The sequence below is a fragment of the Neodiprion fabricii genome, chromosome 5 (assembly GCF_021155785.1).
Source record: "Neodiprion fabricii isolate iyNeoFabr1 chromosome 5, iyNeoFabr1.1, whole genome shotgun sequence".
In the NCBI taxonomy this organism is placed as follows: domain Eukaryota; kingdom Metazoa; phylum Arthropoda; class Insecta; order Hymenoptera; family Diprionidae; genus Neodiprion; species Neodiprion fabricii.
In genome coordinates, this window is record NC_060243.1 from 7,824,068 (window position 1) to 7,948,389 (window position 124,322).

The window sequence follows — 124,322 nt, forward strand, 5'->3', positions numbered from 1 at the left end:
TACATTTCCTGCAATTTGCAGTTTTAGGTATAAGGTACAGATATTTATCTCCTTAACTGTATAAATACAAGTTTTTTTTTTTTGTTTTTTGCTCTCGTCTCTTGTATCGTAAAACTTAATTCGAACAACAATTTAATTTTGATTGATTTCAAACAGAAAACGAGAATACACTATGCGTGATGTAACAATCGATAAATGATGAATTGAAAAGATTTTAAATGAACTTCGTTGTCTGTTCTCGATCATTGAACGCAACGTCAGGTTTGCAATTTAAGTCCCATTTTCCCCCAAATACGTCCGACGCGAATGTTGGAAAAATTGATCGTTTCGTTGATAACGTAATAATAGCAATACAATAACAATTCGCCAGGATTTTCTGAGATGTCGTGAAAATGACAAATTGCGTGATATATATTATATATATATATAAGATTCCCCGTTACTTTTTGTCACTTAAACCCAAGCCTCGCCCGTCGATCATCACGGTCAATTTATCAAAATTATCCGAAAAGGTCGTTGCGTCTGGCTGTTTTCCCGATTGACCCATCGTCAGCCGGAGCGGCGACCCTCTTGAGAGCATGCCTAATATTTTTAACGATTACAGCCCCTGGAAGTGGGCACGTTGCTCCGTGAGTGCGGGAACAGGAAGAAGGAACGGTACAGGAACATCCACTCCGGCGGGGGCATTAATGGGAAGAAATCGTACCTTCGGCCATTATACGCTAAACTGCACTTAGATGTGGATTTATGTATATGGGTCTATTAGCTATACGGAATAGCGTGCGAAGGTTGCCTTCCTCGTGCTTATCTGGCCCCTGGTTAGACCGGCTTAAGCTACCCCACCCTTAAGTCGGGTTAGCACGTGAGGCGAAGCACACCGACGCGCTTTCCGCACACCGATTATACAAACGCTGACGAGCCGACGAGCGGCCCGCTCCGACTGTCCTTCTAATTTCGAAGGGCTGAGTGCAATGAAATTTCTGAGATAACAGGGCGAAAACACCCCTCCGGAAGGGCGATACGAGATACTCGAAAGATTCCGAGCCAAAGATACGACCGAGAACTTTATCGGTCACTCTCGGTCGAGGGGCTATTCGCTCGAGGAAGTGATAACTTTAACTGTTGGAACAGTCTGATTGCGAGTCTGAGGAACTCAAATTACTTGAATGTCTTTTCGAATCGGGAGGAATTGTTTCAGGCGTGCGAAATCGGTGGAAATCGATTGCGAATCGCTTGAAAGCACGTGACAGCGCTGAAGAAATCGCAAGTAAGCGTTGGAAATCATTGAAATTGCTGAGCTGAGGGCTTGAACTGGTTATAAAGTCAAACGGTTTCAACGTATCGTTAACATCGATGTCGAATGTTTTCTATTGATTTCTATCTCGTCATTTGATTTTGTTCATTCGCAATTTACCGAGTTCCATTCCAATAATTTCACAGCGTTCTAAGTGATCTCCAACGATGTGTTGTGACGTCCTGTTATTCCATCCGATTCAGAAATCATTGGAAATCGCCAAGGGTCGTCATTGGAAATTAATGGAAATGAATCGGTGCACAGGGAATCAAATTTAACGAATTGAAATCGCTGATTTGATTTCCAAGTGAATGGTCCCTTGCTTTCAACAGGAGCAGCGTAGCTCTGTCGCGGATTATGCGGGGAGTGGAGAAAAGCTTTATACTTTTCAGATTCTTACGTAGGTATACGGAAGCGTAGGTATACTGGATGCGGAGGGGAATCTGAATCCACGTCTTATTGGGAATCTCCTTTCCTTTTCTTTGTTTCTCTCTTTTCTTATCCTGTTATTTCTTTCTCTGTATCTCCTCTCTTTCTCTCCCGCAGTCGAGCGAACTTTCTAATCACAAAGAGTGGAATTTTTCCACCGCACATTGACGCACAGCGCTGTACAGATCGGCGGTTGGGGTTCCCGCGTATTTTTATTCGTTCACAACAAATTTGAGAAGTTTTGAAAATACGCTTTCCTCAACCCCTGCAAAGCGAAAAAAAAACAATACAATTTTCACCCACCGCAGTTGAATAACAAAATTTCAACCGATTCTCCCGTCGTATTACCAAAGATTATCCGGACTTTCTACAGCGTATATGTATACGTATATAATAATCGAAAGGAAAGAAATTCTGCTAAGATTTGTAAAAAGTATCCGCGGATTTGTAGATCTTCCGATTGTTCTACTTGAAATCAACCAACTCATAGTAACGAATATCATACGGTTTCCACATCGTTCAAAGAACCGTGAACATTTGTTTGGAAATACATTTCGAATGAATCGAGTAAAATTTAATCCAACATAATACGGTTTATTAAATCTCTAACGAAACGAGATATCACAGAGAGCGAAACGCTTCAACGTAAAAAGAAAAGTTGCAGATATTCTGCGGAAAAACGAACGAGTGGCAATTGTAAAGTATGAATAATGATAATAATAATGACAATAATAATGACGATAATATCTTGTCGGTGAAAAATCGTATAGGTTAAAATTTGGCACGGGATAAAGCCCCTCCATCGTAACTCGGATCACCCCGTGTAGTTGAGGGTATATAATCCAGCCGGATGTACATACGCGTATACAAAGCAGAGGTATAAAGCCGCGGGCCAACCAAGCGACGCGGAGAATTCGACCAACACTCGCAAGGCCCGAGGCATGCACATACATATATATTAACATTTACACCCGGGGGGCGCGCCCCTAAGGAGATATATTACTCGCGTCAGGTGGTAGGTAGGCCCGTCTTTGCAGAAGATCTAAGATAGCGTTGCGGAGCCAAGGGTGCCGGTAGCGCGGCCGGAGATAAAGACGGCCGGAAAGAGAGAAGAAAGGGGCGTCGAACGAGGGTGGAGGGTTTATACCGGTGCCCAGGGATATCGAGGGAATAAGGGGTTGAGGGGCGCGGGTTTGGTAAAAAAAACACACGGTCTTATCGAGACTTCCAGGGGCGCCTTATCACTCCCTTAAAAAAACTCACCTCTGCATCTTATACGTACGTTTTCCCGCGAGGTTATACACGTATATGTATGTGTTTCGTCATTCGGAATCAGGCTTACATGAATCTCGAGTCGCAGACTGTAACAACGAATTTATTCGCAACGGATAATCGTAGAATTTACCAGAATTACAAACCCTGTGCACGGTGTATTTCTATTGTTGTTCATACTGAGAAAAATTTCATTTGTTACAATAACTGGAAAAATTTAGTAAAACGGGTATCGTTGAAAAAAGCGTTCGAATATTGTTGGAATTAGGAATAAACGAGGTACGCTTAACCATTTTGCGCTATCGTCGATCCTTTTTTGGTTATCGCAACGCAAAATCAGTTTCTGAGGTTTACTCGCTTTTTTTAGTTAAACAAGGCTTTAACGTCAATTTATCGTTGCACGAGCGTTAAATTTTCACAACGGTTGCGAGAAAATATAGCAAGAGTGATCGTAATGAGAAAGAATAGTAACGGATACTGGAGTTTCCGGTAACAGCTATAAAACTAATTTTCATCTTCTACCTAGAACTGTATTTTTCGATTTTGGTAAAAAATGAAAATAGTCAAGGACTGAGCGGTAACCGGAACTAAAAATTTCTCTCAGTGCACGTCATTCGACGCGTCGTAGGTACGATTTAGAACGAAACAACCCCACCACCACCCCCCTTCACCGCACCGTACGGAGAAGGAACAAAAACACGATTTTTAAGGAGATCCCAGTTGAAATTGATCACATGATAACAACGATAAATATATATATATATATATATATATATATACGATAGTACAGCGACCGTGATTGAAAAACAACGAAGTAGTCTAAATATTTTAAACAATAACAATTATAATCATGATAATCGCAATAATATTACACGCTGTTGGGTAGAAAATTTTGATATCGATATATTTTTGATTTTTTTATTTCCCGATCGTTAGATTGGAAAAATTCGTCGTAAAAACTGCGCGCTAAAAGGTATTGACAATCAAGAGTTCAAAACATTGACTTTTCGCAGTACGTATAACGACAAACCGAGATCATTCATATTCCGAACACAAAATTTGAACCCTCTGAAATTGTTTTTTACACGCGAATCAGGCTAATATTACCAAATTTTCACGACACACCGCAACGTTCGTATCAAATCATCGACAAATGATTACCAACAGCGTGCACAACAATATCATAATATGTATATATGTGTGTTTGTGTGTATACGATGTACCGACGCACGTGTAATTTTACAACGGCGATCAGTGAAGGTTTAAAAACGCCAGTAGAGATGCGAGGAATATGACGAAGGGTGGATTTGCGAGTTTGAGCTGCCCGCCGTGCTGCATCGCGGCCGGATATTCACCTGGAAGTAAAAGGTGAATTAATTGCGAGGATGCTAATTAGGATGACGAAGGTGAAAGGATGCCTCGATCATCGTCAGGTTCACCCCGGGGCGAAAGGTGGGCACCGAGGGCACCTTTTCGATGGGGGATCAAGTCCGACGGGCTTGGGCCAATCCAAACAGGGCTAATCCCTCGCCCTATGGATATGTGCCCGATTTAATAAGACCATTGTTCCACGCAAGCGGCGCCCGGCTTAACCCGGGCTTCCAGATGCTCACGTATAAGGCCTCGACCTCTGTCGGAGAGCGATTCGCCCGCGTTCGTATAAGTCAGTATTTGTGTTTGTGCCCGCCTCGTGTAACGTGTTCAACCCCTTTATCCACGTCAATGTAATTGTTGTTACCCGGGTTCCGTTCTGTTCCCGTTTCGGCATTCCGGAAACTCTCCTACGCTGCGGGGATTGAGGGTCCGTATGTTCGCCAGAAATTAAACGCAACATTATTTCATCCCGTATCGCGGGTAACGCGTATAGTCGATAACTTGTACCGGATGAGAAACTCCTTGGATTAACAATACCCGTACGTATAATTCAGCTTCTTGCACTGTTCGAACGCGCTTTTGTTACAAGTTATAACTAGGTCTGATTGTCTGGACTAGACGTGTTTATTGGTACAGAACTGCTTCCGTTATTGGGTTTGTTCGGAAAACGAGGCTTGTGACGTTTGTGATACACGTTTTTTTGAAACAGCTACCTCGACCTCGCCGTTCGGTTAAGTTTTGCAAATTTCCTAACTTACAATTAATTAACTTTGTTTTCACGAGTCAAAGGATCTTTCAACGGAGCACAAGTTAACACCGTGATTACGTATTTCGTTACGAGATTAATTGACGAATAAATTTTACTCTGATTACGTGGTTTTGCATGATTTCTAAGATTACGCATTATTTCTTAATACTGCGAAGAGATTTTCTCGACGATTACTGATGCGGAATTTTATTTTAATATTACTGATTTCAGGGTGATTTCGGAGATTACGAAACGATTTCGAATGATATCGACGTCTCAATTGCTTCGGTGAAACACACCTTTTCTCTAATACTTGCTCCGACGTATCGCACTTCGATAGAAAAAATTAGACATTCTTCTTAAAAACATTGAAATTCGTTGAAATTCAATAATAAAAACAGAAGATCTTGCCAATAGTTATACACGTTGTTAATAACAGTTGAAAAATTTAGTGATCAAATTGAACACCATATTCCGTGTACTCTTCAAGAACAGCTGCGAGCAGTTGCTAAAATTCTCTGACATTTCCCAGACGTTCCCATACCGTGAAACAATGTTTCCTGAAATTTCCCGGTTTCCCAGATTTTCCAGACAAGTGGCCACCCCAGTTATTTGGCAACTTGAGAATTAGTTTAAAAGTACGCTTTGCTTTATTCCAGCCTTTATGGCTGACGTCTTACTGAATTTCTGGCAATTCTGAAGTTGCGAAATATAGCAATTTCGTTTGACGCTACGTTACCTTAACGATACAAACTTCGACCTTGTAACTTGTTATAATTTTTTTTCCCTCTCTTCTTCCGTTTCAAAAACAGCGTGTATCACGGTGTGTGACAAGATCCTAAAACATGTCGTCGATTGGATTTGAATCGTTTGTAAAATTAAAGTATCAAAGAGCGAATTGATAATGTATTCATCAACGCGAATTCAAAAAGAAAAACATGCACGGCTGATTCGGGGACGCTCGGTAATTTTTCTTCGTCGCCTTTTCTACATTTTTCACTATTAATTCTGACACGCTGACACAAGAGCTTAGAGTTGTTACCGTTGTGTGTGTGTGTATAAAGTATATCCTCGCGATAAAAAATATGTGTACATCGTTTTTCCCCGCTCCTTTCCGGCCGGAACTTGTGTATACGAATGTCCACAAAGACGGTGTTTCATTTTTTATTTTTATTCTCCTTCTCTGCAACATATACCGACACATTTCCGGACATTTCAATTGCGAATAGGTTTCTCAAAGAGTGACGATAAGAAACCCGCGACGCGAGAGGAAAGAGGATCCGCTTTTCAAGGCTACCGCGAACAAGACGAAGAAACGCATAAAACGGGGTAGGGAATGAAAATAGAGGGTTGTGAAAAAGTAAAGGGTAGAAAAATATACTCGGCGAAGCGAGTCCCACTCTATTCACGTATGATCCCCGTGTTATAAAGTTCCGTAACTGCAGCTGGTTATAAATATGAAAGACAGTATAGCTGCACGGTATAACGTTATTACGGAGAGTATATAAGGTACGGAATTTTTCTTCGATCGTCAATGAAATACGCGGTCGCGTTCTCGACGAGAATTATGAAAGCGAGTATCATAGATTCAATTTTAATACTCGAATGAACCCGCAGCGTTTGAGCAGAACGTGAAAGTCTAACAAATTGGATAATAAAGAAAAGCACATACTTAACGGAATAACTGGAGCATAAGGACTCGCCTCTTAAACTGCAAGGTTGCAAAACTTGGATACACGTACGTTGCACGTTTTTTAACTAACTGGACAAATTACGAAATACACTCGCGTTGTCGCGTTAGAATTTCCTAATGCCACCGAGCACGATTCGGTCAACAGGCGATAACTATGCAAGCGTATTAAACATTTTGCCGAAGAAAAATGTTTGCTCACACAAACCATACGGCAACGTGAAATTGAATTTTTTTTTCTTTTTTCTTTTTTACTGATTGGTCAACATCAACGTTTTCAAATAAACTGCTCTGCGGCGAAATGTTTCGTCAAATCAAATATCCGAGCCAATTTAAAAAGGAAAATAGTAAAATACATACATCGAGAGCCGATTTCGAATGAGGAATATATTTCTGATAACGCGGAATAATTGCACACAGCGTATATTTGCATCGGTGGAAATTGGTATACAAACTACAAAATAATACACGGTTTAGTTTACACGTGGACTATTTAATGCAATGTCAATTACCACGAGATGTAAGGGTCATATTTTTATTATGTGAAATTTCAGTTTTGTTTTGCAGGGTAGAACGAAAAAAATATGTTCAAATTCATTATTATTCAAACGTCCCGATACGTTAACGTTACCAACTTCAATTTTGTAGAAATAAAAACATCTCACTGTCGTTTCAAAGCAACGATAAACACGACTGCGATCCCTCCGCGATTGATAAAAAAATCGATCAAATTGTAGTTACTGAAGAATTAAATTAAGCCTTGTAGTCAAGAGGATGTCGGAGTAAAAACTGAATAAATAAAAATTGTGTTTAACACTGTTTTTAATCTTGAGTAAGGAAACCGTACCAAACTTTGGGAAATGATGAAGTTTGCTGTTGAGTCCGGTGTCGACGTTAAAAGACGTTCATACTTTTACAGTTGAAGCGATTTTTTCGCCAACAATGAATCGAAGAAAAAAGTGTATAAAAATTGAACCTCCGACATGAAACAATTCAAAAACCTTTAAAAAATTCCAGCAATTCGTGTAATATATACCAAGAAGCTCTCTTGAAGCTAACTTGTTTAATTTTGATTCACTGACATCCATTCTCGCAGCCTCAAGCAAACTTTTCCTGGCAAAAAAAAATTCCCTAGAATCGATCGGTTGACTAGTGACAGTCAACCCATTAAGAATGATCCACTACGCATCGGTCGCTCTGCCTACCATGCTAGTAACATTTTCCCGAAGTTGGCATATAAACTAGACGAGTTGCAATTGTCGAGCAGATGCTTTCAAAAGAACCACGACTTCTGCGTACGCAATGAGAATAACGACCCTTCTGAAAGTCCAACAATGATCGACGAAGTGTAAAAAACAGAGGTAATCCTAAATGATTTCTCACACACTGCCAATGGCTGCCTTGATAATACTAAGACTAACGCAGAATTCAATTTAATATTACTGATTTCATAGTAACACACAATTACCATTGAGCACATGGACGAGAACCGTTTTGGTGTTCGCGTTGCTGGGGTGACACGTGTAGCGACCGCTGTCGGCAGGCTGGGCCCTCTGGACGAGGAGGTAGGACGTGGTGATTTCTCCCTTCTCCGTGATTACGGAAACCCCGCCACGAGGACTGTCGTAATTGATTTCCTGCAAGTCAGAAATTCCGATTAATTCAGGAAGGGTGAAGCTGAAGGAAGAAAGAGAAGGGAAGGGAAGGCGACGTGACGTGGCCCGCAAGATCACACGTCCGATATTATCGGGGCGACGAACAGAAACGAGAAAAACGGCGCAGGCTGCGATCCGAGATTGGCTCGCGAGTTTAATCTCCGCATCGTAGAGTCTGGTCGCCAAGAAAACGAAGCTGCACCAACGTTGACCACCCGATATCTGGCCCCGTGCACACTTGACTGCGTTCAAATTTCCCGCGCGAACTGTTCGCCGCGTCGAGACGCCTGCAGCTTTCTTATCGCGGAAATTGTTCCTTGTGTACCTGGTCCTACCGAGTCGTATTGATCGTGAATTGAACCGGTTTCTTATATTTCAATTTTTCACTTATTTCTGGTTCACAGAGGTGATCGATGATTCTGCGCCGGGTGTGTCCGCGCAGCTCAAAGCACATCATCGCATTAGTCAGCCATCTTTGGACCGATAACGATAATTGGACATCCGTCGATCTAACGTGTTTCCTGACTTGAGCTCGTAAATCAAAGCGTGGCGTATTACAGGAGACTCCATTTGCCGTGGATGATGGCTGCGCGTCAAATTGCCGTTATACTCGAGATTTATCGAAAATTACGACTAAGTATTGACCGATCGATCGATAGAATTTTTAACCAGACCACGCGGAGTTTTAATGCCGATGTTGAGCAAATGTGAGCATCAAATTATTAACACAACGGTGTAGAAACTGCTGCCGCTCAATTATTTCCTGCGCTAAAAAATTCCAATTTTCAATTTGTCAAACCCATTACACGCGGATACGTGGGAACGATATTTCACATCTATATATCAAAACTCGTTACTATATCTATAATACAATACGAACTACAGGCGAGAACACGGTGCTAAATTGCTGAGAGTAATTTCAACGCCCGTATTCATTCGAGCGTGTTTCTATTATTCAACTACACACGGGATACCGTACGATCTCTGTGAAACAAATTTGTAGACAGTTGAAAAAAAATGCAAGTGTTGGATAACAATTTAATCGCGATTTTTGCACGTTACACGCACAATTTAACAAACAAAAGACTTGCGTGTGAAGAAGAAAACAAAAAAACAATTCGCAGTTGCTCTTTGCCTTGAAACGACACAAATCTTACTTATCATCTCACTGGGTGAAATAGTTTACAGTTTTGAAAATCTTTGCGGATCGTGATATAAGGGAGTGGATGAAACACCACGAGCTGTGAATTCGTGGAGGTATGATCATGGAAGGAAAAAAGGAGTCACTTATTGCATCCCTTATACCGTTCAAAGGAGGGTCTCTGAACGTCTGAATGGTGATAGAAAATCCCGAGTATGAGGAAGGGGGCAAAGGGTTGCGGGAATCAAATCAAATCAGCACAGCGTTTACAGGGAGCCCGAGTACCTCGTAGTCCTTTGACATCAACGAGTCTTGCGTTTGTTGATCTATCGCCGGACTGCAGAGGCCTTGGCTTAGCCAACCAACATTGTGGCCGCCTAGTAAATTTGAAATTCGAATGCAAACCTTGTGTTCGTGCGTCCAGTAGATAACTGGCGGTGGCTCCGGGCTGTGTCTGACCACACAGGTGAGGTTCATTGTGCTCCCACGGTTTATGTACATTTCCGGGCCTCCGATAATTGTCGTCACCGGCTCTGATCCAATCGATGTTTAATACACAGACCAGACGTAGGGTTAATTAACGGGCTCTCATCCCTTCCTCCCACTCTCTGTGTATCTCACTCGCTCTCCTGATTAAGACTTCCCAATTTTAAGGTGGCCCGCACCATCAAATTTTCTTAAAACCTCATCACCCTTCAACCTCGTCACGCCTACTGACATGAAAATTATCAGGTCTCCGAATAATGGATTCAGCTGAAACTTCTGCAGGTGTTTTTTTCGCCCAAAATATGAAGATTCTGATGTATAGTTTCATCTAATGGTCATTCCTTCACCGAATTTAATTTTAGTACACTATTTCTTCGGATTATAATGGATCCGTTCACGTGCTTGGATCTATGTACAAGATCCTATCATTCAAACTTCATCAGAGCGGGACAACTAAAATGACAAATACGCCAGATGTATCTTTTGTTATTGAATTTCACTAATAAACCTGGCAATACAACCAAACGTTATCAGAATGAAGAGAGGTTTATTAGATGGAACTATACGTCACAGGCACCATGATCCAGAGTCCTGAAAATCTCAATGTAAGACAGCATACTAAACATGTCGTTTCCCAGAGTGCGAAAATTCCCGAAATTCTCATATTTTAAAAACGTAGAAAATTCGGTGATTCTGAATACCTAAGGTAACAACCTGGGGCAAACTATATCTGTACGCATTCCTGGTAGTGATTTATTCCAAAGTCAAACTTGCTATTCAGGCAACGTGTTTATAGAGGCGGTTTAGCAAACAACCTACACGGCGCATATATAGCATGTACGTAACGTCAGCGAACTTCTACAAATAGCTGGAGGAGAGAGGCGGACCCTCAGATTTCCGTTCGCAGTGCTAACTGTCCCGATATTCTCGGATATAGTCGAATCGATGAAGCGAGCTTATACTCGTGCAATTCAGAACTAAGTATATAAAGTTGAAAGGCGCCTCAGCAGCATACGGCTGCATCTTCGGAAAAGTTAACTCTCGAATATATACCTATAGTGCAGTGCGAAGAAGAGGGGAAATTATACACTATACGTACATATATTGAGATTTCTTTCGAAGAAATATCTGAACTCGAAGAAAAAAAATGCAATTCAAGTTTACTAATTCCAGGAGCTGTACCTACAGTCGGCAACTGTCGATAACTGCCGGTAACTGCCGGTAACTGCATGCGATAATCGCTGATTATACGTTGCAGGATGAATTTTGAGCGAATTCTTTTGGAAGAAAGAGGAACAGAAACGGTTTTTGTAGAACAAATCCCAATACGGAATGTCCGTGTTCGGATTCATCGGATTTATTTCCGATTGTAAAAAGTTCATTCTCCCAATCAGCCACGGCGAATGTCCGCGTGTGCGTGTCTGTGTTTGCTGGGACCGAAATTAAATTGCAAGCGTTACAAAGCGATATATGTACGTTCGACTGTGAAATCCAGCTCCGCGAGGTGAAACGAGAGAAAGAGATGCGCTGCTGGAGTATTCGCGGGAGAAAGACAGAGTGTGAAACCCAATGGGCGAGGAGAAAACTGTATGGATATTGTCCCGTTCCAATCTAGGTACCTTTATCGACTCAGCGAGTCGACGTTTATTACTTATTTCATTTGGTCAATAAAATTACATTTATAAGCTCCGCCCGTGGTTCTGCTCTCTCTCTCTCTCTCTCTCTCTCTCTCTCTCTCTCTCTCTCTCTCTCTCTCTCTCTCTCTCTCTCTCTCTCTCTCTACTCTGGCTGCATGGTATAACACAAGCGCGTGGAGAACAAAAGGGACGGGTCAGTTCGTTTCATCTGGTTTGTTTCTCGCATTAAAACGGGCAGTTCCTCACCTCGAAACTGAGCATCACTGATCGTGACAATTTACCGAACACGTATGGATGACAGAAAGTTATCGGCGATGGGAAACAGGGGAAGTTTTATCGGATCACCCGCCTTGATGCTCGACCTACACTCACTCCTCCTCTCGGGCGGGCATCGAGTGTGTGTACGTAAGGGACTGTAGTGTGGTCTGTTCTCGGATACTGACAATACCTCTTTCAATACCTCTCAAACTCGGTCAGGTCTCTCGGCATTCCCGGCTAGCCTTGTTCTGAAGTTCATCTCGCTTTTCAAAATGTTACAATATAAGAGAAGGAGTGTCGACTTGTCTCCGAGGGAGTGACTCGAACTCTCTTATGGTCGAAGAAATACTTGTGTAGGATATTAAAACTCTCTGGACGAATAATGTGAAGAAAGGGGCTTTGTGCGATGAAGAAAAGGAGTTTATACGTCGCATGATCTGCAATAAATGGAAGAGGAAGAGACGGTCTCAACTGTCTTAACGTTAATGTATCGCTTTCGCGTTATTTGCTCATGCTAACGCACACAAAACTATCGTACATCAGCAGTATCAGCAACAACAATAGGAGTAGAAGGGGACCGTCTATTTGTACAAAGTTTTCTCCGATGAGCTGCTCAAAGTTTGCCTGGTACTAAAATTGCGAACAAAGTATACGAGAAGCGTACTTTCTATGGGTATAAGGTATATAACCGAAGAAGGAAGGTGGATGGTTCGTAGTAGTCGTACGTATACTGCAGCCTCGGTATAGATTCTAGCAAAGTAGAACGAATTGGCAGAATATATAACCCCTGGGATATCTCCTACGCTTTCTGGCTGAGCGTTGGTGCCGACCTTATACATTCACACACGGAACGAGAAAACGAAGACGTGCAGTACCAACGATTCTTAAACTTTCTCGATTACATTACGACCGGGGTGTATTGAATAATTTCAAATCCGTTGTAAAGTTCAGGTATAACAGGTATGTGTATATATATATACATATATATACACACACATATCAAGTACACCAAACGACAAGCGCCGAAACTTTTCTCGCGATTTCTCTCCTTCTCTGTGTCTTTCTCTCTTTCTCACCACCTCAATAACCGGTAATTTTTACCTCGAAGTTTCAACAACGGAACGTCGTATATTGGCCAAAAATATATTCCAGTCTCAATGTGATTAAAAATTTTCGCTCAAGTAGACAGCTCTTCAGCGTTTTAATTTTATTTGATCGTGAAAGTAAAAGGCGGTCTTTTTCCTTATAAAATAATTTCTTTTCCTCGAGCGCATGTCTTATACCCTAACGAACGACTTGGTACCACGAGCGACGTGGAAGCTGAAAATTAAGAGGAAAGAAACCGACTGCGGTTTTACTTCACGCGTTCAACAGCGGTCGGTTCCGTCAGTCGTTCCGTCAGCTGTCCCAAAGGAAAGCGGTCATTTGCAGAAGAGGAAAAACGCAAGTTAACAGGGTGTGAATGTCTATTTCTTGCAGATCTTTCGCTCCTGCACGCTAGGCCAAATTTACAGTATCTCAAACTCGCAAGGGGTTCGCAATCCTTAAAACTAAATTTCACAACCATTTTCCCTCCCCTAAAACCCCGGACGTCACGCTGAGCGGAAATTTCATACACAAGCCTCTGAGAAACCCACGCAGGTATTTTGGGCGGAGTTGAAATAGGACGGCAATCACGATTCAACGATGCATTATTAAAGTCAGGGTGAAAAAGTCAAGATGTCCGTGAGAATCAAAAAGTTAAGCCCAAGTGGAAAAGATTAAACACGCGATTGTTCAATTTCCATCATTGCGTCCGATAGCTCGCACAATTGTTCCGCTTTTTGTACCAGTATCGTACAACTTGTTCGATTTTAATACATCAGGGCTCGCTTCATTTCCAATTGACTACATGGAGACGCTTTTTGATAAATCAACACAAGTTTGTTACTTACAATTTGTAATAAAAAAAAAATTACCCTCGATAAATTACTTATCAAACAAGATTAGTCATGGTTCGTTAAAATGGAACGTTTTAGCACCAAAAAAACATAAGCCAATAATCAAATTGAACTGTAATTATCACGATTAGCGCTTTTTTGGTTGAAATTTATTGAAATTCAAGATTTTTTCTCTGTTACAAAGGTACAGCTTTTAGTGAGTTTCACGTGATTCGCTTCACAGCTTTTTAACATTGTTTTAAGATCGTGCTCAACTTGAAGAATCAACGTATCCGTGTTATACGTACCGATTTATGCGTGTACGAAGGGATTAACTCGACCACGGAATTCATATTGAGAAATTCGTCGTCACCGTATGAAATTCCACGGAACAATTTCAGTACCGTGATTCATTCCGATCATTTCTTGTAGATCCGTCTTCACTTCACGACTACGTCACAAGACTCTTAATTACTCAAATTAGCAGCGTAGTAGCGATTCAGCGTTTAATTTAACGCGAGTTTAGCTTTCGGGAGAATAAATTAGTAAACTCCGAGCTACCAGAAACGTCTCAGCAACTTGCAAGCAAGAACACCACCCATCCCCTCAGGCCCAAAACAACGCTTAAATTCCCCATTGACTATGTAAAGACGTAGACTGGATTACGATGAAAACGTTGTGTTCTCTATCCGCAATAAGTTGCCAAATTATCCGTAATACCTCGCGTTTCAGCGATTCGATTACCCTGATATTTCTTATAACTAGATTCACCGAGACGGTAGAACAACGCGACTAGCCGAAAGAATATTTCCTGCTGTTAAACATTTCCTAATCCCCAAAAATTGTCACTGAAAACAGCAGCTTTCCAATTCGTTTCAAACTCTCGCGTCCCGCACCGTGAATCTATTTAGCGCACGCACGCGCGCTATTTTTCCTCTCATCATTGCGCACGCGATAAAAGACGAGATGGCATAATTTTTTTTTACGGCAAGCGTAATACAGCCGCCCTCATTACTTCCGTCAGCGACTATAAAGAGTAACGAATTCCGAAGGAGTTTAACACACCGTATTCCCCTATCCGACCGTATACTTCGGTGGAAGTTAGACAAATGCCAAGGAAAATTGGAGGGCATTCCATGCCGAGTAGCCACTCATACACATGTCGTCGTTCGCTACAGCCGAGGTCTATTTCCAGGGAACAGAGAGAGGAAGAGAGAGAGAGAGAGAGACAGAGAGACACCAGCCAAATGGCAGACGTCATTTTCTCTCCCCACTGAGAATAATTTTATTTCTTACGGTAACTAGAAAAATTGAGTAAAACAGGTATCGTTAAAGAAACCGTTTGAATATTGTTGGGATTACGAAAACACGAGGTACGAGGAAAGTTGCAAGAAAATATAGCAAGAGTGATCGTAACGAGAAAGAATGGCAACGGATACCAGAGTTTCCGGTAACAGCTATAAAACTAATTTTCATTTTTTACCCAGAGCTATATTTTTCGATCGTGGTAGAAAATGAAAATACTCAAGGACCGAGCGGTAACCGAAACTAAAAGTTTCTCTCAGTGGCCATTCCTTGGCGTACGGACCCTCGGCGTATCGTTAGTCAGGAGAGCGACGAGACGGAGGATGAGACGAGATCGATTACATCCGACAAAACGAACCGACGACTGATAGGTGCATCGAGTGACCGATCGGCGGTGTCGTCGACACCTGACACTCGTAAGTCCCAGAATCCCGACGCTGCGGGAACTTGACTTGTAGCGTCCAGTCCTCCGTTTGGGGAAAATGCGTCGCCTGGAACCTTCCGTCAGCCGTGTAGGTATCCTGGCCGACTGTCAGGAGGTGAATATCCCGGTGACGGACCCACGACACCTGCGTATTCGGTGCGGAAACCAAGTTCAATATTGTATTAGTGTATTCCTCGTGCACCAGCGGTCCGAGTTCGTCGTCGTGGTCGTCGTAGTCTGTCGGGACTCAGAGGATGAAGGAAGGATCAGGAGGAAGAGTAACTCCGTTGAAATTTCCGCCGGGATAACATTGATTTTCAACGACATTACCGTGTTGTCACAGCGTTAACAAATCCTTGGTGAAAAGACGGCTTTCTTATCATCCCTCGTTCTGTCCGTTACATATATTAGGAATATGGGGGTGGAGAAAACGAGACGCCTTTTTTCCTTACCCACCAAACCCGATTCTCTCTCTAAATATGTAGGTACAATGAATTATTTATGGTATAGAATAAGATTGGCGGATCTCTCGGTTAACGCGGTATCAGAGCGAAGCCGAGGGTAGTAAATATTCTTACTTTATCTGACGGTGTTGTAAGGAAATATATACATACATATGTATATATATACATACGTATATATATATATATATACAAGCGACGTGAAAAATGTAACGCCGACGGGATATTAGATCATCCGACGTCGAGTCGTCGTCTCCTTTTTCGCATCCTCAACGAACCTCTCAGGTCTCTTAATTAATTCCCCCCAGGCAACGAGAGGCGAAATACTCAAGACTGCACGAATGTGCGCCGGCAGTCTCTGGACTCTTGAGAATATCGCGTTATCCACTTACTTTTCTAAGGTGCAGCTGTGGGTACGGACTGAATATAGTACAAGAGTCCCGGAACCGCGTCGCAACATTCCACCGAATTCTATATCGGGCTGGAGCTCGCCTACCGCCGAAAGCAATTAAAGAAGGGTTAATTAAACAATTAAAACTCAGGACGAAAGTTTCACCGGGCGGTTTACATCCGCACGATATCAACCTGTGGTCATCCAATCTAGGTAGTGATGGATCGTTTTTTTATTTTTTTTCTCAGATTCTCAGGTTCGTTTTTTTATTTTTTCATCACCCCCCCTCTTGCACCCTGTTGTCATCGAAGTTTTCCGCGTTACGCCGCGCACAATGCAGAGCGTCAAAATCACGAACCGTCGCCTTCGGACTTGATATTTGACGGGATTCGTAACGACGGTTGAAAAAAGTTTTACAAAGTATGAAAAATAAGAAGAAAAAAAGGAAAAAACGAACCGTTCGTCCTCCCAAACTTTCTCTACTCTTTCTATAAGATATTAAAAGTGTTACACGCGTGGCGTTGTTGTGTGAGAGAGAGAGAGAGAATGAAAAATGAAAAAAAAAAAAAAGGAAATAAGAAAAAAAAATAAGTCACGGTGAAAAAGAAGAAGAACAAGAAGAAGAAGAAGAAAATTTCGCCGGAGACTTGGGAGCTATAAAAATGTATACATACGCGACGGGAAGCTCGAGCAGCGATATTTCATAGAAGGAGTTTCAAAGGCGACGCGATCATGAACGAAGTGTGATCCGAGAGCATGCGATTAACATAATACGATACGTATCGAAAAGTTGCCTCTTATGTACAGTAAAGTTACACGGATAAACGAGGGCTCGTAAAATTTTATTTCGTAAAGTATCTCTTCCACCCCTTGCAGGTGGCAGACTTCCTCGAGAAGGTGAGCGATAGGAACACATGATAATAATAAAAAAACAATAACGAAAATAGAGGAGAAGGGAGAAAGAAAATTTCGCTTCGAATAACTGCATTTGCCAAGCTCGCATACACGTATTACCGAAAATCCGTGGCGCAAGCTCGAGCGCGAGCTTTTCCGTTTTTTTATTTTTTTTTTTTTTTTTTTTTCATCCTTACACGATCGAGAAAAGTAGTCGAAACCGTTTAGACCACGTCTCGAGGACAAAGGATCTACTCGCGGCTATGCTAGGATTAAACTTGACAATTTATATTACCGCGGGGTTGAAAACCGCCCCTTATATTACACCGCGTAGGTGGGTACTGCCAAATTACACGCGGTTGACAACTGAATTAGCGACGTTATATAACAACCGCCACCGTATACTCCATCGGTGAATTCTCGCGGTCCGGTACCGACATCCCTCCTCCCCCCCCCCTCCCTCACACTCTCTCTCTCTCTTTTCCACCCTCTATATCTTTATCTCTCTCTCCCCCTCTCCGCCTACCGACAAATTCCCAATCCATTGTTAGCCGACATACGCGGAGTGCGCTTTATACCTATACATACCAACGTCCGGTGCAGTTGTCGCACGATATTCGGTTTTACCCGCTTCCAAAACACCGTATATAGCTCGCCGTGTGTTTCCACATAGGTGAAGTATACGGGGCTTTTCAAGTGCCTCGAGTGTATCTGACACCCCGTGTAACGCCGTTTTTAAACGCGTCCACTTTGATTTTCTGACGCAGCGCGACAACGAGCTGATGCGAAGAGATTCTTTTTTTTTTTTTTTTATATCAAATAGCCAATCTCGATACAGAATTGCAGAACACTCCGCGACTTCTTTGCGAGGGTGCCGAATAATGGACGGACAGAAAGAGGGCAAGATTTTTTACCTGCAATTGTACCGGGAGAGCGTGCGATATGGGACCATTTCTTTTTTTCTTTATCTTTATCTTTTTTTTTATTTTTTCTTTATGTTTCCTCTCACCTCTTCATCACACCGGTCAACGCGAATTTCGAGCTTAGATTCTATGCGTGAAACTTTGATTTCTTCCCACCTTTGACTATGATAAAAGGAAAAAATAATCTTATCAGATAAGGTTTGCCTTTTTATTTCAACGTCGGTGATGATACCTGCTGCTTATATTATACACCGACGCAACGAAGAACTTCGATACTTGTTTATGAACGTAAAAAAAGATGAAAGCAAACTTTGTAAGTACCTAATAGATGAATATTTTGATTATCATTCGATGTATAGTATCGAAATTTATTTATTCATTTAAATATTGACTCGACAAAAAAAAAGATATATATATATATGATTTATTTATTTACTTATTTTTTTTTCTTTCGTTGTTTTATTTCTTATGACCCGCGTTATCAACGAGACGAATATACATATACTTTCTGTCAACTTTGCGGGAAATGGAAAGGAAACAGCGGTGTGAGTCTCATTGGTCTCGTTGTTGGCGTGTCAAGAGAATCCACTACTTGTTAATTAAGTTTGCAAATTGGATAAAATTTAGATTCAGCCGCACCTTGTGTTGCGTATGCCGGTAAATAGTTTTTGGAGAAACTCGGTTTTTTTTTTTTTTCCTTTGTTCGACACAATGAGAAAATAAATCAGAACTGATTCAACGGCATAATCATTGTTACAGGTTAAATTTTCGTTCATCGATTCTGAGTTGAGAGGGTGGTCCGATATGTGCGATGCTTTATACGCGAAGCCGCTACCTCGTATAGTAATAATAATAATGATGATGACGATAATAACAATAGTAATAATAATAATAATAATAATAATAATAGTAATGGTAATAAAAATATGAAAGGAGAAAATTTCTCAGAGATTTTTCTACCTTCAAAGACAAGTTTCGATTTCCGTCGGAAAAAAATTGTACACGAGGGAAAAATGGCTCTTGGCAAAGGGAGGACGAAACATTATTGAAAAAATTTGATTATTGATACAATTTTTTAATTTCGCAACGGGTGCGGAGGGCTGCTTTTTTTTATTTTTTATTTTTTTTATTTTTAAACGACGAGGAATCGCACCAGACGATCGAAGCAATATCACAAAAAATGTATCTCAATCAAATCTTAAACAGCCCAGTATAATCGACTCGATTGCCAAAATGTCAAACCGATTTGTTTCATTTACGTAACTGAACACCGAGATTTCTCCAAAGATTCATTCTGTCGATCGTTGTGTTCCCCTCGGAGAAAAGAAGAAGGAGAAAAAAGAAAGGGGAAAAAAAAAGAAAAAACCGTCCAACTTCGTCAAAGTTCATATTTCCTCCCTCGGATTATTGTTATACCTACCGTGCGATTGCCTAAATTTTTAACGCGACAATGTAGGACCGCGGTTTGTCCGACTAGTGCGGTTACGTTGTGCGATGCCAAGACATCGAAGTAAGGACCGCGATCCAGGGGTACAAAGTCGTCCTCGCGATCATCGTCGTCTCCGGTACACCAGGCCGGACCTTTTAACCCATATATGTATGAAATTCAACTGTCTGATTTACGATTTGATAAATTATTACGCATTGTGTTACACGTAATAAAAAATCAAATATATACGAGCTGGTATATCTGAGAAATTGATTATTATTTTATTTTTTTATTCGGGTTGTTTCAGAACAACGATACTTTAATTTCAAATGCACAAAGTGAACTGCTTCTTCCATTCATCCCTAATGCAGAACAACTCGAAGCGTAAACCGTTTGAAACGAATATAAAATAATTTACGTTTAAAAACGATTGACAACTTACCGGCAATTATAAGTGAAAAAATGATCAACGAGCCTCTCATTTTCACTTTGAATTCGTTGAATAAAACTATGCGTGTACTTTGTAGTTTAGGATAAAGTAAAAAGGAAGGAAAATTGTTTAAAAAAAAAAAAAAATGATGTCGTTGAATATATATGTATATAAATATATATATTCAACGAGCGAGCTTTTGTAGCTCTTCGGCTTTCGAAATCTCTTTTTTATATTTATTAACTATGGATTGGCCCCAGGGCCAATCCAATCGCCGGTACAATCCTCATTTCACTTTAGCGCACCCGGGCGATGCTTTTAAAACTGCACCCTCGAAGCACTGTTGGGGGAAAAAAAAAAAAAAAAAAAAATCAATTCGTCTCACGTTAAAAGCATTGGCGCGACACTTTGTCGAATCTTCTTATACATATACGGTACTGGTAATCCGATCTTCTTTTTTATCCCCGAATCCATTAATTGTATTATATCGTAAAGTTAAATGAATCCTTGAGATAAAAATTTTTCCATTATTACACTTTACGATGAATTCTAAGACGACGCTGCGGGGAGCGCCGTCTCGTTCGTTATTACGCGCAGTCTTTCGTCAAGGTAAAAAAAACTGTTTGTTCGTTAGAGAGAACACCATTAAAAACTGAGAGAACGAAGTAAAAAAAAAAAAACAAAGAAACTGAAAGAAATTTTTATGATTTAACAGTCTGGAAAGAGTATACCAGGCGTTCTTGACTCGATATTTTAACAACGTTGAAAACAGCACACGATGCAAACTTGTCCCACGCACTAATTTCACAATACAGTTTAAACAACACTTATCAATTTAAATATAATACCTCAGTCGGGAGAGCCGAATGCGTTTGCACTCGTATTGCGATTATCCTGTAGGTTAAACCTTTTTCTTTTAAAAAATAAAAAAATAAAAAAATAAAAAAAGAAACCGACGATAACCGACGTATCCTGGATAGTCGACACTGAAAGTTTACTTCACTTTACGCTAATTATCAGCGCCCCTATGCGCGCACACTCACTGTTTTGTTCCGCCCGTCAACGAAAGGTTACTTTAAAGTTTATGAGTAAAAACTTAATTATCAAACACTCGTTTAATCACGTCAACGTCATTTCGATGCATTAAACACCGAGCGTCATCTCTCCGCGAATCCAATTCAACCGTCGTCGTATCGTTAGCGAAAAAAGTTTCCCCCTTTCGTCCACAATCAACGAACGTTTAACGCACGCTCGGGGTCAACGCATAACTTCGTATCACGTATCAGTGCGTTAAAAGTTAACCATCACAATTAAAATAATCCCGAGGTCTCTCCACGGTGATCATGACGATGACGAATCAGTCACAGAGTCGATAGGAAACCTGCGTCGTTACCTATTTCCACCCCGGCTATTTTTAATCACTCGACGAATCGCCGGAACGTCCGTCCGTTTTTAATCCCGATAAAAATATTACACGTAATGCGATCGAGGATCGAGACGCATCCGGCCGACGGATGATCACAGACTTTGCCGCGAAGGAGGCTGAGTCAAGACTGGTACCACAACCGAGGTCCACCCCCGGCGGCGGCGCGCAGACGCGACACAGCCACCCCTTGCACACCGAGTTTCAACTATACAAGTATAATACGTTATACATACGTGCAGGATACGTCGGCGAGGGAAGGACCAAAGTCTGCGAATGTGTGTCGCGGCATAGACCGAGGTTGTCACATCGACGTCCCCTTTATCTTACGGGGTACCGGAGGACACCCCGTACGTGCACTACGAAGCTGAGAGAAAATCCAACATCCAGCTCGGTATCGCGTTACAGAGTTGCCCTTAGCTCGCCCCGAGAATCCTGACACCCCGAGGGGAACACCCCGAGGGTAGGATAACACCGGAGGGGGGGGGGGGGGAAGATATTTTAAAAATCAGGGAAACGGCCGGAGGAGAAAAACGAACCACCGACGGATCCAACAATAAGTAACCGCAAAGCTCTCTCGGCACTCGATTGCCGTGCGATTCGCTGCGCTTGGTGCCGAATTCTACGTGGTTTTACTTATTTATCGGGTATCGGGTATGAGGCAGAAATTTTTTTACATTTCGTAACGCAATTTACGGATTGAACGGAAATAGCAGCGGTACAAACTTTCCGGACGATGTTCAAATTGCGGAGTGATGCGGTGGTAATTCTCTTCGTCGTTCTTACATCGTCCTTTTCAATGGTTTACTTTCTTTCAGGCATATAATACGACGACTATACGTATTGACGGTGAAATCGAATCAACGAATTTCATTCGCGCGTTCGCACGATCAGTGCTTGCACTTTTTAGTTTTTATCTCGTCATGTTCCGAGCATTTCTTTAATGTTTAATACATTTAAGGACGATTGAAAACTAACGATATTCCTTTATCAAATGAATAAAGTAACAAGAAATATAAAAAAAACACTGTACGGAGTCTCGATTCTTGGTGTAAATTACTTCACTACCTGTATTTAAATGGCTAATTTTATGATGTACGTTTTCCTGAAAGCTGTAAAATTATGTAGGATATAAGAGGCTTTCAAATTTTCAGAGGTTTGATTTTCAGAGTTCTTTCCTTGGTGAGCTGTTACACGTTTTTTCGGAGAGATTCACGCTCATCTTTGCGGGACGTCCGGGGCTCATGAATTTATCATGAAATTGAAAAAAAAGACAGACGAAGATACCAAACCCACAGAAACGTACATCTAGGCCCACACGGAGCCAGCTTTCAAATGCTTTTTCATGTAATATCATTTCTCTGTTATTCTCAGTAACGCGAGGGATGAAAGAAGGCTGATCGACACATCAGACCGGCATTCAGACGCTGTGCCGACTATTCTTCGCGAATTTTCGCGAAAAATATTGCGAATCGAATTGTTGTAAAACTTTTCCACCCTCCCATCGTCAATCTTTAAATCACCCGAATCGATATTTTTCATCGTCAAAATTCAGGTGTGTATATTTGCTCCAGTCTTTATGTACGCATGAAATTTCTTCAGTTTTATCATCAACTTATAGCTGAAGTAACGCTTTGCAGTGTGTGACGAAAAATTCTGACTCAAGCTGCCTGCGGCAAAGTGAATACGGAAGAGCGACGTCCGGTAGTGCAGGAAAACCTGCCGGACAGTGCGGAAAAGCACCGACGGCAAAAATGAGATGGCAAATCTTCGTTTACCCGAGTATGTGAATTGCTATAGCTTACGAGCGTGGCTCGTTCGCAGACTCGACCAGCCTCTTTCAGTTACTGTCTTATAAAGAGACCAGCCTAGGATTCGAGCTGAAGGCGCGTATAGGTCGGTCGTTATAGGCGCCACACAACTTGTTGCTCAGCGTGCGTTGATGCTTCAACACAACAGCGGCGTTTCACCGAAGTCAAGTGCAGCGCACAAAACTTCCGCGTGTTTACCATCGTCAGTTAACAGCAGCATCCATCAGCCTAATTGCATATTACATATAAACCGACAACGCGTAATGATAGGTTGCACCGTTAGAGACCGAAAGTGGCAGCCCGCCTCCCTTAAAGAAAGCTTTTCCACCCTCTGCGCACTGCAAGCTTCGGAAATCCGTGAAGGTAATTACAATGAGGAACGACGAATGATTCTTCTCTGAAGCTTGCTGCGCTAACCGGGTGAAAAGCTCAAATTTTATGGACCAAAGTCACTGTTCGATGTGGAAAAGCTGATATTTCATTTTATATTTCAGTTTGAATGCAGGATTTTTCCGAGTTAACGCCAGAATATGTTGGACTGCCATATGTTGGAACAAATATCGGTACAAGTTATCGGTCAGTAGCGAGTTCAAAGTCCTCACGAGTGAGCTGGAACTGCTCTTGTAACCAAGTTCTGTGGATTTGGCCAAGCAGTTGTTACGGTGTTTACAACCTTTGCTGAAGCGTTCACTGATTGACTCGACTTGACTTGACTAAAGTGATAATGACTCGGAGGATCTGTTTTACCGATATTTGTTCCCCTTCACGATAGGCAACCCAACATACGACGACGTTTACTTGGGAACACCCTGCATAAGTGTATGGTGATCTTAAAAATTGGAAGTAGGTATGCTAATGACGGTATGCCAATGAAACAAGCCTTCTTTTTATAGAAATTTTATGCGTCTATGATCAACGCATCTTTTGTTTCTCCTGTCACTAGCTTCGCAATAGTCATTGGCACATAAAATTTACTTAGAATGGAAACTCGTTCCAGTTGTGATTTCAAAAAAATTGCGAGCTACCGGGAACCCATTAATGAACATTAATGTACTCGGAACACGTTATTCCTGATGCATGATCATTCCGCAAGCACGCGTGTTTAACCGCAAAGAAATCATCCCGGTTCCCTGACATTGTTATTCCGTGCGCGAAACCCTGCATAATATATTTGCGATCGGTGTACAGCCTCTGGAAAACGTGCAGGTCCAGACTCGAGTCTCATTTTTGTGTTATTTATTTCCCACATCAACGGCGAGAGGGCAGAAAATTTACAGTGGTATCCTCTACGTGGGTGCTATAACTTAATTTCTTTTATTCATTTCCAGCTTTTCGTTGCTCTGGTACGAATTTTTCTTTCTGTCCGCGTATTTTTCCCCATGGCAGCCGCAACCGATCGAGTGGATTCCACACAAACGCAGAAATTTTCACACCGTTTCAATTCTAATTTTTTTGTATGTGTATTACACAACCGAAGCTGTTGTTACGTTTTGAGAATCTAAATTAGTGGTAAATTTATCAACGGTAAAAATAATGAATTTTCACACTCCATACTTCTTTGTCAGAAACGAATTCAATCAGTTTTATTGATTGCAACGAGAACAATATGGATTCACAGTACAATAGAAACTGAAGTTTCAGCGTGCCAATTGTTAATAATATAATGAGCCGGATGTACGTAAAGGTTTCTTTTTAATCTCACGTATAAATGAGAAAAATGCGATACGACTGGCCGGTGAAATAAAATGAATCGTAAAAAATTACGGCTCGAATCGCAGACAAAAGTTACCTCTAATTGATATTGTTATCGAAAGTTATACAATGAGGGTATGAGAGCTGGCGTACATATCTGAACTCCCGAATACAGTCTCGGTGTTAAAGGGTTACGGGAGTTTAATTACATTGTTAAATTCGTATATCCAGGAAGCTGGCTATTGTTTTTGCCCAAGAGACCGATCGATTCTGGTTTTTGCCCGTTAAATCTAAACGGAGATTATTCGGAGGCAAATCAATTTTATACTCTTCTATTTACCGCAACGTACTTTTTGAAATGATGTTTTTTCTTTCGCTTCTATTCATACCACTTTTTTCTCTGTCAATATAGTGGATGGAAAAAAACACTTTGCCCAAGGGTATTCCCGGTGTAATTCGATAGGCTACCGTCCCAAAGGATGCGAGGTACACTTTCATCTCCTGAAATTGGCACGTCTCGATTTAAGGGTTGAATTTCTTTCGTTAAACAAGTCTCCGGTAGGCACATCTTGTTAGGATATAACCCTCCTTATATTATACAACTGGCGAAGTAGAGTCGGGCAATTTCGAAGCGCAACTTCGTGTACTGACTTCGCTATTAAGTCGCGTGACTGCACGATCAACTTCGGTGGTGATAAACTTTGTTCAGCAATTCTTTATGGATTTATTAGAAATCAGCTGAAGCTGGGAACGGATGAAAGAGATGGACTGGGATGGCAACAACTCGCGGAAACGCTGCAAGATAGCGGCGAGCGAGCTCAGTTTTACCAACAACCCAATTTCATGTGAGCCTGTCGTAAAACCTAATCTTTGACGTCAAGACGTTCGACACGGAACTTCCGTCTGCTTCCCGGAAATAATTTTCAGGGTTCTGATTGAATGGACTGTTGGGTCCGCCTCATTCTGGCACGATGACAGACTCGTGTTTCTCAGCGTTTTTTCATAAATTGTAATATTCTTCTCGCGCATGCGAAGAACTTCAATCCGGTGTCAACATTTCAACGACACAACGATAATCATTTATTTTTTCAATTTTTCTAAATCCTTCTCACTGCTTATTAGCTAGAAGGATTATCCAAACAATTGAAAAAAACTGTTTCACCGTATTTTTCAATAATATTATCGAATTCATCGAACAAATAAATTTTTTTGATAGTTTTTCTACGGCCATAATAAAAGATGATTTTGAAAAATCCTGTGCGAAGTGTCGTGTAACAATTTTGATGTGCTAGCGTTTTTCAAAAAATGTAGTTCATTTTATCATCATTTAAACTGAAAATTTATTGTATATAATAACAATTCCAGTCTCTGTTGGAATAAAGGAATGAAATTATTCGAATAAAAGCTGACAACATGAGTCGAAACTAAGGAATCAGAACATGCGAGAACACTCGTCACGTTTTTCCGTGGAATAATAATTATGATAACCTGATGCCAATTTTCCCTATTGTGCCCCATACCATTATTAATATTCGGGGTAAACCCCATTGTTGATAAAAAGTTTTCCAATTAAACCTCACATCCACAGCTAAACTTTCGTGAGAAATTACGTTGTTCGAAAGTATAAGCGCGTCCAAGCGGGGCTTTGGGCGAATGCAAATGTTTAAATATTCCGCGCATCATTATAAACGAAAATTTTGTAATCTACCGAGGTTTGTAGCTAGGAGCGAACTTTATCATCTGCAGCTTGTTACCGGCGATAATCATCAATTTATGACAAATCGCGGCATCTGTACGTTGGGTGAACAATTTGAATATATGTATACATCGGTGTTGTATTCTAATTAAAAATCCCTAACTTACCTGTTAATACATATTAATATATTGTTCTACCAACGCTCATCATCAGGGTTGACACCTCGCCAATGCACGCTTACTTTCGACGTTGACTGAAGATTGCTAAAGACAACCGGTCACATATATCATTTTGAAGCAAGCTAAATGGCACGGAGGTAATGGCAGTGCCCTACAATTACCGATTCGCTTACGGCAGTTACAAAGTTAATTGAGTCGGTACAGTAGGAAATTTCTATACCGCAAATACCCGCCGCCGCCCTCGCGAGCAAACGACGAGCTTCAAAATGCCCCATTTAGCTGGCTGCCTTTATCAATCCTCGGTCAACGCTTGTGGGGGAAAAAAAAAGTTGTCTGCGTATGCAGAAAAACGACCGTTTTTTTCGCCTTAAATTCGAATTTAAAAAATAAAAAATCATTGTGTTCGAATAATTTCCAATACACATAACATTCCCTATTAATCTATGCGTCAGGTAATTTGAACGTTTGTTTAAACCTGAACTACTTGAAAAAGTTCAAATCCGATCAAGTCAAGTTAGAGGTTAAGATAACTGTCAAAATCTCGGTAACGATGAGTAATGTGAAACGTTGCTTTGATTTGTTGAAAGAGAATGATAAAAAAGTTTACAATGAAGTACGTGACGTATTGTCGAGACTGTGCAAAAACGTGATGAAAAATCCGAACGAAACTAAATACCGTAAGGTTCGCTTGAGCAACCCAATCGTCGTTGATAAAATTTTACCAGCGGTTGGAGCGATGGAGTGTCTCTTCGAAATTGGATTCGTCGAGGTAGGTGACAACTGATCAAGGATCGTTCTCGATAATAAGTAAACTATAAACGGAACAAACGATAATCTTTTACCATTCCAATAGCGAGACGATCACCTTCTATTACCGGAAACTGCCTCCTTGTCTAATCTACAAGAACTGGAACGCCTACTCTCAGAGCCAGGTCAAACAAAAGAACCACAAACTAAGCCGCCTGCCCAGAAATCGTGTGCAGCAATTCATCCGACTAGTCCTGCTCTTGCTGTCTCATCAAGTTTTAACCTGCAGACTAATGTCGCACCCACAGCGCAGGAGGAAAAATTTTTCCAGCAAATACGAGGACAATTTCAAGAAGTATTGAAGTACGAGAATACCGAGCTACAAAACAAGGCAAGAGCGCTCATACCTCTGTCGGAATTACAAATTAACGCTATGGAGAAAATGAGATTAATTCAAAGGTATATACAGCATAAGACGCTTCACGCATTAACAAAACCACTCTTCGTTCATCATCCAGTCATTTGAATGTTTTGAATGTTAAGTGTGCTGGTAAATTTAGTTGAAATAAAAATTTCTCACCAAGCCACCGACCGGAGTTTTGGTTTTGCATGTGAAAATTGATATAAGCTAAAACAAGCATGCTTACGTGTCATCACGTGACTTTTTCATACCATAACTATACATTCAGAATAACACGCAAATAAACTGACTGATGTAAAATTTTTTGTTACAGAGGAGTAAAGTCGACCAGAGACAATAAACAAGTAGAAGATATTTCGATAGAGGATTTGGTTTTTGTTGAAGTACTAGCATGGTTTAAAGAAAAATTTTTCAACTGGGTCGACAGTCCAGAATGTAACAAATGCTCAGGAAAATGTTCCTTCCAAAGAGTAATACCTGCCAGAGGACCAGGTGTATCAAGAATAGAGATTCACAGGTTTGTAATATCGTGCACCATTGATTGATCAACAGTAACGCAACCGAAAATCATACATCAAGTTAAGAGTCCAAGCAAGGAAAATGCCATTTTGCCGTATAAGAAATCTGATGGAAAAATGTTCAACTGTAGATGTACCACGTGTGCCAACACCGTCGAATTTCCTCGCTACTCGGATCCAGCTTTGCTGTTATATACTAGAAAAGGACGCTGCGGTGAATGGGCAAATGCATTTGCGTTGATTTGCCGCTCACTCAACTACGACACCCGTTTAGTGTGGGATTACACGGATCATGTCTGGGTGGAGGTAAATACGTGATCGTTGAAACCACGCAGCACGTAATGTATCGTATTTATTGATTCAGGTGTGGTCGGTGGCTGCGAATAGATGGATACATGCTGATCCATGCGAAAACGTATTGGATCGGCCATTGATGTATGAAAAAGGTTGGGGAAAAAAGTTGAGCTACATTTTAGCTTTTTCAAAGGATGAAATGCAGGACGTGACCTGGAGATACACTTCCGACCAAAAAGCTGTTCTAAAACGTAGAAAACTGTGTTCCGAATCAAATCTAGTGTCAATTATAACATCGCTATCGGAAAACCGGCGTCGTACGAGCTGTTCCATTCCACGCCAACAATATCTCATACGTCGATCTTTAATGGAACTAGTAGAACTGATAATTTACCATTTTGGTAACAACAGGAAAGACGAAAGTGACAAAGACTATCACGGAAGAACCTCCGGATCATTAGCATGGAGACTGTCTCGCCAGGAGGCAAAAGTAAGACTGCGTGTACTTGCACTAATTTTCATGAAAATAGTCTCTGATCATATTGAACTTCAATTGGCAGAATATTTTTGTTAAGTTTCATCCTTTCCACAGATTGATTCAAATTCATCCCATGTATGGCGTATCCCTTCAGAGGTGGAATCGATAAAGCTTAGTTATACAGCATCAAGTGACAATTATGTCTTAGTTGACAGGAGTGGAAATGTGTTGGAGAAAATTGAGGGCTGGGCAAAGGGTGTTTACGAAATGAATGGAGGAATTTTTCGCAAAGTCGAAAACGATTGGAAAATGGTATATCTGGCCCGCAGTCCAGAAAACCAAAGCGGGAATATAAGCTGGAACTTTGAAATATCTGATTCTAAATTAGAAATTTCTAACTTAAGTTTGCGAGCTATCGCTGCTGTTTTTCACGGTGCAAGCATTGAGTGGAAAATTCAAGGATTTTACAGAAATGGCCAAACAAAAGTGGTCCCTATCAATGATTCGAAAGAATTTAAAACAGAGCAGCTTAACGGGACTTTTAAAATCAGTTTATCGGCCACACTTAGTGGAGGTGAGAAGGACCTAGCCTGGCAACACGCCCAATTGTTCCGCCAGAGTCTAGATTCCACAGATCATTCCATAGAAATTTGTATCAATACAGTTAAAGTTATCTAACACATACTTTTATTTTCAATTGACTGGTTGATGGAGATAAAATTAACAGATAATATATTGTATAGACGTTCTTACAGAGATTTATTATCATATACTTCATAGCACGTGTACCATTCACTCAAATCAAACGGTGAAATTTACTTCCTATAGTATAAAAAAAAGAAAAAAATTGGCAATTATTAATTCATATTATAATACATGATTTGTAAATTTTTGTGAATAATTTCAAAGCGTATATGCATGTATATTGTATATGTATGCACATGTATAGTACATGCATATTTATATAATATACTGATTCACGATAATATTAATTTTGTACTACCGTACAACGTACTGTGCATAATATGTATAGAAGGTCATTTGTTCGTGTTACAATTGCATGATGAAAAACTTTTAATAAATTTGGTATGTACAAATATTTCGAAACATCTAAGTTCAATCACAGACTTTTATATAGATAGTTATAGATAGTTTTTGTATCATCTGAACCTATCAAAAGAGATTTAAGAATAATAGTTCACACAGGATGTCAGACGTATCCTCGTATGACAGATAGAAATTATGTATAAAATTATGGCACCTTTTCGTCATATGCGAATAACGGATGGCGGCAATTACTGTTTACCATTTTTCTTGGGCATCTCAATATTGCGTCAACAAGTCTTGTATATCGTTACAGAGAGTTGAAAAATCAGGTCGCTCGTGACTCTGTAATTGCCAGCAGGGATACATCAGTTTAACATAAACGGCTTGCGGGCAAGTGGGAGGGCATGGTAGTCTAGAACCTCTCTCTAGCGCCTCTAATAGTTCGGCGCTACCTTCAGAGTTTCCACCATCCCCAACTCCAGGTACTCGAGGCTCGTCTCCAAAGCCGAATGTCTCGTACATCGTCACTCCAAAAGACCAAACATCTGACCTTGGCGAGAACTTTCCATCCCTTAAACTCTCTGGCGCATACCTACAATGAAATGATTGTCGAATTTCCAGGAAATCTTTGAACAGTTGAAAGTCATTCAAAGTAAGGCGAGCTATTGACTCACCATTTTATGGGAAGATCCCTGTTTGTCTGAAGAATATAGTAATCGTTTATTCCAGTTACTTGTGCTAATCCGAAATCACTAATTTTTACCCTATTTTCACTAGCAACAAGAATATTTCTAGCCGCCAAATCTCTGTGTACAATACTTTTACGGCCTAAATAATCCATTCCTGTTGCAATATCAAGGGCAAAGCCTAGCAATTTCCTATGCGTCAATGTCTCACGGTTTATCGCTAAGTAACTCTGCAGTGAACCATGCTTTACAAACTCCATTACCAAGCAAACTTCTGGCTCCGATATAACTCCTAGAATTTCCACGACATTTTCATGTTTCAGAGTCTGAAATGGTACGTAATTGATTTTCTATAAAATACTGCAGAGATAAGAGATACTTCCCAATTCAGCATAATCAAATACATGGCCTTCATGCAAAAAAAATTATTGCAATATCCCACCTTCATAATTGATATTTCTCTTTCAAAGTCCCGTAAGTCTGCTTCCAAAGCTTGAGTCTTGAGTTTTTTAACGGCGACTTGCTGAGGCTCTGCATCTTTGTTGTCTCTTTCGAGCAAACCTTTGTATACTTCTCCATAAAAACCTTGTCCTATACGTCCTTGAAGAATCACATTGCAATCTGCGTCCAGTTCAAAAATGCCTTGCATTTGTCCCAAAGGTCCGCTTTTTTCACCTCCTACCTTAGCCAACCAAATCAAATACGAGGATAACTCCTCTTGATCATCTTGATCAATTTCTTTCGATTCACCTTCAGCTGAAATAGAATAGCTGCTGTATACCACTGATTGTTACGATAAGGAGAATTGAATTATGAAAAGTTGTTTGGGTACCTTCGTCATCATCATCCCAGACCAGACTAGTGCGATCAGTAAATAGACTACTGGCCCGAGACTCACTGTCAGATGAATCGATCTCTTTCTCTGCCTCGATGTAACTGGAGTCAGTGAAGAGTTTAGGAAATGCAGTTTCGTAAGCGTGAATTCTCCTCGAATTATACACTTGGTACAAAATCTGATTAATATCTCGCATTACTGCTTGTGGTTGTTTTCTAGATCCACCACCCTCCCCCCAACACTCAAGCATTAGTTTATAAACTTCAGCTGGACAGCCAGATGGCATAGGCAATCGTTTGCCGCTTGAATAGTACTGCAAATAAAGTATACAGATACGAATATAAGCTTGTGAATTAATCAGAAAATACGAAAACCATCTCAACATTTTTTCATTCATAAATCAGAGATAATCCCATCCATGACAACATGCTCTTAAGATCTGAGAAGAACATATATTACATACCCTTTTTACAGAATCAATGTCTTTGTGGGGAGGTATAGGCGCACCACGGGAGAAAATCTGCCAGAAGGTGGTTGCCAGAGCCCAAACATCTGCCTGTGAACTACGCTTAGCTAATTCCGCATTGCCATAACATTCGGGTGGCAGCCAATGAACACTAAATTAATTCGATCTGGTTAGTTTTATTATAAAAATTACCATAAATATAATGAATATGCAGATAGAAATGTGATGAATCTTGCGGGATTATCAACATGCTTTCTAATCTGCAAATAATGAGTAACCAAGCAATAGCTATTTTTTATTTATTTTTTTTTCATTTTTGATAAGTTGTGCTCAAAATACTCAAATAATAAAGATTCTTACTCTGCTTGTGTGTAGCTAAACAGGCCTGGGTCTGCTAATTTTACTACCAAACTATTCGCATTATGCGTGTGTACCAAAAGCTTTCGGCACCTGATATTACCATGCACAACTCCGTTTTCCTCCTAGAAGCAGACGAGGGTGATTAAGGGTAAAAAGAATTTAATCTCTTAAAATGGACTATTAGAAATGCAAAATTAAATACAACACAATGTCGACTTAAACTCACCAAATGCCACAGAGCTGTGGCAAGACATGCGGCTGCTTCCACCATATCAACAGTTTTAATTGTTTGCGTTGAAGCGTGTGTTTGTAAATATACATCGAGCGGACCATATCGCACTAGTTCCAGTACCATTCCAACAGCTGGTGCAAGCATCAGTCCATACAACCTAACAAGAGATTAATGGTATTTTCTGATTTCACGGATTTTCATTTTTCGTAGTTTTCTATAAAGATATATAGTCTCAACGACATTTGAAATAATTGATATACTTTAGAGTTGCAAATTACTGACCGAGCTATTGCTGTCGATCTAAGCTGACCCCATTTTCCAGCCAGTTGGAAAAATTCTCGAGTCATTCCCGACTCTTCTTCTTCAAGAATTTTTATGGCAACTCCAAGTTTTTTGCCTTTAGCTATTCTCCACATTGCTCGGTATGAAGTAATCGCCGGTGTTTTCGATTCGGATGTTAACTCATAGTGTTTACGAAAAGGTTGTGCTTTGTATACCTGTAACTCCTGAGGTGGAATGCAACGTGGACCGTCTTTCAAAAGCTCAGTCACTAACTCTTCGTCAGCAACTACATCACTCACGCCACTTTCACTGGCACAAATCAATAATGGCGATTTATCTAAAAATGTAGATTTAAGACAAATTACCAACATGTCATATAAAATCTTGGCATGTATAATTGTAGGATTGTAACATTTTAAAGATGTACCATATTCTGAAGGCGGTAGGCATTCACGGAGGTAAAGTTGATTTTCAGGGTCTTGATGAGCGGCGACTAACTGCGCAAGAGACGTATACCTTTGCACGCTATCGGATAAAATAAATTCGTCAGGTCCCAGTTGTTCAATCTTTCTTGTTCGTGGCTTGCTGTCTTTACCACATACATCCAAGTAAAATACGTTATATTTCGTTTCACTTTCTCTCAGAACAAATGTACCGGGTCGATTACTACGTTTCTCTTCCAGTTTTGCATACGAAAACTCACCGCTGTAATAATATATCGATGACAATAAAGCAGTAACTTACTTTAATAAAATTTTCTAAGATACACATTTTAGAATGACAAAGACTCTCACCCTACAGGTCCATGACATTTCATTTTATGAAGCTTTTGCAAACTTGGCGTTATGAGGTCTCTACATAAATTAAATGTCCACTTAATGGCCAAACGATAATATCCATCCAATCCAGAAACGAATGATAGTAAGAGCGCATTTGTACCAAACTTCAAATAGGTAGGAATCCCATTCTTTCGAGATATTTCTACTGTTCCATCGTGCCTTGAAAAACAATTTTATGTTAGAATTCCTAAGAATACAGTTGTAAATTTCCCGAGATTTTTATTAATGTAATTCATCAATATTCTTAACACAGAACAGGTGTAAATATAAGGAATAGACATGATAAAGAATATATTCATTAATTACCTGATTGAAATAAAGCAGAGGTCCTCTATGGCACACAAAGTATCCTCAATGTTATTTTCCATGTCAGTATACTTGACTTCCTTAGAATTAATTCGGAGTAAAACTTTTTGCGGAGGATTAGGTATACCCCTGTCCATCAAAGCCTTATATTCTTCCAACAAATAATCTGGAGCCATGCATTCCAACTGATTTAAATACTGGTCCTTCACATAAGCAGCGTCGTGACCAGATAATCTAACCAAAGCATTGTGAATGGGTTTCTTTACAAAGAACGAATGACGCTTTAGGCATTCCTTGGGAATGTATTTCTTATAATCGGATTCCACAATCTCTCTTGGTATATCTTTCTCTAGCATCACTCTATAAGTAATAAAAATTATCAGTAAACAAAAACTTGACTCAAATCAAACATGTTAAAATATTTCGATAAGCAGCTTTGAAACTGCAATATTTATATTAGAAAAATGAACACCTGTACATATCGCAGACTCCCAATCCGATCAATTCACGTTTATGTTTTTCATAAACTATTTCTGAAACCTTGTTGTCCAAGACATCGGTACGAGCTTGGAGAAAATAATAATCATAGGCTTTGATATCGATTTGTTTAAGCCTCTGTATACTCGACGGTTTGAACCTCAGCCTGAAGTCAAGTTTCAATTTATCTTTAATTTCCAATTTCTGACCAGAAGCACACCATAACTTGGTGGATCGATTCCTAAGTGCAAACAAGTGCCTTGCGACTGGACCGATACCAATTTGCTTGCAGACCTAATGGATACAAAGAAGAAAGACAGGTAGATTATATGAATCTTTACCGTGTTTTTATTTTTATAACAGCTGAGATGTGAAGAGGACAGAAACCAAATGATCCTCTCCTACCTTGATGCACAAATCTTCTGCGGTCCATTCAACAGTACATGGAATAATTACACCCTTCGCATCGGTGGCCAAGTTAACTGACACTACGTTTTTCTCTTCCATTGTAGAACAAATTTATTATTACTCGAGATTGTATTTTTGTTAAACTTTAAGTTGATGTTTACCACATTTTTTAGGTTACGTTGCGCATCTCACTAACAATAAGAAAACTATTCTGTTGACATTACAAATTACAAGTGTTGCATACGTATCCGGACTTCGACTCTACAAGCTTTAATCAATAGAGCGCAACACCGAAATGTGCATAACAGATCGATCGCTTTTCGAGTTTTCAACGAATTTAAAACGCGCCCGGGTTTCATTCGAAATTCTGCGAATGTACGCATCCGTTAACTCGCGTTGATTGAAGAGTATATCTTCGCTCTACGATGTGTCTCTCGACACTAAAGTCTAAACGCCCTAAACCATGGTTTTCCACAAAGGTCTGGTGGCACACCGCAGCGTTACAAACCTTCTAGTGGCAACAGCTCGTACTCAAAGTGAAAATAGACCGTTACTTTGGAATTTTGGAGAATACATTTTTGTTTTTTATTTTTTATGGTCGTATAATTACCACGATTATGCGTCTCGTCTCAAGGACCAGACAGGTTTTATCGAAATTATTGATTTTTTTACGTTCAAGTATATTTCAAACTAACGATGAAGATGGGCGAATTTTTCAATCAGACGAAGCAGTCATTGGAGAAAACGTTATTTTCTTGATTTTTAAAGCAATGATTGAAAACAGATAATCAGAAATCTAAATTACTGGGACAATTTCTTTACACTTCCGTACTTGATCCTTTTGCACTATCAGAGGCTAGCCAAACAATTACTTAAATTCCTAGAATTTTTTCAGGACCGTACATTTAGCGTACGGTCGAGCAACTGGATCATCGTATGTTCGTACAGGTGCATGGCAAAATTACCGTTATTAGTCCGGTAGCCCGTTGCACTTTTCGACGAATCATCTAATAATATTTCAAGACTGTGACTTTGCCCTACAGTACTTGACACAGGGTCTGATAACCTTCCATACTTGGCTGCAAACGGCGTACAAGGTTGCTTGTACTCCTGCGTGAAAGTGTATGCGATGCTCGTTTTGGATAATCAATGAGATAACGTGATGATTCTTCGATAGTGCAATCGAGTGTCTCTCATTGAATGACATTATAGCGTTGAGAAGCCTACCTTCAAACTCGTAGAATTCCTTCCTTCTCAACAAATGGATTGACACGTAAGAGTTTACTCTTCGCAGCGAGTGGTCTCGTTTGATTGAGCTCATTAATTTCTCTCGAAAGTGTTGTTTTTTGTATCAGTCGAATAATCAATCGATGAGCTCTCTCTATATATTACAACGAATCATTGGATATTGCTTACGGTACAAAATGAATCTACAGCAAAAGGGTCCGTTTACGGTTTTGGAACCTATACTTTTGGGCATCGTCGAAAGTATTTTGAGAGCGCCGACCGGGGTACAGCAGACCTTTCTAAACCGAAGATATTCCCCATGCCTTCGGTTATAAAATTAATGGTTTTGCAAGTAATAATGAGGGTGCGGCTTCGTACAGGCTGGTTGTGTTGATTAAGCACTTCGATGACCGCGGTGATAAGGTCACTTTTGTACTTGAATTGGTGACTAACGTAATGAGTTGGGATTTCCCGTTTGGATTTTCTACCTGCTCAAGTCATAAGGACTCTGTCGCGGGCGTATATTATAGTCTTGGGCTGCATGGTTGTCGGCATTTGTAAACGGACTCCCTGCTGTGACTGCCTGAGTCCTCTTGAATTGTTTGTGCAGAAAGCTATGATGACGCTTGTTGTATTTTTGGCAACTGTTTTCCGATTTACAATCGCTAGTATTGTGACCCTGAGAGAGGCAATTGTAACAAAGATTCGCGTGTGCAACAGTCCTTACGCATTCTTCTATTGATAATTTGTGGAAGGTTGAGCAAATATAGATTGCATGTGATGCAGAACAAATAGGGCACTTCAGATTTGTATTTGTCGCAAATGTCTGTACCTGCGGTTGATTTTTTGATTTAGTAAGTTGGTAAAAACAGATGGCGTATTCCTTTGCAGCCGTGGATATTCCCTGAGAATAATCCAAAGACGTCGGAGCGTTCGTCGTATGCATTCAAATTTCTTCTTCTTTCGAATGGATAGCGCTACCGTTGACTGAAGAATATTCTTCAGTCGACGAATATGTCAACATTAACATTAACGTTTCTACGTACTTACATGTGTTTAAAATTTTCCGCAATTCGGTTCGTTAGAAAATGGCGGTAAAAATGGAGGCGATCGAGTGGACTCCGATACTACTGCCATCTAGCTACAAATTATGAAAGCTTGATTCAAACACAAATCTACGTATCGTATAGTTTATGTATAATTCAGAGTTGCCTGTGAGTTTTGGGCCGGCCGTCAAACTTGATTTTCAGTGTGTTACTCTCATTTAATTGCTACACTTTTTGGTAGTTTTGAATAAGTTTGACAAAATGGTGAGCATAAAATTATTCATTTCATCAAAGTACCCGCAAACGACTATAGACTTATTTTCTAATTAATTAAATAATGTAAACTTCTGTACTCTGAACAGAAATAGGTTAGAATACCTCTATTGATGCATTGTCATCCATACAATTATCCCACCTAATTCTAATAAAAATTTCCCATAGCTCCAGATATATCCAACTCAGTATTAATTGTTACGAAAATATTCACCCTTCTAATTGAGAAAAGGCTACTAGGCGAAAATAAACCGTGGCAACAATGCGACTAATTGACGCATCGTCATGCCGACTGTAATCCAAAACTCAGAACGTACAAACTTAATTCATTCTTAACAATTTCTTGATTTTCTGATCAGGCTCGCCGGTATGATACCAGGACAACTATATTCTCGCCAGAGGGTCGGCTATACCAGGTGGAATATGCAATGGAAGCTATAAGTCACGCTGGTACTTGTTTAGGAATTCTGGCCAATGACGGAATCTTACTAGCCGCAGAAAGAAGGAACACCAACAAGCTGTTGGATGAAGTATTTTTCTCAGAAAAAATCTATAAACTAAATGAGGATATGGTTTGCTCCGTTGCTGGAGTTACGTCTGATGCAAACGTTCTCACTAACGAGCTCCGCTTAATTGGTCAAAGATATCTTCTTCAATACGGTGAAGCCATTCCTTGTGAGCAACTGGTTTCTTGGCTTTGTGATGTCAAACAAGCTTACACTCAGTACGGAGGTAAAAGACCGTTCGGAGTTTCCATACTCTACATGGGCTGGGATCGGCATTACGGATATCAGCTCTACCAGTCAGATCCTAGTGGCAATTACAGCGGGTGGAAAGCTACCTGTATTGGTAACAATTCGGCAGCAGCTGTATCTTCTCTTAAACAGGAATATCAGGAGGGAGAAACTACTCTGAAAGATGCAATGGCTCTTGCGATTAAAGTTCTCTCAAAAACTCTAGATATGACTAAACTCTCCTCTGACAAAGGTCAGTTGAAGATTCTTAATTGTCCAATTTTCCAAACTTGTATCTAAATAGTATATTTAACGATGTTACCTAATTTTTTATAAAGAATAAGTACCTATTTGGATCGGTGGAGGGAGCAAAAACTGCTCATTCTCCATTATTGTATCATTGTTGTAGTTGAGATGGCAACTCTAACTCGCGAAGATGGAAAAACAAAGACCCGTATTCTACCAGCATCTGAAGTGGAGGCATTGATTGCTGAACACGATCGACTAGAAGCAATTGCTGAACAGGCAAAGAAGGAAAAGCAAAAACTGTAAAATATCAACAAACTATCGAATTTTTATTACTTATTAATTCATAATGAATAATGATTATTTGCTTAAGTGAACATGAGCATCTGGCGTAAGTGATAAATAGCTTACATTTCGAATAAAAATGAATTACAAAAAGCATTCCTTTTCTCTTATAATTGTACACGTTGCTACACGTCGTGCTTATAACAGTCGTTCATTCATTCTTCGTAACGTCTTTTGAGAATAACAAGGTAACTCAGCATCTTTTTGAGAATCTATCTAGCGATGTAACATTCGTCCTATTTAACAGGAATGGGGACTGATCCTATCAAAAGATAGTGTCAAAACTTTTTAATGTTATGTGGTGGTTGCATCCCCTAAACCTTTGATTCAGACTAAATATCCGGCATACAGACTCACATTTATACTGGTATGAAACAATCATATCTCTTACCATTAACACTGAAATTTCTCACGTACTGAGCTATCACGACCTTCTCTATTCCGGAAAAGTTGTCCCGAAATCACAATAAAGTCTTGTCTTTTCAAGTTAAGTTTAAAGCTTCATGTCAAGTCGTGTACTTCTAGTTAATTAAACTATATTTGAGTTTTGTTCTCAGGCCCCAGTTAAATAAAAAAACCAGTAACTAAAATAAAACTTTCTTTTCTCTAAAAAATGTAAGATTTGTAAGTTGATGACCAATGGAGCGGAGCAACCCACAGTGGCAACTGTTTAAGAATGGAGGCATAAGGTGTGCTCGCACTTGTTGTGTTGTGCACATAATGAGCATTTAGAGAGATATCAATAACTGGATTTACTCCATCCGAAACCTATAAGAAAATAATGGTAGATTGAATTTTATATTTCAATTATAAACCAAATAACTATTAGAACTACTGGAAAAAACATGATAAAATACCCACCACTAAGTCTAACCAAATTTCTACAGTAGTTTCCGGTTCTATCGCATAATCGTGAAGCACAAAATAAACCGATCTCTCATTCCACGTAGTTGATGTAGGAACTTCTTCGAGCAATGACCAGTTGGATAAAGTTACACCATCTCTCGGCGCAAACACTAGGCTCATATGGTCGGGCCCTGTCAAATTCAGATACAGCCGCCTTGATTCTGTAGTTGTGTCATTCCAAACACCTAAAAGTGCCGATGGTTGATATAACTGAACAGTTGGCACTTCATTTGGTATCCAAAAGCTCTTATTTCTGGAATGAAGTAATAATAGAATATGATTACGTACTTTCTGATAAATTAGGGACTTTAATCTTTATGGCCCAATACATGTCTTTGCAATATAAAAGATCCCTCTGAATAGCATGATAACTCACAACATGCCCATGTCTCTACCCTTCCAGATTGGAAGTCCACAGTAGATTGTATCCAGGCACGCGTCTGCTACGGTCGTAGCATTGCTGTATTCAGATATGTACTTCTCAACTGTTCTGGGACCGTTCCGATCTAGATTTTGAATCCAGAATCCCCCATCATTATACGTTACATTCCCATTAATATCATACATAGTTCTTTCTGTATGCTGAAATCACACGTTCAGGTTATATTAGTCAGTTGCAAGTATTGATAAGGACTCGGGAGTTTGTATCCTGATTGAGTGAAACTACGAATACAAGCCAAAGAATAATTTAGTACCAATTGTTGAAACTTGAGAGTGTATGAACAAGTAGATTTGACAGGAACTTACAATAAGCCAAAACCGTTGTGGCTTTGGGCTTGTGCGATCAACTGTGTATGGAAAACCGTACGTCGTGACAGTAGCTGCTAAGATAGTGATAACAGCAGCTAATGAAAACCCAAGTACTAAAACCTGTGGCCTTCGAACGACAGCTATCAAAGGCGTCCAAAAACAGCCAATCATTGAAGTGATCGCAGCCATAATCAGGGATATGTAGAGATCAGGAGTAATATCAGATCCTGATCTTCCCATTATTGGTAAAAAACTGGTCATCATCGATCCGAGCCAAAGTAAATACAGAGTTGGAATGAAGAGCCCAACGCCGATAAAAATCGCGAGCCAAACTCTGACTAAAAGTAAAGATAGTATTAAAAATGAATAATTTAATGAATAAACTTTCATTGGTAAATTTTTCTTATTTCAAGCCATCCTCAAGATGTAAATACTGTCCAGAAAATTAACGTAAACTTGTCACCTATTCAAGGTTTTATTCAAATCGCTTCATTATATTAACTATTAGAAATTGAACGAACGGATGAAGATCATGTAATTTGTTACTATATTCAATGAATTAAATGAAAATTGAAATTTGGAGTACTAAGATTTCTTATACACTAACCAAGTCTTTGCAGCTTCAATATTGAAGTAATAATGTTGGCTGCAGATACAAATCCAACAATTATAGCTATTACATATGCTGATTTCAAACCATAAATTGTCAATGCAATCAGAATGATTGCCCATAACATTCCTACGGCCTGAGTATTTAGCTGTACTCGTTGTCCAGTACCTAAACGGCTCTGAAAATTAAATATCTTTATAAGTAGCAGCAGAGTAAAATTTTTACCTGTGAAACTTTTAACTTATTTACCTGGTCAAATGAATTTTTTTTTTTAAGACATCGCCAATCGGTAATTCTTTGCATCAAATTATCTAATAATATTATCAACTTTAAGTAATCGATTCAATTTCTATAAAATAAAAAATTGAGCAAAATTGCCGAACTAACTGAGATCACCTGCTCTATAGGTTGAGCAGTCATCGCCCAATTAACACCCAGCATCGGAAGCATAGTCGGTACAACGAACAATCCAATCAATAGCCCTGGATTACTGTACCAGCTCATTGCATTATCTGTCCAGTCAAGCAGCATGCCAAAAAAGACAGATAGTCCAAATCCTAATAGAATCCCCAACATTTGGAAGAGGAAGCTTATTCCAAGACTTTTCGCCTTGTCTTTGATGCTGCATCCCGGAGTTGGCCAGAAAGGTGAAGCAAGAGCCAAAAGTGCCGTCAATACATTCAGTATAATCGCAATTGTCGTTGAATATCGAATAACAAATAATCCCAGGAAATCATAGTATACTGAATTACCCTCGACAGAACTTTCCAAAAGTTCTGGTGCATTACCTAGGGCTTTAATTAGTGCCAGCATGTTGTCTCCGGTGTGTTGATAGCATCCATCTGGGATTATTTGATAATCGTCATACAGCGTATGGTATACGTGGCCACCTGCGTAATAGGCCATATCCAGGCCATGAAGGTTTCCAAAATCTCGAAATATCCTAAAATCGGTATCAGATGGGACCAAGCCACTTTCAAACAAGTCAGTAATAACTGCCGACGCATGAGGATGAGGAACGGCGGAGGCATAATATGCGTCAAGCCACGGATCTTTTGGACCAGATTGAAAAAGTGCTTCTCTACCGCCAAATCCTGCCGAATCGTAGTTGAGGAATGCGCGTACATCTGCCGCCCAACGATGAGTAGTTACAAAGGCGTGAGACGCTTGCAATGGATTTTCTTCGGCACCGTTGAATAGAAAAATGATATCGTGAGTCAATGTAGTTTGACTTTGGGATAACACTCTAAGCACTTCGAGCATTGCTGCACAGTTTATGCCATTGTCACTTGCACCTGGACTGGAAGGATGAGAATCGTAATGACAATTGACCAGTAGAGCCACACTGGAATTGTCTCCATCTGACAATCTAGCGATGACATTGCCAACGTTGAGATAAACGTTCGTAAATGAACGACGATTGGATATAAAATAAGCACCACTACCTCTTGCGACGTCAATTTGGACAGTCTTGTTATTTGTCGCTTCGGCCTGAATTTCTTGCAAAATATTGGTCAGGTACTCTACAGCCACAACTTCATTCTCATAACTACCAACTACCTTCTCCCCTATTTCTGCCAACCCAATTAAATCAGACTTAGCTCTCTCGGTGATGAAGAGATCTTTGCCAGCTACTAAGTCATTTACTGTAAGTGGCGTTGGCAATCCATTGTAGAGGTAATGATGTAACGTCACATTGATCAACAATATTAACAATATCGCCAGACCACACCACAAACTTGGTATTAGATCTTTTCTTTTTCTCTCCTCATCGTACTCAGAATTATCTGATGTTACAGCATAAATAGCCTCGTTACGCCGTGGTAGCTTCACCATGCTGTATGCCGGGTCCTCACGAGTACGCCTGTAGCGTGCGTCTGTTCTTCTCTTTGGATCCTACAAAATTTGATTGAGAGAAAAATATTACAAAAAATTCTACATGCTTCAACTTGAAGAAAAATGGTCTCAAAAAAGCAAAATAGCTGTTAGTCCTTTAATTGCTTTAAGTTAGCACATGAAATAAATTTGAACGAAGTGATGCCTTCCTTCGCACTGAACTGAATCACATTATCAATAATTAAATTACCAATTTAAACTGAATTGGATCGAACAAGACTGATTGTTAAACACAAAACTAATGATTATCAAGATTCAGGTATTTTACTGATGCCTGCAATTACTATCAACTACTCTTTGATAATCTATCCAATATTTTCAATTGCTAGGAGCAAAATATAATTGTCGTGAATGCCAATCTTCAAAGACTGCGGAAACATTTTTGAAGACTAGTATCTGATGTTGTCAATTTGATTATATTATCTGGAGTGACAAAGCCAGAGGGTAATAGCCCATTGTAAATCATACAGATTAACTAATTGGAATGGTATCGCAGCAGGCTGTTATTGTAAAATTTCATTACATCAAAGGTATTCTATTGAGCAACATGCAGCATTGTTCAAGTACAACAATGATCCAATTTATTGTCTGTATTAAAACTACACACTAAGATATAGTATCCAAGGAGATCTATCTTCAGAAATGAACTGTCCTAATTTTAGCACCCCATAATATTCAAGGAAAGCATGATAAAAGAAACTTGTGCCACGTAGTCATTGAAAACTGTGCTACGTCACTCTTTGTTAAACCAATAACTACCTGAATCTAACTTTAACTCAATGAAAACAAATAAAATATCGTTTCATTGAATAAAGGATGAGCGCATAATTATCACAATGTGACAATCATTTGTAAAGCCTCCTACCAATATAGCATTCGAAAAATCAATTATCATCTTTGCAAGGATAAATGATTATACCAATTCTATATTATTTGCAATAAATCACATAATCTTGTTTTATTTATTCTTCCATCTCATTTCATGTTTGATCCAAATTCCCTAAATTTCAAATGTAATTTTTATAGCCTACAATATTATGCACTTTCAGTTTATTTTCAGATTAAACAAACTTTCAATATTACATCGTTGCTCATGGCACTGCATGTAGTAAATCAATAATTTTATTCTCTAACTAACAAAACTATGACACTGTTGAATTCGTATAGATCGAGTTTACATTTTCAGGATCGTGATAACATCAGTGATTGTGAATGCTGTTATGATTTCTATAAAGTGGCAAATGCTATGAAGTGTAAGATTATCGCACATGATAATCATGTTTCGCCAAATACGTATAAGACTAACATGACATGTGAATTTTGTTGCGAAGCTTCGTGAAAGAAAATTCACATCCACAGTATTAGATGACTGATAATATAAAACGTTAATCAAAGCCTAAAATCGATTTACTTGGTTAAACAGGTAAATGAATAATCATTTGAATCAACAATTAACCAAGGCAAATTTATTAATTTTTTCTGCAATAGTTCATAGAATAATGACAAATGTTTATTTCAACATACTTATAAGTAATAAGTACAAATGAATCGAAGGCATGTACACATTTTGGGTCATCATAACTGTACATACTTCTTAGTTTACAAAATTTAATGACAAAGGTTCATATGTTACAGGCAAAATATTTAACACCGATTGTGTACTCATTTTTTCAGCTGTGACCAACAATATTCAAGAAATCAGTTTGCATACGACAAAATATAATATTTCTCAACACAGAACATGAATAGTTTTGCGTTTAATACGGAGGATAATCTCTTGCGAAACTGTAGAATATGTACCAGAATTTTTAAATAATAATGCATATCGTAACCGCTAACTTTTTTCCTAGTCATCTATGTATATACGTAGGTAAATGTTATGTATAATTTGCATCGACTCGGCGTGGATCATTGCATTGTTATCATTTCTATCGATCAACTTACCGCCATTGCCACTTATTCGATGAAAATTATTCAGTTAATAAAAAAGAAAAAGAAAATGATTTGCGTAAAATCGTAGGAATGCAGAAGAGCTGCAGTGGCGCTGGTTTTAAATTATTTGAAACGACAAAAATTCATTCTGCGTTACTGAGAAGAAAATTGTTAATATTGTAACAAAAACTAAAAACGAAGGCGTTCAAAATCCGGTAATCGCCCCTGGATTGAGATAAAGTCTATTGCCACCGTCGCTGACTGAAGTCATCGTTTAATCATCCCAGTTCTTGGTTAACACCGCATCCGTACAATCGTGATCATCGTGATACAACCCAGAAAGTACGGTTATGGCGGAGACCGAACCACAGACTAAATAAACATAACGCTTCGGAAACGAAATAAACGACAAATCAACCGGTTCCAGCGACTCTTCACAGATAGCACTTGCGTTCTGCGATGCCAGATTTTCCCGGCCTTCCCCACTCTATCGATATATTTCTATGTTCTGCACGATGTCAACAACAAAATGAAAGGTTCACTAACCTTAAACTTGTTCAAATGTTGGGAAAATAAATAACGGCATCATGCGCGGAATCAATAACTTAGTCCGTATTATTCTATCCGGTAAATCGATAAACGCGCGAAGATCGTATTCGGAAAAGTTTTACACTTTGGGTAATAAGTTATTAAATGTAAGTCCGACGTTCGGCATAACCTCTCATCGCTTTACCCAAAACGCCGACGATGCAGAGACGATTTGTAATGTGGGAACAATAGGTCACGTAGATCATGGGAAAACTACTTTGACAGCTGCTATAACTAAGGTTCTATCCTCCGAAAATGACGATTCCAAATATGTATCTTATGGTGAGATAGATAAGGCACCCGAAGAGAAGGCTAGGGGTATAACCATCAATATTGCGCACGTTGGCTACAGGACAAAAGCAAGGCGATATGCTCATACCGATTGTCCCGGTCATTCAGACTTTGTAAAAAATATGATTAGCGGAGCTTCACAAATGGATGGTGCAATATTGGTGGTTGCAGCTACTGATGGCACAATGCCACAGACTCGAGAACACTTGCTTCTAGCTAAACAAGTTGGCATAAAAGAGATTGTCGTGTTCGTAAATAAGGTAAAACTGCGTTCAAAAAATTTCATATACATGCCTGAATAAAATTCAAATGGTATCAAAATGTAGAATGAACTTTCCATGTTTAGGCAGATATTGCAGATATGGAGATGTTAGAGCTAGTCGAGATTGAAACCAGGGAATTGCTGACAGATATTGGATTCGATGGAATTAATAGCCCTGTCGTATATGGCTCTGCACTCCGAGCGCTCCAAGGAGATATGTCAGATTTTGGAGTTCCTTCTGTCAGAAAGCTGCTTGATGTTGTAGACAGTTATATCACGACTCCTACACGAGATTACAAATCACCATTTATTTTACCTATAGATAATGCTTTCACAGTTCCTGGTAGAGGTACGGTTGTTGTAGGTACTTTGAAACAAGGAACATTGAAAAAGAACGCTAATGCCAATTTACTCGGCTTTGACGAGGAGATTCCGACCACTATTGGAGATATACAGGTAAACCAAAAGGGTAAACCGGTAGATACAGTTTGCTAAGATTTTACGATACTATAAGAATGTTAAACCTCTGTTCAGATTTTCAAACAAAGTGTTCTAGAAGCAAAAGCAGGAGAAAATGTTGGAGTCTTAATTCGTGGCATTAAAATCAGCAGAGTGCAAACAGGCATGCTGCTGTGTGCAGCCAACTCACTGTCTGTAAGCAATCACTATGCAGCCCAAATATATTTATTAACCAAACGTGAAGGTGGGCGGAAAAAACCCATGCAGGTATTGTGAGAAAATAATAATAATAATAATAATTACAATTGTAAAAATGCTGAAATTTTTAATATATTCATATTTGAATTAACATTTTGATTGATTTTCATATAGGCTTCAGGATATATTCAACCATTGTATAGTTCCACCTGGCACATAACATGCAGAGTTGATCTCAAGTTACCCGATGGTACCGAGCTACTGATGCCTGGAGAACATGCAGAGGCAAGATTAACGTTAATGAGAAAAATGCCGTTTTTGGAGGGACAAGCGTTCACTATTCGAGAAAACAAATGTACTGTGATAACTGGAATCGTTACTAAGCAACTGGATAGTATTCCAGTTATTAACAGAAAACTTAAAAAGGTACAGCTTTCTAAATGATAAAAAGCAATATTTTATTATCACTGTACAGTGCACTGACTCGATAAATCTAATCACTGATCGTGAAATTGATCTGTGACTATGTATCAACGCGATCTTTCTCCACATAATTAATTCATGCCAGCATATACCAGAATTGCAGTACATCGTCTCATTTCTAGTGAGAAGGAATTGTAATATATGTACATCTGAACGATGTTTGGAAAGTGTATAAATAAAATGTTATAGTTGCGAATTATAAATTTCCCGATTATTATCTTATGACAAAAATACAATCATTCACGTAATACTGAACTGTGAATAAATAGGTAAGTGTAAATGAAAATATAACAATAGTGGATACTTTACATTTTATTAAAGTCCAACATGTAACGTACAGTATGTATTTGTTTGACTATCGTGTTGTCTATCGTTCGAATGTGGAATTATTTTTTTTTTATCAAATTCTTGTGTATCTTCACTTGGTTCTCGCAGGATTGGCTCCTCGTTAAACCTTTTTCGATCAGTTATATTACAAATCTAATCTCTTAATACCGGCTGCCAACAGGGCGCAAATAACATGTATTTTCATATAAAAAATGAACAAAAGTACACGGTATCTGGACCAGTTATTTGCAGAGCGCAACCTAAGACGAGTGGTTACTTAGCTAGTGATGGCTTTGAACTGATGTCTGGTGTTGAATATTAACCTACGCGGCGAAAGAAGCCAGGAAGTCTGTGACAATCTTCTTCAATTTCGCGTCCGAAGCTTCACTGATGTGGTTCTCCTTTGCGATGGTCGCCAACAATTCCTTTTCACTCGCCCTAAAGAAAAGAATTCATAATATGAAAACGCTGTAACTCTTTACACTTGACCCATGCATCGATAAAGAATGATACAGATGTAGGATCAGCTGCTAAACCACGAACATAAATTACAAAAACATCTTCTAAACAATTTACTTTATATGGGCGAGGAATTCCTTCTCAAAGGCAGTGATTTTGGCTGGGTCCATTTTGTCTAGGTATCCACGGACACCACAGTAGATAACTGCTACCTGCTCTTCAATGGCCATGGGTACTGAAAATCATATTACATTATTTCAATCTCAATCCATTGGCATTCTCGTTCGCCAAGCAACGTTCTCTAAAGAACACTATTATCAAGATTACACAACTTTCATAAACAAGAAATCTCGAATTTACCATATTGCCCCTGTTTCAGCAGTTCTGTGAGTCTGACACCTCGGTTCAACAGCTGTTGGGTTGCAGCGTCCAAGTCAGATCCAAACTGGGCAAAAGCAGCCACCTCACGGTACTGCGCAAGCTCAAGCTTCATAGATCCGGCTACCTATTTTTTCAGAACAATATGTGTCTGGTAATAACTAATTCAAAGATTAGAAAACGCTTCAAATTTCATTAGATTACTTGCTTATTTCCGAAGTCATTTTAAATTGAAATTACCTGTTTCATCGCCTTGGTCTGCGCAGCAGAACCTACACGGGACACGGAGAGACCGACGTTGATGGCTGGGCGAATACCCTTGTAGAACAATTCAGTTTCCAAGAAGATTTGACCGTCAGTGATGGAAATGACATTGGTTGGGATGTAAGCAGATACGTCACCAGCCTGAGTTTCAATGACTGGAAGAGCCGTAAGTGAGCCTCCGCCATGAGCCTCGCTCATCTTGGCTGCTCTCTCCAAGAGACGGGAGTGGAGGTAGAATACATCACCAGGGTAAGCCTCACGGCCAGGGGGTCTCCTCAGAAGTAGAGACATTTGACGGTAGGCAACGGCTTGCTTCGACAAATCGTCGTAGATGATCAGAGCGTGTTTTCCATTGTCCCTAAGTATCAAGTTCCAGTTAATACAAAGTAATTTTTACTGCAGAAACTTCTTCCTCAAGAAAATCCTGAATTTTAGTCATAAAATTCGTGCCAACGCCAGCTTTTGCATTATAAACAAAGTCAATTTTCAATGTATACCTAAAGAACTCTCCCATGGCGCAACCAGAGTATGGAGCCAAGTACTGGAGTGGGGCGGCGTCAGAAGCAGTGGCAGAAACAATAATGGTGTAATTGATTGCACCGGCATCAGTGAGTCGCTTGACAATCTGGGCGACAGTAGATCGCTTCTGACCAATGGCGACGTAGATACAATACAACTTCTTCTTCTCATCAGCACCAGCATTGAATCGTTGTTGATTGATAATGGTATCAATGGCCAGAGCAGTCTTTCCGGTCTGCCTGTCACCAATGATCAACTCACGCTGACCTCGACCAATTGGTACCAACGAGTCTACAGCCTTAATTCCAGTCTGCATAGGCTCACGTACGGAAACTCTGAAAATGAAATAAATTCATACTTTCTGAATTTCGACCGTCATTTTACGTTACAATTAAACTTTCCCAAAGTTAAATTTCCAATCAACATATTATTACTCAGTGAGAATCACCATATTATAGAAAATAAGTAGTCGTTTGTATGGATTGTTGTCAATGGTTAAAATTTTTTTACATGACAATCCCCTTTAACCGTGATCTTAATTATTCAACCTTTTCAGCTGACATTCTTATATTTTATACATTGATTCTCAATCACCTGGGAATGATACCAGGGGCTTTGGTACCAATACGGAAACGGAGTTTGCCGTCAATAGCTCCTTTGCCGTCAATGGCGTTACCCAAAGCATCTACTACACGTCCTAGCAGTTGTTCTCCAACAGGAACGTCAACAATGGCTCCAGTACGCTTGACGACGTCTCCTTCCTTGATCAGCCTATCATTACCGAATACTACAACACCAACGTTGTCAGGCTCCAAATTCAAGGCCATACCCTTCAGACCAGAGGAGAATTCCACCATCTCATCAGCCTGGATGTTCTTCAGACCGTAAACACGGGCAATACCATCACCAATACTCATTACACGACCAGTTTCTTCCAAGTCTGTCTGTAATTTAAATTTCAGTTAGAAACTGTTCTAGAGTTCGATAACTCTAAATATATGGATAAAAATTATATACATCTTATACCAATTTTGCTTCTGAGAATTCTCTGAGACAATTTACGAATAAACTGGTATCTTGGAATTTCTCGAAATATTTCATGGGATTGAGGGTATCACCAGATAGAAACTCACTTTGGGTGCAGCACCAAGAATGCGTTCCTCCAAGATGGAAGAGATCTCGGCAGAGCGACGACTGCATGATACATGATATTTACGAGCAGCAAATCCGATGATTGGCCAGTTGACCTGTAAATGTTAATAAAGAATTTTTTTTATCAAGAAAAATTTTGTCACTGCAGATGAGGTCGATGACTATTACATAACGACTTATTCTTGTTTATGTAATATAGCATTTAACGTGTAACGTGTTCGGCGAACGGTATTGGCAACCGGATTGATCTTAGTCAGTCTCAACTTAATCGTACGACTATTGTTAATTCAATAGTAAGTGCAACACTGCATTGCGGAAATTGGAGAGACAGATGAAGTGCGATTATATTACGACACCCGTGAAAAATGTCGGCTAGCACAGACGAGCCGTAAATAAGGTGCAATTCGATATTATTTACACAAAATTCATTCCGGCAATCGACAACGTACCTGAACAGTTGCGTTAGGCAGCTGCCTCGCAGCGGAGGCAGCTAAACGTAGAGATAATAAAGCCATTTCTGTCTTCGATGCCCGTCGACCGTACCACGGAGCCAAAGATGGAGAACGGTCAAGACAGGGGCGAGCAGAAGGAACCTTCGGTTCTAACCCCACTGCTCCTACCTTGACTTCCGGTCCCGGAAATATCGAACAGCGACAGAACCAGGAACTACACTTGAACCCAAAATTCGGAATCCTTCAGCTATTCCTCACGATATTTGGAAACAATTATTTTAGGTTTGATTCAGTTTTCGTTAAAAATTATTTAAAATACTTCTCCACAGACTGTTTTGTTTTCTATAACAGTTGTCGTATTTTAGCTGTTAATTTTAAATTGAATGTGATAGAAGATCAGCTTTGTTGTCGAGACTACAAAAATGGCGTTACATAGTCGATATTGTATTTTAATTTCTAGTCGTATTTTCGAGGCTTTTTACGCGTTGCGACGATGAAAAGCATTAGACGGTATCTTTAATCTCGAAGTACCTGATACGTTGAAACTTTTCCATTCTGCGTGCGTTGAAAAAATCGATTTATTTTCAAAATTGGTATCTCGTAGGCAGTTCATGTGTTCGGTAATGTTCGTGTTTGTTCGTGTGGTTTCTCGCATCGGCGCCAAATTTTATTATTATCGATGTATTGATTAATATTGTTGACAGTTCCTAGGATTTAAAATGTTCCATAGTTAATAAAAAGTTGAAAAACGAAAGGCAATTAGGGGGCACGGGTTATACGGAAACAATAATTTGTGCTGTATTCTCTGCCTCATTTATGACGGCGATAACATTAAGGATTCACTAGTGTTTCTGACAGGACACGCCCAGGATATAATTGGAAAATCTGAAAGCATGGATTCTGCTACTGAATTAGAACAGATCGAAACTTTAGCCAAGGAAGCGGAAACTTTAAAATTACGCCTCGACGATGAGAGGCAAAAACTAAACGATGTTACACGTAATTATAAACTCAGATTAAAACATTTTATTACTTCAAAAAATATTCATCAGCAGTAAAAAACTGCAATAAATCGATTATTTGCTATCTGTCAAACTCCATAATACACATTTTGTCAAGTACAATTGTGCGTGTTTACACAAAAACTAATTCAATTGCTCACCTGTCACATTTTGTATTTTTTAGTCGCCTCCGTAGCGGACAGACTGGAATCTATAAATTGTATGAACGTGAAGCCACGTCGTATACTGAAAGGGCATCAAGCTAAAGTTTTATGCTCAGACTGGTCTCCAGACAAGCGACACATCGTTTCTTCTTCACAGGTTCGAATTGCTGCTGTTATAAACCAATGCATACTTTGAAGAATTCAGCTGTAATCCATAAATATATATAAACGATTTCCTTGATACGCAGGATGGAAAAATGATAATATGGGACGCATTTACTACGAATAAAGAACATGCGGTAACCATGCCTACAACCTGGGTAATGGCTTGCGCATATGCCCCTAGCGGTACTCTTGTAGCTTGTGGGTAGGTAACAATGAAACATTTGGAAAACCGAGTTTTATTAAGGCTATTGGCAAAATCCAAGATTACTCGTGTACAAAATCGTCAATACTCGAACACAAAGTTGAATTAATTTTCTAAAGACTTGACTGCTGGCAATGGCCTGGTAAATTTGCGCGTCATTTTTACCACAGAGACGTTACAAGGGTTTATCAGATTTTGCATTTTTTCCAGGGGCCTTGATAACAAAGTAACGGTATACCCGCTCAGTTTAGAGGATGATGTTTCTGCGCGGAAGAAAACAGTCGGTACTCATACCTCGTACATGTCGTGCTGTGCGTTTCCTAATAGTGATCAGCAAATTCTGACTGGTAGCGGGGACAGCACATGCGCTCTATGGGATGTGGAAAGTGGACAGCTGCTACAAAATTTTCATGGACATTCTGGTGACGTTATGTCTCTAGATTTGGCTCCCAGTGAAACGGGAAATACTTTTGTTTCTGGTAGCTGTGACAAAATGGTACTCATATGGGACATGAGAAGTGGACAATGTGTGCAAAGCTTTCAGGGACATCGTTCAGACGTTAATTCGGTACATTGTGATACAAATTTTACACACACTTTCTGTTTATGAGTTTCACATGATTAACAGATCTTACTGTCATATGCGTTACGTTTCAGGTCCGGTTTCATCCAAGCGGCGATGCAGTGGCAACAGGTTCCGACGATGCTACCTGTCGACTATTCGATTTACGAGCAGACAAGGAAGTTGCTGTTTATGCGAAAGAAAGTATTATTTTTGGTGCCAATGCGGTAGATCTCAGCATCAGCGGTCGTCTTCTTTTCGCTGGATATAATGACTACACTGTTAATGCTTGGGACACCCTTAAGTGCCAGAGAGTCGCGCTGCTCTACGGTCACGAAAATCGTGTTTCTTGTTTACGTATCTCACCCGATGGTACAGCACTCTCGACGGGAAGCTGGGATGCAACGCTTCGAGTCTGGGCTTAGTAATCTTGTATTGGGCATCGCTTCGGCCCTGTTCGTAAATTTATATTAAGTCAGAATGGTGCAAAGTATTCAATCAAGCACATTGACTGGTTGTATTGATAATGGAACAAGCTGGTCTTGGCGTTTTGAGAATCTAAAGTGATTATATGAATTGAAGAAGAAAATGTCTTACACGCGTATATGACACTGAATTCAACTGCAATACTTGTACTACTTAGAGCACGTCTACAGAGAGGATGAATTATGTATCATGTATTATATAGTGCCATAGATTGAATTCATGTGCGACAATGTATGGAGTGCGAAATGTTATACAGATGATACTCTTATTGAACGTAAAACTGAGGGAGATTCCGTTAATTGGAAGAATATCAAACCCTATATGTTGACAAAGATTAATTTTTAAAGTGTAGTTACGAGTACGATATATTAGATGAAAGTGAATGTCAAGTCGTTGTGTTCTTATTGTTATACATATTGTTATAATGTAATAAGACAGTAATGGCATAAAAAATGCTGAATATTATATCCACCCGTAATTGATCAGATATTTCAATGAAAAGGTAGAAATCGTTATCGAGTATGTAGATTATACAACCGTATTAATTGTATATTTCTGATTCATAATTTTAATAATTTTAATAAATATTTTGTTATCAGCGTTTTATTTTCTGGTATACATCTTACAACTAATCACTTGTCTTATATTAAGTAAAAAATTCAAAGATCAAACAAAGAAAGCATTATTGGGCAAACCCTCGCTAATTATAGGCATGCACATAGACGAAGCATTTCTCAATTCAACTTAAATTTGCCAGTCACTCAGTCTGTTGTTGGTATTCCACTTTCTTGCACGATATTTCGATTGTTTTTGTATTACGATTAAATGACCATACGTTTTCAATCATACCGCAAATATTACCGCGCGGTGAATCTTTTTCATCGCAAATGAATCCGATAATATTTCTTCGAAATTAAACCACAATTAAACCTCACTCTATTTTATTTAAAAACGTAGCCGGTTGCGCAGTCTCAAGTGCGCACGGATGGACTGTGACTGACTGCGACTCGCGGGGTATGCAACTGACTTTGCATTTTATTTGCATTCAAATATCGTGATTCGGAGGTTGTACAAAATATTTTACCCGAGTACCTACAAATCGTCGTTCACATTCCCGTTTACGGCGATATATTAAAAATGCCGTTGTACACCAGTAAGTCGCGTGAAATGAACACATTATTAAAACAAGAAAATCTAACCTATAAGCGGCTTGTAAAAATTTTCCGACACCGTATTGTATTCATTCTTTTTCAATACTTGCAGTCAAAGTTAAATGGGGCAAAGAACTTTTTCCTAATGTCGAAGTCAACACTGATGAAGAACCGATGCTCTTCAAAGCTCAGCTTTTTGCGCTTACCGGTGTTCAACCGGAGAGACAAAAGGTTATGCTAAAGGGAACCAGTTTGAAGGATGAAGACTGGGGAAACATGAAGCTTAAAGACGTAAGAACTCTTTCCAATTTAAACCTTTTTAACTACACTATTAATCTTTCAAAAAGTACCAGTTTGTATCAATTGCAACACTCTTGTTTACTTGTCCTTTCTATGTCGCATTTCATTTTCGGCTAGCTTTATATTGTTGTACCATAGATGATTCATTACATGTTACTAAATTCTTATGCTCGTTGGGCCTCTTTTGAAACAGGGCGTAACTGTTTTAATGATGGGGTCGAAAGAGGAAGATGTTCCAATTGAGCCGACGGAAAAGCCTTTATTTTTGGAGGATATGAACGAATCAGAATTGGCGACAGCCTTGGACCTGCCAGCTGGATTAACTAATCTTGGCAATACGTGTTACCTGAATGCGACTGTACAGTGTTTGAAGACAGTTCCAGAACTGCGAGAAGCTCTGAAAAAGTTTTCTGGTGGCCTCGCTACAGCTGGTAGCTCATCTTTGGTCCCTGCTCAGAGCATAACTGCAGCGTTAAGGGACCTGTACGAAACGATGGATAAAGGATCTTCGCTACCACCATTGGTCTTGGTCCAAACGTTGCATCTGGCCTTCCCTAGATTTGCTGAAAAATCTGAACACGGAGGATTCCAACAACAGGATGCTAGCGAATGCTGGACAGAGCTAGTGAGAATGTTGCAACAAAAACTGCCAGCTAAGGTACATTTTCATTTCACAACAATGTAATTCTTTCAAATAACCCAATGATCACATTAAAATGTCCCATATGTTAATAATGTTTTATCCTTATTTATAGGATGGTGCGTTGACATCTGAAGATGGTGCCCAAAGTTCTAGCAAACAGCGATCCGTTATTGAACAATATTTTGGCGGTACATTCGACACAGAGTTAAAATGCGTCGAATCAGAGGATGAACCTCCGACAAAGGGCAAAGAGGACTTTTTGCAACTTAGTTGTTTTATTTCTACTGATGTCAAATACATGCACTCCGGATTGAGATCCAAAATGCAAGAGCAGATCACGAAACTATCACCAACGTTGAACCGGGATGCTGTATACACAAAAACAGTGAGTGAAGATACCAGAATTACTGAAATCTTGAGAATAGAAATTCCGTCACGATTTTATTTTATATTTGACTAACAAGATTAACGTATACAATATTTTCAGTCCAAGATCAGCAGACTTCCGGCCTACTTAACTGTACAATTTGTCCGTTTTTACTACAAAGAAAAGGAAGCGATCAACGCCAAGATTTTGAAGGATGTTAAATTTCCTCTAGATTTTGATGCTTTTGAATTATGCTCCAGTGAATTACAGAGTAAGCTGACGCCGATGCGTGATCGATTCAAGGAACACGAAGATAGTTTATTGGAAGAACAAAGGTCCGTTAAAGACAAGAAGGACATGGGTGACTCGATTAAAAAAAACGTAAAACAGGAACCGTATTGGTTTGCAGATGGTAAGTTACATGGTCATCATTGACAGAACTTTAACTTGAACAGAATTTTGGGTATATTCGATTTTCCTGCCAAGTTTAAAAAATCTGAAAACAAAGAAGCGTGAAAATTAAAAACACTCGCCAGCTGCAATAACTTAAAAAGTGTCTTCCCAATTTTCAGACTTGGGCTCAAACAATAGTGGGTACTACACGCTTCAAGCGGTTCTGACACACAGAGGTCGATCAAGCAGTAGTGGCCATTATGTAGCATGGGTCCGTCAAAAAGGTGATACATGGTTGAAATGCGATGACGACGTGGTCAGCGCTGTAACAAGCGAGGATGTGTTGAAACTGAGTGGAGGTGGTGATTGGCATTGTGCTTACGTCCTGCTGTATGGTCCAAGAATTTTAGAAACACCCATTCCAGAGAGCAACTAATTTTTGTACACTAAAACAACGATAATTATTTAAATGCTAACGTAAACGAATATATATAGCCAAGTGAAGCATCGAGAAAGTTTTAAATGATCAGAAGAGTGGGTAACCTAGGCTACAAAAAGATTCAAATTTTTTTATTTGGAACAAACTATTCGAAAGAAAAAAAATTGAAATAGATGTGTATTTCAGAGTGTAATTCTCGGAGTTGACCGACGAACGTGCATGCCTTTTAAAAGATTGTTATGTTTCATTATTTGTTCTAATTGAACAAAGTAGAAGCAATACAGTGAAACATGATTCGGTTACTGAAGACTTTATTTCAGAATGTTGTCTAAAGGGGAAAAAATGAAGTAATCGAATGCCAAGTGCTAAATTGTAAATGCAATTTAACAATCGGTTACTAGACCAGTAGAACCTGGAATACTGGTTGCTGACTAATTAAATAATTTCAACATCTTTCAAGCTTCGTTTGAGGAATCAAACATCACCTCACTAAAATGAAGCAAACAACGCAAAATTATAACTGTCTGTAAAATAATGTATGATTGTAAGCCTTGAACGTGTTCTTTTCTAATAATAAAGTAACAGCTATTGTTTACAAACAAAAGTGAAAAAAATTTGTTTTCTTCAATGTACGGATAAATAACGGTTATACAAGTAAAATATTACGTAATTCCGAAGATTATGACGGAGTAACTCAGAATACGAAGAAACGGGAGAAAATTTTTCGTGGAAAAGGGTAATCGTAATCACAACAGAAAGTTTAACTGGGAACAAGTCTTTCTGTAAAGAAAAACTATTAATTTAGCAAATTCCTCTCAAGTTCAATAATTAATTTTTTCGTGATTTTCAACATTTTTTCGATACGGAGCAAAGGAGTGATTAAGAAAGTAATTTTATAATGAATGTATAAATACAAACAAACAAAACAACGTATGTAATTAATTATTTTAAAAAAATTATGGTTTCAAGAATTGCTTTAAAAAAAGTTGATAATCTGGACTAAATAGATAAATTTTTCGGCTAGATGGGAAGTTTTATCAGAGTGAAGTTTGTGACGATATACGTTTAAGAAATATCATTACTTCGCACCTTTAGGGATATCGGAAATTAAGTAAGCCATGATAAACAAAATATACTTTCATATTGAAAAGCCAACTCCTTATCAAAGGGGTTGTAAAATTGCGCAATAATAATTTTTTCCTGATGTCTCGTTACGTTAACGTTACTAACTTCACCCTCATGAAATTTTATAATTATCGAAGTTGACATACGCTGAATTCTAATTGAAGGGAAACAAATAAATGTGGTCAACCACTGGCACTGGCATTCATCGTAACAATATAGTCGATAATTTCTCAATCTTTTAAACCTCGTGCGTATCTATGTACACGGCAAGAGGGCAGAGAGGCAGACTGCATATTTTTGATACTTGAAATAGCCGATAGGCGCGAAATTATATGGTCATAAACTATGTACGTCGTTTAATCAAAAGGTAGGATAAAATCGAAGTGAAACTTGAAAGATAATTCAAAGCTTAATCAGTTAACGCGGACAGTTGTCTTCGGGCAGTCTTGCCACAGAACGCGCGTGCATGTTGAATAAGTGACAACAAGTGTTTTGATGCGTGTAAAGATCGTAGCTGGGTAAACATGTATCAAAAAATTTTCAGATCCGGTACCTTCCGATCATTGGCGAGCGTCTTTCAAAGGTGAATTATTTTTCACGTGTATGTATGTATTTTCTGTTTCGTATCAACGATCGAACGAGTGTCGTTCGGTTCTCCTTACATAAAATCAATTGATTTATCTTTCGATTGATAAGAAATCGTCTCAACGCTGTCAACAAATAATCGCCATTATCAGCGAAGGTAATTCGGATTTAGAGCATATATTCGGGTCATAATATTGTCGCAGGTGATTACAGAATTCGTAAATAAATCAAGAAATAAATCTAAATGTGCGATAATAGGACGACGGTCCCGGAGAGTTTGTGGTTTGACGGCACCCTTCACGCGTATAAAGCATTCAAATACGCATTTTGACATCGTTTATATACGCGATAGATTTTTATCGTGATAATCTAGCGATGCAAGTCAGTATCAGTTCTGCCTCAATTGAATCTAAATGCTACCGGGAATCGTTGTAAAGGGATTAAGTACGAAAATGCATATCGAACAGTGGCAAGATTCGAAGGACGAGCCACAGGTCCGAGGACGTCGAGCACCGGTTGTTCGGCTTCCTTCGGACACCGTACCGAATTCTTCCGAACGAAACAATCTGGATATTCCCCTCGTCCCCCCTCCTTGGTGGGTGTTTTCACTTCGAACCGATGTATTAAAAATCGTCTAAATCAGGATAATACGATGTCCTGATCGTCACGTTATCGGGCAGAGTCTCGCCGACGTCGAAGTGTCGTTTGTGTTTGCTCCCGCCTCGGGGGCGTGTGCTCTTGGTGATTCCGCTGAACCCGCATATATAACAATATTCTGCTCGCGCATGTGAAATCGTATTTGACGGCTAGCGGACAGACGGACTGACGGACAATGGCGAACGCTGCAAGGAGGTTCCCTCGGCCAGAAAGTTGATCGTGATTTTTGGGGATTCGTTGAGGGGAACAGGGACCTGCGATCGTCACATGTTCCCGATTTGATCCCGACGATAAATACGTTGTTCCGTTGATTGTCCGACGGCGTTTTTGGCTGGTTTACGCTTCCGTAATCCGTGTTGTAAATGTTTGAAAAACTAAATACATGTATACGTAAAGGGGTATGCGTTAGACCCAGTGCTGCTGTGTGGAAAGTGGAGTTTAATCTCTATGTCAGTTTTATCGGTAAAGTTTCAATTCGAAACACTTGGCACTTTTTACTTCGACACTTGGCAAGTCCGAGTTGCTCGTCAAACTGACAACGAATTGTGAATATCTTAATATTTTCTAGTGTGTTTGTAACGTCAACGAATCTTTGGTATCTCCCAGTTCTCGTTTCCAATAACCACAAATCGCTATCTCTTCCCTACCATTCTCGCGTGTGTTAGCCACCGACTCGTTATTGTTCTTGTATATAACGCAGCTCAACGGTGTATATTTTTAATCAAAGAGACGAGCGAAGTCTTTTTCTTTCTTTCTTTTTATCACTAATCCACATCGAACCCTTGAAACGTGTAGAACCATTCACACAGACAAAAAAATCTCGCCAAAGGGACAAAGAATCTCGCCCTGTTCCCCCGGAATATTTCTTTTTTTTATCATTTATACTCTACACTTGACTGTTTACCTAAGAAATCCATCAATCTATGGACCATGCAGAGAACGATAACCCAAAAAACAGAACTTCCTATTCGCATCTGAAAAAAGTGACTGACTATATAGACGTATGAACAGTCAAATACCAAAAGACACTTGCTGAAGTGTCTCAGAGTTGAAAAATTACCTGCTTTGAGACGTTACCAAAACGCTATCAAGATGGGAAACTGTTTTAGCAGCCCGACAAATTCTGAAAAGGATAAGTCTCAGAGGAGCGGCAACACCACCAGCGACCCTATCGCGTTGCCAGCTAGCCCGGTTCCGACTCCGCCTCCGGATCCTATCAGACCGATACCGCAAATACCTGAAACCGATGCGCCGACGGCTAAAATATTCGTCGCCCTCTACGACTATGATGCAAGGACTGACGAGGACCTCAGCTTCAGAAAGGGAGAACACTTAGAAATCCTTAACGACACGCAGGGCGACTGGTGGCTCGCTAGAAGCAAGAGGACCAGACAGGAAGGATACATTCCCAGTAACTACGTTGCCAAACTGAAATCTATTGAAGCTGAACCGTAAGTTTGTACATTACTCTATTCGTTTATCTGTAACAAAAGCTTGCTTCGGTCTTTCACGAAGCCTAAGGCAGCAGTTCTACTTAGTCGGCGAACGTGTTGAATTTTTCTTACGTAGAACGGTATAGCACAGTTTTTAAATTGATCTATGCTTCTTTGAAAGTATTGAGTTTCCATGAGACTTGGTGTAAATCCACGTTTCTGGACCAGGATGTTTTCGATTCAATGACAAATTAGTGTTTCACATTTATTGCCAAATTTTTTTATTTTTTAACGTAGTTATTAGGTCCACCATCTTATATCGCAATATTCTTGACTGTTATCAAATCGGGTAAAAACCCACAGGATAAAAAATACTATTTAAATCCTAGAATTCAAAGTATTCACATCTTCATGAATAATGCGCTATTGATTATGCAAAACGATTTTCTCACTACCTCAGACATGAATTAATCAGGTTTGGTATGAAACCAAATGTAACTTAACCGATGTATTCTGAATATAAACATTACCCTACGATGATAAGAAAATAAAAATGGTGAATTTTTCATATGGAAAATTAGAAGAGTCAAGGAATTGTGTATGTGAAAATTTATATCAACTCTGAAAATCCAAGTCATGCGCTCGCAACACGACCCCTCCAACGATCGGTTTACAGTTATAGATCTGCTTGGAAAACCAATTAATCGATTACCATATGTTTAATATTTATATCGATGCCGATCGGTAACAGTGGATTGAATTGATATATTTTAATAGGGCATAGCCGTTATTTTTAATCGTGGCTCAATAACTTTTTATAACGTCGCAGGCGTGACTCTTGTTTTTTAAAATTCCTCTGCCATTAGTTTCTTTGCTCGTTATAATTATTATTATTGCATGAGATTGCTTTCACCTACTCCAAAGGTTCCTCACTACTTCATAATAACCTGATAGGTTGAGCGTCACTGTACTCTTCTAGTACGGGGGGGCCTACACACGAGCACACGCACACAATCACATACACACCTTGGTAGATTACTATGTAGGAATTTTCAGGAAGCAGTGTTCATATTTAAATATTGAAAGATCCCTCTACTCATGTTCTAGGAAATATTGTACATTGAATTTAACATTTTTTTTTTTTTTTTCATGAACATCGGTACAATGGCAGTTTATTATTGCAAAAATGCCAAAAGATGAAGGGGAAAAAATATGTCGATAGAATAGAGTTGCGCAAGGAAGAAGTATAATTAAAGTTCAGTTCTGCCAGTTAATTATGTTTGAAGAAATTGTGTCCCCATTATTCGAAAATGTAGTTTTCCACATCAAGTAACTACCCATTAACTTTGTCATTGGAGTGAATGTTGAAACATCAGAACATTCTTTTTTTTATTCGGACCCTAGGTATAACAATCATAATTTGATTCAGTTATTCAGAAGCGATAGTTTTAACGGCATGCAAAATTTATGTATGCCAAAGCATGTGGAATGTTTTCTAAACTTAGTCTTCTCATGAACTGTCTATCTTTTTCCAAATTCATCAATTTAAATTTTATTCGTTAAAGATTGAGTCGAACCTTTCGCATATGTACTTGTTTGAACTTACTTTGTATTTCGAGTCAGTGACAGTAAATTTTTCTTTTTCTTTCTCAGATGGTACTTCAGAAAAATAAAGCGAATTGAAGCCGAGAAGAAACTGTTACTGCCAGAGAATGATCATGGAGCATTCTTAATTCGAGATTCGGAAAGTCGACACAATGACTATTCCCTATCGGGTAAGTGCATTAGTTTTATTCGATGCATCCTACCTGTCGTACAAGAAGTAATAAAAATGAGTAAAGATAGCGCAGGGTGTGCAATAATAAGTTGGAGGAGAGAAAATACAGATAACTGGTTCACTCCTTCAGCTTTCACCTGCTTGATAATAACAATGTGTCGTCATTTGGTAGATAACATGTTCTAAAGCCAGTTGATTAAATACATTAATCTTGAAATTGATCTGCAGAGTACACGGTATATCTGCTTGATTTGTTGGGTGAAAATGACACGAATCTTAATAAAATAAACACACCGATATTTAATTCTTATTTAAAAACATTCAATTTTCTTTGGTCAAAAGTAACGCTTCGAAATAAGGTTTACTTGGGGTAAATGATCCTGAAACAATCCATCAGACAGTAGACTCGGTGCCGTTGTATCACTTGATGATTAAATTGGTATATCCTGTCAGCCAGATTGCAATTTCCTGTTTTTTCATGTCTTTATCTCTTAGTGGTTTTCGCTACTTTTCATCCGCGTGAAGTGAGTCGCAACTCACTTACTATATGCTTTAACATCATTTGAAATTTTTATAAAAATTTGTCAATTCTTCATTTCATTTTCTTCAGTAAGCAGACAATTGTTTTCAAATAATTATTTCATCGATCAGATAGATTTAAATAATTAAAATAAAAAATAAATAAATAACTATGTACAAATTTCTAATTACACTGATTTTTTTCATTCTAGTGCGAGATGGGGACACAGTAAAACATTACCGTATCAGGCAACTGGATGAAGGTGGTTTCTTCATAGCCAGGCGTACAACTTTCAGAACACTACAGGAACTCGTTGAACATTACAGCAAAGACGCAGATGGTCTCTGTGTCAATCTTTGTAAACCGTGTGTGCAGGTAACAGAAAGTCATACGTTAAAATTAACGGTCCAAAATTTGTCTACACAGAGTTTAGACAGCTTGCTGCATGTGAGAGATTTCTTTGAGAATGTCATATCGTTAATTAATACTATATCTCTATATATTTATAATGAAATGCAACTCGTCGAGGCTTTTAGATATATATATATATATACATCGTTGTCGTTTGTAAAACAACATTTATACCAATCTTTGAAGGGGATGTTTTAATCAGTACTTTTAGGCACCTCCCTCCGACACACCTGCGATAAGTCGAATGACTAAAATTCTTTTTTTGTCTAGCGTTTCAGACCCTGTTATGCACTAATATTTCAATTACTTTACGGTCCAATTTCTGCTTGATAACACTGATTTCAGCAGGGAATACCATTGCGTGTGAATAAGTCATCAACTGAATACACTGTAATTTAGATAACTTGAATGTTGCTATTTTTTTTTCGTTCCTTTTTTTATAACCTAACGTTGAATGCAGAAAACAGCACTGTCTAAACTTCTGTTGGACTTTGCTATCCTAATAAGTTAGATTATAAATATTATTTACGATTATTAAGCTTGATCCTGGAAAAGACAAGAAAAATTATTACAATTCAAAGCTACAAGCATCTTTAATATTCTTAGTACACATTGAGTCTAAGGTGGTGACCGTTGTCTTGATCAGATTCGCAGTTCAATTCAAATTAGAAATTGAAATTTTTTTGTTAGCCGTTTCCTCTAACCATAATTATCCCAGAAACATGTACATCAAATAACTCCAGAACTATGTCCTGCTATTGAAAAAGTAAACGTAAAGGGTCAAAGAAGTCACTAGTTTCATATTCAATACATATTGCAAGGTGTTATCTCAATGGAGCGTGTCTGTTTGTCTGTTATTGCTTGCCCCGCCTCCCGCTGGACTTTCTTGGTAAATTAAATGTCCCAATACAACTTACTCGCTCATTCTCATTCATGTCGTTGTTCACTACCTCCGCATTTCTATGGAATAATAATAATAATTTTAATAATAATAGCATAAACCTGTTCTTTATGGTATCATGTTCCAACGTCACTAAAAAACCGCAACTTGCGAGTTATCTTATGATAAAATTTTAACAAAGAATTGCAAAGCTAGTGGAAATGTTTCCTTATTTTTCAACCATATAATATTTTTAATATCCGAGAAACAATTTAGAGTATGAGTGGTGTAATGTTAGTGATGTATCATTTACAGTTGTACATATATTCCTATTTTTCCACATGCCCACACTATATATAGGTATATATTTAGTTTTTGAACTTTTGTCGAAGCTTATCTAATTATGCCAATACTATTTCTGTAAAGTATTTAAAAATGACTAATGATGTAGCATCTGTATCCTGACACAGAACTTCCTTTTATTATAATTGAATTTGCAAGAAACAGATTAATTATAAAATTCCAAGGATAAAATTCGCAGTAACCTCCGCTTGCTTAATTGGTATTACCAAACTATTAAAAAAAGTTTACTTTATGAATAAAACTATACGTATCGAATGTTCCTATACTAATGAAATTATTTAATATGCCAGGTATTTTATGACAATTTTTTAAGACTAACGAGAAAAGATTCATGAAAATCTTATGATCAAAATACAATCACTAAATCTTCATTTCTGTGTTTTAGACTGTTTAATATCGCAATCATAGCACCAACAGGTTGCACTCATTTCAAATAATAATATTATGTACAATACATTCTAAGCATCGTTACCATGATGTAGCTATGATGGTAAACCCATCGTGTACCGCACATTATTATTAAACATTTTTAATTATATGTTAAAAAAAGGTCAAAACTTTCTTTAATTAGTATAGAAGAACAAACTTTTGTTTCATTTCAAAACATTGTAAAAGCTATAAATATTAGACCCTTTTCTTGATCTTCGCATCTTGTATATGACGCAACCTTATAATTTTTATTGCAATGTTTAGCCATCAGCAGTAACCAGTGTAATATGTATTTTAACTCACAGTATAACATTTAGTTAATTACAGCTACTGTATGTATCTTATACATGTGTATTATAGCTTGTTGTAAGTAGTGCTGTAGCTGCAATCCATGGTAAACCCTTCTGCGCACATAGCTTGCTTGAGGTCTTGCTCTTGTATTGGTGAAATTGGACAATTTTCAATGATAAGATATAATTCATTTAATTTTTTAGCAACCTTTCATAGTGAGCAAAATTGTAAATGCATGCACAATGTACATAAACAGGTCTACTAACAATGTCTGTGGAATATAAAGCCATACATTGTCACTTAAATAGTCCTAATCTTCTTGCTGTGATTAACCGTTGACTGGCCCATATTTGGCTTTGTTTTTAGGTTGAGAAACCTGTAACGGAGGGTTTGAGTCATCGCACGCGAGATCAATGGGAGATCGATAGATCGTCCCTGAAATTTGTCCGCAAACTTGGTCAAGGTCAATTCGGTGAGGTATGGGAAGGCTTATGGAACAATACCACACCAGTGGCGATAAAAACATTGAAGCCAGGAACGATGGATCCCAAAGATTTCCTTGCCGAAGCTCAAATTATGAAGAAATTGAGGCACGCAAAATTGATTCAACTCTATGCTGTTTGTACAATGGAAGAGCCTATATATATCATAACTGAGCTAATGAGAAATGGAAGCTTGTTAGAATTCTTACAAGGTAAAACTATGTTTGATTTTCTTCTCGCCCTTTGGCCATATAAAAATATCAGATGTTCTTGATTCAAAATTTACACATCCTTTCATTAGGAAAAGGCCGGGGCTTGAAACTTGCCCAGCTGATCGATATGTCAGCTCAGATAGCTGCCGGCATGGCGTACTTGGAATCGCAAAACTACATTCACAGAGATCTTGCTGCTCGAAATGTTTTGGTAGCAGATAGTAATATTGTAAAGATTGCTGACTTTGGGCTAGCTAGACTGATAAAAGAGGATGAATACGAAGCTAGGATAGGCGCTAGATTCCCAATTAAGTGGACTGCACCAGAAGCAGCCAATTATAGCAAATTCAGTATTAAATCTGACGTTTGGTCCTTCGGAATTCTGCTGACAGAGCTGGTTACTTATGGAAGAATTCCATACCCTGGTAAGTTTGTCAGTTTATTACATTTTTCAAATCTCAATTCAAGAACTTCAACTGTCCTATAAAACCACAGAAATAAAGAACTTTGGTTAATGTCAGCAGTTGATGTAATCTTTTTATCAAAATTTTCCTCGTTGTAGGAATGACGAACGCTGAAGTTTTGCATCAAGTGGAACATGGCTATCGTATGCCTTGCCCACCCAATTGCCCAACAGCTCTTTACGACATAATGCTGGAATGTTGGAACAAAGACCCGATGAAGAGGCCCACCTTTGAAACACTTCAGTGGAAACTAGAAGATTTCTTTACTATGGATGGCTCAGAGTACAAAGAGGCATCTGCGTACTGATCTACGCGTTAGTAATCGCGATATTGATTTTCTTAGATCTGCTGTTTTTTTATAGCCTAATACACTACTAATAAATCGATGTAGTGAGTGTAGAGAATGACTGACGATTGGGTTGAAATCATTTTCAGTTGGCCTTGGCCAAACCTGATCTTTAAGATATCCATAATAAACACGTTTAACCAGAAGTTTCAAAATGTCAGTTGAAATTTCTATTTTTATTTGACTAAATGAAGTCGAGGCACGATTAAATTACGTACATGGCCTAGGTTGAAATATTCGCAAAATTTTATTCCGCTTCCTTATTTTAAACATCCAGTCCACACGCTGATATAAAATGTCAAAAGTAACTTACTATTAATTCAGTGTATCATCTGTAGTACACGTTATAAAAAAACAGCATGTATTCTATTAGATATGATTTATTTTTTCATATAGAATAACCAGCATCGTCATTAACGATTTTTTTTATTCTAGCTGCCATATACAGGTATAAGTTCTTTTTCTATAATTCTTTTCTCAAGAATACGCGGACAATATTACACATTTTTAAAGTTAAACATTTTTCTCGAATATGCATGCGAAATTTGAAGTGACTTTTAAAATATGATGAATGATTTAGCGATGGGAATGTCTTAACTGTACGACAATTATAGTAGGGTAAATACATCGGTAAACTCTGTTGGTGAATGAAAATATCAACACAATTTCATTCGCTGGTGTCTTCGTTTTCAGAATGTTGAAAGTAATTCGATTGGAGCAAAAAATATATCTAAACTGATGAGTTGAATATCGAGAAAAAATTTATCGCGGGGTGAGAAACAGTGCTAAAAGAAAAATTAACTGAAGCTACAATCGAATTTTTGAGTGTGTAATAGATGGGAAAAATTATATGCTACATATTTAATTTCATTTGTCATCGCACGCTACAGTTGAGCAACAGACCGAATTATATATATATTTGATTCTTACATCCTCAAGTTGGCCGTCGGCTTAAATTCAATGTATAAATATACTTGCTAAATTCAAAGTCGACATTTGATACAGTTACGAAATAATAATTCAGCAAAGCGTATTAAAGTAGGTATTTTTTTTTCCAAAAGTATACCTCGTGCTGTAAAAATTCGCATGACAAAAAAAGTTTGTTGGCAAGTTTATGTGATTGACTCACGAGGTTGAAGCTCGTAATGTTGCAATGCATTTTTCAGAAAAATTGTTATTTAATAACCTGAGAATTCATTGAAATTAAGGAAACTAATACAGCAAAACATAATCATATTTTGCAAATTTAACTCGTTGAAAGTAATTTCAAACTTGTGAAACAATGATTTTTTCAAAAATGTTTCGTTTCATTAATGTTGATTATTTTAACCTCGTATTAATTCTGAAAGAGTATAATCATTAAAGGTTCAAGCCTTCTGTCTTCGGTAGATTACAATGGGATGTATGTTGCTACTACTAAGATAAAATGGCTGTTTTTTAGAACGGGTTTGGAGAGCATAATGCAAGACATTGCAAACTAATGTATTTAATCTCGACAAGATAATCGTTAAGTGTTCATGAAAGAGTAAGCGTAAGTTTAGTATTAGCATAATAACTATAAGAATTTGTGTAATCCGCGAATTGTGCTAGCAATTAACTTGCAATTATTTTTTTTTATTTATTTTTTTTTTTTTTCTACTATTTTTTTTCATTCCGGAATATAATTTGATGTATCGCGTCGAAATTTACTGACAACGCTCTAGTTTTCTATTTCACTGTAAGTTTCTTCTTCTGATTTATTCATAAATGAATCAGCTCAGTTCTGTGAGAAACTGATCGATACTACTACTTTTATACTGATTAACAATGTACAGAAACATTGTATAGTTTCAACTAGGTGTTGTTTAGATCTTTTTTGCAATTGAAAGATGCATCGTGGTTGGACTGGGACCCTACGTTATATATATATATATATATATATATACATATAATTTGCCACGTATGCATATAGATACATGTAAATTCGCTCCTTTTTTACTAACTGCTGAACAAGGTATGTGCATTTTCGAGTCATTTGTAAATCTAAATGAAAAACATTACGCGTTACTTTTAATAATCGCATCTTTATTTTGATATGTTCACAGTATTACAATGGTACGTATAATTCAAGTAGTTGCATTGGAGCGGTTCAACTGTCCATTTAGTTCATTCATGAAATAGATAAGAAAATATGCATTCACAAATCCCAGTTTCTTTACCTCGGCACAGTTTGATGACAATTTGTTGATGCTTTTTCAACGAGCCATTTGCTATGTTGAAATTGCCGTTTCGCTTCTTTATATCTTCCTGTATTCTTTGAAAATCAAGAGATAACTGATTGAAATTGAACACTAATTTCAATAGAAAGGTCATATTCAAGACTTTTTCTTCTTTCTATAATTTATTCTTCACTGTAACAACAAAATTTGAGAGCCTGATCGTACATTATTATCGTGCGTCACAATTCGGAATCGCTTTTAGATTAACTCGATTAATCGGAAATAAGTTCTGTTCTGTTACATTATGTGAATGTTGATTTAGTTATTACGTAGTCTGACCCTAATCTAGCTTTTGTGGACCATTTTGTGACGCACACAAATCAATCATGACCTATCTTTTCCAAGTATATATACATACATATATATATAATTAAAGTCATTGGTATAAGTAAGTGTATAAAAAATAATGATAACGATAATAATAATAATATCGGTGCGATATGTTTATGGTATTCAAATTACAGTCTGTGGATTACGTTTCGCGCAATTTCAGAAAGAATCGATCCTCCTCCCTGTATGAACTAAAAAAACATAATTTGCCCTCAACAATTATTAAAAACTACAACTGCAATTTGACGCTCGACGAATACAATAGTTAACGTCAACAACAACGATTTTCAGACTGCCGTAATAAATTGCATCTTTGTATATGTATAATATTTTACAAATTAAACAAAAAAAAAAAATATATATATATATATACATATACATACTCCACTATGTATAAAACATATAATAATCTAGATGACGTATTTTCAATGTAAATGCAATAAAACTTTTTGTGGAACGTCATTTTGCTATCAGCCTCCAAACGACATGCATAGAATATTATATTAAATTTAAATGTAAAAATCAGCTTATCTATAAGTATATACGTTATCTACACAAATGCATACATACACATAGTATACTCATTTTAGTTTCTTATACTATTTTATTTTATATAAGAGCAATCTGTATTATGCAAGCACTATATTTTTTTTGTCGTACATTTAATTATCTACATTCTAGTTCATACGAAATAAATCTATAGTTGTAATATTTCCGGAGTTTCATTTCTTTAATATTATTATTATTAATAATACTATTGTTATCAAATAGTGTAATAAATTTTTGTTACATGTTACGTGTATGACCGTGGTAGTATTGTGTGCTATCGGTTTATTCTGAATACTAACACTTTGCTCAGCTAATGATAAGTGAGTTTTTCTTCTTCGCTAAAATTGATAATTGTATACCCTAAATTGCTTGCTGCAAACGTAAATTTGTCACATTAAACGTCTTATTAATATTTTCAATTATAAATATGTACAAACTACATATTAAAGTAAGTTTACGTACTGATTGTGATTAACTCTATAATGATTTGATATACGAATACTGGTATTTAAAGGTAATACGCGAGTTATCTTTAACCATGCCAATTAAAAACTCGTGGAATTTACGCAAGCCATTCAAGCGTACCTGTGTAACATTTAAAAGTTTATGCTCAAAAATAGCATATGCATACACACTTGCGTTACTAATCAATTACGAAAGTGGTTGGTTTCTATCTATTTATACATATATTGATACATTCATTTCATTAATACAGCGCCTATATTTAATACTGTATTGGTAATAAACATGAAACGTAGAAAAAAAATTCCTTCACACTTGCTATGTAGGTTCCTTTTTTATTTTTGTACTTTTACAACTATCTTCGGAAAATATTCACTAGCAAATTTGAATGCTTCACTCTCATACTATATTCGCCGAAGTAGATTATAATTTTTCGTTTAGTATCGAATCATATTTTATTGGATTGTAGCCGTCTTTGGTCCTACCTAAATATCGCGCCCTGCGGACAAAGTTTCATCTGTCGGCTTACAGTAACAAACGCGCCAACCCGTCCGTTCAAAATTAACTAGGCCAATCAAGCGGCTCGCGACGCGGGTGTTCTTTTTTATTTTTGTACTTTTAGATCCTTCATTGGAAGATATTCACTAGCAAATTTAAGTATTTTACCTTTTTACTGCACTAATTTACGTTAAAGGATTCCGATGTTCCGTTTACAATTAGTTCCGAATCATTTATTGAACTCTAGACGTTTTTGTCCCTATCTAAATACCGCGCTCCGCCGTAACAATTAGTTTTGTTCGTGGCTTACAGTAGCAGGTGTGCCACCCCGACCGTTCAAAAATAACTAGGCCAACCAAGCGGCTCGCGACGGCAGGTGTCTGTCACAGGTGGCTCAGTCGGCGGTCGGCTACCGCGTATTCGAGGATAGCGGGTTGTGCGTGTTCATCTTTTTGTTTAGCGAGGTCTGTGAATAGCGATGTACGATTTACTCTCTTTTCACAAGTGATAGAAAGATCAATCAAATATAAACGCAAGAATGAGCCGTGTTCGGGAGTGTTTAGCCGATCGGATTAACGGATGGGAAAGATGAGTTTATTATACCGGAAAAGTGTGGGTACGATGAAAGTTTGACAAAAGGAATTATCCCATGTTCGAAAGGGGAATAGAAAATTGTTGGATATTATGCTAATCATAGCGGAGTCAGAATGCGAGAGGAAGAACTCGAAATATCACTTAAGGTACGAAACTCTTATAGAAGCCACAAAGTTTTAACTTATCCATCGAATTTTATCGAATAAACTCGATCGAACAATCGTCTACAGTTTCTATTCGATCACCGTTCGCACAATCAACATAAATACACCGTTAATATACTATGACGTTTTACACGAACGAAGAAAGGGGTGCACTTTGCACGCACACATCCGTGAAATAGATGCATCTGCCTTCTATCCGATCCGGCATGTGTATAGCCGCAAATTATATGTCTATTGATAATTGTAACCCTTGAACTAACACATCATTTCTTTAATATCATGGACAATAATTATATTACAGGCACTGCGTTTAAACGATAAAACTTTTGCACAATTATTGTTGACATTTATTGTACATATAATCTGTGCACGTGTTCAAATTCCGCGTACCTCAATAACAAGCCTTACGGTGCTTATTCGCGGATATTTTTACCCTCCGGCATATCAGTGTTAAATTCATGATCGTTATTCCTGGGAAATTACACGTATGACCTTACATACACGGGGCCGTAAGAAAGTAAGAATGCCTTTGCAGCTCCATCTTTGATTGTGTTAACGGTACACATGTGCATTATATGCGTGTGATTTTTCATCGGTGCCTTGTGTACCCGTATAAATATGTATTTACACGTACATACATACATGCATACCGCAGTTGGTGACATAAAGTTTTTTTCTTCCCGTCGTATCTTTTCGGGCTCAGGACACCGACCACATCACGATCGTAAATAAGTTTCTCTAACTCTCTGACTTGATGCTGTTTGTTTGAAGAAGTCAACGTCCTTGTATGTAGGTATTCTTTTTTATTTTTATTATTATTCGGTCCGCTCAACCAGCCGATTTTAATTAGCGATCGTCTTACAACTCGTTGCGTATAATGTACAATATTATAGACGCTGCGATAACCTCAGTGCAGTAGCCGAGTTGGCTATACACACACATATTCGACGAGACTGAAGTTAATAACGTGTTCGTGACGAACCATTGGGATAAAAAATCACTATTTTTTCAATTTTACAACGATTTTTAAGGAACTAAGATTTCGAAATATGAGTGTGTTTTGTTTTATTACGGTTGAATGAATTTCATACAATTCAAATTCCTCCGCATTAATCGTTACGGCAACGTTACTAACTTCAATATGATCACATTCAAATATGTAATACAACTATGTACTATACCTTATAAATAATATGTTATATCGTATCTATCCGGAGAGAAATTATGTACAAGGAAACGCGTTCTTAAAATATAATGAGACAAAACTCGATTTACATAAAGCTGTACGATGCGCGTTGATAAACGCAACATTCGGAATGTTGGATAAAAGTAAAAAGCAAGAAACTTACTAATTGGCTTTATAACTCTAACCAAATATCCTTAATTAATATATTAAAATGTAAACTTGCTTTCATACTGCGCGAAAAGTTAACGAATACGTATTGCAATTATCAGTCACTTCCGGTAACTCTGAAACTTTCAGCAACATGTTTCGATCTTTATCAGGGTCACGGCTATGTTTTGTTCGAATCGAATTAATTAAATACGTTCATCGCGAAGCTATTAATTATAAATATAACCGTACACGCATATGCAGTGATGGAAACCTTTATGTCGAATGTCGAGTTTGCTCGTACGCATAAATATATTAACACGACGAGAAGATTTTGCGAAAACCAGTTTTGCCGATAAAAAAAAACACACACACACACATTCCGGACTCGCATAGCAGCTAGTTCTTCTTTCCGTGGAATAATTTAGCGTTTCAAAATTAACGAGGATCACCATCCTGATCGTTATCATCATAATTATCTAGATTTTTAGATAGTCATATCCAAAATACGCAGCGATTTATAGAGCGTGCAAATCAAGACCAAATTCTCGCAAATGACATTTTCGAATCTCTCACAATTAGTGGAAAATAAGTTATGTACCTAGGAAACATGACGGTGGGTGAAAGCGGAGCAAGATGCGGACAAACTTGGGCTTCAACTTATAACACACGTCTCGCTCTACTCTATGAAAAATTTTAAGAGTCATTATTTACATTATATCTACACTTTCCAATACCTTACGGTACTTCACCTGTTCAAACAATTCTAATCCTATGCCCCTTTATAATATTTGAAATCATATTTTTCAGCCATAATATTATCGCCACACTGAGAGAGATTTTTAGTTCCGGTTACCGCTCAGTTCTTGACTATTTTCATTCTTTACCACAATAGAAAAATATAGTTCTAGGTAGAAAATGAAAATTAGTTTTATAGCTGTTACCGGAAAGTCTGGTATCCGTTACTATTCTTTCTCATTACGATCACTGTTACTCTCGTGCAACGATAAATTGACGTTAAAGCCTTGTTTAACTAAAAAAAGTAGAGTAAACCTCAGATAATGATTTTGCGTTGCAATTACCAAAAAATGATCGACGATAGCGCAAAATGGTTAGGCGTACCTCGTTTTTCGTAATTCCAACAATATTCAAAAAGTTTTTTTTTCAACGATACCTGTTTTAGTGAATTTCTCCAGTTACTGTAACAAATGAAATTTTTCTCAGTGTATAACTGTACAATAGCGACAATTCGGTTGCTCGATTATATTATAGATATGCAAGTGCGTACACGTTGCCGTGACGAGACCCAATGAGAGTCCATATATTCTTCGATTCATTTCCTGAATTCGAAGACCGGTTATTCAGGTGAATCCGGACTTCGGCCTTCCGCGATTTGACCCACTTCAAACTGTGCCTGCACGCCTAACTGTTAACCGATATTATAATTTGGCAGCGTGTTTAATTCTCGCGACAAATCGAGCCGCGGTTGTAGATAATATAAAATTTATACATAAAACGCGAATGGAAATTAAAAAATTATTTTATGCACGGTACACATTCGCGTTGAATAAATATTCGCCAATTAAAATGTGTTGATAGATTGTACGTGACCGAAATATCAAGATAATGTATATATATATATATATATGTGTATAATAAGAAGTTGTTTCAACGAGGTAAAATTCACTAGCTTCTTTCCAAAAGTGAATAAATTTACTTCCCTATACAGCACACTCGTGTTTATCACATATAATACATTATGTATCCACGCTTTTACACCGAATAAAACTCGCATGACTAATATATCGTATAAATATAGGTGCGGATATGAGATTGAAACGTCAATTTTTTAAACATAAACATAATCAATTTCGTATTCATTATCGACCATCGATCAGGCGTTGAATGTGCAAACGTCTGCCTAAATAAAAATTCTCTGCGAGAATGTTGATTATCATATTACTGATCGAAGAGGAGTACTAAAAAATGCTGTGAATGCCATTCTTAATTAAGAAAAGATATTAAAAAAACTGCCAAGGCCAATATTTTCTAAGGAATTTGTTGTTGTTTTTTTTTATCTTTCTCTTCGGAAGAAAAATAGCTTTTAATTCTGCCTTTCTTAATTCTCCTCTTGAATTGACGAAGTTGGAACGTAGTTGACGGTATCGTGAACCATGGTTTACTATTATAGGTGGTCATAGTGGGAAACGGTGCCGTAGGAAAATCGTCCATGATACAAAGATTCTGCAAAGGAACATACACGAGGGATTACAAGAAGACAATCGGTGTTGATTTTCTGGAACGACAAATAGAGTAAGTAGAATACTCTACACGTACTGAAATTGCATAGCATTACATAAATTATACACAGGGATGGTATAATTCGCACGTTGAGCATGCTGAAACATGGCAAAGCACGAAATGACGTTCTGGTAATAAGTTACGTTCCATTCTTCGCTCGAACCATCTTCTGCACGTCGTATCAAAATTTAAGAAAGAACAAAAATTTCGTGCTTCAGAAAGCTGATTATTATGTGACAAGTTCTGAGTTTGTTATTTTGCTCTCACTCTCTCTCTCTCTCTCATCTCGGTAGTTTCATCTTAATACAATCTTTCGATCTACGTCCACATTATGTTATAAACGTGGGTGTTGGTATGTGGAATAGGCAAAGTGTGAAGGCTACACTGTCTAGTTCCATGTCGAGAAATTTGTGTCGGCCTGTCCTACTGGTTTATATTGCACTCGCTCCCAGTTCCTCTCTTTCTCCTTCCCTACCTCGTTCTGTCACATAAAGTGTCATACACACGTATAATAATAATAACATACGCGCTTCACGCATGTTCTCTGTTGCGACAACTCGTTATTTTTCACGCTCTCGATAAATCCGCGTTGAAATGTTTTTTTTTTTTTTATAATACATATACTCAGCTGAAATAATATTTACGCGGAAGTTTGTTCGATTATTTATAAACTCCTTTCATATGGCATTCTACTTCTTATTTACTTACTTTGCTTTATTTTAAATTATACTTATATACGTATAGTTTATATTTAGGACAGATTACGTATAATTGTACACACGTGTCGTATACATTTATACAATAAGTGAAAAATTGATAAGATTTAAAGTAGCAAAATAGGCAAATGATTGCCATCAATTATACCGCGAGTCCGTTCGCAGAAATGAAATTCAAATGATCGCTACCACTGGTATTACACCCATGTTTTCTCCACGGCTATTTATCTCTCTAGGTGTCTACGCATGTGTATGCAATGATATTTACTCACATATGTGTATATGTACGCATATTATTATCGGTTAATAATTTAGTATTAATCTCGCTTCCGCGGTGCATGTATATCAGATCGTCAATCATTTCTTTATTCGTATATATATGTGTATAACATACGCATAACACGACATATCAACGATCTCTCACTATTAGGTGTTGGACATTATTACCGAATAATTGCCGCTTCCGCAGCATAAATTACTTATCCACATAGCATGTCGTATATTTTTCGCAATATTACGTTAACGACGTTAGTATTATATTACAATTTCATCGTTTGCGAGCAACCTTCGCGTATAATGAATTTCGGCTTGAGATTGAGCTCTTAATAAAACTATTACAATTGTATATCTCAAGTCCGAAAGGTATTTATTTTTATAAAAATTGCAGCTGTGCAAAAAATAAAAAAAAAAAAAATCATACAAATACGACGAGTCAATTTCCATTCGTGGAGAATAGTTTTATCCGTATCAAGCTGTAAAAAATCAGGAAATCTTTTCGATATGCGAGCAAATCGTTCATTACTCAACTTTTCAAATTCTTTTCAAATGTAACTAGTCACTTATAGCTACAATTGTAATACCATCGTTCGTCATACTTAAGAACCCCAGAATATATACGTGTATAGGTACAACACACACGGCTTGACGCATGAATATTTTCTCTCGATCACGTCCTAAATATATTAATTGCAAAACGAACACGTCGAACTGAATTATTTGCATCTAAATGCGAATTTTTTTGCTACTGATTAATCGTACGAACGACTCGAGAGGATGAAATTTTGGAAACATTCGAATTACACGTCTCTCTTCGCGATAATAATAAGAATGATAATAATATAATCAAAAGACCAACTTGATCCTCATCCTTTCAGTCGTAGTGGTTAGTATTCTTACCACCTATTTCATATTCATTTCTTTGCGCATTTGGAGAATTTTTCAACATATTTCTTCGCGGAATTTTTGCTATTTCTGACAGTATACTGATAGGTATGTTTTACCGTGATTACGAATCCAAAATCGGATTCTAAAAATTCAAGACGGTGGACCCAACATGGCGGATGAGAATATCAAATTCAATGGAATTTGGAAAAAAAACACTTTGTCCGTAGGTTTTTGGTATCGCTGATTACGAATTTGAAATCAGATTTTGAAAATCAGCGACCCCGAAAACGCTTGCAAAGAGTTCGTCGACCGTATTCGATCAAATTTGCAATTTTCGTCCACCATATCGGATCGGCCATTTTGAATTTTCAAAATCTGATTTCAGATTCGTAAACAGCAACACCAAAAACCATAGAATACTATCTTGTCGTAAAAGTTTTCTCGGCAGAATAATATATGATTCAAACGGTTCGAGATATTATTTTTTAAATAAATGACAAGATGTGGAATAATACGAATAAAAAAATAAACAACTCACGAATGTTTCTCCCTGTAACAGAGTCGACGCCGAAGACGTACGCCTTATGCTCTGGGACACCGCTGGTCAAGAGGAATTTGACGCTATTACAGCTGCCTACTACAGGGGAGCTCACGCCTGTGTTCTCGCTTATTCGGCGACGGACAGACAATCTTTCGACGCGATACCATCCTGGAAATTGAAGGTAGGTATCTACCATGAATACTAAATTCTCGTCTGGGAAGTCAGCTGGCTGTTCGGAATTCTTCTTCAGATAAGTATAGGTACAAAAAACTCCGACGCCGAGTTACATCTTGATGGAAGAAAAAGAGAAACAATCGAAAAGTACTATATGTGAGGAAAGAAAATTTGTTAATAAATAATCAAAACACTATAAATTTTGATTAATCGATAATCTTTGAAGAAATTATTTCGATAGCTTGAAGAATTGAAACCTACCTGAATCAGATGAATGCAACGTGATGCTAGATTTTTCGACCTCTTGGTCTCTGATATTCGAATTGCGATGTATTACAGAAAACTTCGTGATGCACGCGGTTTACTCTAGAAGCAAGTCGGATGAATTAAAGATATGTACGAAGAGGTCGAGTCTATTAGAAACAGGCTCTGGAATACCTTTAAATAAAATCCGGTTTCGAGACCAAGTTCTTTCTCTGGAAACTCATAAAATGTATTCTCAACTATAAGCTCGCGAGTACCGAGACCGATGGACGAGATGAAGGTGCAGGGAGATGCAACTCCGTTGGCGTAGACTCTTTGCCCTTGTACGTAGCCAGAAGAAATAGTTTTAAAAGTTGAGAGAACTCGGCAGGAAATACAAGCGTGTAAAGAGTCTAGCTTAAAAGACGGAAGGTGTACTTCGCCTGTTCGAAAATACATTGTTATACGGTTATAGGTGTACCTGTGTACAATTTAGGGTGTGTCATTTTAGGGCGATATATTTTTTTTTTTTAGCTCATCGGCTTGGGAGAACCAATCCAAGATTTATAAATAATTTATAGGTCATAAAGAGCCGAATGCTGCACGAATCAACTATACGGCAAAATTCGGAATATGTGCTTTAAAATTTTGTTTTTTTCAACGCGAATTCAGGATCGTTAATATAATTCCTTCGAGCGGTATTCGTGATGTCACACACTCGATATAACGACATTCATATATTCGTATTCTGTTTATTCTGACACGCGTGCATGTACACAAAATTATATGCGATCGTGTGCGGTTTATTTTCTTAAGAATTCTCAAGTATTTACACTTTACTCGAGGTTCCCATGATTACATTTACGTTTCGACAATATAATGACATGAAATAGAAATACGCACCAATGGATTGAATTTTTACAGGTAGAAAATGAATGCGGAGAAATCCCGACTGTCCTAGTACAGAACAAAATGGATCTGGTCGATCAATGCGTTATAGACCCGTAAGTTATACATTTCACTAAATTTATGTGTTGTAAAGTTTTATATCTCTTTATGCGAAATTGAAATACGATAAAATGAAATATGTAACGTGATTTATAGCGACGCCTTTCTTTTACCACTTATGTCTATTTTTATCTTCCCATATTCGCGTATTACCTTATTGCACACTACGCTGCAATATCGTTGTGCAGTTTGAGAACAAGATACTTTCTCCTTGGTATATATATATATACATATATATATATATAAGGTATATAAAACTGCAGTTCAATTTCCGCGCCAACGTTTATAATACCGCGATTTAATTACTCCGATAAATAACTTCGCGGATCACAGCGGGGCTGTTAAATAAATCTAATCATACACGCGTATGATTTTACCAATTTGCATTGTTATTATTATTATTATTATTATTATTTTAAATACAGTTGCACGTACAATAGATACAAATACTTTACCCTTTGCACATATATACATATATATGTATATATATTTATATATAAGGTAGACTTATAAAATCGTTGCTTATACATACGTATTAATATTTATGACTGAATTTTATAATTTTCTTTTCTTTTTTTCCTTGCTGTTTTCCTCAGAGAAGAAGCCGAAAGACTGAGCAGAGCCCTCGGCTGTAAGCTCTTGAGAACTTCCGTCAAAGAGGACGTCGGGGTCGTAGGAGTATTTCGACATTTGGCGTCCCGATGTCTCCACGAGATGCGAAGATGCGAGGATGACTTTCAGGACGATCTTAGGCTATACTCGGCGGGGCCAAGGTCTCCATCGGTCATAAGTACGTCCCGCGTAATCATTATACGTAATTAAGCTTGGATATCATTCGTAAGATTTATATTACACATTATACGCAGCATATATCCTATTACATACGCTTCGTCATTATTTTACAATGAAAAAACTGCCTTTTAAAGAGCCTGAAAAAGATTCGGTTCCGTGCCAGCTGCCGTATTTCTCGGGGCATTGAAATAAAACAAACAAAAAAAAAAAAAACACAACAACATATAATTTCATCGCAAACTCTTTATCTAATTTCAGGAATGATTCATTATTTTTCGTTCTTTTGTTACACGCTATACTTTACGGTATCGATTTTCCGATATCACAATTTGTTATCGCGACTCGCGAACAGTTGTGCCGGTTTAATGAAATTCTTCATAGTCCTTAATTTTTCATGGAAAATTATTTTTTTCCCGTTATAATATATAAGATGTACGATATGTTCCTAGCGAGAGCCCGAGAAATTTTCGCTCTGCGTACGTTTGCTTCTACAAAATGATCATGTGCCTAAATTTATTTTATAAAATTTCAAATTCACACGCCGATTGCGTCACAATTTCATGGTTATTAATTTAGTCGTATTAATCATTTCTGTGACTTCCTTTCTCTCGAACTCTGACGCAAACCTGCAACCTGTTCGTTATATCGGGTTTGTTCTATTCAGCCCTTTTTAAATACTCGAGAGTAAATTGCTATATAATACAAATCATTATTATTAGAAACAAATAGATCGAAATGTCGTGAAAATTGAAGGAATAACTTATTTCCGAGAAAGTTAACGCTCTGCGCATATACATGTTTTACATAAATTATAAGTTTTAGGGATCGCTGATTAAGAATTTGAAATCGGAATTAAAAAATTCAAAATGGTGGATTCGATATGGCGGACGAAAATTTCAAATTCGGTAGAATCCGGAGAAACAACTCTGTCCAGGGTTTCTTAGGGCCGCTGATCACGAATCTGAAATTATATTTTGAAAATTCATTACGGCGAATCTAATCAGTGACCCCGAAAACCCCTGCATAAAGTTTTCTGACCGTATTCGTTCAAATTTGAAATATTCGTCCGCCACATTGGGTCCGCCATCTTGAATTTTTAACATCTGATTTCAGATTCGTAATCAGCGAACCCAAAAACCAAGTAATACTATATTGTTATAAAAATTGACTCGGCACAATAAAGCGTGACTGAAGGGGTCAACTCCGAAAGTGTTTCGATTTAGTTGGGCCATAATCAGCAAGGGGTCTGCAGTAATTATACTGTGTACATAAATCGTCTGTAAATATGTGTATGTAGGTATGCGTACGTACCTAATATATGTACACATCGTGGTAGCCGATGACCGCTGTGACGTCAGAAGACTTTATAGTTCTAAGTATAAGGATCGATAGAGCAACGGATATGGCCAAGGAGAAACTACACAGTAGGATCATAGAATACCTCGGGTGCTTCAAGTTTTTCGTCACGCGATATATCTTGTATGTACCGCGAAAACCGTAGGTTCGAATTCTTAATTTTATACAGTATTTATCATTATTTTATTCATCCGATTTCTTCCGCGATAAATTCCCCCTCTAAATACACCATGGCTCTCGTATTTTCTACACGAGTTACAAACCGAATTGGCATTATATATTATTTCTTGTCGGCCTTCTGCCACGTGTAATTATTTTTCAACGCGAAATTATTTCGTTATTAATGTATCGAATGTCACGAACGTTGACGGTCTCGTATTATATAGCTTACGGAACACAAACTTCCATTTGACAAGAATAGAGGTGAAAAGGAACAGAACAAACAAGCACAGTAACAATCGATCAGTGTCCCCTTAAAGCACGGAGCTTTTTGCCTTAGCAGAGGTTCTTGGTTCAACGAGGCTGAAGAATATTGGCAAATGAGAAATAGCATTCGTCATTTTCGTGATATGTATTCTCTGCGCCCGTGACCTGGGATGAGAAAAATAATTCATCCATGCGAATTGCGTTTTACGGCTCCCGCTGCAGCAGAAGGAGCAAAGAAATTACGCGACACAGGAAATTCATTGTCAGCACGAGTGCCTACCCATCTCAACTCCCGCATTAAAAGCTTATACGCACCGTTATATGATCCTTAATTAATTATACCGGTGCAGCTAAGCCTTAATATCGCGTTAATTATCTTAACCGCATAGGGAATTGTATTAATTATAATATCGTATAACAATTGTAATAATTTTACAACGTTAACGTTCCAGGTGCCTTTAGTCCGAACGGATCAACGGGTGGTCGAAGCGCCGGGAATGGAACGATAGTTTTGCGACCAGGAGGTAGTAAAACCCGGACTCATAGGAAGAAGAATTTCGTCAAAAATGCCTGCAGACTTTTATAGCGACGACACATTATACCCAGTTATTCCGATACGGCCGCAGTCAGCTAATGCCCAATTTTTACTTCAACGGAGATTCGTCGCAACGTCCACTTTTCGCGCGTATACCGACGAGAAACTTTTTGGGAAAAACTCACGAACGCACACAAGTCGTTAATATAAGAGAACGTTGTGAAGTACGCGCGATGAATCTAATCATAAGTTGAATGTATGTAATCCAAACCGTCCGCAAAATATGTACAACGATACCTATTATATGTATAGGTAGTCTGACAGAAAGAATTATGACCGTCCATCTAGAGACGTAAGAAGATTTATTTTACTCCTGTACATGTGTCGGTCCGTAACTTTGGGCACGGGGTTAAAGGAACCAGGTATCCAGTGATTTAATGACGTGGTATCTTAGACACGTAGATTTTATCGTTATTTTATTATACGAGAAGATGGAAATCCGCGGTCCGTATATTGGAGTAAAGTAATTATATAGTAACAGAGAAATCGAAAATCATTTTAAAACTACATAGTTACATAATACGTAGGAGTTACTGCGAAATAACTATAATAGTGGTAGGTGTAAATCTTTAAATATGATTTTACAGTAATTTGTAAATATGTATTTTATTTTTCATATACTCTATACAGATTGATTAATAATTTTGTTATTTCACGTCTCGTTTCTTTCCACTTTTTCTTCTTTTTTTTTTCACTTTCCCGCAATTCACTGCGACTATAATTTCTATAATTTTAGTTTACTTTTTCAATTTTATAGGAGCAATATTAAAATTAATACATTATATACTATACGCATATACATATATAGACAGGTGTAATCATGATATAGAGTATTTATGTTATACACGTTGTAATTTGTAATAACAATAATATTATATAACGAATATCGAGAACAATCGTTGGCAATAATGCGACAGGCTGCGAATCAATTGGTTTTTTCGTTTATACACCAATTTAATGGATAGCATGAGAAGAAAATATGTAAAGAATGAAAAAACGCTGTCCGCATACGGTAGTCATATGAAAATGAATTAAAAGGATGGATGTGTGTACCTACGCCGAAATAATTAACCAAATACAATAAACAAAGAATTACTTATCGCATAGAGAAAAGAAAGAGAATGATGAAACGGAAACTTACCTGTCAATCATTAGAACGTAATTATCGTCAAAATTGCGTTATAGGTATAACGGGTGCTTGTCGTGTGCATTATGTATTGAACAGACGTATGAGCTTAACCGTTGCCGAGGATAAGAAAAAAAACATAGTGTACATTATGAAATGCATAGTACATATTCGGTAGTGAATCTCCTTACGTGAATGCAGTCGCGATCAGCGCCGTAGAAGAGCCGGAAATCGAGTTTCGTATACTTGGACAATGCACGATATGAAAAAAAAAAATTTCAGAATGCAATAACAAATAACGATATTAGTGTTAAGCGTACACGTAAAGTATGAAGGAAACTGCAATCTCGAGTACACGTATTTTTCTGTTGTCCGACGGGTGGCCTTCACCTTTTACAAGGCCTTGCGGAAGAGCCAATGACCGAGTATAAGTGTACCTATATATATAGGTAAGTATGTTATATACCTGTAATACCTCGCAGGCATCACCAGACACCTGTGAGTTACGCGTAACAACTTGAGTATACATGATAAAAAAAAAATTGAAAAAATAAAAAATACTATACGTATGTTTGTACGCAAGTATGTACAGCGTTGCGTGCTCGTGTAACTTACAATTAGTCGAAACTCGTCGTACACATTGGAGCCCGCACAATACGTATTCCACGATGAATTTATCATTTTATTACAGCGATTACAGTGGTGAATATGCAAATTCATGTCTGAAAACCAAGATACGTGGTTATAAATTATTGGGGCTAAAGACATTTTTACTATCAAAAACGCGTTAGCTGTATTGTATAATAAAATTACGGCCTTTTAGATATGTTGTAAAATTGATAAGACTAATGAAAGAATTGATAAAATTGATGATTGGGTAAGTTGGTAACGAAGATGCGGTATTTGCCTGAACTAAGAACACAAATTATTCAGCGTAGAAAATTACCATTGCAATGAATTTTACGTTTCAGCATAAATTTTTATTTAGACACGATTGAAACACATTGCGCTTATACGTATACATGTATATGTGTATTATATAATAATACCGGGAAAATTATATAGGAATGGCAGCTTGACACATTTATTGGAGACAATTTGATGTTTAAGGTCCGATTTATACCTATATATGTGTGTCGTTACGACCAATGAATATTTTTGTGGAAAAGGCATATTGATAAACTTACATTCTTTTCTGTCTTTTCGATGTTTGTATTCCATATGAATGTCCATTATCACAGCAATGACAATAGACATGATTTTTACACAATATACATATACTATATACATATAATGTATACGGATTATAAATAGCAGGTCAACTATGTCTGTGAAACATATCCGTATAAAAAAGAAAAAAATGTTCGTACTCTATAACATAGAATGCTGCCCAGCGCTACGCGTTTATTATAAGATTACAGGATAAAAATTACATATGTTATTAGGAATTTGATAAAAAAATAAGGCTTTTACACTAGGACACAATGTAACAAGACTTGATGACTCTCGATAGTCTTCCCAATTGTATAACAGCTTTTAATAATAACAAGAGACATTACATTGTCTTGAAATAATCGTCATTTTCTATGACGTCTTATCAGTCGAAATAAATTTGATTTAGTCGCAATCAATTTATAGATTATGATGAAGTAATTTTTTTCACGAATTTTTTTTAACCTTTTATCACACATGTATACCTAAGCTAACAATTGATGATACAACTTTTATAGTATAACAGTTGCGACCAATTGTAAAAATATAAGGAACAGGTTCTATATTTCTCGCACCAGGTTCGAATTTGATTTTAATTTAATCGATTAGAAAAACAGTATTATTCTATTCAAGAATTATTCTATTTATATTTGAATAAAAAAATAATTCCGTTTTCTCTGGAACTCCCAATTTAAAAAAAATCTTTTAATACGTGCGTTGCAGACGATTGTGCCTATTATTCAACAGATCAAAAGTATTCCAAACTCTTTACTATGTTTTAATTTGTCGTGGTGTAATATCAAGTATTTGAATTAAATTAGGAATTATCATTGGGTAGTTTTTCTTTTTCACATTACATGGAATAAATAAGTACAGAAAATGGACTGACAGCAAACAGACCAAACTTTCGATTTAGATTAAATTTGATTTCTTCCTCTAGTGTAGCTGAATGGTAATTCATATTTTCATGCTCTATACGTTAGCTATGTGTTATCAGAGTTGCTTTTTATCTATAATCGTAAATATGAAATTCGAACTTTTCTCTTCATTATCATTTAGCTTGTTCTCTAGGAAATTGAGGAACACCTGCAATCTGGTTGATCAATTATGAGAAAATGATATCTGCAATGTTTCATTGAAAATATCGCTTCTTTGCTATGGAACTCTAATAACATACTATGTTAAAGACCATGATGGTATATAATATGATCGCTCGAAAGTCAAAGTAAAGAGAAATCTTCTCAATAAGCTCTTAAACGTATATTCGTTAAAATTATATTGTATGCATCTTACTAATGTAATCTAGCAGCCCCTGCAGTCTTTTTTTAATACGCTTTTGATCATCTAAAGTACAACCTAAAATGGCAGACTCGAAGACTTGTTCTGAATATTCTGGACCATGGGAAGTACAAGCACTCATGAACCTCCTACATCGCTCTCGTGTAGCCTGGGGATCTTCTTGCAATTGGATGACCAAGCTGTCGATCAAATCATTTACCTGTAACAAAACATACGACATCAGATCGGATCAGATATTCTAAGGACTAAAAAATTGTGACGAATAGTTTTCATTGGTTAATTATCAATTATAAATAATTCGATGTAGAATATCCGAATAAATCATTTTAAATTTCACTAAATATATTAGCTATATGGAATATTCATCACCAGCAATTCATGCTACAGCAAATGCCTTAACAACGGTTTTGAAATCGTACGTCTCTCAAGATATGAAAAATCCTATTATAGTATTATAAACCATTACCACATATTAAATTTTCTACCACCCTAGTAATATAATCAATTAATGACATATAAGCAGGCAGTGTTGGTCTTGATGCAAGCCATAAAAAAGTGACAATTACGTTAGCTGGCCACCCAGTGCTCAACGACTATCAAGCCAGTGGTCTGTTACATCTATTTTATTATGGAAATTAATTACCTACTCACTAATTAAAAAAGTAATTGTGTTACAAAGATATAAATATAAACAAATAAAGTAACTGCGTAATTACGTGGAAAAACATAGATAAAATAGGATGTTTAATGGTGACGTATAATGATTTTCATTCAGCAAAACATCAATCATAAAAAAGTCTTTCCTACCTTGTGCAGAGATTCTTCTTGATCTGTATTTCGCTGAGTTTCAATGAGGATTTCAACTGTCGAGGTCCGCACCCACAACCTCTCCACCGATCTCATGATTTCTTCTCTCTCCTCTACTCAGTTATAGAATAAAAAAATAATTGATTAAAAGTGATTGTGGATAATGGTGTTAGATATGAAATAGAAAGAATCATAGCAATATTTCACAATGCACGGTGAAAATATAATTTTGTTTACAGGTTTGTCTTTTTCTATTACAGCAGTAGGAAATTTTGGAAAAATTTTATACTACGTGTTGTTATCTCATTATTTCGTAGCAACGTGAACTCGGGGCTTCCTGTTGTTTCCGTTAACCTCTAGAATTTTCTGTTCATAGTTGTTGTCAACGGATTTAAATGGATCGAACTTACCGAACTCGATCCGAACTTACCGGTCACTAATTCAAATACACTTTCGTTGTTTTGAAGCGCGTCCAACGTGCTTAATAAGTTTTCTTTCTTTTCCTCAAGCTCCCACGCTTCTCTTCTCAACTCCTCAACACGAGCCTCGACCTGATCGAGGATACTGACTAACCTATCTCTCTGTTTGCTGTCCATGATTTCTGCAAACTGGCTATTGTCTCCCACTCGTAATTACTTCGAGACGACACTTTTACCGTAATTCCAATTAACGTCTATTAAAACTTCCGAAAAAAAATAGTGTTTCACAATTTTACGACCCGGTGGAACAACACGTTATGAGTGATAATTCATTTCCTTTGGATCTGACAGCCTTCGTGGATCTGACAATCAATCGGTACTCAGCACCTATATGTATGTATAATTTTTCGATGGGAAACATCGCGAAAGTTCGGTACCAACTGCTGAGTGCGACACTGGTATGTGGCGCATTGGCGTATCGAGTAGAAAATGTCTTTCATTGGTCCGATCTAACAGAAGGCGGTACGTCGGCTGCTGTGCATGCTTATGCAGAAAATAAAAGGTGTTATTATTTATGTACGGTCAAAAATGTAGCCGACTGCAGCTGTGATTGTAAAAATTTTATGGATAATAAATGCAGAAACGGACGTGAATACACATGATATCAGTCAACGCATGATAGTTGCTGTTAGTATGTATATTACACATTGTATACAAATTATGCGAATATCCCGCCGAAATTGTTAAAATGACAGGCGCAGAGCTGGCGCATAAAATGGCACGCAATTGATATGAACAAAGTATATATACTTTGCTTCATATAAGTAGAATTATAAGTCTATGCTTTGCATGTAAACCTATTCGAAAATATTGAGAATTTAAGAATCGTGCCGGCTCAGCTGTGTACGAGATTTGCATTTACGTCAAACGACAACCACCCGCATTCGCAAACTCCGCCGGTAATCTATTACGTAGTGCTATAACAAATCTGCACACTGAACGGCTGTATTGAGAATCGATAAATCAAATGTAGTCGGCATATTATAAATATATGTGGTGTATATTTTCATTACATTGGTCCAGTTGTATTATGTGATGCTGTATGGCGATTTCAGGCTGTTGTCAAGTTGCCGTTTACTATTGTCATTCTCCGGTACGTAGCCCTGCCGGTGGTAAGGTCCAGCTACATCTAAGGCTAGCCCAACAAAGATGAAGCGGCGGTAAAAGACCTTCGACGGTAATAAGCGGGTTGACACAAGTTTCCCCTTCCATTTTTTTATTTGAAAACCAATTGAAAACTACGTTGAAAACTTATGATATTTTATTACCACAGCGACAAAAATAAATGTTGAAAAGGAAATTGCTAGTAAGAGTGGTAGGACTGATTTTAATAACAGCAAACAATGAAAATTTGTTTACTTTTATCTCTCAAGAGTGCGCTGCGAAAAAAATTGTATTACCAACAAACGTGGGGGAAAACTCAGAAGTTCTACTAATCTTTAGTTATTTCATCACCCAGCTCGATTCAGGTGGTAATGTGTCGCAATAGGTGTCGAATAAGATTCCTATATTAAAGCATTGAGTGACATTGAGTATCAACCCGCTGACGGCGATTGACGCTTTGGTTTTTATATTGAAAGCAGGTGTACAGATTCCTGTAAACAAAAATGGCCAGAATAGCAGTGATAAAAGAATCGTTGGATAAAGCATTGCGAGATGAAAGCAAACCGTGGACAAATGTTTTCGCAATTGCTGAACAAAAGATCGGGATAGACCGGCTTTACATTTTTCTAGGTAAGTTAGGTTACCTATCACGCATTCTGTCATGAATTTTGCACTTTGAACACTTATTTTGCCCGTCATTCCTTTATGTAACAATCTTTCCATTTTCAGTTTTATTATCCTTCGGCCCCAATTTACTAACTCGGGTTTCGTTCTTACTTCGTGCAAACATCAATTGTTGATCAACCTTATTTAAGTTTTTATACACGCAGTAAACGTGGTCTTGATTTTTCTCCAGACAGTATTTCGATTCCAGATAAGTTAACGATAACACAATCTTAACCGATTTTCAAAATGACCGTAAGTTGATTAAAGCACAAATTCCACGTATGTACATGACACGCTCCTTGCCTTCATTTACTTCAAAATTATTTATTTAATAAAAGCTGGCCATTCATCACGACTACTAAGCCAGATAAACTGTTATCATGAATTCACTAGCTTACCTCATTTGTCAAGATAAGTACTGTCAATAAAATTACAAGATTGGCTACATTTCCAACTTGTAATTTATCAGACTACATCCGCAATGGCAGGTGTGGCTCGTAAAGAAAGTGTTGAAAGTATGGATAGTGAACGGAATTTGTTTCATAATAATCTATCCGAAAAAGATTTCTTCACAGTAATTAAATATGGTAATTGCCTAACTACTTATTAACGAAATTACTTACCTTTAAAATCTCTAACCCGTTAATCCACATCGTTTCCTCGCTGTATTTATCACGAATAATAGTATGCAAATGTTAGAATTTGTTACTTCTAGTAGTAGAATTATTTTATCATTGTTTTTTCAGCATCTGTGGGATTTCTCGCAGTTTATTTGGTAGTGGGGATAGGCCAGCAGTTGGTCTGCAATATTATCGGATTCTTGTACCCGGCTTATTGCTCCATGAAAGCTCTGGAAAGTCCCCAAAAAGATGACGATACAAAATGGCTAACTTACTGGGTTGTATTTGCAGTTTTCACCATTATCGAATTTTTTGCTGATTATATCGTATTTTGGCTTCCAATTTACTGGCTAATCAAGGTAAGCAGATCGAAATTTATTACACAGTTGTGTCTTCATGAAAAGAACATAAGCTTTGCTCAATACCAGTTTATAGATCCAGTTCTTTTCATTCTATTATTCAAGGATCAACTTTTTAGTTTTTGAGATTGCACATGAAATTAATAAACATCGAAATTTCTTTGATAATTCATAATCAAGGTAACATATCGATCTTTATTCTTTTTTTTCTTTGGTTTTTTCGAAAATACAAGAGTGCATATTTCGTGTGTTGGTACAATGAATGAATAATCTGTAAATTTTAACATCGTAGTCCAAAACCTACAAACTTTTAAAAACGAAAAACAAATGTATTCACAAGCAATTACAAATAAGCATTTTATAAAACATCACTGGTTCATATGATATTCACACCGTATTCAGTTATTCCATCTGTTCCACTATATATCTTAACTCCTTATTGTGGTAGTGGATGAACTGAAAATTATGATTTTCCAGTTCAAACCGTTTTACCCAAGTTGTACGCAGCATGTAATAAATACAAACACTGAAGCTGATAACTAGAGCCAGTAGTCGAATGATTTATTATTATAGAGTCAAACTCATGCGTCAAGGTTGTTTGAATGCTTCATTTAGCTCCTACTTACAGCGTCAAAAAAAAAGAATCATCATAAAGTGACGAGCCCTTGACTACTTATATTACCTTGACTGGAGCAAGAAATGCCTGGTTATCACTCAATATCAATATGCAAAGTGTATGTTATACAGGGTGTCCCTAAATTGTCTCCCACGGACTAGCCAGCATAATACCTCGTTAAAATCCAACCGAGAATTTCTTTTCCGGAAGCTCGTCCGACGCATAGATTTTGAATTATAAGCTATGGCGCTAGGCCAATCAGAGTGCACCATTTCATCTAGATTTGCCGCCACGAAAATTGCTGTTTTGTTCGTCTGGGTGAATTATTATTATTCGTTTACGAATTAAATATCGGCACCTCCCCTCTCTCGGTGCTGTATCCCTTATTCTTGAGGATGCGCTTCTGTTTACACACACAAGTGTGCGCCCATGGATGTGCGGCCGGCAGCGTGTGCTGCGGCAACAATACCGAGGTCAGCGCCTGTTGTGATCTAGGTAGGGTATAATGAAATGAGGCACATGTGTCAGGTGGTGTGTCTCTAGCCGAACTGGCGACACCCGATTATTCGCTGGCCCGGTGGCGCGTGTCGAGAGGAACTCAGGCCCGCGCACACCAGTGGTTTCTCCCTGTCTACTCATATCTCTCTACATCCTTCTTTTTCTAGTTTAATTAATACGTAATTATTCTATGTGTTGCTATATATATATATAAAAGGTTTTTTTTTTTATTTATTTTTTTTTTATTTATTTATTTTTTTTTTTTAACAAGCTTATCCTATATGTTCTTACATACTAGCTTATTCTATCTGTGGTCTACTTGGTGGTTTACTTTCTCTACCGCTTTGTGTGATCGTTGCGGTAGGGATTGCCTCGGCTTCTGACCACGTCTCGTCAGCCTCGGTCGAAGTGTCTACTATAATTACGCTTTGATCTGATTCGGTACCGTTTTGAGATTCCGCAATGCTCGTATCGTTAAGCTCGACCGCCTGTGCGGTTTCAGGACCCTCGCTATCTGAGTTTGTCTCGGTGTCATCTGTTTGGGAATTTGTTTCATCATCCAAAGGAATGTAGTAGGTCTTATTGTCGCCGTTAGCGACGAGAGGAGACGAGGGAGGTTTATTTTTTGCCATTGTTTTTTTAAAGGGTTTCAGGAATCGTCTGTTTCTCGTGAGGATGTTCCCCGTTTTAGTCTGTATGCTGTAGCGTCTGTTGCCTGTTTGAGATATGACTTTTGCCGGTTGCCAAAGGCTGTTAGGTTGGAGTTGTGCGTAGACGTCTGTGTTGTCGGGAATTTCAGGAAGGTTTTTCGCTCCCCTTCTATTATAATATTCTGTTTGTTTGTTCTGTTCTTCGACAATCATTTTTTTTATGTTGTTTGGTACCACTTTAGGTAGGAATTTTTCACTACAGTTCGGCAAATTGTCTCGGAGTTTGCGCGACATTAATAGTTCGGCGGGCGATCGATTCCCGATTACAGGAGTGTTGCGATACTGTTAACAACGCCATTTGTACATCTTTTCTCTCTTCTATTATTTTTTTCGCTATTTTCTTGAACGTTTGAATATGTCTTTCAGCCATGCCATTGGACTGCGCATACGTTGGAGATGATGTTACATGATCAAACTCCCATTCTTTCGCGAATTTCTTAAATTCTTGCGATGTAAATTGAGTACCTCCGTCGGATACTATGGTCACCGGTACGCCGTGAGACGCAAACATTGTTTTGAGGTGTCTAATCACGTTTTCGCTTGTCGCGTTTCGCCGTAGTTCGGCTATTTCAAGATACATTGAATAGTAGTCTACAACGAGAAGGTATTTCTGGCCATTTATCTCGTATATGTCACACGCAATTTTGTTCCATGGTAGTTCTGGAATTTCATGGGGTTGAAGAAGTTCCCTGTTTTGTGAGTTCGAGTATTTTAAACAGATTGGACAACTGCCGATTTTTTGTTTGACTTGATTCGAGATACCTGGCCAAAATACCGATTCGCGTGCGATTTTCTGACATTTAGTAATTCCTTGGTGGGAATAGTGTATTCTGTCGATTATTTCATTTCGCATTTCACGCGGGATCACTAAACAATCGTTTTTAAAAACTAAACCGTCTACAATAACAAGTTCGCTTTTATATTGAGCATACGGTCTTACCGTTGCTGGGAGTTTGTTTGAGTTGTTCGGCCAACCGTTTTGGATTATTTCTTTTAACGCTTTTAACTCGCTGTCTTTCTCGGTACTTTCAATTAGCTGTTTTATCTTTTCGGGAGTTGCGTTTACATAATTTACTGAGCATACTTGTGATTCAATTTCTTGTGACCATCCTAGGAACTTATCGTTTTTATCGTAAGCCCGCGACAAAGCATCTGCTATATAGAGTTCTTTGCCTGGGCGATAAACGATCTCTATGTCGTATTTCTGAATTTGCACCAACATTCTTTGAAGTCTTCCTGGACATTTGTTCAGGGGCTTTTGAAATATTGGTATTAGCGGCTTATGATCCGTTTCGACGACTATTTTTTTTCCGTAAATATAATCGTGGAATCGCTCTAAACCGAAACAAACTGCCAACAGCTCTTTCTCTATTTGCGCATAACGCGTTTGTGTATCGGTCATCGCTTTCGCCGCGTACGCACAAGGAAGTCTATTTTGGAGTAATACGGCTCCTAGCCCTGCCTGCGAAGCATCGACTGAAAGTGTCGTCGCTAACGATTCGTGTCGCGACAATGTCGCTAACGGCGACAATAAGACCTACTACATTCCTTTGGATGACGAAACAAATTCCCAAACAGATGACACCGAGACAAACTCAGATAGCGAGGGTCCTGAAACCGCACAGGCGGTCGAGCTTAACGATACGAGCATTGCGGAATCTCAAAACGGTACCGAATCAGATCAAAGCGTAATTATAGTAGACACTTCGACCTCTCTACGAGAAGGGGTATAACAGAGAGAGAGGGGAGGTGCCGATATTTAATTCGTAAACGAATAATAATAATTCACCCAGACGAACAAAACAGCAATTTCCGTGGCGGCAAATCTAGATGAAATGGTGCACTCTGATTGGCCTAGCGCTATCGCTTATAATTCAAAAACTATGCGTCGGACGAGCTTCCGGAAAAGAAATTCACGGTCGGATTTTAACGAGGTATCATGCTGGCTAGTCCGTGGGAGGCAATTAAGGGACACCCTGTATAAGAAAAACGAATTTATTTTCACAGTGCCTTTTCTATGTTTGGCTTATGGTGCCAATCGAATATAATGGATCTTTAATCATTTATCGCCGAGTCATTCGTCCCAAATTCTTACAATACCAACCAAATCTCGATGCTATGATTTCCAACGCTCGCAATTCTGGTAATTATATAATATTTATAGATCGAACAGGACATTTTTTGTTTTTGTTTTTCCATGAATCACCTAAACTCGATGCAAAACAGTATATCTAGTCATTATATGAAATTTTTCCGATATCACTTAGCCTAACATACGATATTATTTCAGCGGTGAAAATGGCAGCGGATGTTCTCACAAATGAGAAGAAAGATTAAATGAATACCCACTTTAGAAATTTCTATACTCACCGAAGAAATGATTCCTAAATTTATACTAGTTGATTAAATTCTTCTCTGTCCATTCCTGAGAATCAAGTTGGCTTTTAGGCTTAAAATCTCGCCAGGTTTATTTGTGTATTAATTTCTTACCAAACGTTCTAACTTGGAATATTTACCTACATCTTACATCACACGTAAATTGGCAAGATTTCTTAGAATAGTAATTTCACTTTATAATTAGCTAAATTCTATTTGTGTATTTTGAAATTTGAAAATGACGACTCTTTTACTAATGTCTTTTCAAAGCATTCTGTGATTTAGGACTGTGTTTTCTGGCTTCGGTTAGCACTTGTGTATTACAAAATTATATGCGTGTCCTTTTTCGTAAAATCACACGATATTGAGTATGAGAGTCAAGTTAGTGTGACTAATAAGATGCCTAGCACGCTAAACATCTATACAATTTACGATATTTTTTCAAGTGCTGTGGTTGTAGCATTGTTATTGTATTAATCTGACAATATGATGTCTTTAGATATGAAATTGTTCGTTAATTAAACTTCTTTTTTGTTACAATGCCATTGAAATTGATTCATTTTAATCAGGTTGATATATTGATTACAAATATTGTACAGAATAATGCCTTTGGTTTTTATTGCATGTAATGTGTTTTTATTCCACTTAGTTTTGATAGTAATTTAAACCAATAATTCAGTTGACATTTCTTCAATTTAATTTTCATAGCCTTGAAATAAATTACTGGTTATTGTTGAACATATTTCCAGAGTATTCTTTGATGCTATGCCATAGTAAAAAATGATGATGCATCTTCAAAAAATTAGTTATTGAATACCGATAGATTTGAAAAACTAAACTCTGTACTAAATAAACATTTTATCTACCTAGGCATGGTGAAATCACCGTATTATGATCCTCAGTATACCGTACAACATAACCATAGATCAGTTTCATCGCTATTCTAAAATATAAGTATTCAATGGCTTTTGATAAGAATCTCTTGCTATACTATATTAGGATTATGATAAAGTAGAATATACTAAGTGATGTTTGTATTAAAAAGATTTTACACTTCGGTTACGATTAGAAAAAATGAATCAGGATTGCAATTCTGCTTTTGCCTCAACACGTTCAAACTCTAGGAAAATTTTGTGTCGATAGAAAACAGTTCCTAGTAACTAACAAAGAAATTATTTTTTCACCTGCAGATTGTTCTTTGGAGATATGACCAAACCTGTACTAATTGGCGTAATTGAATCTCATGTTGAGCTCGTAACTTTATTGTTTACTTTTTGCGTTTTATTAGTGATAAAAATATTCGATGATTAAGGACACTGGTTTAACAATTTGTTGCAATTTTTTTCTATTAGGATGTTCAACTGATTATATTACATTTATATAAAATAGAATTATGCGGTGCCTCAAAAGACAATTTTCTTTACAACTTAATAATAAAGCTAATATGAATTGTCTGGAAAAAAAATGAATAAAGAACCATTTATTTTATATCCTAACTTCAAAAGCACTGTTAAGCGTTTCTTCCTAAAATATTATTTGAGTCCTGTATGCAATTTTCTGTTAATTCTGATAGTTTATATCATACAGCGAACTTCTGCAATTGATAAAGTTAATTAGTATCATTATCCCAATATTTGCAAAAGCTACAAGACATAAAACTGACACGGAAATTATCCACTCACATTTCCCCATAGTGGAACTTTTCTGCAGTCAATGCTAGCTTTCTAATGTTTCGTATAGTTGTAGCTGCCGCCACTTGAACCTCTGGATCTTTAGATCCGACCATCCGCAAAACATGCTGCAATTTACAAAGAAGAAATCATCATCTCACAAATTATACTCAATCAAAAGAAATATTAGTCATATGCTACTCTTACCTTGACAACTCCACAAGTATGCATTGTGATGCAATTGAGCGGTTCTTTGCTAAAGTGGCAAAATGCAATTGTGACCCCCTTGAGAACTTCTGGACTTTTGCTAGTCATATAGTTTACCAATGGAGCTACGGCATTCAAGCGACCAAACTCATAGTTATTCTTCTCCCATTCACAACAATATGCAATGGCCAGTGCCAAATTAGCTCTCAGACTTTCATTTTCCTGTGGTGGTGATTGCAGGTAATTACGAAATGCACATTTTTTTAAAAATTACATTCTGAAAAATATTTGAAAATTAAGCTCCTCTGCATTGCTTACAGTGTCTACAAGATCAGCCAGCATCTTGACAACACCATGATCCGTTAATATGCCCAAATTTTCAGGATCTGTAGCAATTTGAGCAATAGTAGCACAAGCAGCACTTAAAACGTCCACATCCTCAGACTCCAATAGGCTAACCGTAAGCTCCAAACCACCGACAAATGCTCTTACCATTTCAGGTGAGTCCTTGGCATATTTTATGCAAGGTACTAAAGCATAACATGAGTTCTTCTTGATAACATTGTTGGGATGCTTGAGTAGGGACCAGATCAAACGTACGCCGTCCAATGTGTGGTCAGGATCATTTATAATGTCCATGCATTGCTCGTCCTTGGCACATTCTTTGAGCACCAAAGGTATGTTCTTCAGTAACGGCTCGTACGTTGAGCTCAATAGCCGGATCTAGATAAGGAAAATAGAAATGCACATCGCCTCATTATTTGAAGATCAATTTACTGTTATATATGGTTGTTATTTCTTTTTAGGAATTTTTACCAATTTGGGGAGGCCCCCCGATGTCCTGAGTATATCTCTGTTCTCTGGATGCTTGCAACACTCGGATAGCGCACCGACAACACTTGTCAAAACATCTTCATCCTCATGTTCTTCCAGCAGCGGTACAAGTGATGCAACTAAATTGTTTTGATTGAATCTACTTATGTTCTCCAGGCTCATGGCGCATTTCCAAATGCCCCCTGTCACTGCAGCCAGCAGGCGCTTGTTACTCCTTACATCATCGCTTTGTGCCAACTTGCACAAAGGATCTAATCCACCAGCCTCACGGACCATGTCACGAGTCAATTTATTATCAGCGCACTTGTGTATCGCCAATGCACAGTTTTCTTTCAATTTCACATTTTTATCTTCTATGTGACGAATAATGTCCGTTATTATGCCCATCTGTTCGAAGGCTATTCTGAATGCTTTCTAAAAAGAATTGAAAAATTATATGCTTATTATTTAAGCTTAATTTGATTCACAAGCATATTTTTAACTTGTTTGACTGATTTTTAAAACTGTAGCCTACCAAGTCGGCACACTGCTGCACAGCTCCCATCGTAGGAATAATCAATTGCGTATGGCAAGAGCGCAAGAAGCGAGCCATGTGAAAGACGACCCCTTGTCTTCGTAGATCTTCTTTGATCTTCGGACTACTACTCAAAGAATCGAGTGCCTTCGCACATCCAATTGCTACGGCGACAAGCTCGCACTCATCTTCTTTCAGCTCCTCGAGAGGTCTTTGTAGCACAGAATCCGGCACATCCATAATGTCCAACTAAATAAACGATATTACGAACTACAAGTTTTTCTATGGCACAGTTACTTAAGGATAATTGAATTTTAGTAAATCTTAAATCCTTGCTATACTTTTTTATATTCAACTTACAATCAATGGTATACCGTTACGGATCCGTATTTGTTTTCTAGCTTTCCTCATCATAGCAATATTTGCCATAGTTTCGGCAGCCATCACCTGCAAATCCCTTGCAGGATGCTTCAAGATGTTTATAAGAGGGGTGACGATGTCAAGATCAATTAAAGCCTTTCTCATATCCGAGCTAGTAGCTAGTTGTAACAGCACAGATAACGACCCAAGTTGACACTTTATATCACGAGTTTCCAGAAGGTTTACCAAAACTTCCAAACCCCCCATATCTTGTATGAGGTGCTGTATCACCTGAAATTTCCAGACGAGTCACTTTCAAGTTTGAGGTAAAGTAACCAGTCATAGTTCGCAGTACTATGTGTAATAAATAATTCACTATTCGCTATTTTATAGCGATCAATTAAAATAAGAAGCACCGATTTTTACACACGGAGTCCTAATATTATTTATCCTCATCATAAAAATACGATACTATTGGTTCAATTTCGACCGATTTCTCATCTTTGCGATAGAAGTAACCGAACCATTGAGGTGAGTTCGTGGTCCTTTAGTAGGCAGAGGGAAACCATTGTGGCTGTTTGATTTCCGGCTTTCATGTACTTTATCAGCTTCTGAATGTGCCAAAACTCTGATGGCACACCGGACTTTAGGTCATCCTTCAAAAATCTCCCCTCGTTATCGCTTTCGGACTCTGGCTCATCGTCGGAGCTTTCCGCTTCAGCGTTTTCGTCAATGTAACGAATTCTGGGCCCAAATGGTTCGCCAGTCATTGCGGAGACGAGCGTCTTTCCTGGTGGAGTGTCTAACTCCAAAGGCAATTCCGGCTCTGGCCTGAAGGATAAATATCTAATTATACGCATGGTAAGGATGGACGGTTTTATATTAAACAATGAATAGTACGCGCACACAGATTATCACGGTAAAACGTGCACAGCTACGTTTGTTGAGAAATCAAATTAAATCTTGGTGAATGTTACCGCTCTAATAAATTATGATATTTACTCGGTAGGAGCTGGTGGTTCCTCAATTGGCTTCTTCTTCTTTGGCATATTGGAAAAAAATGTTCTTCAAGAGTTATAAACTGTTCAAACACGTGTGCTAAAATTTAATCACCTCAATACTTGAGACTTAATATATACTTTTAAAATGGTTAAACGTCTAAAATGACAAGCTGTGCTTGCCGTTCGCGATTGAACAGTTGAATTCGTGACGTTTAATTGGTACGTTCGAAGTCTAACCGAGTCTATCTTTGAAATTATTGATCAAACGTGGAGAAAATATTATATAGACGCAGCTATGCATGTAGGTCAAGAATTGTTGATACACGTTCCTTTCTGTTTCATATTAAGAAATTATTTGATCAAATGGGCTATGGAAAATTTTTTATTCAAGCAAATTCAACGCATAATTATATGTCTGTGTAATTGCCCTCGCTCTAACAATAAAGTGAATTCTTTTAAGTTTGCTGCAGCATCTGGAAACTTTTCACATATACATATACTTCGTACGATCGTCTTATTTTTAACCTTTTTATGAAACAATTTTCTTTTCTTTCTATAATGTGAAATAATAAATTATTCTCAATTTTTTGACAATTGTAAGCCATTAATTTTAAACAAAAACGCACAACAAACAATCTTTTTCGTATCCAATTGCCAACCTACATAGCAATATTAGAGTACCAGGAAACGAAGTTTTCCGCTTTGTGGTTTTGGTGCCGATGACCTACGTTATCTACAATTTAGAGATGCTATAATTTATGAAATGAATCGTACGAGAATTCAGAAGAAACACATTTTCATTCAATATCTGATACAGTTATGAATCCCAAATATTAGGAGTCTGAAATTAATCCATATCCATACATTTTTTATCATTTTTGTTCTCTCTGTAACTCAATTCGTAAAGTCTGTGAGGTTGAAGCCTGATGTAGGTGCAGGTACTCTCTTAGGTACACAGATGCGCTGACCACCTGTTGGCGGATGTTGCAGCATGATGAACAAAGATTATACCGAAGCCTTAAGCCGTATTTGAATACTGGCAGACAAAGGTGGCACGTACAGATTATAATTATACATTGGACGCAGTGTGAAAACTTTACGCTCAAGACCATCCAGAGAAATTTTACGATTTATGAAACAGGTGCATCTCTGACCGGTTGCAGCATGGATTATAGATGGGGCATTTATTCGAACAGGTGGCGATACAGCGCATCCATTATATCCTGCACCGGGGTCACCTGCAAGTCTGTTTTTCTGACGTAGGAACCTCCCGGCGGTATATTTATACAGTTAACGAGATGTTGTTATTTATTGACTTATTTGCTGCATGTGTAATGTAACCTGCGGAATTAAATTCTGGATATTCGACGTGGGTTCGAAGATTTTTGCTGTAGGTATATCGCTGCGGGTGGCCACAAAAAATAAAAAAATAATGGAGGTGTCCGGATTTTTCGAACAGAAGTATTATACATAAAAACACAAATGATATACGTCAGGAAATACCCAGGGAAAACCCCAGGGAAAATTCAATATATTATTTCTACAACAACCTATATACAATAATACAGGGTGTGAAAATGTATTCTGAACAAAACTACCTAAATGCTTGAGGCGTTGAACATAAAAACATTCGCAATAGGTTTTAAAAGAGAAAAATGAATTAAATGTTAACGCGACGGAGATACTTTTCGTAAATCCAATAACGGGTGTGCAATATTTAATTTATAAAAATTGAATGAAATGATTTCTTTTCTCGAAGCAAGAGGTAATACAACGTCAACATAACGCCAACATAACGAATTTGCATATGTCGAGATTACAATTTTATTCAATTTAAAAATAGTTGTTAGTGTATATCTATAAAATATGAACGATACGCATTCCGTGTCGCTATAAATTGTAACCGTACTGCTTCGTCAGAATCGGCTTATAATTGCAAGCATAACGTTTTATTGAGGTATATAAAACTAAAAATTATTACTCAATACATTATAAGTATGTATGCGAATGAACGCCAGCCAAAACTGTAACTTTCTTTGCAATTTTTCAACACAATATGCTGCATTTGTAGATATATATAGTGTAGGTATACCGAACGAACCACAAAACGCTATATATATGTATATAAAATAGGATACCTCGTCCAATTAGTGTGAAAATTAAAACTGACGTAATTACGGAGACGAACGTCACATACAAAACGACTGATCGTTAGTACGATATACAATATATAACGTATGTATTTGTATACGCATATCTCTAGGCGGATATAGGTATCGTTTACATGCTGGAGAATGTCCAGGCTATAGGTAGGTAACATACCGATATAAAAAGTTGAAAATACTTTTCAGACCCATACGTTCAAGGATAATTATGATTGAATACTATAACTATTAATAGGTAATGGGGGAATGTGATCATCTTTTACAATTGTGAGGAATGGTACCCTACTGAAAATGTTTACGTGACAAATCATAAGATGTATTGAAAGAATTCAACGTGTGATTTATTACATGATTTATTTTGTAAATTTGATAAAATATGTAAGAAATCATTATTACATTATATTACGAAAGCACAAATCATCACACATACTGAATAAAAATTCACATAGTTCACTACATAGTTTTTTTATATGATCTTTTATCTGGTATGTCTGATGATTCGTGCTTTTGTGATTTATTATGTGATTTCTTATACGTTTTATGGAATCTACTATATGAATCGTGTAACATATTACACGCTGAGTTCTTTGAAAACATTATATTGATTTGACATACGAATATCTTCATTAGGGTAGTGAATATCTTCTCAAATTCTGTAATACCTTTATCCCGACCTATCCGTATTATACATTTATACATTACAATATGGTATGTATAATAGAATAAAAATTTATTATATCATGTCGTACAATATTATAGAAGAAATCGCGTAAGGCATCCTTCGAATCTGAGAATTTGTAACAATAGTATAAAGTAACTGACATACATTCTGTTCTGCTGTTCTATTTTTCCAACTAAGCGGAAACTTCGAAAACAGACCCATAAATATTGCTTACGACAAACTATTCGTTCCTAATTACGAAGTGTATAGGTCTCATTTGCCGTCCCGTTTCTTTCAAAACTCTAGGTGTTATGAAATTTTTCACCTATTTTCGACATCTTCGCAGCTACTGTAATTATCAACTCCCCGCATACGCGGCCGAGTGATCAATTCCCACGGGCATAAGTATATCGTCCGTCGTATTTTTTTACTCCGTGTAATTATACGCATTCCGACCGAATCGATTAATCATTTTAACAATAGATTATTATAATTGAGCGTAATTTAATTTGAAACAACTTATATAAATTAGTTATTATACCCATGTCCCCTGCGTGGTATTATAATTTCACCGAATTATACATTGTTATTGTAACAGCTGCAGTAGCAAGAAACGTATTAGGTACATCTAAATATTTCATCAAATATATATATATATATATATATATATATATTAGAATAGAAAATATAACTAACTTCGTTTCTCGTTCGTGATTATTTAAGGCCATGAGCAGACCGCCTTGATTTGCTCGAGGTACATACATACTTAATTCTGCTCAGCCCTGAAAATAATGCAGAATAGTATTATCGCGTTACTGCTCGAACATTACACGTTATACATATGCGGTTGAAGCTACGCGTATGCGCGTCTAATACGAATTAATACCTGAAATAAGAATACAAAAATGGCAATGATGAATTGCCACATTTTTGCTTCGCTTGCACAATTACTTACAGCGTGTATAACGATCTGATCGCGTGCCTCTGCGATAAATAATATTATACATGTATGCTCGTGACAATTGTTCCGCACGTGTATAATATTCTAGGTATAATCTTGTACTCGCGTACACGTAGGTACTTTTATACGCATATAATAGAAATGGGCCAAGGCATTCAGCCTAATTTCTAGAACCTAACGTCTTGAAGCAATGTTATATATTCTTTTACTTTCATCTCTTACACGCATACAGTTATAACTGTGTAATTCGATGTGTACGATGTACACAAAAATGGACCCCACGAAAATTAATCGTAAACTGCAGGTCAATGAAAAACTTACGTATCAAGTTGAAAAGTTTATTTACCATCCGCAGTGTGCGTTACGCTCATATTAATAGTCTTCGACTTTTATTTAAAGTTTTTATTTTTTTTTTTTAAAGTTAAATATAATCCAGGCCCGTATAACTGGCAACAATGAATTAGTATCGCAATTTGCGATTCACCGCAATTATAATACTCAACGCGATCGCCGATCGAATATTTATATATCCATTCAATTGTATTTCAAATATAGCCGGTCAAATATATCACCATTCGGTCTGAATTCTTTAGATAAATATTTAGAACTACCGATTCCATCCGTTTATTACGATATCTCCGATCTGATTTACTAAAGTGAACCAATATAGCCGCTGTTGCTATAGTTTCCAGGTATAACGTCTGCGTATTATTTTTCCAATATAATAATATTTACAACCGCAGTGGAATAACACACGTATACCTATATAAGATATACAAATTAGAATTCGAATGTATATTGATGAACGGTATTTTATTACACTTAAGTATACAATTTATGCAGTATATACATGCGTGCATAAATACGAGTCAGAATTACTAGAAAAATAAATCGCATGACTGTCGAAAAGTATATACGATATATATCTAAATAGGTATAATAATTGTGTTGACGGAATGCGAATAATCAAGGGGTTTTTGACACCTGGGTGACCTGGGAAGACAATAACTGCAACCCTTGGGTGGGGTTCGCATATCGATTCCAGCATGATTCCAAAAGCAAGGGGGCTGGGAGGGGAGATGGTGCGTCACGAACACACCGCCCGGTGTTATCCCCGGTTGAAGGCACTGGAAAAGGTTCGAAGCGGTGGAAACGATCCGGCAGTCAGACGCCGCTGCACTCCGTTGTCTCAAGTCTCGAGGCAGCTATCGTAGCTGACGGCCGGCGTTGCATCGCTGCCTGCGGACATTCGTTGACTATATAATTAATTATACGCTAACGAGCTTAAAGTTCAGTAACTCAAGGCGCAGCTTCGGCTTCGCGGAGCGCGGGGCGTAAGCGTTATCGATAATATAATTACCGTGTTGTGTTGTGCAGTGACCGGTGTTTGACGTTTTCCGGGGCAGAAACGTTCGTTTTTCAAACACGGTGAGTTGTTTATTTTACATATCTGTGGTATATACATTGTTGTTATAATTTACCGAAATAATTAATAGGGTGGAAATTTATACGCTTCGACAAGTCATGTAGCGTAACACTGCCGAATATATCATTCTTTTATTTGGATAGATATGTAGTTTATTATCTCTTTACATTTGTACACTTATTTTCTATTGTTTTTGTTTTTCTTTTTTGATAAAATTATACAGTTATACCTGTGTTTTTCACCTGCATCCTCGATCAACCGTATCTATTTACATCGTTCATTGATTACGTTTCAAACAATATACTCGCGGAATATCGTAACTGTTATACTGCATCAGATTTTAACTCGAGATGTAGGTATAGTATGGTTGTTTTTGGAGTAGCTGCAGGCTGATAACTCACACGCAGCACGCATATGACGTAGATTTTTAAATGGAAACGGTCGATTTTATTTCCTTTACATTCTTTTCTCTGAGCCCGAATTTCGGATATTAACTTGTTATAGCCCGACAAAACCTCTTCGGTCTTGGAGATATTATTAAAAATCTAGTAATTTTGAAATCAAATCCATTACCATAAGATACGACGAGATTGAACAACTGTAAATTAGCCACAAAGATATAAAATAGCAAACTACAGTAATCAAAATGAAATTTTCAGTAAATACTGGGTGATAAATGTTGTTTATCAATAATCAGACCATTAAAAATTATGTCTTCTAGATTAATATAATATCAATGTGTCATCCAAAGTGTACCGAGATTGACAAATAGAAGCGACGTTTTTAATTTGTTTTCAATTTTTTGGAAACAGGAAAATGGCTGGCGAAGATGCAGAGATTTGTGGATTTCTGGATGCCAAACTGCCTGGCAACAGAGGAATGACCCAAAGAGTAAGAAAACGTTCTCTAGCACCTTGGAAAGTCTGGAGACGTCATTGGTGTTCGGTGAGAAAATTGGGTCCGGGTCTTGGAATAGAAGTTAGATTAGACTGCGGTATAAGTAGCGGCGGAGCTACGGTACCCAAGGATCGTGATAACGCGATAAAAATACCGACAGATGCTATTATCTGTCGTACAGAATCCAGGTCCAAACAGTTTGCATTCGGTATTTTTCCTCCGAGCGAAAGAAAACCTCTTCTATATCTGTGTGGGAATTCTGAAACTGAAAGTCAACGCTGGATGGCAAATCTTAGGCAGGTACTTAAGCCCAGAAGACATCGTTTCATGGAAGGCATGTTCCATGTTTCAATGGTCGATAATGCACATTCAAGAGGTGCAGGTCTCACAGGTATTAGAAATTAAAATAAATTTTTAAACTTTACCTTCATCGCACATATACATTTTTTCTTGGCACATTATTTGGTATTTTCATGAATATGCCAATATTTTAGTACTCGGATATTGTAAAATACTTTGTTATTGTTACGCACAGTTGGTATTTTAACATCCTAATAGCTCATAGATTCGACTGTTAACAGCCTCACGGTTGAGTATTGTGTTTTAACTTCAATATTATCACAACAGCAGTGACTGCATTTTTGTGGTCTTGTGATTGCAGGGCTTCATGGCGATCTCGTAGCCAGTCGTTTGGGCGTTTTCGTCAAGGACGTCAATTCCGGAGAAATAAAAGAAAGCTTGGAATGGAAAGAGTTGAGTCAATTTCATCTTCCAGCCGCAGGTCGACCAGAAGATGTGAAACGAATTTGTGTGATTCACACATCCAAAGAGTTTCGTGGAGGTGTTGGCGAATTGCATTTGTTCTGCTTTGAAGCCGTAAGATTGCTCCAGGACTTTTTAACGCAGGGAAGAGGACCACGACACAAGCATCTAAATGAAAGGCCTTTAAGTCTTAGTGAAGGGGACTTAAGAATTTCCATTCACAATGATGCGGACTCTGGTACTTGTCCTGTATTGAAATCCAAAGTTGCATCCAGTTTGATAAGTGCTGGCTTGGGTTTGTTACTGTCGACAAGATCTGGTAGCGAGGCAAAGTTATTAGACGACATATCAGAGAACAAAATTTTGGGAAACGTATCCCGTTCAAAAATAAACATATGTACCCGAGCTGTCGACAATGTCTATCAACCAGAACCAGCCAGTATTCCAAACATTGGATCAAGTCTGGAAGAACTAGAAGAACCTTGCCCGAGAAGAGTTTCTAACATCTCAGTTGCTTCGGGTATCTATGAAGAGATTATGGATGAGATTGATCCATCGAGGACTATAAAAATGCCATTTAATTTGTACGAAGACCCGGAGGAACTACTTTTTGGGCCTTGTGGCCCCAGACAACCCCCTCCACCTTTACCTCCGAGACAACGCTGTGGATCTGGATCCACCCGCAATGGAAGGTTAGTGTCAACATTACTATTTAGGGTAATGCGAATCGAAACTCTGCTAGGAAGTTGAGCAGATCAACTTTCATATCAATTTCTTTACCATACAGCATAAGTGACGATGGTCTAGATTCGGAAGGTGGAACGAGATCAGCTACGCCTAGTACTCAAGAGGATACCACACCAACACCAACGCCAGAGGATAAAACAAATACTAACCATACATCAATTGATAATGCTGAGTATGTTCCGATGTCTCCACGCCTAAAAGATATCATACAACAAGACCAAAATCCTGCTCAGGAAGATTTTTATATGATAATGCGCTGACGCTGCTGTTCAAATAAGTATCTTGATAAATATTACGGTAGGTAATATTGCAGGTAACAAATTAAATACACTAGCACTAATTCCGGGTGACCCTTTACTTGAATGCGCGATAAATAAGTAAGCTCTTGACCTAATATAAATGGCTGATTTACATGTAAAGAGCAGCTCATATCATGATAGTAACTGTGAAGTGATAATTATAATAATATTAATATATTATTTGAAATAACAGAAGATCCTGTTATCTTTTCTACTCAAATATCAATCTACTTGTATATTATACAATCAGCTGCACAATATGACAATGCGTAACAAATTTTATTCTCGATCTAAGGATTTTGATACGCAGAATAAGCATTATAACGTGTTAATGTTGAATTTAATATTTTGTAGTCCTAACAACGACTTGTATTGCTACTAGATGTATTTACGGTAAGGCTCAATAGAACTCAGATCTCTTCTGATTAGAATATTCATGACGAATGTGGGTACGGCAAATTGATGAATTAATTGATGGCGAAGATCAAATGCTAAACTCACATTATTGCGCCAGTCAACTAGCCTGCGGTACTGCGTAAGGAAAAAAAAGAAATTTATATCAAGAGCGTTCATGACGTTTCTAATTTAGCATAGAAGATAAATTATACTCGGCTTTTGCTCAAAAACGTTTCTACAACTTTTTAAACTTTTTACAAAATTTATTTAGAGAATTTTGATACTCCAAATATTTATCCAATATCTGTACAAAATTACTGTGCTAAAGAGCAATGATAATAATAAATGGAAATTTTAATCGCTTTTATACAGTAAATTTACATGGCTAAATGATAGAGATGTATCTAAAACTTAATGTTGAAATTACTGCCTATTGCCTTTCGCTATGTGCCTCAATATGCATTGTATTAACTAAAGAAAAGCTTGTTAACGTTTGAATTATTGTTATTGAGTTTGTTGCAGTACGCAAAAGAATTTTGACTTCATTGAGGTCATAATCTAAAAACTTTCCCTAAATTTTTAAAAATAACTTATGATTTATACTCAAACTATGTGAATCTAAATTTGTTACAATGATTTCAATGCGCACATACAATGTGTCAGCTGTAGTGGTTATCGTTTTTGTACTAAAAAAAAATATTATTGAACATTTATATCTTGAAAATTAGGAAGTAATTTCGTAAGAATAATTATTAATCGTTTTCAACCTATCCTATAAGCTTGACAAGCCAGTATCAAAAGGCTGTTTGACTACTGCACATATAATTATTTGACGACGGATGTTTTAAGCATTTTATTCATGTTCTGAGAAAACGTAAAAACTAAAATAAAATAAAAATACAAAAAATTTTTAATTAAATTTTAAAAAACTGACTCGATCTGACAATTATTCGTTAATATTCTATGTGATATACTTATGGTATTTTAATTCTTTATTAAATTACCCAAGGTGATCCAACACACTCTGTAACTATTAAATTAACTGCTTATTGCTACGTGCTTATATATTACCGATTAACGTTAATTTACTGTTGCTTCTTATACTCTATGGAATTTATGAAATAAAATTCACATTTGAACCAAAATATCTGATACAGATTCTAAAATTCGTATTTTCTTTTTTTCATTGCATTTTCTGCTGTACTTTTGCGAGCCTTTCTTTCAAACTCCACTTTGTTGAAACGATATTCTTCAGCTATTTCAGCCATAAGTGGATCATCAGGATTTGGGTAACTGAGTAGTAGTTGAATGGCAGTCAGTAAATTTTCTATGTTTATCGTTGGTTTCCAGCCTCCTTTTGGTGGCATTTTTAACAAGTCCATACAGATTCTTCCTGAGTCATCTATGTTGGGGTGGTAAACAGGTGTTAAAAACTTCATCCTAGGTGGTTCAAAAGGGTAAATTTCTGGTATTTCAATTTCTAGTTGGAATAATCCGCCCTCATAAGGGCTCCCAAGTGGCCCCAAGATATTAGCAGACAAAACGTCAGTTTTGTCATTTTTCGGATAGCAGCAAATACCCTCTGGAGGATTTTCTGCCATCATTGCCAGTTCTCTCTTCAACCTCGATGCTTTCTGCATTTCACGTTGAACAATTTCTGCGAAGTATGAAGCAAAAACTTCTTTTCATGACAACCAATTTGCATGCATGATATACTGACTACATAAAATATTGCTATTCCAGAATTTTTGAAATTTTCAAAACAATCTGGCTTCCCGAATTAAACCAGTTGATTTAGTCGTAAAGCTAATTCTACTCATCATTTTTCATAATTTAGTCTTACTTTCATTAAAACAATTTATTACAAGAGGCTTTTAAAATATTCACCAAACAATTGTATCAGATTTGAGGTTAGCAAATGGTACACGGATTTTTGTAACAAGTTTTTCCGTCATTTCATTATACGCAAAGTTGCTCATTTTTGTTCGAATAACTCAAATCCTATCTTCAGTTTATAATTCATAAAAATTAGCAACCACGCGGCGAATCAGGACTGATCTTCCAGCTACGGTTTTAATTATTTTTGCGCACGATTCATCATAAACTCTAGCAGGATTGTACGAAGTATCTAACAATTTTGATTAAAAGCTGATTGTCCAAAGCCATCAATTTTATTCAATGATATCCTGCCAATTTATTCAAAATCTGAACAATGTTTACCGAATTTTTACTGAAGTAAAAAAATTATTAATTTTACGTCCACGATATCGTCCTGACCGTATTTTTTGTCCCAAATTGATATGATTTGGCAGATTCACATATTTTATGTACATACAATAATAACAGATTCTCTACTGACAATATGTGCGAAATTCAAGAAAAAAAATTCTGAGCGCGAACATGGAGACTAGAATACAGTCTCCATGGTGCGCGAATATGGCGCGAACACGAGTAGCGCCGCGAGTGCCCAAGCTTGTCACTATGGACAAGACTTGCATTAAGGCTAGATTTTCACGGGCGTCAAATTGACGCGACAGCGCCACGCCATTGGTGGGCCGCAGACGGACGCTCATGGAAATGGGTACCGATACAACGGCCAAATGCTAAAGAATTGAAACGTCTAGTATTGTCAATTGGACATGTGTCTTCGTTCATTTAATACCGCATAGTCCATACTGAAAATATTGTGGTGGTGGTCAGGGCACGGTCTTACATACAGTTCTGGAAACTCCGGAGGTGGGGGGTATGTACTCTTATTGAAGCACCGATCGTTTCGCCTAGTGACCACGAGTGTCGCTGCGATAGAGGAATGCAGGCTTAACAAGTTTCCGTCTCTCTCACACAGCCTGCATCGTGGCCTGCATCCCTCTATCGCAGCGACACTCGTGGTCACTAGGCGAAAACTCTCCTTATCTCTAGGATGAAGGATACATTGATGAAGGCTCCTTGATTCTCAGAGGCGTCCTCGTTTCATAGTCACAACTTGGCTCTCCCTTCCAGAAGGAGGACATATTGGGATATGTGATTTCTTTTAGTGCTAAAACTGCTAATCGAAGCGCCACTCGGCTATATTTAAATCTAACTTAAACCGCTTGGCTCTCATTGTCAAGTTGCGTCGGTTGATGAGAGTGTATAAACTCGAAGAACAAGAGTGTATAACCTGTTGACTGGCTGTGATCGTGCGTCATACGGGTCATAAGTGCATAGACGCCAAGCGCAAGCGCAATCATTGGCCACACGAAACGAAACAGCCAATCGCAGTGCCGAAGGTTTCCTCAAGGAAGCTCGAGACCTGCCTTGAAAGAAGGAGGGCAATAAGGCTCCTTGTTCTGTCGAGGAAGGTCTATGAAACGTGAAATGAGGAACAAGGAATCCTTGTTCTTCAAGGAAAGACTATGAATACGGGTGTGAGTTGAATACCACAAGTATAAGAATACCATGCTAATAAGTGCACATGGTATGTAATTATGGCTCTGGCGAGATTTTTTGATCCCTCAAACTACGGCCCTGGGTAACAAGTGTTCCAAGTCTAGTGTGGTGGGGGTGGCGTCGTGTTTGTGGCAAAAGTCAAGAGTGAGAAGTAGGAGCTGGGTTCGGCACATTGGGAGCATGAATGCTGGTGTTGTGATTAGTTTGTAGTAAAACTCAAAATTATCCTTGCTAAACAGAGTTATTAACTCCGTGTGAAAAGTGTTATTCGAATTATCCAGGATATAACATGTGGATTTAATCGATTATCCCATTGATACGGCATGCCAGTAATCGGCAGGTGAGCACCGTTCTTTCCTCAGGTATTTGGGCGTTGACCAACAAACCCTCTCGCCACGACACTCAAATACTGACTAATCCGATACAGGCAGTTTCACAAACGTGTCTTGTATTCATTAAGCGATCAGCTTACCTGAGTTAAAACTTCAATTTTCTAATAAAAACTATCTTATCGGTTCAAGATTGAAGCGTGCGTTATCTTATGCCATAATCGGACGGTTTATTATGTTAGGAAATAAAAGTAGGGGCGTGACGGCGTGTGTTTTATTTGATTCGGTTGAAACGCTTCGGTCATTAGCTCATTATCCATGACCCACGTTACAGGGCACCACCGTTTGTGACCCAATAACTATTTAATAATCATTTCCTTATTTATTTCCGTTAACTTTCCCATTTACGTATGTAAAATATCAGTGTAGGTAAGGTTATCGCCATTTTGATCATTTTAACCGTTTTTACTACTCATTTACAGTTTGACTAAGTTTTTTGGGCTGCTCAGATTGTTCCTTTTTATTATTAGCTACATAACTATTAAATTTTCACCCACTGAATACACGAGAACCGCCCGCAATCTATGAACTAGCGTGCATGTGTATCAGATCACAACTCTATTTTTAGAAAAATGCGTTTCCAGACTCTAAATCCATCTGTACCATCGTTTGTTCATTTCGTACACTTATTTTTTTATACGTAACGAAGCGAATGAAAATGTAATTTTGACATTTCATTTTTCTTCCTAAGCTTTCAGAGTACACATATCTTCCTAATTGAATACAGGTCATAGGGTCATCACCATAAAAATGTGTGGGTGGTACACACATAAATCCCCTTACTTGTTTCATTATGCTTCATTTCTTAGGTGGCCAAGCTGCAGCATACTGGCTATCGTATTTACTTTTCCTTTAAATCCCTTGGTCATTTAGTTTGCTTTGTATTCATGAATCATAGGGCGTACGTATATCTATTCGCATAAATAATGAGAAAATCATTGGTTCAAAAATCATAATGACCATTTCACTTTACTTAAAACATCTTGGTCACTATTTTACACGTATTTATGACCGATTCGGTTTCTGCTTAAAATTCAAAATCTAAAGTACTAATACTAAAATTACAAAGGTGTTGTTAGCAAATCAAATGCGATAGTTTTATTAATATTCAATAAACTTACCATTATTGGATGTGTCTTATACGAAACAGCGCTCGTGCCTTATTCATGATGCAATATTATATGTAAATAGAAGATTGTCTCATTCGCTGAAATATTTATGATGTTTTAGTCTGGATGTAAGCACCTTTTTTTCTGTCCATTTCAAGTAACAATAATTTGTCTTCTGACATACATTCGTAAAGCATGTTTGCCCACACAAAACAGGCTTTCAATAGCCTAAGATGATGTCACAATTCAATAATAATAAACTGTAACATTGCAGAAAATAGCTGCTGCTGAAACATTTCTTATTTCAAATTCAGCACTACTTTTATATTCATTCATTGACTTTTACGGTTACCTAGACTTCGTTCAGCTCTACACGAGTGCAGGCATGTGTAGGTATCTGAAACTATATGTGATATGTTGTAAAGATTACACATTTATGAAAGACTGCTCTTTTACCAATGCTAAGAAACATAGAAATATGGAGTCAGATATGCCTTAGCCTCAACAATTGGTGTAGTGTTCATTTATAAAAATCAAAAATTCCTTTATGCATTATTGCAATCATCTTGAATTTTCCATGATAAATTTTCAGATATTCATTGCACTTCTGTTATTCCTTAGAAAAGATTGAGTCAAAGCAAGCAGCCAAAGTCAACCGCTTTCAATTTGGATAGTGTAGTTTATATGCCTGTAATTCTATAAAAATATTTAGAATTTAAGATAAGAGATTAAATTTTGATCACTGGATTCCACTACTTTGTTTCAATTATAATCACCAAGTTTGGCTGATAACTTTGGCTACTAGCTTGAACTTGATCAGAAAAGTTTGGAAATGAACCATCTATTAATGCCATCCCTTTTTTTTTTTTTCTACACAGCAAAATGTGGTGGCTAACATTGGTGATATGTTTGGCCAACACGTACGGCCAGACCCCGGAAAATGTGGATCCAACTCGTCCTTATTACAATCGATACAATGAAAATCAGGAAAGAGATTCTAATCTTGCATATGGAACTAGAAATGGTGGTCAAAATGATAATGTCATTATTAAAGAAGCGTGAGTTATGTTCTTTTACATTTGGAATGAATGATACTGCATGATTCCTCGCTGTAGACTAGGTGATTGAAGTAGCATGCTAAAATTTATTTTACAGGATAGACATTTACAATACTAAATATTCTGACGCATATTGGGCATACAAAGGTTGGATACCACAGCCTATGTAAGCATGGAAAATGTGTGAAAATGTGTTGATGCTTTTGGGGCGTAGTATTTGTGATGCTGCTTGCCGAATTATTGCTTGTCGTGATCAAGTTATATAATATACTAATGATTCGTGTTGCTGCACAATTTTAGACTTAAGACTGCACATTATGAATTACAAAAAGACAATGATTGTCCAAGTTCATGAAATTATGTTGGCAAAAACTGGCACTTGCACTGTGAATTAGTGCTAAAACTTCTAGTGTATGGATTAACTTTTTAAAAATTTTATTCAATCCTACTACCATACTTCTTTCAATACGGTAACTGAATAAAATTTGTAACAATCAAGATCTACAATTGTTTTACTTCTACATGACGATATATAATCCTCACCAACGAAGGTTATATTCTATTCTAAATTATGAAATTGCCTGAGATGACACCTTTATTTTGCAATGCTGATTATGCTACATGTTTTATGTTGCACATATATATATATATATATATAATGTAATTTATATGCTTGCATCCCGAGTTGAACTAATAAATACTATGTGTACAAAATGTGGTATGCTTTTATAACTATCCAAAATTACAAATAAATAGAAAAACGTATTTTATTTTAACAGGACATACTTTGTGGTAGCCTCTCGTTTGGTGCGACCTGGCCAAACATATCGAGTTGCCGTCAATGTACTTCAGAGTCCATTGCCTTTGACTGTTCGATCTTCTATCCAATGGAACGGTATCGAGATAGCTGCTGCTCATGAAGAAGTGAAACCAGGCATACCAGAAACATTGATGATGCGAATGCCATCTACGTCAATTACTGGAGATTATAGACTCAGGATTGAGGGAATGTACAATTCACTGACCGGCGGCCAAGCATTTTTAAATGAAACGAAACTGATGTTTAATCAAAGATCCATGACGATTTTCATTCAACTAGATAAGCCAGTTTACATGCAGGGACAAACCGTTAGGTTCAGAACGATTCCCATCAATACGGAATTGAAAACTTTCAATGATCCCGTCGATGTTTACATGCTGGATCCAAGAGGAAGGGTAATGAGAAGGTGGCTAAGTCGACAAAGTAATTTAGGGACTGTTTCCCTAACTTATCAACTTTCGGACCAACCTGTGTTTGGCGAATGGAAAATTCAGATTACAGCACAAGGCCAAATAGAAGAAAAGACATTTTCCGTTGAAGAATACTATCAAACCCGTTTTGAAGTGAACGTGACGATGCCTGCATTTTTCTTTGACAACGATCCGTACATTCATGGTATAGTTCAGGCGAATTATACGTCTGGAGCTCCGGTCAGAGGAAATCTTACTATTAGAGCAAGTTTTCGCCCTATCGATAGAATCCATAGTACTTCCGCTCAGAATGAAATCACTGACAAATATTTCAACTTCGACGAATATTATCCGGCTTGGTTTAATAAACCGACTGAATTTCAAGAAAGACAACCAGTATTGCGATTTTTTAACGGTACATACGCCTTCAGGTATCCAATGAGAGAACTACTTCAATTTGCACCTTCTTTAGACAGAATGGAGGTAATGGTTACTGCAACTGTGGGAGAAAGATTTTTGGAAGAAATAATTACAGGATATTCTACAGCAAGGATATACAACTCTAGCATAAAAATTCACTTCTTTGGAGGTTCACCACAAATTTTCAAACCACAGATGCCCTTCTCCTTGAACATAGTTGCATCATTCCACGACGACTCTCCTTTAAGGGAATCGCAGTTAAGAAATGCGAGAATGGAGATGAGAGCTGATGTTGAAATGCGTGGTGGGGGTCGACGGTCACTCGATACTCAATACTTGCGACTTGTTCCAGACAGTGATGCGATTTGGTATATGAAAATTGATCTCAAGTCTCAATTGGGGCTTGACGATAACCCGCAACAAGCGCAACGTGTACTGAACGATGTAACTTCTATGAGAATATACGCTTATTTAACAGATGGTGAAGGCAATAGAGCGCAGAGTGAACTACTACTGATTACTCATGAATCTCCAAATCACAAGCAAATCAAAGTTTCTACGTCAACAGCAAATGCCAAAGTTGGGGAATATATCATTTTTCATGTTCAGACTAACTATTACATCGACGATTTTAACTACATTATAATGTCGAAAGGATCCATCCTACTACACCAGCAAGAGACCATGCAAGATAATATCAGAACTTTCTCAATACCATTGAGTCCGGAAATGGCTCCAGTAGCTACAGCTATTGTTTATCATGTGGGACGTTATGGCGAAGTTATAGCAGACTCGTTGACTTTCCCTGTGAATGGTATATCGAGAAATAACTTCACACTATTTATAAATGACAAAAAAGCAAGAACGGGTGAAAATGTTGAGATCGCAATTTATGGAGAGCCTGGAGCATATGTAGGCTTATCTGGAATCGACAGGGCTTTCTATACTATGCAAGCTGGCAACGAGTTGACTTATGCTAACGTCATAACAAAAATGTCACATTTTGGTGAAGAAACGAATGGTACACATTCTCATTCTTGGCTTTCTCATGGAGGAGATCCAGACGAGCTAGTATACTTCCCCTCATCTACGTATGGTGTTGATGTCAACAGAACATTTGAGTACGTAGGCTTGGCAGTTTTCACGGATGCTCAAATTTATAGAAGATTGGATTATTGCAACAGAACTCAAGGATTCGGAGAATGCTTAAGTGGTAAGTGTTACAGGCTGGACAAAAAATGTGATGGGGTATTTGATTGTGACGACGGAACAGACGAAGTACTGTGCATACTTGGAAATGCTACAGATTTAGCCAACTTCAGAAAATCAAGATTCAACAGATTGCAACGACAATATGAAAACGTTTGGTTGTGGAAAGACATTAACATTGGACCTCACGGAAGACAGATATTTAATATCGATGTGCCTAAGAGACCTGTGCATTGGATGGTAACAGCTTTTAGTATGAGTCCCACTATAGGTTTTGGAATGTTGCCTAAAGCTATAGAGTACATTGGTATGTTGCCATTCTACATCAATGTTGAAATGCCAACTCATAGTCGGCAAGGTGAACAGGTCGGAATACGAGTGTCTGTATTCAACTACATGAAGATGAACATAGAGGCGACAGTAGTTTTGTCGGATTCAAAAGATTACAAATTTGTCCATGTTGAAGCAAACGGGATAGTGCAATCTTATAGCCCAAGAACATCTTTTGGCGAACATCAATTTTTCATTTGGATACATGCGCAAGATGCTACTGTCGTATACTTGCCTATAGTACCTACAAGATTAGGGGACATCAAAGTTCACATTTATGCAACAACGTTAATCGGCAGAGATCAAGTTACACGGATGTTGCATGTCGAGGCTGATGGCTTACCTCAGCACAGACATCAGTCAATTCTACTTGATTTGAGTAATCGAGCTTATGTATTCCAGTACATGCACGTAAACATCACAGAAACACCTATTATACCGTACGAAGAAAATCGTTACTACATATATGGTTCAAACAAAGCAACAATTAGTATCGTTGGTGATGTTGTCGGTCCCATTTTCCCCACAATGCCAGTAAATGCTACAAGTTTACTGGGTTTGCCAATGGATGCAGCCGAGCAAAATATGTTCAGTTTTGCTGCCAATATGTACACCACTCTCTATATGAGATTGATAAATCAACGCAACATTACTCAGGAAAAGGATAGTTTCTATTACATGAATATAGGGTATCAAAGACAATTGTCTTTCATGATGCCTGATGGATCTTTCAGTCTGTTTCGCAGTGATTGGAATAATTCAGCATCCAGTGTCTGGTTGACTGCATATTGTGCCAGAGTTTTCCAAGAAGCTAGATTTTATGAATGGGAAAACTATCTGTACATTGATCCAAATGTAATTTCCGATGCAGTTGCTTGGATCTTGCAACATCAGACATGGGAAGGTTCATTTTACGAAATAACGTGGCTACCAGACAGAAAAATGAACAGTTCATTAAATTATGAAGATAATCCAATTAAACACAGAAACATATCACTTACTGCACATGTTCTGATTACTCTGGAAACGGTGAAGGATTTGAAGGGGGGCTTGGGAGCTCAAGTAGCATTAGCAGCAGCAAAGGCAGTGAAGTGGCTTGAGCAAAATTTGGACTTGCTTGAGCAAAGTGGAAAGCCTTACGAAGTATCAATAGTGGCATATGCATTGCTGCTAGCCAAAGCCTCGTCTGCAGAACAAGGTTTTAACATTTTAACAAATTTGGCAAGGCGAGAGGATGGTCTAACTTACTGGGGTAGAGAAGTTGTCCCCCTACCACCACAGAAATTAGAAAATCAAAAGCCTTTCTCATTGCCACGTCTTCCATATGCCTACGATTCTGAAAATATCGAAACAACTGCGTATGCGCTTCTTGTGCATGTAGCTAGACAGGAAGTCTGGACTGAACCCATCGTCAAATGGCTTAATGCACAAAGATTGACAGACGGTGGATGGGCGTCGACGCAAGACACTGCCTGGGCCATGAAGGCATTGATGGACTATACAGTCAGACAAAGAATTAGGGACGTTAGTGAATTGACTGTCACTATTGAAGCAACTGCTTTACCTGGCCAGACTAAAACGTTGTATGTCACCCCGAAAAACTTGGCAAGACTCCAAACTGTTGAGGTATTGATTTCAACCTCACTTCTTAAATACATACCTTATTGAAAAAAAATGTCCTTGTTAAATTATAAGTAAAGTTTTTACTTGTACCGATGAAAGTTTCACACCAGTGATGTATAATGCATTCGCATTAATTTTTTATTAATTTGTGTTTCTAGATACCAGAAGCTTGGGGTACAGTTCAGGTACAAGCTAAAGGAGCTGGTTACGCCATTTTACAAATGTCTGTTCAATACAATGTTGATATCAAGAAATTCCAAACACAACCACCCATCAGAGCCTTTGACTTAATAACACGAGCCAATTTCCATGGAAGAAATCAGTCTCATATCACCTATACCAGTTGTCAAAAGTAATTACAACCAAAAAGTTTTAATTTATTGTAGCTGTAACTCTTTTTTACCAATTCTAATTGTCAGTGGTTATTTTATCAATTAATTCTAAAAAAATGTCGTTCCAATGTAGTATTCTTTGCACGTTATGATTAATAATTAATATTGCAAACATTTCTATAGATGGATAAACGTGAATGAATCTACACGTTCCGGAATGGCTGTATTGGATGTCACCATTCCTACAGGATACATCATACAACAGCAGAACTTGGATAGATACATCTTATCTAGGCAGGTTCGAAATTTGCAACGTGCCCGATTCCAAGAAAGAAAAGTATTATTTTACTTCGACTACTTAGACACGGAAGAAACATGCGTCAACTTTACAATTGAAAGATGGTTTCCAGTCGCTAATATGTCCAGATATTTGCCAATTAGAGTTTACGACTATTATGCTCCTGGTACGTATTTCTAATAATTGATATATTTTGATTATCGCAAATGCCAACTCTTTTATTTCTATGTATGAATATTCTTTTTTTCAGAACGTTTCAATGAAACTATATTCGATTCATTGTCAACGTATATTCTTAACATTTGTGAGGTCTGTGGAAGTTCGCAATGTCCATACTGTCACATTTATAACGCAGCTACGCTACTAGCAACTCCAACTGGATTTGTTCTCATACTTTCATTGTTCGTTACTGTAACGAGGTACTTCAGAATGCAACACTTTAACATAGAATATTTTCACAATAATTGAAACAAGGCGCTTATTTTAATGATAGGATCAAAAGACATTCAATTTAAAAATCTCACTATCAATTAGACAACTTGAGAATCTCGAAGAAAATAATATAATCGATACAAGAGATACTATATGTAAGATAAATGTTTCACATCAAACTTCGACATCATGTAAACCGTGATCTTTATAATGTAAACTAAAGTGCCTACAGATTCTCAATTTCAAGTTCAAAGTTATAAAATGTATGTAAAATGTTGTTAGTAGTTTCACCAAGGTTGCCTTATTAAGAGACATATGTTATATATTATAATATATATTTTTGAAAATTAAGAACAAACCAAGTAATAATACAGCTGTTAGTTTTAAATAGTTGCGCTAATTTAAGAATATACTTTCTGATGTGCATGATACCAATTTTATGTAAAAAGTTAGCATCTTTAAGACTTATTTTTCTTTAGAATACTTGAAGGAAAGACAGTAAAATAGTACATTTTACAAGTTACGATAATGCAATATAGTACGATTGGAATCAAAACATCTGATAATATTCTCTGTAAGCACAGGCATTAACGGAAAATGATTGGGGTGCAGTTTTGATCATTATGGAATCTCTGTCCATAGTTTTTGATATTTTACATAAATTATTTAGATGTTAAGAATTGGATTATTTGGCATTCAATGCTTATTTTCAATATCTGAGAATTGGGTATAATTGTCGATTGGTCAATGTGTGGGCTTCAAAGTAGTCTTACAAGAGTAGACGAATTTTTATGAACGGAGAAATGCATTTATTTTCAATAATATTAAACTGAATACATACAATGAGCTATAAAAACATTCCGAAATTATATAATGTAATTGGCAGCAAAGTTTCACAAACGGTTGGATTACAAAACTTACCTCCGTTTTGTATTCTCTTTAGTAAAGTGGATATTTATTTGATTGATTCACACTCATCAAAAACTGACTTTGCACCTGAATCTTTTACTTAACATCATTCAGTCCAAATTTGAATTATTAAATTAACTTGTAAACTAGTTGTGTAATTTAAGATAACGCTGCTTTTGGGAAAAAGTCTTCATGCTACATATAATTTATTTTGTGACATTAATATGTAACAATCATTTGCATCTGCATACTTTTATGTGACATGAGCATACTAACATTATTTTTTTAAAGAATTTATGAAAACGTTAGGCATAATGCCACGTGTTCTTTTTTTTTTAATAACGAGACTAAAATTCATATTGCAATATTTTATTATTTCGAGAAGATTTTTGTCAAAAGCAGCAAAACAAATGAGTCTCATAAAGCCGTCCATGTAGAATAATTTTTTCACTCACGTGTAATTAATATTTTAACAAATATTATTTTATTTTTTAACTACACGATTTTTGTGTAACTTTATTTGATACTTATAATATACTTTGAATAACTTACACATACAGAGTGAAAAATAAGTACCTAAAATAAATGACAACGCACAGTATATCTCTACACCTGGGATTTATATTAGTTTTCCATATCTACGTTGGAAATGAATACAAGTTTTATAACATTTATATAAATAAATGCAGTCAAAAAATATCGATCGAAAATATTCATTTAATTCTACCTCATACGAATATGAAATTCGCAGTCAGTAAATCAAAGAAAGGTTAAAAACTGTTTGGATGGTATGAGTTTTAAGAACTGTATACTCTCGTGATGGTCAAGAATGTACTGACTTTATTTTCGAGATGCCGAGTGGTATACACAATGGCATGTAAACACACGTACGAGTCATTCTACGTCAAGTGGGACGGATTTTTGACAAATAAAAATTTTTGGCAATGTATTCCGAATTTTGGAATTGCATACCAATCGTATAAAAAGCAAAATTAACACACAGTTTGTTACCTGACTTTTTTACTGTTTGTTGTCTGCTTCGCCCCTGCCTTTGGCCATGCCAGCACGCGACCTCCCGCATGAATGAATCGTGTTTTAAATATAGTTTTCATCAAAGTTCCACTTTCAAAGTCTCAAGTTTTTGAGACAATGAATCAAGGAACACGCTCCTGTTTTTTAAAGATTTTCAAAGGGGATTATCATCTTGAAAATCACGGTTAAATGATATAATTGTTTATAATAAATGGAAAATCATTGATTCCATAAATTTGAAATAGACAAGACGAAAGTACGGTTCGAAAGCTTTGAAATGAGGTTTTGCTGCAATTTATACGACAAAGGCAACCAGACATATCGACATTAAAAAAGAGAGCATGATTTCGATTTTTTGCCGTTTTTTCGAAAATTCAACCCCTTGTAACTTTTGAATCATTAAAGTTAAAAAAAAAGAACTGTTCGATTCATACATTTTGATCAGAGCATGTGTAAAAAAAATTACGATCACTTCCAAGCATATGCGGTCAGAAAGATGTCCCGCTTGACGTGGAATTACTCATATACGTGTCGTTACTCACGATACGTACAATCATACCAATTGACACATACTACCAGGTTCATTGGAGGTGTTATAGTTCCAAAAAAAATTAGGATGGGACCAAATGGAAATTTTCGCCAAAAATGCAAAGGGGTTAGCCTTACTTTTTCTCCATTTTTCGACCGGAAATTTTTGGTCTCAGATTCGATTTGTATGACCCTTTCCTGACCAATTGGACCTCCCGGAACTCGGAAAACGCAGCGAAGAGAGCGTGGGACCAACGGGAGAGATAGGGCGAGCGAAAAATCACCTGCTGAAAAATTTCGAAAACACAGGTTCACGTTTTTTGGCTGTAACTTTTGATGCATTGATCGCAGCGTATTGGGACTGCGCCCAATCGATTTCTCTCGCAAAATTACGTCGGAATAGTGCCAGAAAGAATTTATTCAAGCACTTTTCGAATTCGCGAAAATTTTCGCCAAAAATACAAAGGGGTTAACCTTCCTTTTTTTTTGACCAAAAAATCTTTCGTCTTAGAATTGATTTGTATGACCCTTACCCGACTAATTAGACCCTCAGGAACTCAGAAAACGCAGCGAAGAGAGCGTGGGACCAACGGGAGAGATAGGGCGAGCGAAAAATCACCTGCTGAAAAATGTCGAAAACACAGGTTCACGTTTTTTGGCTGTAACTTTTGATGCATTGATCGCAGCGTATTGGGACTGCGCCCAATCGATTTCTCTCGCAAAATTACGTCGGAATAGTGCCAGAAAGAATTTATTCAAGCACTTTTCGAATTCGCGAAAATTTTCGCCAAAAATACAAAGGGGTTAACCTTCCTTTTTTTTTGACCAAAAAATCTTTCGTCTTAGAATTGATTTGTATGACCCTTACCCGACTAATTAGACCCTCAGGAACTCAGAAAACGCAGCGAAGAGAGCGTGGGACCAACGGGAGAGATAGGGCGAGCGAAAAATCACCTGCTGAAAAATGTCGAAAACACAGGTTCACGTTTTTTGGCTGTAACTTTTGATGCGTTGATCCCAGCGTATTGGGACTGCGCCCAATCGATTTCTCTCGCAAAATTACGTCGGAATAGTGCCAGAAAGAATTTATACAAGCACTTTTCGAATTCGCGAAAATTTTCGCCAAAAATACAAAGGGGTTAACCTTCCTTTTTTTTTGACCAAAAAATCTTTCGTCTTAGAATTGATTTGTATGACCCTTTCTCGAACAATTGGACCCTCAGGAACTTAGAAAACGCAGCGATAAGAGCGTGGGACCAACGGTAAAGAAGTTACGAAGGAAAAAGCACCTGCTGAAAAATGTCGAAAACACAGGTTCTGGTTTTTCGGCTGTAACTTTTGATGCGTTGATCGCAGCGTATTGGGACTGCGCCCAATCGATTTCTCTCGCAAAATTACGTCGGAATAGTGCCAGAAAGAATTTATTCAAGCACTTTTCGAATTCGCGAAAATTTTCGCCAAAAATACAAAGGGGTTAACCTTCCTTTTTTTTTGACCAAAAAATCTTTCGTCTTAGAATTGATTTGTATGACCCTTTCTCGAACAATTGGACCCTCAGGAACTTAGAAAACGCAGCGATAAGAGCGTGGGACCAACGGTAAAGAAGTTACGAAGGAAAAAGCACCTGCTGAAAAATGTCGAAAACACAGGTTCTGGTTTTTCGGCTGTAACTTTTGATGCGTTGATCGCAGCGTATTGGGACTGCGCCCAATCGATTTCTCTCGCAAAATTACGTCGGAATAGTGCCAGAAAGAATTTATTCAAGCACTTTTCGAATTCGCGAAAATTTTCGCCAAAAATACAAAGGGGTTAACCTTCCTTTTTTTTTGACCAAAAAATCTTTCGTCTTAGAATTGATTTGTATGACCCTTACCCGACTAATTAGACCCTCAGGAACTCAGAAAACGCAGCGAAGAGAGCGTGGGACCAACGGGAGAGATAGGGCGAGCGAAAAATCACCTGCTGAAAAATGTCGAAAACACAGGTTCACGTTTTTTGGCTGTAACTTTTGATGCGTTGATCCCAGCGTATTGGGACTGCGCCCAATCGATTTCTCTCGCAAAATTACGTCGGAATAGTGCCAGAAAGAATTTATTCAAGCACTTTTCGAATTCGCGAAAATTTTCGCCAAAAATACAAAGGGGTTAACCTTCCTTTTTTTTTGACCAAAAAATCTTTCGTCTTAGAATTGATTTGTATGACCCTTACCCGACTAATTAGACCCTCAGGAACTCAGAAAACGCAGCGAAGAGAGCGTGGGACCAACGGGAGAGATAGGGCGAGCGAAAAATCACCTGCTGAAAAATGTCGAAAACACAGGTTCTGGTTTTTCGGCTGTAAGTTTTGATGCGTTGATCGCAGCGTATTGGGACTGCGCCCAATCGATTTCTCTCGCAAAATTACGTCGGAATAGTGCCAGAAAGAATTTATTCAAGCACTTTTCGAATTCGCGAAAATTTTCGCCAAAAATACAAAGGGGTTAACCTTCCTTTTTTTTTGACCAAAAAATCTTTCGTCTTAGAATTGATTTGTATGACCCTTACCCGACTAATTAGACCCTCAGGAACTCAGAAAACGCAGCGAAGAGAGCGTGGGACCAACGGGAGAGATAGGGCGAGCGAAAAATCACCTGCTGAAAAATGTCGAAAACACAGGTTCAGGTTTTTTGGCTGTAACTTTTGATGCGTTGATCGCAGCGTATTGGGACTGCGCCCAA

General features: G+C 37.6%; 17 protein-coding genes and 1 long non-coding RNA gene across 36 annotated transcripts; 10 read left to right on the plus strand and 8 right to left on the minus strand.

The window, feature by feature from the left end:
• Positions 1-3,529: 3,529 nt before the first annotated feature.
• Positions 3,530-21,688, minus strand: LOC124182606 (lachesin-like). Of its 2 annotated transcripts, XM_046570099.1 has the most exons (7): positions 21,009-21,688; positions 20,173-20,500; positions 19,722-19,882; positions 15,567-15,777; positions 10,009-10,136; positions 8,276-8,444; positions 3,530-4,350 (listed from the first exon to the last, which is right to left on the minus strand). In XM_046570099.1, the coding sequence occupies exons 2-7, from the start codon at positions 20,210-20,212 to the stop codon at positions 4,247-4,249; spliced, it is 813 nt and encodes a 270-aa protein (XP_046426055.1). In that variant the 5' UTR covers positions 20,213-20,500; positions 21,009-21,688; the 3' UTR covers positions 3,530-4,246. The 2 variants fall into 2 exon arrangements, with proteins under 2 accessions (XP_046426055.1, XP_046426053.1); XM_046570097.1 differs by having other exon boundaries at positions 20,173-21,688.
• Positions 21,689-27,248: 5,560 nt separating this feature from the next.
• Positions 27,249-30,518, plus strand: LOC124182475 (peptide-N(4)-(N-acetyl-beta-glucosaminyl)asparagine amidase). Its single transcript, XM_046569801.1, has 6 exons — positions 27,249-27,730; positions 27,815-28,167; positions 28,443-28,646; positions 28,779-28,953; positions 29,012-29,431; positions 29,534-30,518. Exons 1-6 carry the CDS (start codon positions 27,512-27,514, stop codon positions 30,095-30,097), a joined length of 1,935 nt encoding a protein of 644 aa, XP_046425757.1. The 5' UTR covers positions 27,249-27,511; the 3' UTR covers positions 30,098-30,518.
• Positions 30,519-30,742: 224 nt separating this feature from the next.
• LOC124182474 (tyrosine-protein kinase hopscotch) lies at positions 30,743-35,859 on the minus strand. Of its 2 annotated transcripts, XM_046569799.1 has the most exons (13): positions 35,355-35,858; positions 34,945-35,243; positions 34,473-34,832; positions 34,122-34,325; positions 33,755-34,032; positions 33,328-33,664; positions 33,040-33,202; positions 32,814-32,935; positions 32,451-32,604; positions 31,985-32,300; positions 31,595-31,908; positions 31,141-31,478; positions 30,743-31,058 (listed from the first exon to the last, which is right to left on the minus strand). In XM_046569799.1, exons 1-13 carry the CDS (start codon positions 35,454-35,456, stop codon positions 30,743-30,745), a joined length of 3,303 nt encoding a protein of 1,100 aa, XP_046425755.1. In that variant the 5' UTR covers positions 35,457-35,858. The 2 variants fall into 2 exon arrangements, with proteins under 2 accessions (XP_046425755.1, XP_046425756.1); XM_046569800.1 differs by lacking the exon at positions 30,743-31,058 and having other exon boundaries at positions 31,264-31,444; positions 35,355-35,859.
• Positions 35,860-37,760: 1,901 nt separating this feature from the next.
• On the plus strand, positions 37,761-39,324 carry LOC124183189 (proteasome subunit alpha type-4). The gene is made up of 3 exons (XM_046571353.1): positions 37,761-37,894; positions 38,263-38,890; positions 39,047-39,324. The coding sequence occupies exons 1-3, from the start codon at positions 37,892-37,894 to the stop codon at positions 39,187-39,189; spliced, it is 774 nt and encodes a 257-aa protein (XP_046427309.1). The 5' UTR covers positions 37,761-37,891; the 3' UTR covers positions 39,190-39,324.
• Positions 39,325-39,529: 205 nt separating this feature from the next.
• LOC124183182 (endoplasmic reticulum metallopeptidase 1-like) lies at positions 39,530-45,683 on the minus strand. Of its 4 annotated transcripts, none has more exons than XM_046571340.1 (7): positions 45,575-45,683; positions 41,882-43,390; positions 41,492-41,672; positions 40,882-41,222; positions 40,511-40,716; positions 40,090-40,387; positions 39,530-39,996 (listed from the first exon to the last, which is right to left on the minus strand). In XM_046571340.1, exons 2-7 carry the CDS (start codon positions 43,328-43,330, stop codon positions 39,835-39,837), a joined length of 2,637 nt encoding a protein of 878 aa, XP_046427296.1. In that variant the 5' UTR covers positions 43,331-43,390; positions 45,575-45,683; the 3' UTR covers positions 39,530-39,834. The 4 variants fall into 4 exon arrangements, with proteins under 4 accessions (XP_046427296.1, XP_046427293.1, XP_046427294.1 ...); XM_046571337.1 differs by having other exon boundaries at positions 45,335-45,657; XM_046571338.1 differs by having other exon boundaries at positions 41,891-43,390; positions 45,335-45,656.
• A 107-nt stretch (positions 45,684-45,790) lies between these two features.
• LOC124183186 (elongation factor Tu-like) lies at positions 45,791-47,807 on the plus strand. The gene is made up of 4 exons (XM_046571351.1): positions 45,791-46,461; positions 46,548-46,919; positions 46,998-47,189; positions 47,295-47,807. The coding sequence occupies exons 1-4, from the start codon at positions 45,910-45,912 to the stop codon at positions 47,562-47,564; spliced, it is 1,386 nt and encodes a 461-aa protein (XP_046427307.1). The 5' UTR covers positions 45,791-45,909; the 3' UTR covers positions 47,565-47,807.
• Positions 47,808-47,897: 90 nt separating this feature from the next.
• On the minus strand, positions 47,898-51,312 carry LOC124183183 (ATP synthase subunit alpha, mitochondrial). Its single transcript, XM_046571341.1, has 8 exons — positions 51,152-51,312; positions 50,684-50,797; positions 50,145-50,494; positions 49,529-49,885; positions 49,008-49,389; positions 48,750-48,894; positions 48,507-48,624; positions 47,898-48,368 (listed from the first exon to the last, which is right to left on the minus strand). The coding sequence occupies exons 1-8, from the start codon at positions 51,215-51,217 to the stop codon at positions 48,254-48,256; spliced, it is 1,647 nt and encodes a 548-aa protein (XP_046427297.1). The 5' UTR covers positions 51,218-51,312; the 3' UTR covers positions 47,898-48,253.
• A 453-nt stretch (positions 51,313-51,765) lies between these two features.
• LOC124183191 lies at positions 51,766-54,651 on the minus strand. The gene is made up of 3 exons (XR_006870941.1): positions 54,584-54,651; positions 52,317-52,524; positions 51,766-51,861 (listed from the first exon to the last, which is right to left on the minus strand). It is a non-coding gene; the product is annotated as an uncharacterized LOC124183191 (long non-coding RNA).
• LOC124183187 (guanine nucleotide-binding protein subunit beta-5) lies at positions 51,814-54,341 on the plus strand. Its single transcript, XM_046571352.1, has 5 exons — positions 51,814-52,153; positions 52,340-52,476; positions 52,568-52,686; positions 52,897-53,254; positions 53,344-54,341. The coding sequence occupies exons 1-5, from the start codon at positions 52,048-52,050 to the stop codon at positions 53,671-53,673; spliced, it is 1,050 nt and encodes a 349-aa protein (XP_046427308.1). The 5' UTR covers positions 51,814-52,047; the 3' UTR covers positions 53,674-54,341.
• Positions 54,652-54,720: 69 nt separating the features above from the next.
• Positions 54,721-57,241, plus strand: LOC124183185 (ubiquitin carboxyl-terminal hydrolase 14). The gene is made up of 6 exons (XM_046571350.1): positions 54,721-54,887; positions 54,998-55,176; positions 55,379-55,843; positions 55,941-56,213; positions 56,316-56,607; positions 56,768-57,241. Exons 1-6 carry the CDS (start codon positions 54,872-54,874, stop codon positions 57,022-57,024), a joined length of 1,482 nt encoding a protein of 493 aa, XP_046427306.1. The 5' UTR covers positions 54,721-54,871; the 3' UTR covers positions 57,025-57,241.
• Positions 57,242-58,612: 1,371 nt separating this feature from the next.
• On the plus strand, positions 58,613-70,301 carry LOC124183184 (tyrosine-protein kinase Src42A). 7 transcript variants are annotated; one of them, XM_046571344.1, is made up of 8 exons: positions 59,136-59,332; positions 60,504-60,845; positions 62,481-62,602; positions 63,336-63,499; positions 65,865-66,192; positions 66,282-66,617; positions 66,755-66,970; positions 67,438-70,301. In XM_046571344.1, exons 1-7 carry the CDS (start codon positions 59,151-59,153, stop codon positions 66,961-66,963), a joined length of 1,683 nt encoding a protein of 560 aa, XP_046427300.1. In that variant the 5' UTR covers positions 59,136-59,150; the 3' UTR covers positions 66,964-66,970; positions 67,438-70,301. The 7 variants fall into 7 exon arrangements, with proteins under 7 accessions (XP_046427302.1, XP_046427300.1, XP_046427298.1 ...); XM_046571346.1 differs by lacking the exon at positions 59,136-59,332 and adding an exon at positions 58,613-58,735 and having other exon boundaries at positions 66,755-70,301; XM_046571342.1 differs by having other exon boundaries at positions 66,755-70,301.
• Positions 70,302-71,485: 1,184 nt separating this feature from the next.
• Positions 71,486-83,187, plus strand: LOC124183190 (ras-related protein Rab-23). Its single transcript, XM_046571354.1, has 6 exons — positions 71,486-71,839; positions 75,382-75,503; positions 77,931-78,093; positions 79,254-79,333; positions 79,934-80,127; positions 82,364-83,187. The coding sequence occupies exons 1-6, from the start codon at positions 71,807-71,809 to the stop codon at positions 82,495-82,497; spliced, it is 726 nt and encodes a 241-aa protein (XP_046427310.1). The 5' UTR covers positions 71,486-71,806; the 3' UTR covers positions 82,498-83,187.
• Positions 83,188-83,446: 259 nt separating this feature from the next.
• Positions 83,447-87,800, minus strand: LOC124182192 (BAG family molecular chaperone regulator 2). Its single transcript, XM_046569127.1, has 3 exons — positions 87,381-87,800; positions 86,951-87,063; positions 83,447-86,342 (listed from the first exon to the last, which is right to left on the minus strand). Exons 1-3 carry the CDS (start codon positions 87,544-87,546, stop codon positions 86,118-86,120), a joined length of 504 nt encoding a protein of 167 aa, XP_046425083.1. The 5' UTR covers positions 87,547-87,800; the 3' UTR covers positions 83,447-86,117.
• A 1,053-nt stretch (positions 87,801-88,853) lies between these two features.
• Positions 88,854-95,882, plus strand: LOC124182191 (receptor expression-enhancing protein 5-like). 2 transcript variants are annotated; one of them, XM_046569124.1, is made up of 4 exons: positions 88,854-89,163; positions 89,946-90,178; positions 94,010-94,145; positions 94,293-95,882. In XM_046569124.1, exons 1-4 carry the CDS (start codon positions 89,037-89,039, stop codon positions 94,337-94,339), a joined length of 543 nt encoding a protein of 180 aa, XP_046425080.1. In that variant the 5' UTR covers positions 88,854-89,036; the 3' UTR covers positions 94,340-95,882. The 2 variants fall into 2 exon arrangements, with proteins under 2 accessions (XP_046425080.1, XP_046425082.1); XM_046569126.1 differs by lacking the exon at positions 88,854-89,163 and adding an exon at positions 89,265-89,786.
• On the minus strand, positions 95,570-99,104 carry LOC124182190 (armadillo repeat-containing protein gudu). Its single transcript, XM_046569123.1, has 9 exons — positions 98,966-99,104; positions 98,488-98,794; positions 97,964-98,254; positions 97,604-97,852; positions 97,072-97,503; positions 96,574-96,978; positions 96,256-96,477; positions 96,061-96,176; positions 95,570-95,972 (listed from the first exon to the last, which is right to left on the minus strand). Exons 1-9 carry the CDS (start codon positions 99,010-99,012, stop codon positions 95,939-95,941), a joined length of 2,103 nt encoding a protein of 700 aa, XP_046425079.1. The 5' UTR covers positions 99,013-99,104; the 3' UTR covers positions 95,570-95,938.
• Positions 99,105-103,915: 4,811 nt separating this feature from the next.
• On the plus strand, positions 103,916-107,848 carry LOC124182656. The gene is made up of 4 exons (XM_046570188.1): positions 103,916-104,179; positions 104,990-105,465; positions 105,736-106,528; positions 106,624-107,848. Exons 2-4 carry the CDS (start codon positions 104,994-104,996, stop codon positions 106,841-106,843), a joined length of 1,485 nt encoding a protein of 494 aa, XP_046426144.1. The 5' UTR covers positions 103,916-104,179; positions 104,990-104,993; the 3' UTR covers positions 106,844-107,848.
• A 124-nt stretch (positions 107,849-107,972) lies between these two features.
• LOC124182657 (ubiquitin-conjugating enzyme E2 T-like) lies at positions 107,973-109,691 on the minus strand. Of its 5 annotated transcripts, none has more exons than XM_046570189.1 (2): positions 109,542-109,691; positions 107,973-108,944 (listed from the first exon to the last, which is right to left on the minus strand). In XM_046570189.1, exons 1-2 carry the CDS (start codon positions 109,609-109,611, stop codon positions 108,439-108,441), a joined length of 576 nt encoding a protein of 191 aa, XP_046426145.1. In that variant the 5' UTR covers positions 109,612-109,691; the 3' UTR covers positions 107,973-108,438. The 5 variants fall into 5 exon arrangements, with proteins under 5 accessions (XP_046426145.1, XP_046426146.1, XP_046426147.1 ...); XM_046570190.1 differs by having other exon boundaries at positions 109,499-109,689; XM_046570191.1 differs by having other exon boundaries at positions 109,556-109,686.
• Positions 109,692-110,623: 932 nt separating this feature from the next.
• LOC124182367 (CD109 antigen) lies at positions 110,624-120,745 on the plus strand. Of its 3 annotated transcripts, none has more exons than XM_046569523.1 (7): positions 110,624-111,069; positions 113,084-113,263; positions 113,361-113,429; positions 114,043-118,078; positions 118,234-118,427; positions 118,591-118,871; positions 118,956-120,745. In XM_046569523.1, exons 2-7 carry the CDS (start codon positions 113,088-113,090, stop codon positions 119,171-119,173), a joined length of 4,974 nt encoding a protein of 1,657 aa, XP_046425479.1. In that variant the 5' UTR covers positions 110,624-111,069; positions 113,084-113,087; the 3' UTR covers positions 119,174-120,745. The 3 variants fall into 3 exon arrangements, with proteins under 3 accessions (XP_046425479.1, XP_046425478.1, XP_046425480.1); XM_046569522.1 differs by having other exon boundaries at positions 110,625-111,047; XM_046569524.1 differs by lacking the exon at positions 113,361-113,429 and having other exon boundaries at positions 110,642-111,047.
• The last annotated feature ends 3,577 nt before the right edge of the window (positions 120,746-124,322 follow it).

Coding starts and splice junctions, on each gene's coding strand:
- LOC124182606 (XM_046570099.1), bottom strand. CDS start 20,212: ATGAGAGGCTCGTTGATCATTTTTTCACTTATAATTGCCG. Junction 19,883..20,172: donor TTTTTCACTTATAATTGCCG/GTAAGTTGTCAA, acceptor ATGGGTTAAAAG/GTCCGGCCTGGTGTACCGGA. Junction 10,137..15,566: donor GATGCACCTATCAGTCGTCG/GTTCGTTTTGTC, acceptor CGATTGGATCAG/AGCCGGTGACGACAATTATC.
- LOC124182475 (XM_046569801.1), top strand. CDS start 27,512: ATGAGTAATGTGAAACGTTGCTTTGATTTGTTGAAAGAGAATGATAAA. Junction 27,731..27,814: donor TCGAAATTGGATTCGTCGAG/GTAGGTGACAAC, acceptor CCATTCCAATAG/CGAGACGATCACCTTCTATT. Junction 28,168..28,442: donor AAAATGAGATTAATTCAAAG/GTATATACAGCA, acceptor TTTTTGTTACAG/AGGAGTAAAGTCGACCAGAG.
- LOC124182474 (XM_046569799.1), bottom strand. CDS start 35,456: ATGGAAGAGAAAAACGTAGTGTCAGTTAACTTGGCCACCGATGCGAAG. Junction 34,033..34,121: donor AAATGTCATGGACCTGTAGG/GTGAGAGTCTTT, acceptor ATATTATTACAG/CGGTGAGTTTTCGTATGCAA. Junction 31,909..31,984: donor CTGGGATGATGATGACGAAG/GTACCCAAACAA, acceptor ATTCTATTTCAG/CTGAAGGTGAATCGAAAGAA.
- LOC124183189 (XM_046571353.1), top strand. Junction 38,891..39,046: donor TAAACTCTCCTCTGACAAAG/GTCAGTTGAAGA, acceptor TCATTGTTGTAG/TTGAGATGGCAACTCTAACT.
- LOC124183182 (XM_046571337.1), bottom strand. Junction 41,673..41,881: donor CTATAGAGCAGGTGATCTCA/GTTAGTTCGGCA, acceptor TTTAATTTTCAG/AGCCGTTTAGGTACTGGACA. Junction 40,717..40,881: donor CACAACGGTTTTGGCTTATT/GTAAGTTCCTGT, acceptor GTGTGATTTCAG/CATACAGAAAGAACTATGTA.
- LOC124183186 (XM_046571351.1), top strand. CDS start 45,910: ATGCGCGGAATCAATAACTTAGTCCGTATTATTCTATCCGGTAAATCG. Junction 46,920..46,997: donor CCACTATTGGAGATATACAG/GTAAACCAAAAG, acceptor ACCTCTGTTCAG/ATTTTCAAACAAAGTGTTCT. Junction 47,190..47,294: donor GGCGGAAAAAACCCATGCAG/GTATTGTGAGAA, acceptor ATTTTCATATAG/GCTTCAGGATATATTCAACC.
- LOC124183183 (XM_046571341.1), bottom strand. CDS start 51,217: ATGGCTTTATTATCTCTACGTTTAGCTGCCTCCGCTGCGAGGCAGCTG. Junction 50,495..50,683: donor TTCTTGGTGCTGCACCCAAA/GTGAGTTTCTAT, acceptor TTTAAATTACAG/ACAGACTTGGAAGAAACTGG. Junction 49,390..49,528: donor GCCATGGGAGAGTTCTTTAG/GTATACATTGAA, acceptor CTTGATACTTAG/GGACAATGGAAAACACGCTC.
- LOC124183187 (XM_046571352.1), top strand. CDS start 52,048: ATGGATTCTGCTACTGAATTAGAACAGATCGAAACTTTAGCCAAGGAA. Junction 52,477..52,567: donor ACATCGTTTCTTCTTCACAG/GTTCGAATTGCT, acceptor CTTGATACGCAG/GATGGAAAAATGATAATATG. Junction 52,687..52,896: donor GGTACTCTTGTAGCTTGTGG/GTAGGTAACAAT, acceptor CATTTTTTCCAG/GGGCCTTGATAACAAAGTAA.
- LOC124183185 (XM_046571350.1), top strand. Junction 56,214..56,315: donor ATGCTGTATACACAAAAACA/GTGAGTGAAGAT, acceptor CAATATTTTCAG/TCCAAGATCAGCAGACTTCC. Junction 56,608..56,767: donor ACCGTATTGGTTTGCAGATG/GTAAGTTACATG, acceptor CCCAATTTTCAG/ACTTGGGCTCAAACAATAGT.
- LOC124183184 (XM_046571342.1), top strand. CDS start 59,151: ATGCTACCGGGAATCGTTGTAAAGGGATTAAGTACGAAAATGCATATC. Junction 59,333..60,503: donor CCCCTCGTCCCCCCTCCTTG/GTGGGTGTTTTC, acceptor AAACTGTTTTAG/CAGCCCGACAAATTCTGAAA. Junction 66,618..66,754: donor TGGAAGAATTCCATACCCTG/GTAAGTTTGTCA, acceptor TCCTCGTTGTAG/GAATGACGAACGCTGAAGTT.
- LOC124183190 (XM_046571354.1), top strand. CDS start 71,807: ATGCGAGAGGAAGAACTCGAAATATCACTTAAG. Junction 71,840..75,381: donor AACTCGAAATATCACTTAAG/GTACGAAACTCT, acceptor TTACTATTATAG/GTGGTCATAGTGGGAAACGG. Junction 78,094..79,253: donor TACCATCCTGGAAATTGAAG/GTAGGTATCTAC, acceptor GAATTTTTACAG/GTAGAAAATGAATGCGGAGA.
- LOC124182192 (XM_046569127.1), bottom strand. CDS start 87,546: ATGGACAGCAAACAGAGAGATAGGTTAGTCAGTATCCTCGATCAGGTC. Junction 87,064..87,380: donor TGTATTTGAATTAGTGACCG/GTAAGTTCGGAT, acceptor ATAACTGAGTAG/AGGAGAGAGAAGAAATCATG. Junction 86,343..86,950: donor AAGAAGAATCTCTGCACAAG/GTAGGAAAGACT, acceptor GTTTTGTTACAG/GTAAATGATTTGATCGACAG.
- LOC124182191 (XM_046569124.1), top strand. CDS start 89,037: ATGGCCAGAATAGCAGTGATAAAAGAATCGTTGGATAAAGCATTGCGA. Junction 90,179..94,009: donor CAATTTACTGGCTAATCAAG/GTAAGCAGATCG, acceptor TTATTTTCACAG/TGCCTTTTCTATGTTTGGCT. Junction 94,146..94,292: donor TTCCAACGCTCGCAATTCTG/GTAATTATATAA, acceptor ATATTATTTCAG/CGGTGAAAATGGCAGCGGAT.
- LOC124182190 (XM_046569123.1), bottom strand. CDS start 99,012: ATGCCAAAGAAGAAGAAGCCAATTGAGGAACCACCAGCTCCTACCGA. Junction 97,504..97,603: donor TGCAGCAGTGTGCCGACTTG/GTAGGCTACAGT, acceptor AATTCTTTTTAG/AAAGCATTCAGAATAGCCTT. Junction 96,979..97,071: donor CGGGGGGCCTCCCCAAATTG/GTAAAAATTCCT, acceptor TTCCTTATCTAG/ATCCGGCTATTGAGCTCAAC.
- LOC124182656 (XM_046570188.1), top strand. CDS start 104,994: ATGGCTGGCGAAGATGCAGAGATTTGTGGATTTCTGGATGCCAAACTG. Junction 105,466..105,735: donor AAGAGGTGCAGGTCTCACAG/GTATTAGAAATT, acceptor TTGTGATTGCAG/GGCTTCATGGCGATCTCGTA. Junction 106,529..106,623: donor GGATCCACCCGCAATGGAAG/GTTAGTGTCAAC, acceptor TTTACCATACAG/CATAAGTGACGATGGTCTAG.
- LOC124182657 (XM_046570189.1), bottom strand. CDS start 109,611: ATGTACATAAAATATGTGAATCTGCCAAATCATATCAATTTGGGACAA. Junction 108,945..109,541: donor AATACGGTCAGGACGATATC/GTGGACGTAAAA, acceptor TTTTTGCTTCAT/ACTTCGCAGAAATTGTTCAA.
- LOC124182367 (XM_046569522.1), top strand. Junction 113,264..113,360: donor AATGTCATTATTAAAGAAGC/GTGAGTTATGTT, acceptor TTTATTTTACAG/GATAGACATTTACAATACTA. Junction 118,872..118,955: donor TTACGACTATTATGCTCCTG/GTACGTATTTCT, acceptor TCTTTTTTTCAG/AACGTTTCAATGAAACTATA.